This window comes from Cryptomeria japonica, chromosome 1 (genome assembly GCF_030272615.1).
Source record: "Cryptomeria japonica chromosome 1, Sugi_1.0, whole genome shotgun sequence".
NCBI lineage: Eukaryota > Viridiplantae > Streptophyta > Pinopsida > Cupressales > Cupressaceae > Cryptomeria > Cryptomeria japonica.
The window spans coordinates 669,837,001-669,981,179 of record NC_081405.1 but is presented as its reverse complement, the minus strand read 5'-3'; the positions used below and the strand labels follow the sequence as shown (position 1 = coordinate 669,981,179).

The 144,179-nt window shown below is 37.7% G+C and overlaps 1 protein-coding gene across 1 annotated transcript; it reads left to right on the top strand.

Moving 5' to 3' along the window:
- Positions 1-132,463: 132,463 nt before the first annotated feature.
- Positions 132,464-134,649, top strand: LOC131045382 (mitochondrial import inner membrane translocase subunit TIM17-2). The gene is made up of 2 exons (XM_057978962.1): positions 132,464-133,026; positions 133,788-134,649. Exons 1-2 carry the CDS (start codon positions 132,729-132,731, stop codon positions 134,252-134,254), a joined length of 765 nt encoding a protein of 254 aa, XP_057834945.1. The 5' UTR covers positions 132,464-132,728; the 3' UTR covers positions 134,255-134,649.
- Positions 134,650-144,179: the final 9,530 nt, after the last annotated feature.

The following is a 144,179-nucleotide window of genomic DNA, read 5'->3' as shown; positions in this document are numbered from 1 at the left end:
TAAGTCCATGGGTATTAGAGGAGATGGAGAATTCACATTTGAACAACCAAATCTTGGACCAAACACTGACCAATTATAAATCATTGATGGTTTAGATAACTTTGCTTGGGAGTTAAGAGTCAATAGTGCCCAATATGACACAATTGAGGTCGTCATAGATGATGAAATCCTAAAGTTCGTTCTCCTTGATGAGAAACTAAGGAAAAAGATACAAAGAACAACTCAAAAAGAAGCCATTAGACAATTGGTAGAGAAAACCATATCAACATTCCTCAAACCATGTTAGAAAAAGAAAAAGTGTCCATCATTTTAGGTATCATTCATTCATTCTTAGAGTCTGCATTGTCTGCATAGTAATATTCAAAACACATGGGTCTAAAAGGAAATGATCAATTCTCATTTGAACAACCAAATCTTGGGGCAAACAACACTCAATTAGAAATAATTGACGATTTAAATACCCTTGCTGAAGAATTGATAATTGATCAAAACCAATTTGACATAGTCCAGGCTGTCATGGATGAAGAAGTTCGAAAATCAGTACAGATAGACATAGACCTAGAAAACCAAATTAAAGAAGAAGCAGAATTTGAAGCTTTCCGGCAATATGCTGAAAATCTCGTGTCTGAATTTTAAAATCCTAGATAGCAAGTCATCATCGTAGATCACATTGTCTACATTTTTAGGAACATATTTAGTTGCATTTAACAGAGTCTTGCATACACATCTTAGAGAGTCAAGATCACTTCGAAGCAATATTCATGCCATTAACGTGTGCCCAGAAAGCAAAAAACCAAATGGATCCTAACAACAACCCCTTGGTCAACCCAACATGGAATATGGATCTATCCACACAAAAAGAAAACACAGGGTTACACACCCGCAACGATATCAACAAACCCAAACAAGATGCCTTCCCTTGATGAAATATGACACAATTTGACAAAGGAAGAGCTCGAAGCAGTACAACAAGACCTCGTAACATTAATGATCCTCAACACTCTCATTAATAGTGACAAAGATAGGTATCTCGCTCTCTTAGTACAAAATAGGGCCAAACTACCGCCAGGGGTAGATATTTCAACAATACTACCACAAGGTATGACATTAAGCTAGAATATACCTCAAATACACGTTACAATGCAGACACAAGCAACAATTCCTACAACAACGCAAGGTATATCTCAAAATCCAAATATGGCTACAACCTCAATACAATCAACAGTGACACCACCAAGTGTCAATCTTACGACATGAGCAACACCAAATATGACACTACAAGCTCCAATATCTCACACCACTACCTTGGTAAATATAACTCAACCAGCAGTCTCGGTTGGTTCCTCCTACAATAGTCAGAATGTGAATCCAGGGATAACAAGCTTGGCTCAACCAAATGTAACTCTGCAACTTGCATACTTTACATTGCTTTTTGGGACTTATGGAACACAGTTACCTAGTTTATCCACATTTCAACAAGCTCAAAGGTACTCAAATACTATTCCTTTTGTAGGCAACATTCATCAAGTCAACACACCAATAACCCAAACATAACTTTTGACTCAACAAATGGAGAACCTACAAAAGCAAATGGCCAATATACAAGCGGGAAATGATAAAAAGAGCTATACCATGGAAGATCTTTGTCCTTATCATTTTGTCATAAAATTATACATGCCACCTTTTCCCCCACATTTCAAAACGCCAAAATTTGACAAATATAGAGGTAAAGGAGATCCTCGAGATCATATACAAGAATTCTTCATGACATGCATTGAAGTAGCTCACAATGATACCTACTTGATGAGACTATTTTCAAAGAGCCTGGGAGGGACAACACTAGAATGGTTTTCACACCTTCTGCCAAAAATTACTTCATGGGGAGAATTAGCTAAGTTATTTATATCCAACTTTTCCTTCAACATAGATAATCCAATCACATTAATGGATTTATGTGCAACGAAACAAAAAGAAGGTGAGACTTTCGCTACATTCTTACAAAGATGGAGAGGCCTATATCGTAGATGCATCACTCACATCCCTGAAGCGGAACAAGTAGACATCTTTAATGAAAATCTTGTGCCTTCGATTAAATATCCATTACAAATGCAATGCCTGAATAATTTCAAAGACATAACAAAAAAAGGCATCAGATATGAGAAAGGCCTATTAGAACAAGGGATATTAAAACACCAAAAGGATAGTGGACCAACCACCAACACAAGCAATGAAAGACCAAAATTTTGGTCTAGAAACAAAAATGTCACAAATGACGGAGTTGTTGATGCTAGTATTGTGAATAGAGCTCAACGAGTAATATCTTTACAAGGGTCAACTGATAAGAACTAATCTTAGATAAATGACACCAATGTGCTACAGTCAAATAGTCCAAGGCCTCCAAGGATAGGCGCACCTAGAAGGAACTTCACACCCCTTGGAGAACCCATTGAACCAGCACTGAAGAAGTTGATACAAAGAAATGCTATAACTTTACCAAAAGCTAGGCCATATGAACCAGGTCCAATCAAGCCTGCTTGGGCGAATGACAATGACTTCTGCGAATATCACCATAATAAGGGTCACAAGACAACAACATGGTATAAATTGAAGAACCTCATCCAAGATCTCATAGATCAAGGTGAGATTACAGTGGATAATAAAGCAACAAATATAAATCATACCATTTTCAAAGATCCTTTTATCAAACATGACAAGGGAAAGGCTTCCAGTTCTAATACACAAAACAATACTGCCAATTATACCAATATAGCATTTGTATATGTCATTAATGTAAGGAAAACACAATGTGGAAACGACTTCCTAACGTCAATTCAATAGGGGAATAAAGCAAGTATGCCTTTAAAACTTTTGCAATACATTAAGATGACACAAACAAATGATTCACATATCCAAACACACAGAGACAGAACATCAATATTTACGTGGGAAAACCCTTACGAGAAAAAGCCCACCACCCAACTGCAAGACAACTTTATTTACAGCAAACAGATTACAATAAAGATATAGTCTGCAATTACAGATATTCGTTCTCAGATTCTCATAGTTTGGAACTCTGCTATAACATCATGTAAAACACTCAAAAACTACAGCCATGCAAGACTACAATAAAGTATCCTCTCTACATTCCTTCGTAGTCATTTCGTTCTGCTCTGATAAGCCCAGACCTATATTTCACTTTGCTCTTCTCAACCACTATTCAACCTCTCTCACTCCTCACACATCGAGAAAGACAAAACATCTCGGAGTTCCTATCATACTTCAATGACACTCCATGCCTTCTTCTTTGTGCAACTCTGAGCTTCTCACTCATTTCAGCATCAGTTATATTTCTGGCAACATATTTATCAACCAATATTATAATGTATTGGTTAAGCATAACCATTATTGAATCCAACGGTCTTCCATCCATCCAACTGCTACAATGCATTTCGGTTTCCTCTGGCCACTTTGACAGTTAGTCGCTCCAACCACCAGGAAGTCTAACCATCGAGCGACTGTCAGTTGGTTCACGAACTTGTGGAAACCAAATATCCCACATTCATCCAGAAGTCAGGTTGGCTCGTATTCAAAAACATCGACATAAACTTCTAATGTGACCATGAGCTCATCTTTTTGGACTTCAGTTCCATCGCAAATCCGCGATCGTTCTTCACTCCATCGGACATTGGACATACCACAAACATGTTATTCTGATCTCTTGATGAACCGTAGACAACTTACTAATGCGCTCCAAAACAACTCGGCTCCAAAACCAGTCAACTCTATCGGCTCTTCGGGATGACCTTCAACAGGTAGACTCGATCTCCTGATGATACCTGATCACCGAAGGCGACTCCATCGGGTCATCAGCAAGACATTTGAAACGCTTCGCCGATCCTCGATAACTAGTAGACAACCTCATCAGACTTTGGCACAACACCAAACAACCTTTCCCTATATGCGAAGTTACCCCGATGAGCGATGCACTCCAAGACAGGAGAGAGCAGACTTATAGGACTTCAGTGTAGCTTCCATCTTGTCAACCCGATAGCCGAAAGTGACTCCATTTGGTTTCGGCATAACATCCAGAAGGCTCCTCCGATAGCCGAAGTTACCCCAATGACTGAAGTCGACTTCGTTAGGTCATCGGGATGACTTCAAAACCTGTTATACCAATATGTGACGTATTCCAACCGAAAGACAACTAACACATCGGGACTTCGGCGTAACAAATATCAACCCCTCCCGATAGCCGATACCAGGTTCGAGAAGTCGAACTCATCGGCAAGAGTTGTCCTGATGGAGAGAAAGACATTAGCCTAAGTCACACCGATCAAAAAGTGTTCAACAACCAAGAAAGTAACACTCTACTGCTCCATCAGTGTTGACTACTTTGATCAAACCGAACATGGTCAGGAGAATTTGAGGCATATTCCCAATAATTAAAACACTAAGTGAAGGACATGAAATGGTAGCTACAATCACATTGAATCCTAGAAGCAGAGATTGTGTTGTCATTACAAGAAGATCGAAAGTAACATTACAAGGAGTACCACCAAACCAAACTTCAATAACTAGCAACTATAATATGGTGGATCAATTGATGAAAACTCTAGCCCAAATTTCATTATTTGAGTTGTTATGTATATCACCAGCCCATAAAGTAGTCTTAGATAAAGCCTTACAAGATTTGGTTGTTGCTGGGGACATTGATGAGAACACATTTCAATCAATGGTGGGAAACTTGTCAGCCTCAAAGGTCACATTCACTGAACAAGATGTTCTTGCAAACCGACTCATGCATAATGATCCGTTGCACTTAGAAGCTTTCATTGACCGAAGAAAGGTTCGAAGAGTACTAATCGATGGTGGCGCGGGCCTCAAGATATGCACTCTATATTTGATCAAAGCCCTGGGATATTTTGAACATTGTATTGACTCCACTAAGAGAATCAATATTAAAGCCTATGATGATGAGGAACGCCCTTCCAAAGGTATGGTAACTTTACCAGTACAAGTGGGGCCGGCTACAACAAGTATTGCCTTCCAAGTGCTAGAACTGGGGTACAATATGTTGTTAGGTCGCCCATGGATACATACAATGCAAGCAATACCATCAACTTTTCACCAATGTGTAAAGTTCTGATATAATAGTATAGAGATCACTATCCATGGTGACCCAAACCCTTTCCAACAGTGTAATAATTTAAGGGAAAGCTCAAATAATTAGGTACCAAACAATCAGGAAGCTCCTATTCACCTACAAATGGAATCATTATCAATTAAAGAAACAAAGAAAAATACATCAAATACATCTTCTTTGCATATCAAAGAAGTTGGTTATGGAGAATATTCCATTTCAAGCACATCAGACGACAAACAATGATCGTTTTCTCCCAGGTCCTTTGGGAAGCCTCAGAACACAACAATGAAGCAAGATAAAGGCAAAGAATCTTGTTCCTTCATTAGATGGGGAGATCTAAAAGAATAATCTTTAAATGAAGATATTAATCATTAGATATATAAAGAGGAGGATGACATGGTAGTACCCAGGATACCTCTACATCAATATGGAAACGACTCCAAGATGTTACAAAAATATGGATATGATGGCACCACAGGATTAGGGCTACAAAAGCAAGGAATATTAGAACCTGTTTTGCCAAATGAAAACCAAAAGAATCAAGGCCCGGGATATAAATATGTGCCACCAATAACATAAGCTAGACAATGAACATTGGATATATTGAACAAGCCAAAGGTACCCTCATATTTCATACCTATAAGCCAGATGGATTTCTTTCCACCTCAAAAAAGAAAGAGACTACCAACATCTCCTATCACATAATCAGATGGTGAAGACATGAGATAACTTTTGCAAGAACCTAACATAGAGACAACCAACAGTATAGTACTTGAATCATCTGCGCAAGCAAACATGGTAATAGATACAAGCTTAACACCAACAGATGAACCAAATCCTTGTGTCGTCATGGATATATATATATATATATATATATATATATATATATATGACACCATTTTCTTTGATCATCATGTGATGTGTTATGGATGATGCTTTTTATATGATGATGCAATGCTTATGCGATTTTATATGTGATGAATATGATGTGATAACGCAGGATGTATGAGATGTATCTTGAAAATGAGACGTAGGATATGATATGATGTGAGATGTATCTTGAAAATGAGATGCATGATATGATATGATGTGAGATGTATCTTGAAAATGAGATGCATGATATGCAACTAATTGTAAAATGATATGCAACTAATTGTTTTGAGCATCCTTATTCTGCATTGGTCATCCCTGTATAGCCACATGTTGTTTTGCTTTCTTTGTAGTGTCATCATTGAGCATTGATTTGCTTGGGATATGTTGAAAATTTATACAAGCATAATGGTATAATTGAACCATAATGACCTGAGAAAAATTTACATGATTTTTGATATTGCAAGATAGCATAAGCGTCAAGGTATAAGTGAACTAGGACGACTTGAATGTTGCTTGCAGATAAACAGACAAGATTAAACCATTTGTATGTGCAAAGTGGAATCATGTCTTCAGTGATGTGCTTTGAATCACGTCTTGAGACAAGTCTTTGTACAATACAAGTGATCGCCTCACTGACTAAAGACTAAAAAGATATTGGAGTCTTCGTTACTTTCTCTAGCTAGATGCATCGTTGAGAAAATGTAAAGGATCCAATAGTTCAAAAAGAGTTCAAATACAAAAATAGTCAAAACTTCATGCAAGATGCAAACATTTGTTACTTCAGAAAATCATCCATCATGTGTTGTGAATCCGTTAAATGTATCTGTGTTTGATTCTCCTCATGTTTTGTTGAATTTTGGTTTTGACATGATTTGCCTAGTCTGTTGCAATGCGTGATATGTTGATAGGACAGGATGTAGATCGATGTTGCCCCTAGCTAAATGTATTGCCCAAGGTGTATATGTATAGTGATTACCAAGCCATGGTGGGATATGATGAAATGATTTGTGATAAACAAGGACAGTGACTACGCTAAGTATATCCTGGATAATGCTTAGGTTGATAAAGGTGTTGGTCAATGGCCAATAGTACTTAGATGCATGGATACAAAAGTTTGATAAGAATAGATGGAGGAGCTGTCCTCTCACAATAGCGCATGTTTGCTAGGTTTTCACCATTTGTTTTTATTGCATCCTTTTCTTTGCTTTTTCTAATTTTTTGATTTTTTTGTATTTTTACTTTTTCCGTGCATTTAGACTGCTCAAGTGTAGTATTTCTTCAAATGGATGTTGTTGGTGGGTTAGTCGAGCACATCTCCTTCTGAGGTAGTTAGTTGATAGGTTCCTGATCCATAGGCTGAGATGATGACATATGGACCCAACCAGTCAAGTTCAAACCTCCCTTTCTTTTCCCGATCCTATTGATTTCTAGGATTTTCTTTGAGTACTAGATCACCTATTTTGAAGTTTCTAGGGATGACCTTGTGGTTGTAGCTTCTGCACATGCATTGTTGATATGCTTTGAGATGAGTGTAGGCACGTTGGTGTCTTTCATCTAGAAGTTCAAGTTCTTGCAATCGGTTAACTTGATATTCTTCATCTGGGATTAATCCTTTCAAAGAGACTCTGAGAGATGGAATTTCTACCTTCAGGGGTAAAATTGCATCTGATCCATACACCAATGAATATGGCGTAGCTCCTGTCGATGTGCGGATGCTAGTTCTGTATGCCCAAAGTGCTGGATTGAGTTATACATGCCAATCTTTGCCTACATCATTGATTGTCTTCTTTAAAATTTTCAATATCATTTTGTTGGATGCTTCTGCCTGACCATTTCCCTGTGGGTAGTATGGTGTAGAGAAACGATGTTGGATTTTGAATCGTTCACATAGTTCTCTCACATCCTGATTTTTGAAAGGTCACCCATTGTCTGTGATGATGGAACTTGGAATGCCATATCTGCAAATCAGATAATTAAGGATAAAAGAGGCAATTTGTTTCCCAGTCATTGTGGTCATGGGGACTGCTTCAATCCACTTGGTAAAGTACTCTGTTGCAGTGATAATGAACGTGTGCCCATTTGACGACGAATGATGAATTTTGCCGACTAAGTCTAGTCCCCACTGACAAAAGGGCTAGGATGTTGTGAATGGTTGTAGTTCCTGTGCTGGTGCATGTATAAGATTGCCATGGATTTGGCATTTAGGACACTTCTTTGCAAAGTGATAAGAATCTTTTTCCATTGTCGGCCAATAATATCCCATTCGTAGAAGCTTTTTAGCAAGAGTAGTACCACTGGAATGTGTGCCACAAATACCTTCATACAGCTCGTGTAAAGCATAATCAGATTCATTACAATCAAGGCAACGAAGAAGAGTACCATCTAGACCTCGACGGTACAAAGTATCAGCAATAACGGTATAACGGGCAACTTGGCGGATAAAGTTACGTTTTGGGTTTCGGGACAAGTCAATGGGTAGGATAATGGTCTTAAGATACTCATATATTGTTCCATGTAAGGGGGAGTCTGAACCAGTTAAGGCATAAATGACCTGGGATGAAGAATTGTCATAGGTTGGGGAAAACAATTGCTCTACTAGGAATTCATAACGACACTGTTGCTCTAGAATTTGCAATAGTGAAGCGATAGTAGCCATTGAATCAGCTGCTCTGTTGTCCAACCTTGGTATTTGTGCGAAGCTGATGTGTACAAAGTACTGTTTGAAGTCATCCTCCATTCTTTTGTAGGGTAGCAACTTGTCATCTTTCGTCTGATAGTCATCATTGATTTGATTGATAACCAGTTGTGAATCTTTGTAGACCTTTAGTTTTGTGATTTTCCATTCTACAACTATCTTGATTCTTGTGACCAGTGTTTCATACTCAACAACGTTATTTGTGCACGGAAACATAAGTCTTTAGGATCTTGGTATGGTGTGTCCTTCTGGAGTGATGAATAAAATGTCGGCACCTGAGCCATGTTGGGTAAATGATCCATCAAAGTATAGGGTCCATTGTTTTGTAGAGATAGCAAGAACGTCCCTGTCTGGAAATTCGATCTCCATTGGTTGTTTACCATGTAGTGGTGCTTCTACTAGTTGATCTGCTATTACTTGTCCCTTGATAGCTCTTCGCTTCGTGTAGTGGATATCAAATTCACTGAGAATCATGACCCATTTAGCCAATCGGCCTGTAAGAGCTGCTTTGCTAAGTAAATATTTGAGAGGATCAATTTTTATGACTAGCTTAATGGTGTGAGCTAGCATGTAGTGGCAGAATTTTTGAGAGACGAAGGCCACAACTAAACAGGCTTTCTCAATAAATGTGTAATTGAGCTCATAGTCGTTCAATGTCCTGCTGATGTAGTATACTGCTCGTTCCTTGCCTTGTTGATCTTCTTGTGCTAATAGTGCCCCCAGAGATTTATGTGTTGTCAAAATGTAGAGAATAAGTGGCTTTCCTGCTATCAATGGTACCAGAACTGGTGGGTTCATCAGATATTGTTTGATTTGATAGAAGGATTCTGCACACTTGGCTTCCCATCTAAATAGTACATTTTTATGTAGCAGATGATTGAATGGTAGACTTTTATCTGCGAGTTGAGCGATGAATTGCCTGATTGATTGGAGCCGTCCTTGTAGAGATCTGAGTTGGTTGATATTCTTTGGTGGTGGCATTTCTATAATGGCTTGTACCTTTGCTGGATCCACTTTAATTCCCTTTTTTGAGACTATGTAGCCTAACAATTTGCCTGATGTAACCCCGAAGACACACTTCTTAGGGTTGAACCTGACTTGGAATTTTTCCAATTGTTCAAAAATCTTTTCTAAGATGCTTAGATGTTCTGCTCTGGTGAAGGATTTAGCTAGTAAATCATCAACATAGTCTTCCATGAAGGTATGCATCATATCATGAAAGATTGTTGTCATTGCTCGTTGATAAGTTGCCCCAGCATTCTTTAAGCCAAAAGGCATGACATTCCAACAGTATGTTCCCCAAGGATAGGTGAATGTTGTTTTATCTTGATCCTCTAGAGTTATCTTGATTTGGTTATATCCTGAAAAACCATCCATTAGTGATAACATTGCATGGCCTGCTGTGAGGTCTACAATTATGTCAATACTTGGTAAAGGAAAGTCATCCTTTGGACAGGCGTTGTTGACATCTCTAAAATCTGTGCATATTCTGATACTGCCATTTGGTTTTGAAATTGGCACAATGTTTGAAATCCATTCTGCATAGTCAATAGGTCGAATAAATCCGACGTCCAATAGTTTCTTTAGTTCAGCTTTGACTATGAGTGCCACATGTGGATTCATCTTTCGCAGTTTTTGCTTAACTGGCTTAGCTCCTGGAGCCATAAACAAGTGATACATGATTAATTGTGGATCAATCCCAGGTACATCTGCGTATGCCCAAGCAAAGTTGATCTGCTTTCTTTGAAGAATTTGATAAACTCTAGTTTTTCTTAATTTGATAAACTCTAGTTTTTCTTCTTCTGTTAGAGAATTTGCCAGGTGTATGTTTTTGGCTGCTTTTGTAGTACCAATGTTGATTTATTGAGTGGGCTCAATCAATATGGGTGATCGCTCATGATAATGTTCAAGAGGAGTGTCAAGTCTCCCATCTTTAGGTGCCTTAAAAAGGTTTTCACCCTCAGATGCGTCCTTTATCTTTACTTTTTTGTGATCTAGAGCTGCCATTGACTGGTTTTCAACATCAAATTCTTTATTTGGTTTATTTTTGCGACTGAGAGACTTGACACCCTCCTCATTGTAGACATCGCTATTTTGTTTACTAGTAGAGTCTGTTTCCGGGTTGATGGTACATAAGTAATGGATAATGGATTCATCATTCGGGAAAATTGGTATATCATGAATTTCGGGTTTGTCCCAGTCTATGAGGTCTGGAAAGATAAGTGGTAAGGAATCGTTTGGTGGATCAAGTTCTACTATTGTAAGTGTTAGGATAGAGGTTTCATTGCAATTGGTTTGGGTGTTAAAGAAGTCCAGGATTTCGTCGAGGTCTTCGATGGTATCAGCTTCCGTATAGACTTGTTCATAATGTTGCTGCTCGTTTTCCTTAGCGTCATAGATATTCAGTGGTCCAAATTTGAGTAGTCTAATTTCTGTGTTATGTTCTTCTTGAGAAAGGGATATAGAACTAGTATTTTCAGTGGTATCTTTTGTAGCATTTGAGTAGCTACCCCATTCATATTCATTGGAATCAGTCTCAGAGGTATCATCCCAGATTCTATTAGTGTTGTGAACTGGTATGTTATACGGTGAAAATAGGTCTTTGATGATTGAGATAAGTTTGATAGTTTTCTCTGATTCTGTGTCAGATCCTGCTTCGACCTTTTGTATATGTTCATATACTGTCCCTCCTTGGGGAGGAATGATGTTATCAGGAGATGATACTGCTTTGTTGGATATTTGCTCTTGAATATGATTGATTTCTGTAGATGTTGTCTTCTTGTGAATGATGGACTCCTCTTGATGTTGCTTCCTTTCTTGATGTTCACGTTCCTTACGGATTGTCTCTGCTGACTCAAATAGTGCTTCTTGCCAAGATTCTTCTTTGTACTTCTTCTTTGCTTTCCACTGAGGTTTTTGATATTTGTGTGGTACCTTCTTTGGTAGTAGAGTGAGTTCAAAGCCCAATCCCTTTTTGTCTTTACTAAATTGTGAAGGAGGATCCAATGGTTCAGTGACACCTTCCCGACGCTTACCAATAGGTCCTTTGCCATTGTATCCCATTTGCTACATGATTAAGTAGTCTTTTCCATATAGGTGTGTGGGTATAGCTACTTCTATAGTAGCTACTCTGTCTTCTTCCTCATCTTTGTATAGCCAACTGAGGATATCCTTTTCCTCGGATTCATGTGCTAAAGTGTCGAGTTGAATGAATGTGCCATCGAACTTGGTGATGGGCTGAGTTGCTTGATGTGTTGATGTTGTAGGTAATCCATGAGATCTAGGTGATGTGGGTAAGTTAGTCAAACACATGGGTTCCAAAGTGTATTCCCCCATGCCTTGTTCTTTGATTTTCATTTTCTGCTTGAAATCTCTAGGTAATGATTTAGACTTCTCTTGTTGAAGATCCGGTGCTGAGGAATTCTGTTTCTCTCTATTATGTGGAACCAAACTATCCTGGGCTGCCCCCATTGCATTACAATGTTGAACTGGATTGTGATCAGCAGATATAGAACCCTCCTGCCCATTATAGGGGAATTTGACACACTGGTGATACATAGAAGGAACTGCTTGCATTTCATGTATCTAGGGTCGACCTAATAAGATATTGTATGTGAGGTCTATGTCTAAGACTTGGCACATAGTATCTCTTTGTATCGGTCTGACTTGAATCAGCTGTTGGCATTATAACAAACAAAGGGAGATTGTTGGCATTTCAATAAGGATATTGAGAAGGTTGTTGATGATTATGGATATAACTGATTAAGGATGTTTACTGTTTTAATATTATTATTTTGTCATTGATGTCAAGAAATTGATTTTCTAATTCAGTATGATGTTGCCATATCTTAAGAAGCATGATTTGGTGAGTATAAAGATGTCGGTAAAAGACACAGAAATAATGTGATGAATAAGGGGAGGAATAAGTTATTTAATGGGCAACTATTACCGAGTTAGACAATGATGAGATCATGATGTTTAGATTGTTTTGATATCCTACATATGTTATTGATTGTGTAGATGTATAAAAATGACCATATTCCTAAATGAATATTTTATGTTCATTTCTCTATTTAATTAAATTATCCACATTCCTCTATTTTATTAAGTAAATTACTCAATTTATTTAAATAAAATTCACTATACCATTTAATGAATAAATCATTTTATTCAATTAAATCCCCCCTATCCACTTTTAATTAAATTCAAATTTAATTAAATAGTTATCCCAAATTGAATAAATCAAATTTATTTAATTACAACCAAATTGAATGAATTAAATTATTTCAATTAAATCCTATTATCCCTCCATCCACTTGCAAAATCCCAAACCCCTTTCTAATCCCTTCTAGTATCTTCTAATCACTTCTAATTAACCTAACCCTCCTCTAAATTTTGTCACATCCCTAAGCAAAGGGAAGTCACTTCTCAAATGGCTCAAAGTCTTTGATAACCATTAAAGGTTTACAACCTTCAACCACCAAAACCCTTAAAGTCTTTGAAAACCATTGAAGGCTTCCAACCTTCAACCACTTAATCCCCAAAGTCTCCAATAACCATTAATGGTTAATTCAAACCCTCCCACATGGTTAAAACATTTGTTTTGACTCAACCTCTATCCAACCCAAGGGTCTCATCAGGGCATTAATGCTTTGACCATGATTATCTCTTAATCATTTGCATAAAAGGTTTATCCTTAGATTAACTCTTAATCCAGTGGGTAAGCCTAACTTGGACTTGACCCTTAGCCTTTCGATAACCATGAGGTCTTCTCAGGCCTTTAATGCCTCCAACCTCTTCTCTTAACCCAATCCTATATTGACACTTGTCACCATTTCATTGGTGCCAATTGTGCACATGGATCCCCAACTTTCAAACTTGGCCCTTGATTAAACCTTTCAATCTTGACCATCCATTGCCCTGTTTATGCTATAAATAGAGCCCTCATTCCTCCATTCTAAACAATCATCTTTCAAATTTGAAGCATTATACTTATGCTCAAATTCTTTCAAGCTCTCATTTCATTTTTATGCTCATCATTTAGCCTCTTTTAGATCAGGAATTAGACTAATATGCATGTTTAGAATAATTTCTTTATCATTTTAGCTCAATCATAGACTAAATATAGTATGCTAGGATAGTATTCATACTAATCTTGTCATCTTATCATTTAGTTTCTTGCATTTTAGAATCATACATAGTTTAACATCCATTTCGTACTAAAAACTATCAGTGCATCCCTCGTTCTTGCATTTGCCATCCCTAAACCATTTTGCTCAGTGATCTGAGAGCAAAAACATTGGTTTGAGGGACATTGTGAGATAGAGAACCATGGGACCCACCTTGGGAAGTTGATTAATACGTTATTACTCCATAGATTGCACCAAGAAGTCCTGTGTGTGTGTGTGGACTAGTATTTAACTAAATTTTCACATATTAAGTTTTATTCGCCCACTTTTCCCGCATACATTTCTGGCGCCCACCGTGGGGCCCGACCCTAAATAACAAATCGATTTTTGAAATTAATCATTTTTGCAGGTCCGCGGGAAACAGGAATCGGCGCGTGGGAAACATTCCCTAGCGCATCCCGCTCACAGTCTAGCGCGTGAGGGCTATACTTTAGCGCATAAAGGCAATCATTTAGCGCACAACCCCCACAGATATATTTCTTGTAGGTCTCAACGCGGGCGAAACACAGAGTAGCACATTCAATAACCAAAATAGCGCATGCGATCCTCAGTTTAGCGCTTATAGTTCATAATCCAGAGCGTAAAACTCAAAAGTTAGCGCATCATATTTCAAATTTCCTGCAAGGCTCAGTGTGGGAAAGAAAAAAAAGACAGAACAACGCTTCCAACACATAGAGTAGCGCATTCAGAGGACATAGTAGCGTGTTGATCATTAATTTTAGCACATCTGACTTTTATTGTAGCGTGTACAGTCCATTCTGTAGCGCATCGCAGACAGAGGATTAAAAAATTTATTGTAACCGAATTGAAATTTTAGACTTGTAGAAGTCCCCCAAATCACCTGACATTTTATCTCTTTTGTTTGCTTGCAGGATTATAATGGTTTCTTGCAGGTAGAGCGATGACTTTTATTTTTAAAAAAATGATTTCTTTTGTTGACCTCCAAATCGGAAAATTTGCTTTGTTGACCATTTCCTTTTTATAGATCAGAAAATCTTTCTTTTCAAAGATTAAAAAGAACATCATGCTTGTTGGAGCAACATCTCCAAATAGAAGTTAGAGAATCATTGTCTTAAAGGCTAAAAAGAACCTTGATCGCTTTTGTCTCAAAAGTGGTAGGAATATGCTCTCCCCTTAACTGGGTGATCAAAAATCCAGACCATTCTTATAGCTTTATTTCATTCAAGCAATAAATCCTTTAGCAGGCCTGCCTTCCCGAGGAGTTGCAATCAACTCTTAAAGCCATTTATGATCGGTGTGAAGGGAACGACCTAAGTGGAGAACGACTTTGATGCCAAGAATTCCAACCCACTATAATCAAATGTGGAAAGTGACGAAAGTCCTTTTTAACGGTTGCGCGTAGTGATTAGCCTTCCCCCAGTATCCTTGAGATACGTAAAAGCCTTTGTTCTAAAGGTTGGGAAGCCTCCCGAGGGAGTTTATCACTGACGGCCGAACGGGAAGCCTGATTACAAACCATAGAAATAGAAACCTAAACTGAGTCAGTAACCGAACATTTATAACATCATAGTGCAAGGGTGGGGAAGAATCCGCCCCCAAGATTACTCACCATATATCTCCCAAGATAACTACTCAACTGTGAAGCAATTCACTTTGGGTTAATTTCTGGCAAAAGGCAAAAAAACGGGCGCCCTCTAGGGGGTGACACGGCTGTTTGAGTTGACGGAGTATCGAGACTAGTGGGCTATGATGTTATTTATGACCCTTGAATAAAGAGTCTTTCTGAAGTGTATTACTTGTATCCAAACCTGTTAAAACATTGGGGATTTGAATACATCCTCACAGAACATACACTTTTTGTTAGATTAGGCAAAATGGTTGTACTTGTTGTGCCGTGCTTGCATTCATTATTTCAGAAAATCATCCATCGCACTTGAAAATTTCTCAACAAAATTCAAAAACCTCAAGAAATCACCCAAACAGAATAATCAGGGCAGTCTAGCGCATAAGAACAACATCTTAGCGTGTGGAAGACTTTTGTTAGCGCATCCAAACCTCAAATTAGCGCATGAAGTTAAAACAGTAGCGTTTTATCATTAGGCAAAACAGTATACAATCCTTTAGCGCATCTGAAACACAGTCTAGCGCGTAGCAACAACATCTTAGCGCGTAGGTGCCAAGAATTAGAGCATAAAGTCAAACAGTTAGCGCGTATCAGACCCAGTGTAGCGCGTAGCTTTTCCAAACAAATCCAACAACAATTTTCATCAGTCCTGACTTTAGCGCGTAGAAGAAACAGCTTAGCGCGTGGAATAGAGAGGTTAGCGCATACAGTTTGACAGTTAGCGCGTAGAAAACCCAGGATAGCACGTAGAAAACTTTTGAAACTGTTAGACCACCATTTTCACAAAATCCAAACTTTAGCACGTGTCTAGAGGCAGATTAGCGCGTGGGCTCATTATTTTAGCGCATCAAGAAAATTCAGTAGCGCATATAGACTCTGTTTTAGCGCGTGATCCAAAACAGGAAAATAGAGAGCTAACCGAGGAAAAAATTTGAAAATTTCAAAAACATTTTTTTGAAGCCTTTTTCATTAAAAACCATTTTTCATCAAACCAGAGTGACAAACGAACCACTAAAAACTATTTCTTGAGCTCAATTTGTGTTAAAACAAAAGTTATCAGAATCCTAAACGAATCGCACAATAGAGGACGTCTCTCCTATCATAATCCGAAAAATTTTCATCATCAGTATCAACATAATCTTTTGCCATCTTACGGATTTCTATCTCAAAACACTTGTTTAAAATTCTCAAATCGTCAAATCCAGTTTCTAGATCGGGAAGCTTTTATCCATATCATTTGACACGCTTTATCGTGAAGGGACATCTAAACCTTCACTCTGATAAAGTAAGATTTAAAAATTTCCAAAACAAGAATCAACTGAATCCAAACCAATCAAAGGAAATCATTGATCACTCATGCATGACTAATCCCCTTATTCTGAGAAGAAAGAACCTCTATCGTAACATCACGTTGAAGAAACAACAACCTAGTTTTTCCAAATTCATTAAGAGAAATAAGTTTTTATACATCAATCGTCAACTCTTCAAATCTCATCGGGTATTCCTTCATCACGTCAAACATTATATCCAAAACAAATCTAGCGAATTTGACAAAGAACCTTTGAAAACAAGAGCATACTGTCAAAAGTCTGCTTTTAATCAAACCATAAACCACAATGGAAGGATCAATCCGGCATTCTTACCCGACGAATGCATCACATATAACACATCTTGACCAGAACCACCAACACCCAAGCGACACATCGAAGAGGCTTTTGTCCCTTTCATCACTGAAAGTTTCTACTAAAATACCTGTTACTCGCTCTCAAAGTAACAAACAAAGCGAGACACCCACTGAGTCCAGTATGAATCGAAGATTATCAAATCCTTTTGAAGTTCCACCCGTAGAAGAACCTGAAATTACTGAAGCCCTTCTTCGGGAATGTCAAGTAAATCCTTCCTTCCAAAAACTTGTCGAAAAGCTCATGGAAAATGACAAGGAAAAATATCTGTTGATGCTCACAAGCAAGGGGGTTAAACTTCCTGAAGATTTTGACCCAAACATTTTTCAAACCGCGTCTCGACAATATGCATATCAAGAACAACACAGGGAAGAAGAAACTTGCATACTTGAACAACATAACTTTTAGCAACACATTCCAGAACAACACATACCAGAAATGCGTGTACCTGAGCTCGAAACTCCAAAACAAAACATACCGTTTACCACACCTTTTCAGCTGAGAACCAATACAAGGCAAGAACTTTTTCCTCGACAGGACAATATACCTTTGGCAGCCCTTACTCAACAAATGCAAATGTTGCAAAGGCAAATACAGGATATGCAACAAGGGACAACAGTGCGGTACTCTTTAAATGAAATCTGTCCTTATCCATTTGACAGAAGCTTGAACATGGTGCCTTTTCCTCCAAATTCGGACGTTCCCAAATTTGATAAATACGATGGGAAAAGTGATCCCCGGGATCATGTTCGAGAATTTTGCACACTGAGCCTTGAATTTGCTCATGATGACACCTATTTGATGAGGTTATTCCCCAGAAGCTTGGGAGGGAAAACCATGGAATGGTTATCCAAAATCTCACCACTTGTCAGATCATTCGATGAGTTGGTTAACAAATTCATAACCCACTATTCCTACAACATCCAACATGCCATAACCATGCTAGATGTTTGCAATACCAAACAAAAGAACAATGAAACATTCATGGCGTTTCTTCAACGCTGGCGATGCATGGTATCTAGATATCCTCGAGATATTCCTGAAAAGGAGAAAATGGAAATCTTCATCGATAATTTGAATGGCGAGAAGAGTCACAGACTAAAACTTCAATGCATACTGTCATTCGTGAAATTGATTGAAAATGGCATCCAAGTAGAAGAAGCATGTGTCAAAAAGGGCACACTCAAGTTCTACAAGGAAGAAACAAACTCATCAAACTACAATAACCAAAACAACACCAACCTTGACAAATCTCGATTTTGGACTCGAAACAAAAATGAAGGCAACAATGAATCACATGATCCTAAATCAAAGCAACCAGTGCTTGCATTATCTGGAAATCCTCAGAACACAAAAAATCTTTAAAATGCTGCACCAAATGCTAACACATATGCACCAAACAATGATCAAGGACAACTCAATACAAACAACACCAACGATACTCAAAGCAAAAACATGAATCCGGGACCTAACAACAATTCACGCAACAACACGAACAATTTCCAAAAGCGTATCTTCACACCATTGGGACAATCATTAGAATCCGCATTCAGAGAACTTTTGGCAAACAAGATTCTTTCTTTGCCTCCAATTAACAATTATGAACCCCCAATCAAACCACCTTGGTGGAATGATTCCCACTATTGTGATTTCCATCGCAACAAGGGTCATAGAACAAACGAGTGCATGAGATTAAAACACATAGTCCAGGACATGATTGATCGAGGTGACTTAACGGTGGATGGTCTCAAAACAAATGGTGATCATGGAGCCTTCAAAAATCCTCTCCCAAATTACAATAAGGATGGAGCATCAACTTCAGATGATACACGCGGAGCTCATATTAATCACATCTACAATAACACTATCAACCATATATCAGCTGAAGATTATCAAGTAAATGTCATCACCATCCGAGATCAGCGTGATCATGAATCTGTCAATGTAACAACCCGCACTCATAAATATGTCTTGAAGGGACATACTGCACCTACAACTGCCACACCAAAAATCCAATATGACTTGGTTAGCCAACTACGCAAGACTCCATCTCAGATATCTATCCTGGAATTATTGAAACTACACCCAAGCACAAAGACATATTGGAGCAAGCACTATTGGAAACAAATGTACCTCAAAATCTGGATACAGACAGATTTCAAGCCATGGTCGCCCATATGACAGGACCTTGTAACCTCACCTTCTCAGAGCATGACAATACTTCATTGAGTCATCCACATAATACTCCTCTCCATATTGAAGTCATTGTTTGCAAACACCGAGTCAAAAGAGTCCTAATAGATGGAGGAGCCGGACTTAATATATGTACTTTAAAACTTATCCATGCATTAGGCTTCTCAGAAGAATCTATTGACCCTTGCAAGAAAATTACCATAAAGGCATATGATGATGAGGAAAGGTCCTCTAAAGGCACAGTGATATTACCCATTCAAGTAGGACCAGTACAAAAGGATACTATATGCCAAGTCTTAGATATTGATCTCACCTACAATATCTTATTAGGACGACCCTGGATACATGAAATGCAAGCAGTACCTTCTACATATCACCAGTGTGTCAAGTTTCCTTATGATGGACAAGAAATCTCCATATCCGCTGATCACAATCCATTTCAACATTGCAACGCAATGGGGGCAGCCCAGGACAGTTTGGTTCCTCATAATAGAGAAAAGCAGCAATCTTCAACATCAGATCCACACACAGCAAAATCCAACTCCTTATGGGGAGACTTCAAACAGAAAATGCACATCAAAGACCAAGGCATGGGAGAATACTCTTTGGAGCCTTTATGTTTGGCAAAATTGCCAACCTCACTTAGATCGCATGGTTTGCCTACTACATCAACACAACTGGCTATTCGGCCCATCACTAAATTTGATGGTACCTTCATCCAATTGGGTACTCTAGCACATGAATCAGAGGACAAGGACGTTCTTAGCTGGTTATACAAAGATGAAGAAGAAAATCATAGAGCAGCCGCTCTGGACATTGTTCTACCAACACACATGTATGGAAAAGGCTACTTAATCATGAAACAAATGGGATATGACGGTAAGGGACCTATTGGAAAACGCAAAGGAGTCACTGAACCTATCGATCTTCCTTCACAACCTAGTAGAAACAAAGCAGGATTGGGTTCTAAACTCACATTCCTATTGAAACGGCCGCCACACACAACTACAAAACCTCAATGGAAGGAAAAGAAGAAGTACAAAGAAGAATCCTAGCAGGAAGCACTTTTTGAATCAGCAGAAACAATCCGCAAGGCACGGAAACGTCAAGATCAGAAGTTACATCAGGGAAAGCTTCTAAGTCACAAAAGGGCCCTATCTGCAACAGTAGCTCATATTCAAACACCAATATCTCAAGAACAAATCAGGTCATCTCCAGATACCGTTATTCCTCTCCGAGGAAGCACAGTCTATGAACAAATCCAGCAAGTAGAAGACGGATCTGATACATAATCTACAAAAACCATCAAAATGGTATCCATCATCAAAGATTTATTTTCACCCTACAACATACCTGTTTACAGCACAGATAGAATCTGGGATGATGCCTATGAGACAGATTCCAATGAATATGAATAGGGTACCTGCTCCAATGCTACAACTGATATCCTGGATGATACTGATTCTATATCCCTTTCTTAGGAAGAGCATAACGCAGAAGATAGACCTCTTAAATTTGGACCGCAAAATATCTATGACGCCCAGGAAAGTGAACAGAAACATTATGAACAAGTATATGTAGAGGATAATACCATCGAAGACCTCGACAAAATCTTGAACTTCTTTAAAACCAAGAACCATCACGATGAAAACTCTATCCTAACACTCACAGTAGCCAAAATTGATCCACCTAACGATTCCTTACCACTTGTCTTTCCTGACCTCATCGACTGGGACGAACCTGAAACAAATGATATACCACTTTTCCCAGATGATGCATCTATTGTCCATTACCTATGTACCATAAATCCGAAAACAAGCTCTACCAGTGAACAAAATAACGATATCTATCAATCAGGGAGTGCCAAGTCTCTCAGTCGCAAAAATGAACCAAATAAAGAATCTAATGCTAAAAACCAGTCAATGGCAGCTCTAGATCATAAAAAAGTAAAAATAAAGGACGCATCAGAGGGTGAAAACCTTTTTAAGGCACCTAACGATGGGAGACTTGACACTCTTCCTAAGCACTTTCATGAGCGATCACCCATTTTGATTGAGCTCACTCAATCAATCAACATTGGTACCACAGAAGCAGCCCGAAACATACACCTTGCAGAATCTTTGACAGAGGAAGAAAGATCAGTGTTCATCATTTTCTTTAAAGGACAGCAAATCAACTTTGCTTGCTCATATGCTGATATGCCCGGAGTGGATCCACACTTAATCATGCATCACTTGTCCATTTCTACAGGAGTTAAGCCAGTCAAGCAAAAGCTACGAAAGATGAATCCACAGGTGGCACTCATGGTCAAAACTGAATTAAAGAAATTATTAGACGTCAGATTCATTCGACCCATTGACTATGCAGAATGGATTTCCAACATCGTTCCCGTATCAAAACCAGATGGTAGTATCAGAATATGCACTAACTTCAGAGACGTCAACAAAGCTTGTCCAAAAGATGACTTTCCTCTGCCAAGTATCGACATAATTGTAGATCTCACAGCAGGCCATGCAATGCTCTCACTAATGGACGGTTTCTCAGGCTACAATCAAATCAAGATAGCACCTGAAGATCAAGATAAAATAGCATTCACCCATCCTTGGGGAACGTACTATTGGAATGTTATGCCTTTTGGCTTAAAGAATGCAGGAGCCACTTATCAAAGAGCAATGACCACAATATTCCATGACACGATGCACACATTTATGGAAGACTATGTGGATGACTTACTAGCTAAATCCTTCACCAAAGCAGAACATCTTGGCATCCTAACAAAGATTTTTGATCGATTGGAGAAATTCCAAGTCAGGCTTAACCCTAAGAAATGTGTCTTCGGGGTTACATCAGGCAAGTTATTAGCCTACATAGTCTCAGTTAAAGGTATTGAAGTAGATCTAGCAAAGGTACAGGCCATTATGGACATTCCACCACCAAAGAATATCAGTCAACTCCGATCTCTACAAGGACGACTTCAATCAATCAGGCGATTCATCGCTTAGCTAGCAGATAAAAGTCTACCATTTAACCATTTGCTACACAAAAATGTACCACTAAAATGGGAGGCTAAGTGTGCAGAATCTTTTTATCAAATCAAACAGTACCTGATGAATCCACCAGTTCTAGTACCACCAGTCGTCAGAAAGCCACTTATTCTATATATCTCAACAACAGATATTTCACTGGGGGCACTATTGGCACAAGAAGATCAACAAGGAAAGGAACGTGCCATATACTACATCAGTAGGACATTGAATGGCTATGAGCTCAACTATACATTCATTGAAAAGGCTTGCCTAACAGTGGTTTTTGCATCTCAGAAGTTCCGACATTATATGCTAGCACACACTATAAAGCTAGTAGCAAAAATTGATCCTCTCAAATATCTACTCAGCAAGGCAGCTCTTATAGGACGATTGGCTAAATGGGTCATGATTCTCAGTGAATTTGACATCCAATACACAGAAAGACGAGCCATCAAAGGACAAGCAATTGCAGATCAGTTGGCTGAAGCACCACTCCCAGGCAAACACACCATGGAGGTTGAATTTCCAGACAGGGATGTGCTTGCTCTTTCTACCAAACACTAGACCCTATACTTTGACGGATCCTATACACAACATGGTTCCGGTGTTGGCATTCTGTTCATCACTCCTGAAGGACACACTATACCAAGATCATACAGGCTTATGTTTCCATGCACAAATAATGTAGCTGAATATGAGGCACTGGTCATAGGCATCAACATGGCCGTCAAATGGAAAATCACAGAGCTAAAAGTCTATGGGGACTCGCAACTGGTCATCAATCAAATCAACAACAACTATCAGACAAAGGATGACAAGCTACTACCCTACAAACGAATGGTGGATGACTTCAAACAGTATTTTGTGCACATCACCTTCGAGCAAATACCAAGGTTGAACAACAAAGCAGCCGATGCAATGGCTACTATCGCTTCACTACTACAAATTCCAGAGCAACAGAGTCGTTATGAGTTCCTAGTAGAGCAACTGTTTTCCCCCACCTATGACCACTCTGAATCCCATGTTATCTATGCCTTGATTGGTTTAGATTCTCCATTATATGGACCAATATACGACTACCTCAAACACAATATCTTACCAATTGATCAATCCCGTAACCAAAAACGTAACTTTATCCGACAAGCTGCACATTACACCCTTACCGCCGATACTTTGTATCATCGAGGTCTCGATGGTACTCTTCTTCGTTGTCTTGATCGTAATGATTCTGATTCTTCTTTACACGAGCTTCACGAAGGTATTTGTGGCACACATTCAAGCGGCACTACTCTTGCTAAAAAGCTTCTAAGGATGGGATTAAACCTGGCCTACAATGGAGAAAGACTCATATCACTTTGCCAAGAAATGTCCTAAATGTCAAATCCATGGTAATTTGATACATGCACAAGCACAAGAACTGCAGCCATTTACAACATCCTGGCCCTTTTGTCAGTGGGGACTGGACCTCGTTGGCAAAATTCATCCTTCATCATCAAATGGACACAAGTTCATTATAACAGCAACGGAATACTTTACCAAATGGATAGAAGCAGTTCCCATGACCACAGTGACTGGGAAACAAATTGCCTCTTTTATCCTAAGTTATCTGATTTGCAGATATGGTATTCCAAGTTCAATCATCACAGATAATGGACGGCCCTTCAAGAATCAAGATGTCCAAGAGCTATGTGAAAAATTCAAAATCCAACATAGGTTCTCTACACCATACTACCCACAGGGAAATGGTCAAGCGGAAGCATCTAACAAGACAATACTGAAAATCCTCAAGAAAACAGTGAATGATGCAGGCAAAGATTGGCATGTACAACTCAATCCAACACTTTGGGCATACAGGACCAGCATCCGCACACCTACAGGAGCAACACCATACTCATTGGTATATGGATCAGAGGCTATTTTACCCTTGGAGGTAGAGATCCCATCTCTCAGAGTCTCTTTGAAAGGCTTAATCCCAGATGAAGAGTATCGAGTCAATCGACTACAAGAACTTGAGCTATTAGATGAAAGACGCCAACATGCTTATACTCATCTCAAAGCATATTAGCAACGCATGTGCAGGAGCTACAATCACAAGGTCATTCCCCGCAACTTCAAGGTTGGTGACCTAGTACTCAAAGAAAATCCAAGAAACCAACAAGATCGAGAAAAGAAAGGGAAATTTGAGCCTAACTGGTTGGGTCCCTATGTCATTATATCAGTTTATGGATCAGGTGCTTATCAGCTAACAAATTCTGAAGGAGATATGCTCGACGAACCAACTAACAGCATCCATCTGAAAAGGTACTATACTTAAAGTAGCCTAGTGCACGGAAAAAGCTAAAAACAAACAAAAAAAAATAAAAAAATAAAAAAATCCAAAACAAAGTACAATAAAAACAAAGGGTGAAAACCTAGTAAACAGGCGCCCTTGTGAAAGAACAACTCCTCTATCTATTTCCATACCATGTTATCCATACAAACACTATCGGCCATCGCTCGACACTTAGCAAATATCCATACAGGACATACTTAGTGTAGTCACTATCCTGATTTGTCTATATATATCCTCCTACCACTAATATACCATGGCTTGGAATCACTGTATTTATTCACATCACGAGGCACACTCAGCTAGGGGCATATAAATCATATCAATATTGCACACACTCCAGACATTACGACTAGATGCAAAACTCAACAACATGACATCCAACAAACAAACATTACGCTTCATCGCAAAAACCAAAACAAAGACAATTCACACAAATATCAAGGATGGATGATTTTTCTGAAGTACTGAATGTTGCACTATAGCATAAAATCTTGACTAGTTTTGCATTTTGAACTTTTTGCATTATTGGATTCTCTTCTTTGTCTCACTAAATGCTTCACAGCTAGAGGTCAAGGGGAACTTCCAATATTTTTTTAGTCTTCTATCTGGGAGGCGATCACTTGTACTGTGTGAATACTTGCCTCAAGACGTGATACGTCGAATATCACTGAAGGCCTGATTCCACTTCACGCATACAAATGATCAAATCTTGTCTGTTTATGCAATACGCACTCAGGTCGTCCTGGTTCAATTATACCTTGACGCTTGTGCTATCTTGCAAAATCAAACATCATGTAAATTTTTCTCAAGTCATTATGGTTCAAATTATACCATTATGCTTGTATAAATTTTCAACATGTCCTAAACAAATCAATGCTCAAATGATGATATCTACAAAGAAAGCAAACAAATGGCTATATCGGATGGCAAATGCAGAATGAGGATGCTCAAAAACATAAGTTGCATATCATTTTACAAATAGTTGCATATCATTTTACAATTTCGTTGCAGATCATTTTACCAGTAGTTGCATATCATTTAAGCATGTTTGCATATCATTTTAGCATCATTTACATATCAAGATTACATTTAGTTGTATAATAAAACATGCATCTCATTTTCAAAATACATCTCACAGCATATAAAAGCATATATCCTGCATCCTACATTACATCATATATTTAAGCATTACATCATCACATAAAATAAATGCATCCATATCAACACATCATATGATAAAAAATGATGCTGTATATATATATATATCTCAAAACTGATCAAAATATACAAAATGTGTCCAAACACTATGTCCAGTACAAATAACAACTGCTCAAAAATACAACAGAGACCCTGTCTCTCAAGTATGACTATCTCCCGACGGAGATGGTCTCGCTCCAGATACACACACCCCTGGATCTCTAGGAGGGTCCTGTCTCGGTGGACCAGTGACACCTCGGCTCTCCGACCGTGACCCAGTGGCTCGAGATCGACTAGATCTCGACTGCGCAAAACTCTCCACTCACCGATCCCTGGGTACTGCAGCCTCATAATGCCGCCTATAATACTCTACCTCCTGCACTCTCCGCGTCAGCTCTCTAAGGGTGTCTCTCAACGGACCACCCGCTGCTGCTCTCTGCACACTCGCCAACGCCTCCTCTACTCGTCCTCGCCGCTCTATCTCAGTATCTCTCTCAGTGGTCAACTGAGAAATCTACCGCTGATAGGTCAAAATCTATGCCTGCAGCTGCTGAACGGTAATCTGCAAGGTCCGGATTTGCGCATCCTCCACATGACCTGGCACTCGAACCCGTAGCGGTACCTGTACTGGAGGAACCCCTCCCACTCGCCCTGTCTTTAGTGCTAGAGGTGGGAGTACATCTGCCCTCCTCCTCTGTGTTGGTCTCCTCAGCTCCTCCTCACCCCCCACTGCAGCTAGCACCTCCCCCATTCTCCCCTCTCTCCCAGATCTGATAGCCAATCCTCCTCTCCCCCTCTCAATCCTCCCCTGCCGCACTGCTCTCTCCACACCTCTACCTCCTTGCCTCCCTCTGGCTCCTCTATCTCCTCTTCCTCCATCCTCCCCATCATCTCCATCATCTCCCCCATCTCTCTCCTCCTCATCTGAGTCAAACGCTGGCCTCATCTCCTCCGGATCTGAGATCCTAGCCACCGCCCGCGCAGCAAACAAACGGGCGAACTCATCTGTCATCCCTGCATCCTGAATCTCTAGGGCATAGTCCCAGATCTGCCCAGCTAACCCCACAAACTCCTCCACTGCCACCGCACTGTCAATAGTCGACCCCCAATCAGCCACATCCTGCTGCCTCCGTGCATAAAGGCATGCTCCCTGAGGAATCCCCTGCTGGCGCCCGAACTGCCTCAAAACTCGGGTCACCACAAACCGCTCAATGACAAACGGGGTCCTCCCAATCAGATACCTCGTCATAAATACAAAGGGCATCTCCAGCCCATCCTCCACCCATACCTCACAGCCTGTATACGGTCTCCAGGTGACCGTATCTATGTCGTCAAAAACCCTCCTCCAATGCTCTAGTTTGCCCAGCTTACGCTGGACAACTAGACCTCTATATCCGTAGGTATATGCTGCACCTACGGGCCTATCTCTATCTGCCAGTGGCCTCGCTGCTGGAATGTGCTCCCAGCACCATACCTGTAATAGGGTCACGCCAGCTGACAAACTGCCATACTCGAGGTATACTACCTCATGCAAACTCCTGTATAAGTGAGCCAGCATCGCTGACCCCCATGCAAATCTCCGGCCCTGTGTAACCATCTCCTCCAACACTAACCCCCATCCCACCAAGAATCCCTTTGACCTACGATCAGGACAAAGGAATCCCCCAATGAATCCTGTCAGTACAGATGGTAGCGGTGCATAACCCAAATCCAAAAACTCCTACCAGGGGATCTCATAGCCACAAACTGTGTCATCCTGAAATATGCGACGTAGTGCCTCTGTGCCACCCTCCTCTGACTGCTCATAGGGAAGTAGTGCCCCTACTACAGGAATCCGCAAAATCCGGTAGCAATCCTCCGGTGTCACTGTCATCTCTCTAGTGGCAAAATGAAAGGTGTTCGTGTCGCTATGCCACCTCTCTACCAACACTGTCAAAAGCCCCCGATTCACAGTGAACCGAGGCATATCCAGGAGAGAGGTCAATCCACATCTCTCAATAATATCCAAATCTGCCTGTGACAATCGCGGTATCAACGTCCACGGTCTCAGGAATCTCTCCCTCGACTGAACAACACCCAATCGCTCCTGTCAACAAACAAAACATATCCAATATCAGTTTCCACATCAAAACAAAGATATCAAAATCAAACTTACATCAACAACATGAAACAATTTGCTCATCTCTATCAAAGTTCAAAATCCTATCATTTCATATCAACTTGTAAAACAACTCAAGTTCTCAAAAACCATTGTAGACACTCAAAATTGTTATGTCTAATTAAATAAATATTTTATTTATTTAATTATCTAAGCCTAATTCTTCTATTAATTAAATAAATCTTTATTTATTTAATTAATTCATTTATCCTCTTCTAGCCTTATTTCTCATTTAAATAAATACATTTATTTATTTAAATTATCCTTTTCCTAAATTAAATAAATATTTTATTTATTTAATTGTCCTATTTCTTCTATTAATTAAATAAATCTTTATTTATTTAATTAATTCATTATCTTTTTCTACACATGACACATGTCATTCATCTCTTAATTCATACACTACCTACTTCTTTCATTATTTTGGTATTTCTTATACCTACCCTCTCATCCTAGCCGACCTCCTTTTTACACCTCTCAATCTTATCCCTCCATTTCATATTGTGTCTTCTATTTAAGGAGATGCTTTCTTCATTGTCAAACCCTAATGACACATGCTAATGATCTTTCATGCAACTTGGCTACACTACGATCCTACTTGCAACCACATTCCGTTCTTTGTTGAGCTCTTGTGCATATAAAAATCTGAGAGCAAATATATCAAGCAAGATCAATGGAGATAGGAAGAATGGAGATCAAAACCCTATTGGACATGTGATGGTATAATCTTTGTGATTTTGAGTTATTTGTATTGTCTTAGGTAATCTTCATATGTTATGGTGGATCTTTGTTCATTGTTAGGCTAGGGTTTTGTGGTTGGATTCATTTTAGTCTTTCAATATTGTTGATTATTGTTATCCATTTTCACCATAAACATTTTGGCACGCCCGGTGGGACCCTTGTCCCTTTGCATTTAACATTTTTGTTGCAGATTTCGCATTTTTGAAGTTGCAGATCGGACAATTTCGATGATATTTTAGGTTTTTTCCGCGTCTGCGAGTGTTCGGATCGCGTTTTTGTGTTTCAGAAGCGTCTGCGATATCGGGAATCACGTCTGTGTTTCTGCCTATTTTTATTTTTTTTTGCAGGTTTCTGGAATCGCGTCTAAGAATTTTAACCGCGTCTGTGCTGGATCTTATCGCGTCTGCACTCTGAAGTCGCGTCTGTGACCTCTGATCACGTCTGTGAACTACAGAACCGCGTCTGTGTCACACAGACGCGTCTGTGTCTGGTATAACTGCGTCTGTGTTTTCTGTTTTGCAAGTTTGTCAATTTTCTTTGATTCGGGTTTTCAGATTTTATACTTAGGGTTTCAGATCTAGTTTGTTTTCTGCTAACTCTTGCAGATCTAGTTAACCTGGTTTGTGCAGCTTGCTTTGGAGGCAAATACGTTTTTGTTGAAGGCCCCTTTTCACAAAGTCTTTTGGGTTTTCTAAAATTTACCTAACTTGTGTGCTTGCAGGAAGGGGTAATCATTTGAAACAACCCAAACTACTAACAATTTTGTTGCAGGGCCTTAGCTAGGGTTTCATAATTTTGTTGTGTGCCTTGTTTTCATAGATTAGCAAACACTTCCATTGGTGCACTAAAATTGAATCATTGTCTTTTGTGTCTTGAGCAATAGGCTCTTTTTGTTTATTCTTTAGAGGGCCTGTCTTCCCGTGTGGTCATTAGGACTACTAGTGAGAAGAGAACGACCCAAGTGGTAGCGAGGAAAACCCACCTCATCCAAACCACTATAATCAAATGTATTCATGGTGAAAACTATGAATAACGTGTGCTGATTAGTTCATACCGACACTATGTCTCCCCATAAACCCGTTTGATCAAATTTATTTGATCATTTGTAGGGCGTAACCCCTACCGGCTGGGAGCCTTCTGTATTTACAGAGCTGAAAGTGCCGCATGTATGGCCACACGAGCGGATGCCCTTACTAGCACCTCTTTGTTTTAGATGCCCAAATCCTTCTAGTTGTTGAGGCAGGAGGTCGGACCTCTGGTAGCGGCCCACACACATACGGTTCTTAGTAGAGATACAAAGTTCACCATGGGGAGTTTTCATGGGGACTGATGCTTGGCTGACCCGAGAAGTGAGTGCCGAGGGTGGAGCCAGTGAGGTCAAGCATCTAAGTATCCGCTCTGAATAGCGTAGCCTCGGGGGTAAAACCCTATGTGGGATCAACAACTATTGTCTTGGCCAGCCATAAGATTTGTGCTTGTCTTATGCTAAACACTCAAACATTCAAGACAAAACAACAAAACATTGTGTCTTTTGTGTCTTCAAGTGTATGCAGAAAAACTTTTTACATCAAACAACACACTTTTGGAGTCTAAACAGTTTGCAAACATTGAGTCATCAACATTGTGTCCTCTTGTCACGAAAAACAATCAAACAATCAGATTTGGTCACAAGAAAACAATTTCACAGATCGAAAAAATTGCACTAAGGTTACAGAAACGCGTCTGTGTCTGTTTTAACCGCATCTGCGTCAGATAAGCACGTCTGTGAAGTACAGAATAGCGTCTGTGTTTTTATTAGCGTCTGTGTCAAACAGAGAGGCGTCTGTGTCTGGGAATCGCGTTTGTGAAGTATATAGAGGCGTCTGTGTCAGGATTTGAAAATTTTAACAGTCAAGCAAGCAAAGAAAATCAGTTTCGGCATACTTGAGCTTCTTAGGTTGTCTCTTCAGGTTTCATCTAGCATTCAGCCTGTTCTAGGGTTTCACACAGTCCATCATTGCTTCATACCTCATTTTACATTCATACTTGTCTAAACTTGAGTCAAAAGGTCACTTGCTTGTCCTCATCATACTTTGTCAACACACTACATACAACTACACTTTGCTAAGTGGTCCCTCATCAAGGTTTCTTACCTTTGGGTCTCATTTGGTCTTACTTAGAGTCAAGGTCAGCTTACCTCATCAAGAGAAACTATCCTCTCTTTGGAAGTCACACCTACTCTACTACTTACATACTTGGTCTTACACTTGGGATATTGCAAGTACACCTCAAGATTCATTTACACTTCATACAACTCTTGGTCTTCCATACTCTTGTCATTTTTCATCTAGTTTCTCACATCTTGGTCTAACACCTAGTTCATGGTTGAAACCCGCCTTAAAAAATCTAGGAGAATAGCTAAAGAAGCTCAAGAATCCGTAAACATGAGTTCTTATGAGTATGACAATGATCTATTCTACAATCCTGAGCACACTACATTACCAGACATGAATGTTTATAGACATAATCCAAATGTGGAAAGCACAAACACTATAAACAACAATGCTACGCACAATGACAATGTTGACAATTCTTCAATACTATCAGCAGACATACAAGAATCCATAATGGATCCTCAATTCAATAGATTGGTTGAAGAGATAATGAGGAGAGATCGTCAATACTTTTTAAACATGATGGCACAAAGTGGAGCTAAAATACCGCATGATTTTGACTTATCTCAACTTATGGAAAGTCAACCCTCACAACAGACTCAACCTAACATGGATCAAAGGAGACCAAATAGTGGAGGAAATAGAGGACCGAATAATATGATACCGGAGTCACCATCAGCTTTGCTTCAAAAGCCAGCAATCCCACATACACAAGCTCAAACATATGATACTTACACTCAAGGACCATCATGGAGGCCTTATGCTCAATCACATGCTCAAGGTATGAATCAATCAAAACAAGTGGATACTCAAGGACATCCTCAAAATTTTGACACAAAGAGACCTCATGTCAAAATTGGGGGCAACACAATGGAAAATGAAAGGCCTATTGAATATGGTTTATATACACAAAACAGATATGGGGTCCCTCAACAAGAAGATATGCCAAGTGCTCCATATATGTCGCAACAATATAGACCTCCATATGGACATGTCTACGATCAGTATCATCCATACATGCAACAAGCCCCTCCTCAAATGGGCATTTCAAACATGGGGTATGCTATAAGAAATCAATCTCCTCCCAAGAATAATTTGGAGCAACAAATTAGAGATCTACAAAAGAAAATGGAGGACATGAGTACACCAAAACCTACATACACTATGAGAGATATATGTCCTTATCCCTTTGATAAGAGCATTCCAATGCCTCCATTTCCTCCACACTTTGTAACGCCAAAATTTGACAAATATAGAGGGAGAGGAGACCCCAAGGCACACATAAGACAATTCTTCACAGCTTGCATTGAGGTAGCGGCAGAAGAAACATACTTAATGAGGTTGTTCCCACAGAGCTTAGGAGATCAAGCTATGGAATGGTTCTCTCAATTACCTCCTGGTATTAAGTCATGGGGCGACTTGGCAGAGGCATTCATTCAGCATTTCTCTTACAACATTGAAACAGATGTCTCAGTTACTATTTTGTGCAATACTAAACAAAAGGAAGGAGAATCTTTCGCAGCATTTTTACAAAGATGGAGAAACTTAGCTAGCAGATGCTCTTGTGAAATCCCGCAGAAACAAATGGTGGAGATGTTCACACAAAACGTTAATAAGGCTATTGGCTATGATCTCAGAAAAGCTTGTTTGTCTACATTCAAGGATGTCATTGAAAAGGGCCTGGCAACAGAAAAGGTCTTAATTGAACAAGGAGTTATCAAACTATTCAAAGAAAACAAAGAGGACTTCAAAGGAAAGGACAAACCAAAATTTTGGAATAAGAACAAGAACACAGTTAATGATGGTGTGGTTGATGCCAACACAGCGAGACCCAAGTTTGTCTTTTCTGGATCAAGTTCTACCAACAATCAGGTGAACACTCAAACAACTTCTAGACCACGAAGGAAGTACACTCCATTGGGAGAACCACTTGAGTCAGTTTTCAAGAAGCTTGTGGCAAACAAAGTGATCACAGTTCCAGATTTTCCTCCTTATGAACCAAAGGTAAAACCAAATTGGTGGAATGATGATGAGTATTGTGAGTTTCATAAGAGCAAGGGTCACAAGACAGGTAATTGCCATCGATTGAAAAACATTGTGCAAGATCTCATTGACAGAGGAGATATAGAGATTGAGGGACATTCATCTAATCAAGAGCATGAGATGTTTAAGGAACCATTCCCAAAACATGACAAAGGAAAAGGCAAAGTCACAGATGATCAAGCCAATTATACTAGAGCACCTTACAATTATGATTCTACTATCAATCACATCTCAATGGACAATCATATCTCTACCATTACTATCAAAAACAAAAATCCTGAGAATCCTTCTTAGAGACCCAAAATTGTCCTAAAAGGTGTGGGATCTTCGTCCGAATCTACCTCTGAATGTCATGTTACAACCCGTCGAGGTAAGATCACGTTGCCAGGTGCCTCCACTAAGAATACCAATCTTTCATCAATCAAGCTTGAGTACGACCTTGTAGAACAACTAGGGAAGACACCTGCACTCATCTCTATTCTTGAGCTCTTACGTATATCTCCTGCACATAAAGCTATCCTTGACAAAATCTTGAGAGATACTGCCGTCCCTACTGATCTGAACGTGGACCAGTTTCAAGCCATGGTGGGATACCTATCCGTTCCACACTCCCTCACATTTACAGAAGCCGATGACGCCTCCATAAGTCAGCCACATAATGCACCTCTACATGTTGAAGCCTTCATACATAAACATAGAATAAAGCGAGTCCTGATAGATGGAGGAGCAGGTCTTAATATTTGTACCTTGAGTACCATAAGACAATTGAGATATTCTGACAAGGCTGTGAATGCTACAAACCAAATCACCATCAAGGCTTATGATGATGAAGAGCGCTCGTCCAAGGGCACAGTCACCTTACTGCTAAGAATAGGGCCAGTTACAAAGGATGTGGTTTGTCAAGTCCTAGATCTAGATCTCACATACAACATATTGCTAGGACGTCCTTGGATTCATGAAATGAGGGCAGTCCCATCAACATACCATCATTGCATAAAGTTTCCTCACAATGGAGTTGAAGTGACCGTCAATGGTGATCCAAATCCATTCATATATTGTAATAACTTGAGATCACATACCGAGACTATCATTCCCAGCAATCGTGAGGCTACTCCTTCTTCAGCATATATTGATCCTGAGTCATTAAAGCCCTCGACATCCAAACAAGGTGAACTTAGAGGCAAGTTTCAAGACAAAGGCATGGGAGAATACACTTTGAATCAAACAATGCTTTTACGACAAGTCATGACCTCTCCCAAGGAATATGGGAGGCCACATCCTAACAAGCAAATCTCCATCAGGATGCTCAAATGGGATCCTACCATCTTTCAAAAATGGGGTGAACTAGAAGAAGAAAATTTATATAAAATGCTCTATAAGGATGTTGAAGAGGACACCCATGATTAGATTATTATACCCTGTGAAAACTATGGCAAAGGCTTCAAAATTTTGCAAAGATTCGGGTATGATGGAAAAAGCCCTCTCGGACTACGCAAAGAAGGTGTCATGGAGCCCTTACAACCTGAGCTAACTACAAGAAGGGAACGCTCCAAGGGGCTTGGTTTTCTGAATCCCAGACCACATAATAAAAGAACAAAAGAGGTATGGCGAGTCAAAGTTGCCGAAGTTCAACAAGAGGATTATCCTTCCACAGATTCTAATGAGTGGGAGTGGGGTTCAGACAAATCCTGCAGTGACTATGAGCTCACTGAAACATTCAGAGAGCCAGATGAACCCACAAAGGAGGAGGAATTTTACAAAAAGTTCAGAGTTGGTCAAGAACCAACCCATAAGGATCCCGCACAAGCTTCGTTTCAAGGTCCTAGGTCAAAATCACATAAGATGAGGACACCTGTCCCAGAAGGCTCTACTAGTGATGACAATTTGGATTCGCTCAAGATCGAAATTGATGAGGAGAGTGCCATCGATGACCTCGACGAATACCTTGACATACCTGAATATAACCACATCTTCACTCTTCGTCCAGCAAACCCTGAAAACACTAAAGACCTTCCCCTTGTTCATCCCCAACTCATTGACTGGGATCATGAAGGACCAGCACAATTTGATACATTTCAAAATGACGAAGCTATTATCGACTACCTTGGCATTCGAGATGATCTTCCCCCTGGAGACCACAAAGCAGTATACGCCATAGAGCTTAACAACATAGCATACTTTGGTGAGGGTGTCGGGCCTTCTAGTCGCAAAAATGTGAAAATAAAAACAAAACAAGGGTCTTATGGCGAAAACCACACTGTGGCGCTATCTGACTCCAAAAAAGTAAAAATAAAGGACGTATCTGAAGGTGAAAACCTCTCTGAGGCGCCTGAAGATGGAAGGCTCGACATTCTCCCAGCATCATACGAGGAAAAATCATCCATGTTGGTAGAGGAGACTATAAAGACAAACATCGGTACAGCAGAGGTTCCACACAACATATTTTTGGCTCAATCATTGACAGAGGCCGAGAGGACAAAATTCATAAGCTTTTTCAAGGAACGACAAGTCAACTTTGCATGGTCATACGCTGATATGCCTGGGCTAGACCCGGATTTGGTGATGCATCATTTAACAGTCAAACCGGGGGCAAAACCAGTAAAACAGAAATTAAGGAAAATGCATCCACAAGTGGCATTGCTAGTCAAGGCAGAGCTAGAGAAATTATTGGATGTCGGATTCATACGCCCAATTGATTATCCTGAATGGATTTCCAATTTATTACCTGTCAACAAACTGGATCGCAGCATCCGAATATGTACAGATTTCAGAGATATCAACAAGGCTTGTCCAAAGGACGATTTCCCATTACCAAACATTGACTTGATCGTTGATCTCACAGCAGGCCATGAAATGTTATCTTTAATGGACGGATTTTCTGGATATAATCAGATCAGGATTGCACCGGAAGATCAACATAAAACATCATTCACTTGTCCATGGGGAACCTTCTGTTGGAATGTCATGCCCTTTGGGCTGAAAAATGCAGGCGCCACTTATCAAAGAGCGATGACCACTATTTTTCATGATCTCATGCACATAACAGTGGAAGATTATGTTGACGATCTTTTGGGAAAATCAATAGACAGAGATACACACTTGAACATCCTTTCAGTTGTCTTTGATCGGCTGGAAAAATATAAGGTAAGACTAAATCCAAAGAAATGCGTCTTTGGAGTAACCTCCGGGAAGCTCCTAGGATTCATTGTGTCTAAAAGAGGAATAGAAGCTGATCCAGCGAAAGTAAAGGCTATCTTGGACATGCCGCCACCCAGGAATATTAGTCAACTTTGATCTTTACAAGGGAGACTCCAGTCCATACGAAGATTCATAGCACAACTTGCAGATAAGTGTAACCCTTTCCAGCACCTGCTACACAAAAACATCAAGTTCAAATGGGATGAGAACTGTCAACAAGCTTTTCAGACGCTCAAAGACTATCTTTTGAACCCACCAGTCTTGATGCCACCAATTCCAGATCAACCATTGCTACTTTACATATCAGCTACTCCGACAGCACTGGGGGCACTCCTAGCACAACAAATACCTGACGGCAAGGAAAAAGCAGTCTACTATATCAGTCGCACATTGGTGGGATATGAGCTAAACTACACACCCATCGAGCATGCATGTCTCGCTGTGGTCTTTGCTTCACAAAAATTACGACATTATATGCTCACTCACAAGACTAAGTTGATTGCCAGAATTGATCCACTAAAATATCTTCTCAACAAAGCTACACTTACTGGGCGGCTGGCCAAGTGGGTAATGATTTTGAGTGAATTCGACATTGAATACGTGGACAGAAAAGCTATAAAAGGACAAGCAATTGCAGATCAATTGGCAGATGCTCCCATGATAGATGATGCTCCTCTACAGTCAAAATTTCCAGATGAGTCCATTCTAACAATATCACCTGCAAAGCCATGGCAATTATATTTTGACGGCTCATACACACAGCACGGGGCAGGAGCGGGTATACTCTTTATAACTCCTCAAGGCGATTCTATACCAAAATCATACCGCTTGTCATTTCCTTGCACCAACAATATAGCGGAATACGAGGCATTAACAACTGGGTTAAGAATTGCAGTTCAATGGAAGATCCAAGAACTTCGTGTTTTTGGGGATTCTCAACTAGTCATACGGCAAGCAACTGATGATTATCAAACAAAAGATGAAAAGCTAATGCCTTACAAACAACTGGTAGATGATCTAAAAGAACACTTCGCAAAGATAGAGTTTGAGCAGATACCAAGAGAACAGAATCGCGCTGCTGATGCCATAGCTACAATTGCTTCGCTCATTGATCTACCGCAAAATGAGACCTGCTATGAATTCCTGGTAGACAACCTGCTGATTCCGTCATATGAAATCACTCCTATGGAAATGATATGTGTTGTTGGTCTTGAATCCCAGTTATATGGTCCCATATTCACATACCTTCGCGACAATATCTTACCTCCCGATCTATCGAACAATCAACGCCGCACTTTCATTCGCCAATCCTCTCGATATGTCATTTTAGCAGATATCCTATACCGACGAGGTCTAGATGGCACCCTTCTTAGATGTTTAGAGAGTGACGAAGCTCAGATTGCGTTACGAGAAGTGCATGAAGGGATATGTGGTCCGCATACTAGTGGTCCTACCTTGGCCAAGAAACTCATCAGGACTGGATACTACTGGCCTACTATGGAAAAAGATGCATATCAGTTTGTCAAGAAGTGTAAGCAGTGTCAAATTCATGGAGACCTCATACATGCACCAGCACAGGAACTACAACCACTTGCGTCTCCTTGGCCCTTTTGTCAGTGGGGACTCGATCTCATAGGCAAGATTCACCCTCCTTCTTCCAATGGACATAAATTCATTATCACAGCCACAAAGTATTTTACAAAGTGGATTGAAGCCGTGCCTCTCACACAAGTTACTGGGAAACAAATCGCTACCTTCATCCTGAACTACATCATTTGCCGATACGGGATTCCTACTTCCATTATTACTGATAACGGGCGTCCTTTCAAAAATCAGGATGTTCGTGAACTCTGTGAGCGCTTCCATATCTCTCACCGTTTCTCCACACCATATTACCCCCAAGGTAATGGCCAAGCCGAGGCGTCTAATAAAACAATTCTCAAAATCCTTAAAAAGACAGTCGACGACGCTGGCCGTAACTGGCATATCCAACTCAATCCTGCACTCTGGGCCTACCGCACAAGTGTCCGCACACCTACAGGAGCTACACCCTACTTGCTTGTCTATGGCGCTGAAGCCATCTTGCCTATTGAGGTCGAGCTACCTTCTCTACGGGTCTCCTTGAGAAACATAATCAATGATGAAGACTACAGGGTCTCTCGCTTACAAGAACTAGAACTGCTGGAAGAACGAAGGCACACTGCTTTTAATCATCTCAAGGCTTACCAACAACGAATGAGTCGCAGTTACAATCACAAAGTTAAGCCTCGCACATTTGAGGTAGGTGACTTAGTACTCAGAGAGAACCCCAAGAATCAGCAAGACAGAGATAAGAAGGGCAAGTTCGAACCAAACTGGCTTGGTCCTTACATCATTACAGCGGTATATGGATCTGGGGCATATCAGCTCTCAACTACAGAAGGTGAACCCTTGGAGGATCCTATTAATAGCATGCACCTTCGTAGGTTCTACACATAGCTCTTCAGAGTATCCTAATTCAAAAATACAAAAAAAATAAAAAAAAATTCAAAAATACAAAAAAATTATAAAACAAAAAAATCGTTACTTGGTGAAAACCTGGCAAACAGGCGCCTTGTGACACAAAAAAAAAAGAGAAATAATTTCATCCAATGGTGAAAACCACTTCGGTGGCGCCCTGGGCAAGTACCATGGTGAAAACTGGGTCACCAGCGCTATGCGTAGAGACTTTGCTTCTCCATCCTTCAGGATTCTCTTTCATCCTTTCACTTTGCACACACTCACAACCTATTCATTCACAATAAACTTAACCATTCCCATCATGGCTTGTTATTGATCTACCTAAGATTGGTTAGCCATCCATAACCCTCCCTTTTCACTCCCTTTCCATCCATAATAAATCAGATCCTATCTGTGACTACGGCCAATCCTACGTCTAGTAATGGGTGAGGAACTGAGAACATCACATGTTTCGAGGAGTACAGTTTCTTCCAGATTCCTTCAGTCTATCCGTGCACAATCCGCAATAAAGCAACATTTGCATCGCAGATCCGTAATAAAGTTTCATCTTCTCCGCAATAAAGTATCAGTTTCATGGATTCAGTCAGTTTCAGATGAGACACAGCAGCAATAATGAGCTTCAACAAAATCAAATCTTTCAACAGACTCAGACAACATATGGTTCAGTGCTATCTATCCTTTTTGTGAAAGTGAACATTGTGACCATAATCAAATTCGACTTATACAAGTGACAAGAGACACTAAACTTGAGGACTACAGTGGATGTTGGTGTCGGGTCTTGGTTTTCTTTTGATTTTATCTTTTGGTGACATGTTTTTTAGCTTTTCCAGGATGTCTTTGACTAGAGATTCTATCTCCAGGATGTCTTTGACTAGAAAGGCGAGGATGGGGTATCGTCACCCATTTTCTTTTGCTGTCTGTGGATTGTCTTTTAGTAATGCTAAGACTTGTCCAAGGATATGAGGACATTGTGAGTCTAGTATGAACTGGGGCATTCCTTGTTTGTGACTGTCTTATCTCCATGCAAACAGGTACAATGACTTTCTGGGTCAAACATATGCCTCGATTGTCATAACCTATTCTGCCATAATAAGCTCAATGATGATAATGCACAAGAAGCTCTTTCACTTTCATATCTTCTGTCTTCCATCCCCCTTTCTTGATTGACTCCCATCGTCCTTCTCGAGTCCGTGTAGCCCACTATCATATGACTGAGTATAATGACACACCAAAAACATTTGCATTTCATATAGTTTGCACCTACATCACCACATATAAGCATTTCATACATACATATAGATATCACAATTGCATCACATCCTGCACACAACACCTGTTAGCACAATTTACATCTGCATTATCATATTCATTTGCATTACATACATTCACATTTGCATCATGCATTACATATACAACATAAAAGAACAAAAATATATTGCATTGCATCATATAAGCATCCATATCATAAAACATGCATCACATAAGAACATCTCATCACATAAGGTACACATGCATATAGCTACCGCAGAAATGGATCATCTCTCATATATAATCAAAATGTGTCATGATACAATGATGTCAAAAGAATCATATGGCTACAAAATCACCCGCAGGTGTCTACAATACAAAAAATGGTACATATACTGATACAAAGGGGAGCCCTCTATGGCTATGATGAACTTCCTCCCTCGGAGCCGCCTGGCCTCGACGGAGTCTGAGCTCTAGATGGTCCCGCTCCAGGATCCCCCTGCCTGTCTGGTGGTGGTGGTGGAGGACCCATGACCCCACCGCTGGATGGCTGCCTCCTACGACTCCCTCCCGTAGCCGTCGCTGTGCGCGACGATCTATGGAAGCTCCTCGCCCGCTGATCCGCTGGCACGACACCATAGTACAGATCCCTCCAGTAGGCGATCTCCTCTCCGGCTCGCAGCACATATGCATAGTCTGCCCCTGCATCCTCTGCTGCCCGCCTCCCTGCCCTCAGAGCTGTCTCGGCCTCAGTATATCTCTGGATGGCCTGGTCTCTCTCCCGCTCTGTGTCCCTGAGCCTGATCCTAAGGCGATCCCTCTCCCGCTCCAAATCCGCAATCTCGTCTGCCTGGCCCTGGCAGATCTCTCTCAACCCTAGCAGCTCATCCTCCTCAGGATCATCACCCTCAGCTTCTGCCTGTGGCTCCTCCTCTGCAGGTGCCTGTACCTATGCCTCCGCCTGTACCTATCTAGGTGCCTGAATAGGTACCTGTCTCTGCACCTGTCCCTGTCCCTGCACCTGTCTCGATCCTTGTGCTCTAGGACCCTGTGCTGTTGGTACATGTAGGGGCAATCCACCCCGACCCCTCACCACCACTTGGGCTGCTCTCTCCTATCCTCCCTCCCTCTGAGGTGCTACTCGCCTCTCTCCCACCACTCCCCTCCGCCTTCGTCGACCCCTGCCTCCATCTCCTCCTCCACCATCATCATCATCCCCTCCCACCTCTCCCTCCAGCAGCTCTCCCGGATCTGTCAATCTCGGAAAAGGATGCTCTGCCCAATACACAGAGTACTCTGCATCCATCCCTGCATCCTCTACCTCCGGCCACATGTCCCATGGTAATGGCATCATCTCTGTCAGCTGTGTCACGACCTGATCATATGATAACAGCGGCCCGAACTGTACCTGATCTCTGACTGTACGGGCATACATGCCCGAGCCTCGTGGCATCCGCTGAATCCTGCCGAACTGTTTGCATACCCTGTCAACAAGCTGCCTCTCCAGAATATAGGGCATCCGCCCAATCAGATACCTGCTCCTGAATGCATAGGGTAGCTCCAATGCGTCGTCATCCCACTCCTCGCACCCCAGGTATGGCCTCCAGATAACCATATCAATGTCATCTATGACGCGTCTCCAATGCTCCAATGCTCCAATCGACCAATCCGAGGCTGTGATGTAATCATATCATACAAATGCACAAAACTCTGTCCCTGCCCTCTGCCTCTGAAGTGGATAGGCCATGTGATAGGAAGGTGCTCATATGCCCACACCTGTAGGAGAGTCACTCCGCAACCCAAGCCCACTGATCTGTGGTACACAAACTGATGCAGCTCATAGTATAAATGTGCTAAGACACATGGCCCCCATGCATATCTGGTGTGCTCTATCATCAGCGTCTCCAATGCCCCTCCCCAGCCAACTGCCAATCCCCGTGTGGCTCTGTCCGGACACAAATAACCACTGATGACTCCTCCGATAACAGTTGGTAAAGCTAAACCTGTAGCGGTCATGGTATCCCATGCCACGTGACCTGCTCGCATCTCCAACCCGGGATCCTGGAATACCCGTCTCAGTGCCTCCCTGTCACCATCTCGATCATATGGAATCAACTCTCCATCAATCGGAATATGCAGAATCCTATAAACATCCTCCAGTGTCACTGTCATCTCACCCATCGGCAGATGAAACGTGCACGTCTCAGAGTGCCATCTCTTAGCCAACGCAGTCAGCAAACCCATGTTTGCCCGAAACTCGGGCACATATAGCACATGTGTGAGACCCATCTCCTCAATAGCAATCATGTCCTGAATCGACAACTCTGGTCGCAACCTCTGAGTCGATGGGAATCTCTCCCGTGACTCCAACATAGGCAGATACTCCTGCAGTCAACCAATCAATCATGTCAGTTATCATGGCATTCACTGTTTATCACAAAATGCTACTTGCTACCTAAATGCATACGCTTACCTAACCTAGTGACACTCACTGTTCATCACAAAGTGTTGCTATCTATCCTAGTAGTACTCCCTGTTCATCACAAAGTACTACGTGTGTGACATTCCCTGTTCATCACAAAGTGTTACTCACATTCGCACTCCATGTTCATCACAAAGTGCTGCCTATCTTGGTGCTCCTTGTTCATCACAAAGTGCCTTGATCTATCATAGTCTTCCTAGAGGACCTGCTTGAGTGTATCCTCTCAGCAGCTTATCCAATCGACAGCGTATGTTCATCACAGAACTGCCGATTTGACCTAAAAGACTCAACTTATGCATTTTGACACACACGCGCTTCTAGACTGCACAAACGCGCTTCGGCAACACAGACGCGTTTTCTGAACACAAACGTGCCTATACCATGCACAAACGCGACCAGGGAACACAGACGTCCCTGCATGACATAAACGCCCCTACAGGGCACAGACGCTTCTACATTTCACAAACGCGGTTCCAGGCACAGACGCGCCTGGACCCGACACAGACGTGCCTGGCACTGACACAGACGCGGTTGCACGTTTTTGCACTTTTTAACTACCCTATTCCTAGCGCATTTATTGCTACTTAGCATGCATTAATGACAAAACTTGAAATGCGTGAAAGTACGAGGAGGTTTTCGGGTACTTACCGGCTCTCCTGCATCTGCTGGTCGCTGGAATCGGCAAATGCGATCAAATCTATGAATGAAAGCCATCGCTGCTGACTGCTGCTGCTCTTTTCTCGCTCTACATTGTGATCTCGTAAGGGTGTGGATGACAATGAGGATGTCTTTTGCCCGTGGTCTATCTTATAGCCTAGCCTAGCCCTCGTCTTCCTTTCCCGAGTCAGTCTTTCTCATCCCGTGACTTTGTCACTTTATCCGATCAGTCCATTCTATCCCGTCTTTCTTATCGAGAGATTGTCTGCAATCTTTTCAGACATTTTCATCCAATCTCTCGAGGGGGCAACTCTGTATCAGTTTATCTTATCTTCTTTGAAACAACGCGACAAGCCGCATTGTCTCAAAGAGGGGCAAAATGTAGACACTCAAAATTGTCATGTCTAATTAAATAAATATTTTATTTATTTAATTATCTAAGCCTAATTCTTCTATTAATTAAATAAATCTTTATTTATTTAATTAATTCATTTATCCTCTTCTAGCCTTATTTCTCATTTAAATAAGTACATTTATTTATTTAAATTATCCTTTTCCTAAATTAAATAAATATTTTATTTATTTAATTGTCCTATTTCTTCTATTAATTAAATAAATCTTTATTTATTTAATTAATTCATTATCTTTTTCTACACATGACACATGTCATTCATCTCTTAATTCATACACTACCTACTTCTTTCATTATTTTGGTATTTCTTATACCTACCCTCTCATCCTAGCCGACCTCCTTTTTACACCTCTCAATCTTATCCCTCCATTTCATATTGTGTCTTCTATTTAAGGAGATGCTTTCTTCATTGTCAAACCCTAATGACACATGCTAATGATCTTTCATGCAACTTGGCTACACTACGATCCTACTTGCAACCACATTCCGTTCTTTGTTGAGCTCTTGTGCATATAAAAATCTGAGAGCAAATATATCAAGAAAGATCAATGGAGATAGGAAGAATGGAGATCAAAACCCTATTGGACATGTGATGGTATAATCTTTGTGATTTCATGTGATTTGCATTGTCTTAGGTAATCTTCATATGTTATGGTGGATCTTTGTTCATTGTTAGGCTAGGGTTTTGTGGTTGGATTCATTTTAGTCTTTCAATATTATTGATTATTGTTATCCATTTTCACCATAAACAACCATATCAAAACTTGTAATACAACTCAAGTCTCCACAATCACATAAACTTGTAAAACAACTCAAGTTTCCTACCCATATCAGCTTGTAAAACAACTCAAGTTTCCAACCCATATCAGCTTGTAAAACAACTCAAGTTTCCAACCCATATCGGCTTGTAACACAACTCAGACTTTCACACACATTGAACTTGAAACAGAACACGCAAATACATCATATTTTGATCAAAACAACAGATTGATATCTATATATAACTTGAAAACTCGGAAATCAAAACAAGTTATACAAACACTCATATTGAAAAAATTCATCAAAACACGACAGGCAAACAAAACAAATTTTCAAATCGACCAAAATTGCAAAATTTTTTCGATGCGCTAAAACAGTTATTCAATTCGCTAAAAACCTCCCACGCACTAGACTGCTTTTCCTACGCGCTAATCTATTTGTCCTATGCGCTAGACTCTGTCTACGCGCTAAACTTTTCACCCAATGCGCTACCTAACCCACCCCATGCGCTAGACTCTGTCTACGCGCTAATCTATCCCTCTTAGGCACTACCCGTTTAGCCCTATGCGCTAGGTTAGTTCTACGCGCTAAACCCCCTTCCCTATGTGAACCTTTGCGAATCCTATGCGCTAGGTCACACCTACGCGCTAACCTGTTGACTGGATGCGCTACCTGACGTTTTCTATGCGCTATTATTTATGCACGCGCTAACCTAATAGTGTTATGTGCTAGCCTACATTTTTCGGATGCGGCCCCTTAAATTGACCTCGATGCGCTACTCTACACTTCGTATGCGCTACTGTGGACCCTAGACGCACTAAAACGAAACACCCGAACTTTGAAATTCAAAAAGTGACTAAAAACGACAAAACAAAAAATCAAAAAGGGGTCAAAAACGTTGATTTATTGGTGGTCCACGCGCTATAGGTCTCCGGTACCTCCGAACGCGCTCAAAACAGTGTCTGTGATAGGGAATAGACATTTTCTCTCCAGAGCAAATTCTCTTTCTCCAAAGTCAACAAAGCACAAATGAACCTAATTCAAGCCCTTTTCCCCTTTTATAGGAGGAAAATGGAATTAGGGTTAGCCGTACGGACCTGTAATATGGTCGCGGTCTCCCCTATACCAAAACAGTTGTAACTTATTGGGAGATGAATCAATCTGCATACTTTTTACATGCACGAAATCATACACATCATACGAACTTCATCAAATTAAATCAACAATTTTCCAAAAAAAATAAAATTGATTCATCTCCTGAGGGGGCATCACCATCAAATATCAAATCTGGGGCATCACGCATCAAATCAAATTTGGGGCACGACCGGCAAATCAAAAAAAGAAAAAGAAAAAAAAAAGAGCGACATAAAAATTGCATTAGATCATAAATCATGATAAAGCATCATTTTCTTTGAAATAACATGTGCACACACGTCACTTCAAAGAGGGGCAAAATGTAGACGTATAAAAATGACCATATTCCTAAATGAATATTTTATGTTCATTTATCTATTTAATTAAAGCCAATTTAATTAAATTATCTACATTCCTCTATTTTATTAAGTAAATTACTCAATTTATTTAAATAAAATTCACTATACCATTTAATGAATAAATCATTTTATTCAATTAAATCCCCCCTATCCACTTTTAATTAAATAGTTATCCCAAATTGAATAAATCAAATTTATTTAATTACAACCAAATTGAATGAATTAAATTATTTCAATTAAATCCTATTATCCCTCCATCCACTTGCAAAATCCCAAACCCCTTTCTAATCCTTTCTAGAATCTTCTAATCACTTTTAATTAACCTAACCCTCCTCTAAATTTTGTCACATCCCTAAGCAAAGGGAAGTCACTTCTCAAATGGCTCAAAGTCTTTGATAACCATTAAAGGTTTTCAACCTTCAACCACCAAAACCCTTAAAGTCTTTGAAAACCATTGAAGGCTTCCAACCTTCAACCACTTAATCCCCAAAGTCTCCAATAACCATTAATGGTTAATTTAAACCCTCCCACATGGTTAAAACATTTGTTTTGACTCAACCTCTATCCAACCCAAGGGTCTCATCAGGCCATTAATGCTTTGACCATGATTATCTCTTAATTATTTGCACAAAGGTTTATCCTTGGATTAACTCTTAATCCAATGGGTAAGCCTAACTTGGACTTGACCCTTAGCCTTTAGATAACCATGAGGTCTTCTCAGGCCTTTAATGCCTCCAACCTCTTCTCTTAACCCAATCCTATATTGACACTTGTCACCATTTTATTGGTGCCAATTGTGCACATGGATCCCCAACTTTCAAACTTGGCCCTTGATTAAACCTTTCAATCTTGACCATCCATTGCCCTGTTTATGCTATAAATAGAGCCCTCATTCCTCCATTCTAAACAATCATCTTTCAAATTTGAAGCATTATACTTATGCTCAAATTCTTTCAAGCTCTCATTTCATTTTTATGCTCATCATTTAGCCTCTTTTAGATCAGGAATTAGACTAATATGCATGTTTAGAATAATTTCTTTATCATTTTAGCTCAATCATAGACTAAATATAGTATGCTAGGATAGTATTCATACTAATCTTGTCATCTTATCATTTAGTTTCTTGCATTTTAGAATCATACATAGTTTAACATCCATTTCGTACTAAAAACTATCAGTGCATCCCTCGTTCTTGCATTTGCCATCCCTAAACCATTTTGCTCAGTGATCTGAGAGCAAAAACATTGGTTTGAGGGACATTGTGAGATAGAGAACCATGGGACCCACCTTGGGAAGTTGAGTAATACGTTATTACTCCATAGCTTGCACCAAGAAGTCCTGTGTGTGTGTGTGGACTAGTATTTAACTAAATTTTCACATATTAAGTTTTATTCGCCCACTTTTCCCGCATACAGATTGTAAGGTTAATACTATACTATGTTATCGAGCAAAGAACCTAGTCGGTAAACCCTAAGGAACCTAGTTGGTAAACCCTAAGGTTATTGCTATCGGTTAATGAAGGCAGAATGTCTACCGAGTGAAGTTTAGTATTTACCGAGTTGCAACTGAGTAATAATAGAATGCATTGAATGAATAAAAGCATTATTTAATGAAGGAAGCTGATGAGCTAGCTATGATTAAATGATTGGTATGCCATGCATGAAGTTTGTTAAAGAATCTATGGCAAAGGAAAATTGGTAGGAAGATCTACATCACAGATTGAACCGCAATACCCTAGCATGAGTTCCATGAAATGTATGCAAGTTCCAAGGTGGGGTAAAACATTTCAGATCGAAGGATACATTGAACCTGGTCAAAGTTTGAAGATCTGATGGCTATGATTGATCATGGGAAATGTGATCAAGGAGATTAAGCGGTTGGCGAATTGTTTATAAATAAGGAACTGTTGATAAACAATGTATGCAGCAAGTGTATGCACAGGGATGCTACATAGTGATTACCGAGCACAGAAGCTTGAAGACCTGTTTGAATAATAGAGTATAGAGCCCAGCAGATGGACAAGATTAGTTCTATGTCTAGATTGTATTGAGCAAATAAGAATCTGTTTTAGCATTTTTTGATGTGAAGTTGCAGATAGATTTTTATTACTATTATTTTGTGAAGTGATAGAAAATCTCTTAACCGAGTGGACTTAACAGTCTTATTTGTAAAACCCTCTAGCAAGGTGACATTTTGATTGAGTGTTTGAAATCCTTTAACAAGGTCACTTCTAACAAGGTGAAGATCCTAACAGATCTGAGGGAAATCCCTTAACCGGGTCACATCTAGCAATGTGTTTGTAATCTTTAATAGGATTTGCTTTTAACCGAGCATACTCTAGAAGAGTATATTTCTTAGTGGATCCGAAATCCCACAGTGGTTTTTCCCTATTTGGGTTTCCACGTTAAATATGGTGTTATGAGTGTTATGATGTTTATATGCTTTTGAGTTTGCATGTTTAGCAATTTTGGTTATATCGTTGAAGTATATGTTACCGAGGTTGAATCTGTTGTTTTTATGGAAGATTAAGTTTGTATGATTCACCTCCCCCTCTCATCTTATTAGCTTGGCATCTGTACTTAACATTAAGTATCAGAACTATCATCGGCAACACCACTATTCCTTTAGAGGATCTTTCTTCATCATCATATGCTTTTATAGTAATCTTTTTTCATGGATCAATAGACTCCTCTAAGAAGCCTAATGCATGGATAAGTTTTAAGGTGCATATATTAAGTCCAGCTCCTCCATCTATTAATACTCATTTTACTCGGTGTTTATAGACTATGACTTCAATATGGAGAGGAGTATTATGTGGATGACTCAACGAGATATTATTGTGCTCAGAAAAAGTGAGATTATGAGGCCCTGTCATATGAGCGACCATGGCTTGGAATTTGTCAACATCCAGATCTTGAGGTACATTCGTTTCTAATAGCGCTTGTTCCAATATGTCTTTGTGTTTTGGCAAAAGTTTCAGCAACTCTAGTATAGATATTTGAATAGGAGTTTTGTGTAGTTGGCTGACTAGATCATACTGAATTTTGGGTACGGTGTTTGTTGTCGACGTATGTCCTTTTAAGACATATTTTTGAGCTCTGGTTGTTATGTTGACAGATTCATGATCACGTTGATCTCGAATTGTGATGACATTGACTTGATTGTCCTCAGCTAATATATGATTGATGGTGTTATTGTAGATGTGATTGATACGAGCTCCACGTGTATCGTTCGAGGTTGAAGCTCCATCCTTGTTGTAGTTTGGAAGAGGATTTTTAAAGGCTCCATGGTCACCATTTGTCTTGAGACCATCCACCGTTAAATCACCTCTATCAATCATGTTCTGAACAATGTTTTTCAGTCTTATGCAATCATTTGTTTGATGACCTTTGTTGCGATGAAAATCACAAAAGTGCGAGTCATTCCACCAAGGTGGTTTGATTTGTGGTTCATAGTTGCTGATTGCTGGTAAAGAGATAATTTTGTTTGCCAAGAGTTCTCTAAATGCCGACTCCAGTGATTGTCCCAGTGGTGTGTAAATGTGTTTTTGAAAGTTGTTTGTATTGCCCCTTGAGTTTGGATTAGGTCCCCGATTAGTGTTATTGTTTTGAGCATGGTTGGGGTTGTTGGTGTTGGGTTGACCTTGATTGTATTGCCCCTTGAGTTTGGATTAGGTCCCTGATTAGTGTTATTGTTTTGAGCATGGTTGGGGTTGTTGGTGTTGGGTTGACCTTGATTGGTATTTGGCGTGTAAGTATTAGTGTCTTGGTTAGCACCCTTTGGATTCTTTATAGCTTGAGGATTACCTAATAACGCGAGCACGGGCTACTTAGATTTTGGATCATTTGATTCATTGCCTCCTTCATTTCCATTGTTTTTGTTTCTGGTCCAGAATCTGGATTTGTCCAAGTTGTTGTTGTTTTGGTTATTGTAATGGGATGAACTTGTTCCTTCTTTGAAGAATTTTAACATTCCTTTCTTGACACATGCTTCTTCCACTTGAATTCCATTCTCAATCAATTTGGCGAAAGATGGTATGCATTGGAGCTTGAGTTTGTAACTCATCTCATTGTTCAAGTTGTCAATGAAAATTTCCATTTTCTCCTTTTCGGGGATATCCCGAGGATATCTTGAAACCATACGCCGCCATCGTTGAAGGAAAACCATGAATGTTTCATTGTTTTTTTGTTTGGTGTTATAGACATCTAACATTGTGATAGCATATTGAATGTTATAGGAATATTGAGTTATGAATTTGTTGACCAGTTCATCAAATGATCTAACAGGAGGTGTGATTTTGGATAACCATTCCATTGTTTGTCCTCCCAAGCTTCTTGGGAATAACCTCATCAAATAGGTATCATCATGAGCAAATTCAAGACTCATTGTGCAAAATTCTTGAACATGATCACAAGGATCACTTTTCCCATCGTATTTGGTCAAATTTGGGAACATCTGAGTTTGGAGGAAAAGGTATCATGTTCAATCTTTTGTCAAATGGATAAGGACAAATTTCATTTAATGAATACCTTACTGCTATCCCTTGTTGTATGTCTTGCATTTGTCTTTGTAACATTTGCATTTGTTGAGTAAGGGCAATCAAAGGCGCATTATTTTGCTGAGGGAAGAGTTCTTCCCTTGCATTAGTTCTAGGTTGAAATGGTGTAAGGAATGACATGTTTCTCTCGGGGATGTTTTGTCCTAGTGTATTTTGTTAAGGTATGTTTTGTTCAGGGATATCTTGCTCAGGGTCACGTGTTTCTCCTTCTTGTTGTCATTCTTGATATTCGTAATGTTGAGATTTTGTTCTAAACATGTCTATGTCAAATTCTTCAGGAAGTTTAACCCCTTTGCTTGTGAGCATGAGTAGGTATTTTTCTTTGTCATTTTCCATGAGTCTTTCCACAAGTTTTTGAAATGAAGCACTTTCTTGACATTCTTGAAGAAGTTCTTCAGAAATTTCGGTATCCTCTAGATTCGGGTGCTCAAAAGGATTTGATAATCTCCGATTCATGCTGGATTTTGATTGCATTTTGCTTTGTTTGTTTTGTTGAGATCGAGTAACAACAGGCATCTAGTAGAAGCTTTCTGTGACAAAAGGAATGAACTCTTCTTCAATGTTTTGTTCAGGGGTTTGTGGTTCAAATCTGGGGATGTTGTAAGTGATGCACTTGTCAGGAAAGAATGCTGGATTGATCTTTCCTCCACGATTTATTTGTTGACTCAATGCGGATTTTTGACATACTGCTCTAGTTTTCAAAGGTTCCTTGTCAAATTCGTTTGATTTGTTCTGAATATATAATCGCACATGACAAAGGAAAGTTCAATGAGACTTGAATAGTTGACGATTGATGTATAAAAATTTATTTCTTTTGGCAAGTTTTGATGGACTAGGTTGCCGTTTCTTCAACTTAATGTTACGATAAATATTCTTTCTTCTCAGAATATGAGGATTAGTCATGCACAAGCGACCAATGGTTTCCTTTGAGTTGTTTTGGATTTAGTTTGTCTTGTTTTGAAAACTTAAGCTTTACTTTATCAAGTGAAGGTTTAGATGCCCCCTCACGAAAAAGTGTGTCAAACGATATGGAATACGAGTTTTCTCGATATGGAAACTCAGTTTGACAAATTGGAGTTTTAGAACAAGTGTGTTTTGGGATGAAAATCTACTTGATTGAAGGACCTATTTGATATATGTGATGAGGTTTCTTGATTTTGAGAGGATAGATATGCTTATCGTGCGACCAATATTAGACTTTGGACAACTTTTGTTTGATGAGAAACTTACTTTGGAAATAACTTTTGATACTCTATTTTTTGGTATTCTGATTTGACGAAGCTTAGGCTGATGAAAGGAGGTTTCCGAAAATGTTTTCAAATTTTTCTAATTTGACCTTTGTTTTGCCCCCTGTTTTTTTGGTTTCTATCACGCACTAAAATAGAGATGCGATGCACTATAGAAAGTTCACAATGCACTGATGAAAAGCCCGTACGTGCTATGCTGCCCCCTTCTAAACGCCAACTGATTTACTGTTTAACTCTATTTCAGTTTCTGCTCAGAAGGTCATGCGCTAACATGGGCCTTCTACGCACTAATATTTAAACTTTATGCGCTAAAGGTTGACTTCAACACGCTAAGCTGATGCTTCCATGCGCTATACTATTTTCAGAACGTGCTAACTGCTACTGTTGATTTCAGATTTTCGATGAAGCGTCATTGTTAAGACTTTACGTGCTAAAGATAGGATTTGATGCGCTAAAGTATGGTTCCAATGCGCTAAGATGTTGTTCTTATGCGCTAAACTGCCCTGACTTGATTGTTTTATGCAATTTTAGAGTTTTTGCCTTGAGTTTTTCAATGATAGATGATTTTTTGAAGTAACCAATGAAAGCACAACACCAAAGAGACAATAGTTTTGCCTAATCTAAACAATAAGTGTCCACATGTTGATGCTTGGAGATACCATAATCAAGTCAGGTGTTTAAGGCCACACTAAAGAATATGGCAATCCATAATGTTGTAGAAACAAATATAGAACATAATCCAAAGACAAGAATGGTCAAAGGTACACAATGTACCGAGAAGGGGGAGGTGTGAATCAACATATCCTAATTTCAACTTAATTAAACATTGATTACCATTAATAATTTCTTCAAGAATAAAACATTATACATCAGTGCAACACATATAGATCTTCTTAATTATGTAGCAATTAAACAACACGTAAAACACACATCCACACAAAGAACACTAGATATACATGGAAACCCAATATGAAAAAATCCATAGTGAGAATAGCTACTTGGATCTACTGCCCAAATCTAGCCTCACAAAAATATGATGAAACACTGACAACATGACGTAGGCACCAACCTATCAGAGACCAATCCTGAATTGTGCTTGCATGCACCAACCTACTAGAGACACTAATCCCCAACATAAAGATTTGATCACCAAATTGATAGGTAAGACACAATGCCTATCAAAATAAGAAGATATGAATAGTGAACCTTGAAGACTGATAACTCAACCTGTGCTTTCAATTTGATCAGTCGTCAACCACTCTCACACTGCATATGATCTTCTAATGAATTTGTACGGTTATTGGAATGCAACTCACATCACATCAAATTGATTGTACATCAATCATTATAATAATTGCATTGAATCCTTAATTTCTTAGAATTCCAAATACTACTACCTAGGACAAATCCAAGATTGCTATATATGCATTACAATTACAATTACATTCACATATTTGCCCAAAACATAAAATAATATTTGTAAGTTAGCCACAACAAATTCCTCAACCAAACATGTAATAGGAAAGGTCCAAAACCCCACACACTACTCCATAAGAAAGAACATGATGTGTGGTTCCCAATGTAGCCCTATCCAGTCCTAGTGGTCATCCACACACTCCCTCTAGTGAGCACACACTCCAAACATTTGTTGCATCAAACTAGTAATACAACCCACCTAATTAACTAACACACTGGCCCTTTTGTCACTTCAAACTTTATGTTTGATAAACATCAATTCCAAAAACTCTAGAATAAGATGAAGCATGTGTAGACATACTCTCCTTTCAAACCATATAACATAACTCAACCCGTACTTCCTCTTGTCGAATATACTTAAACGTCTCCTTAGGAAAGGGTTTTGCAAAGATATATGTAACTTGTTCCTTAGCCTTAGCATACTCCAACTTCACCTCTTTTTCTGCAACCTATTCTCTCAAAAAATGATACTTAATTGCAATATAGTTTATCCTCAAATGCATCACTAGATTCTTTGAAATATTTATTGCACTTTTGTTATCACAAAGAATTAAAATAGGTTCATCAAATTATACTTTCATCTCCTTCAAATTATGCTTCATCCATAATACCTGAGTGCAACAAGAAACCGTTGCAATGTACTCTACTTCTACTATAGACAGGGACATTGAATCTTGCTTTTTCCTTGACCATGACACAAGATTGACATCAAGAAAGGATGCTATACCACTTGTACTCTTTGGTCATCTATAAATTTATTCTAATCTACATCAGTGTATGTAGACGAATTGAACTTCCCACTCCTAGGATACCACAAACCAAAATCGAGTGTTGCTTCTAAGTACCAAAAAATTTGTTTTACTACCTTGACATTAGTTTCCTTAGGTGTTGCTTGAATTTTGGCAACCATTTCAACTATCTACATGATATCTAATCTATATGTAGTCACATACAATAAACTACCAATCATTGAATTGTATATGGTTTTATTTGTTGGAGTAAAACCATCATTCTTTCTCAATTTACACTCACTAATAAGAGGTGCACTTACCAATTTTCACTCTTCCATCTTAAACTTGCTCGCCATTTACTTTATGTACTTGGTTTGAGAAATGAATATACATTTTTCTAATTGAGAGATTTGTAAACCAAGAAAGAATGATAGTCCACCAAGAATTGACATCTCAAACTCTTGCACTGCATCCCAAAACTCCTTATGCATGACATCATTGTTTCCTCCTAAGATAATGCATCAACATGAACCACAATAATCAACAATTGATCAACTTTTGATTTTTTTGTACAAATTACTATCTACACTACCTCTCTTGAAACCTTTTTGTTATAGATATATATCCAATCTAGAATACCATGCTCTAGAGCCCTATTTGAGTCCATAAAGTGCAAGGAGAGTCAACCCACACAAATTTAATAGAATTATCAAATAGGAAAATATGAAAAACCAATAGGAGGTTGAAAATATCTATGGTAGTATACAAGATAACCAAGTTAGAGAAGAGGTAAAGAAAAAGATTATAGGAGCTCTCATAGTTCTTAACTTTAATGTAGTATACCACTAAAGAAACTAAGATATTATTAAAGGTGGGGAATAAGGGAGAATAGGGGGTTGAGGATACCAAACATCATCCTAGAACTAGATCTTCTATTGGGAGCCTTTTCTCAAAAGAGGCATACATTTGACTACATTTTTCTAGATGGATGACCTAGGAGGAACAAAATCCAAGGTGAGAAATGCAATAAGTACCTTTCAAAAGAGACTTTGCATTATGAATAGTAAACTAAATGTTTTCTTCTTTTAACAATATCCAACAAAACTCAACTATAAGGGATTTATAGAGGGATGTCAATTTCATCAAATAGAGGCCATTTGAGAGCTTAAGAAAATAATCCTTATCCCTTAGAAATAAGAGATATCCTTTATTTATCCTCAACACTATACCAAAGGAACCTCCATTGAATCTAATCAAATTTGTCAACCACGATGTAATAAATCTTGGATAGAAAGATAAACTAATCAGGTATGTTTTATCAAGAGCTTTTAAATGAGCTCTTACTTCCCTACTTGTCCAAGCAAGTGACCTTTTCAACCCACTAATTTTTTTTAGAAGCTATCCTATAGGGAGTTCCACAAATTAGTAGTCACTCTCCCTATAAAAAAGGGCATTCCAAGGTAAATAAAGGGAATTTTTATGATAAGGTAATCGAGAATATTCTCATGCTTTCTCATCTCTCCCAGGGAGTATTAGGAAAAAATAGAATGCTCTTGTTAAAATTGATACATTATATTAGAAATTTAGCATATGTATTCAACTAAATTCTCTAATAATTAACCTTGTTAATCAAAACTACAACCAAAACTATGGTGTCATCTACAAATTGTTGATGAAAGTCTATATTAGAAAAAGAAGAGGGTTTAATTATTTTGAGAAAATGATCCTTAAGTGCCTTGGAGATTCTCTTTCATAGTGCCTCAATCATGATGATAAAGATATATAGGACAAGGGATCCCCTTCTCTCATTAGAAAAGAAACACGATGTATGACCATTGATTAACACACCAAACATAGGAGTGGAAATGTAAGAGCAAGCTAGATATCTTATTTTTAGATGGAACCTATATTTCTCAAAAAAAATATTTCAACAAGCTCAAGCAACTCAATCACATTCTTTATTCATGTTCTATTTGATTACCATTCCCATATTTTCACTTTAGTCCATCAAATGTGGAACTCCATGAACCAAAACAACAGAGTCAATAATTTTTCTTCCAATTTTTTTTCTTTGTTAGATAGAAATAAGAGAAGGAATTAGAGATTGGATTCTTCTAAGATTTTAGTGGATGTGGTTTTTAGATAGAATTACAAAGGCTAAGGGGGTAGAAGTCCTTTAACTCTTTGGAACAACTTTTTTAAGGACCAAAATAAATAAATTGTTGGTGATTTTCCCAAGAAACATACCAAATGATAAAATTCTAGCACAACCTCTGTGACCTCCTTATAGATGATATTTAATAAAGATTGAAAGAAGCCTAGCAAAAAACCATCTAAGCTAGGCACTTTGTGTCAGGATTTAGATGCCATCAACCTTGTAGATATTTTAATTATTTGTTGTAAGGAAGTGAAGTAGTGGAACACCTTTCCACACTAACCTTGAGAGGAGGGTAATGCAAAACTTTTATAGATCTTTTCAACAATTATAAAAATAAACATAAATAACATGCATACCACAACACAATGATTTACATGGGGAAAACCCTTTCAGAAGAAAAACTCCACACTCCAAAAGCCACCTAATAGTATTTAGAATTAAGCAATAGATTATAATATACTTGCAAAGTAAGCTTCTTACATGAGTATCACCGATAGAGATCCAAAGGCAACTCAACAACTATTATAATTTGATAATAAATTACACTACATAGTCGTAATATAATGCCCTTATAATATACTATTTATTTCTAGGGCAAACAAAGTGCTCAAAATATCCACCATTAGATCTATGACCTAATGATAAAAGATCAAGATTTACAATGATAAATTATACGTGAAATCTTATTTCATGGGCACTACCCCCAAAAAACTCCATGGGGGCGTGCTACCCCCTATCCCCAACTGGTCACAGGACCAGGCCTAGCAAGGGAGGAATCCCTTGCAACCCCCAAGTTAGGGGTGCTGCCCCTCAACCCCGATAGTTGGGGGCAAGACCTCGAACCCCCATCTCTTACGTATCAATAGTAACCTTTTTGTTAACAAAACCTTTTTATCATTGCAAGATTGAGACACTAGTTTACTAACATTTGTTACCCTAATGTATTTGTTATTACCTATAAGAGGTGAAATTGTTTGACCAACAGTGGTGAAAGAGATAAAGTAAATATTAAGTTACTGTTACAGTTTGGACTTTTGGGAAAGGACAAAATAGCTAGGCATCCCATTTAAATCCTCTATTTTTAGGTTATTGGACACATGTAAGGTGTTGCAAGTGAATGTATGGTAGTTATGACATATTTCATGAGTTATCATGAGTCTATATGAGTGCATTTATGACAAAAACTGCCATATTGGTCCAAATTTGTTAGATGTCTTATGATAATTGTAAGAGCATTTGTAAGTGGTTATTTTGGGCTACATACATGATTCCAAGAAGGTAGGCATGCGGTTTTTCTAGGTGGTTTTGTTGCCTATTGTATTGTGATGACATAGTGGTATTCTCTCCCAAGAATTTCTATAAATTGGGGCCATGAGCTAGTAGTTTATATTAAGTTTGTTTAGTTGTGCAAGTAATAGGGTGCTACTAGATTTGATAGGTTTTTTCAAAGAAGTGAATTTATATTATAATTTCTCATTGGATTATAAATACATGTGTCTCTCATTATGTGGTGGAGTTTTTCCCTTAGAGGTTTCTCCACGTATATCTGGTGTTAACTGTGTTATGGTTTTCTTTTTCTTTTTTTAATTCTACAATACATTATTTAAAGGTTAATCATTGGATTCAGATTGGCAAAAAAAATGTTTTAAGTTCATATTGAAAGCTTTCTTCACATTTTTATTCCACATTTGGTATTGGAGCTAATAGTTCTATTAAGGGATGGAAGCCTTTCTCTCATAATTGCAAATGGTTTTTTGTCATATTTCAGAAGAAAAGAAACCAATTATCTCTACTTTGTCAAATGAAGATTGCAAGAAATTAAACAAGAAGGCATAAGGAACCATTTGGTTGTGACTTACATATTTTGTCCTCCTGAATGTCTCTACAATAGACACTGCATATGAGTTGTGAAGGAAAATAGGTGAAATCTATCAAACTAAGAGTTTGTCTAACAAGCTATATCTCAAAAGATGCTTGTATTCATTGAAAATGAAGGATGGCGATTCTATTGCTGAAAATTTGAATGCTTTTAATTTTATTATATGTTAGCTTGCATCAATATATTTTAATATTGAAGATGATGATAAATGTATTATGTTTCTTTTCTCTTTGTTGGATTCTTGGCCTAATAATTGTCATTAGTGGTGGTGGTACAAAACCAAAGATGGACAATGAAATTCTGATACTTGTTTTGGAATAAATGAGGAGAAAGACCTTGAATGTTGGCTTCTAAGATGCCTTGCATGTTCAAGGAAGGTCCAAGGAGAAAGGGATTAAATGGGATAAAAAAAAGGATAAGTCAAAATGATGTTCTAAGACCCTCAAAAAGAGCAGAGTGAAGTGTTCAAACTATGGTAAAATAACACATGTGAAGGAGTGTAGAAGTAGGAAAAAGAGCACTAAAAATTCCATGGATAAGTCCTTCGATGATGGTGATTTTAATGCTTTTTTATTTAAGATAACTCTATTAGTAATGATTTTTGTCTTGTTGATTCAGGTGCCTCCTACAATATGACTCATCACAAGGAGTGTTTTCTACATACAAAGAATATGATGGGGGAGATTTTTTCCTTAGCGATAACAAAATGAAAAAGATTGTCGATAAAAGAAAGGCAAAATTTCTTTTTAGTGTTGGGAGGGTTGTCGCCCCCAAACCCTCGCTTGGGGCTTGGCTCGGCCTGTCACCCCGACAAGGATACATTACAAGTGTACAATACTTGAATGATTAGTTGCCACATACCAACAATCTGCCACTCAAAGACTATTCAAGCTCCACAACAAAAATCTCCCACTCGGAAACTGATCCTGAACGACACTGCTACACTTGCGGCTCCCACTAGATAAAACACTTGGACTTGATTTTTCCTTAATTCTATTATTTTTAGTCAAGCAGGCCAATAGAAATTGACGAGGAAATTAGTTTCTCTCGTGCGACTACCTTCGTGAACATATCTGCAAGATTGTCACTTGTGTGAATCTTTTCAAGCCACAACTATTCATCCTCCAAAACAGACCATATGAAGTGGTACCTGAGCCGAATGTGTTTTGTCCACAAATGAAGAGCATAATTCTTTCCAAGATGAATGTCACTCTGTCTATTAGTGTACAATGAGCTATCCTCCTGCATCTTTCCCAACTCCTCCATAAAAAAATGTAAGAAAATAATCTCCTTGCTAGCTTCAGTAGCAGTCACATACTCAGCTTCAGTGGTTGAAAGTGCAACAACCTTTTGTAGTCTAGAAATCCAACTAACTACCCTATAGTACTCCTCCTTGTATCAATATCCTTCGCCAAATCAGAGTCAACATATCCTCATAGAGAAAAGTTTGATCCTCTTAAACATAATGCATTGGTAGTGGTACCTCTCAAATACTTGAGAATCCATTTGACAACATTCCAATGTTCTATTCTTGGATTGCTCATATACCTACTTACAACTCCCACTGCATGTGCAATATATGGTCATGTGCATACCATTGCATACATTGTACTGCCAACTGCTGATGAATACAAAATTTTAGACATTTTATTTACCTCATCCTTTGCCTTTGGACGCATCTCCTTAGTCGATTTTAAATGACTAGCCAAAGGTGTACCAACTGCTTTTGCATTTTGCATGTTAAATATTTTCAACACCTTCTTTATACACTCACTTTGGGACAAAGTTAATGTTCCATTTTTCCTATCTTATGAAATCCTCATAACAAGGATTTTCTTAGTTGCACCCAAATCCTTAATAGCAAATGACTTTTCTAATTTCTATTTAAGTTCATTTATATGTTGCATGTTAGGCCCAACAACAAGCATGTCATCAACTTAAGTAATAAGATAATATAGATGACATTATCCAATCTCTTAAAATAAACACAATAATCAAAATGATATATGTGGTAACCTTGTTCAACAATGAAACTATCAAATTTCAAATATCATTGATGGGGTGCTTTCTTTAGTTCATACAAACTTTTCTTCAACCTGCACACTAACTCCTCCTTACTTTTGACCTCATATCCCTGTGGTTGTTGCATGTAGATTTCCTCCTCCAAATCCCCAAGGGGAAAAGTTGTTTTAACATCTAGCTATTCAAGATACAAGTCTTCTACAACCACAAGACTTAGAAGAGTTCTAATTGAAGTCATTTTTATAATTGGGGAAACTATTTCATCAAAATCTATACCATTTTTCTCTGCAAAACATTTTATGATGAGTCCGGCCTTATATCTTTTCTATCCTCCATCCTCCTCCTTCAACCTATAAACCCATTTATTTGACAAGGCTCTTTTACCTGCAAGTAATGGGACTAAGTCCCAAGTCTAATTCTACATCAAGGAATCCATTTCCTCTTTCATGCCTAGCTCCCACTGCTATTTGGCATCCACTTGCATTGCTTCTTCATATCCTTTTGGTTCACCATAATCAATTAATAAAATAAAATACAAAGAAGGAGAAAATATTTCAGAGATCTACTTAACCTCGTAGAACGTCTAACACTTGCAGAAGTTTGTGGGATATTTTGTTGTTGCCGAGCATAAGGTACCAATGGCATTTTATTTTAAGGAATCTCATCCAACACCACATATTCCTTTTTGACCTATTCATGCTTCTTTTCCTACATCTATTCTTTATACATGACCTTCTCATTGAATATAACATCTCTACTTCTAATTATTTTTTGATTTTCAAAATCCCATAATCGATAACTAAAGTCATCTATTCCATATCTAATGAAGGGACATTTTTTAGATTTAGCATCAAGCTTGGTTTTGTTTTCTTTATCAACATGGACAAAAGCTTCACAACTAAAGATTTTTAAAAATGAATAATCTACCTTTTTACCAGTCCATGCCTCCTCTAGAATGCCACCATCCAAAGGGTTTGAAGGTCCTATGTTTATCAAATAAACAACAATATGTACAATTTCTGCCCAGAAATGTAGGGGCAGTTCAACATGCAATCTCATGCTCCTTGCATGCTCCATGATTTCCCTATTCATTCTCTTAGACACACCATTTTCTCGTGGGGTTCCTAAACTGTCTTTTGCCTTCAAATTCTATTGAAAGAACAATATTCTTCAAATTATTTTATGCAATACTCACCTCCATTATCAAATCTAAGACACTTCAACTTTTTTACCGTCTCATTCTCAACCCGAGCTTTCCATTTTTTTAAAAGTTTCAAAAACATCAAATTTCTATTTTACAAAATACACGTATGTTTTCCTAGTTGCATCATCTATAAATAACATAATAACAAGAGCCACCAAGAGATGATACCTAAGCCAGTCCCCATACATCTGAATGCACAAGCTCTAATTTCTCACTTTTCTTCTCTTTCCCAACCTTGAGAAATTTGACTCTTTTTTGTTTACCATAAACACAATTTGCACAAAACTCTAAATCAATTTGTTTTAGTCCTGGAAACAAATTTTTAGAGTGAAGGATTCTCATCCCTTTCTCACTCATGTGCCCAATTCTATGGTGACACAGTTTTGTATTTGTCCTTGCAACATCTATTGTAGATACCCCTGTAACAACTTTTTCTGTTGCAACTAAGGTAGAATAAATATTACCAGTACACAAATACAATGTGCCTACCTTTGCACCTTTAGCTACTACTAATTCACCTTTAGTGACCTTTCAGACATTGTCTGTAAAGATAACTATGTAGCCTTCACTGCTCAATTGTCCTACAAAAGTTAAATTTCTTTTTAAATTAGGGACATGCCTTACCTCCTACAACAACCAGTCATTTCCATTATGCAACTTGATTTTTATCTTGCATTTTCCAAAAATCTAACATGGCTCATCATCACTCAAGTATACCTATCTGAAATCACCTTGAACATAATATAGAAAATATTTTCTATGGGGTGTGGCATGAAATGAAGCCCCTAAATCTATACCCAAAAATCATTTACATTATCTAAACACAAAATTAAGGCATATTGTACAGTATTACTTGCAATGTTGGCTTCCTTATTGTCATCTTCATTTCCATCTCCTTGTTTGTTTTTCAAGACCGATAATCTTTCTTTAAATGTCCTAGATTTCAATAGTACCAACACTCCTTTCTTCCTCTAGATTGAGTGTCCTTTCTTTGACTTCCCTCGTGACTTCTCATGATTTCCTGGGCTTTTTCCTCATTCCTTTGGTCTTCCCCTACTCTCTACATTCAAAGAAGTAATCGATGATGTTGAAGTCTCACCTATGATTTTCCATCGCATTTCCTCGCTTAGGTTAACACCAACAACATCGTCAAATTTCAAAGTTCTTGTACTAGAGACAGAGTTACTTACAACCATAACCAAGCTATTCCAACTTTCTAGCAAAGAACATAAAATTAAGAGAGACCTAACCTCTTCATCAAAGTTGACTTTTATAGAAGTCAATTGATTGATAACTGCATTAAATTCATTTAAATGATCTTCTACAGATCATCTTTCACTCATTTTCATATTACACAAACACTTCATAAGAAATACCTTATTCGAAGTTGAGAATTTCTCATACAATTTCGCCAGTGTTGCCATCAAGGCTTTAGTCGTTGTTGATTTTGATATATTGAATGCTACAAACAGTGCAAGGCACAACTGAATGGTTCCTAGTGCTGTTTTTTCCATAATATCCCAATCTTCATCTGACATCATGGTCGATTTCTTTGTCTTTCCTTCCAATGGTTGCCATAGATCCTTTTGATACAGGTAATCCTCCATCTGCATTTTCCATAACTGATAACTTTGGTCGTTGAACTTATCGACCTTGAATTTGGTTTTTTCCATTACTCCAACTCAAATCTAAAAGTCCCCGCCAATTTACAAAAATACATGGCTCTGATACCAATTGTTAGCGTTTTGGCAGATCCAGAGCTAATGCAAATTAACAATTATATGCAGATTCAAATACACAAAAGATGAAGAATCATACACAACACAAATAACACAATGATGAGCTGCATCCACAAAACACAACCGTCCAATATTTTCTTCTTATCTAGTAAAACAATACAACACAATTACAATGCCCTTTTTCATTCCAACCGCTTATAACATGCAATTTTTAGGGTAACCTACAAAGTCGACTTTTAGGGCTTTTTCAAATGTTGGTTTTTCAACAAACAAAAAAATGCCATGTACAAGGATACATTACGACTGTACAGTACTTGCATGATTAGTCACCACATACCAACAAATAATGTTTTACTTGTTCCAGGATTTGCTAGAAATTTACTTACACTATCCAAGTTGAATGATTAAGGAATGCATGTGACATTTGGCAAGCTTGGTTGCATGTTGTAAAGGAGAGTTTGGTTATTGCTAAGGGATATTAGACAAGGACTTTGTTTAGGCTACATGCCACTACTCTTTGTTATTTTTCTTTTTAACTAGGATTGTAAATGCATGTATGTTGTGGCACCATGGATTGTGTCACATTGGTGAAAATGCCTTAAGACAATAAGAGATAAAAAGTTGGTTGATAGTATTTATGATTATTTTGTTGCTCAAAATGATTATTGTGAGCATTGTGTGTTTGGTAAATAAAACATGTCATCATTTCTTAAATGAGTTAATCTGGCTAAGAGACCTTTAGAGATTATTCATTCAAATGTATGTGGTCCATTGGATGTTGACTCTTTGAATAGAACTTAATACTATATTTCCTTTGTTAATGATGTCTCAAGATATACTTAGGATTTATTTTATGCATTTAAAATTTAAAATTTTCATCAATTTTAAGGAATTTGAGGCCTTGATTGAAAAAAAACCAAATTATAAGATTATTAAAGTATTAAGATCTGACAACAAGGGTGAATATTGCTCTAAGGAATTTGATTTTACAAGCATGTGGGAATTGTTAGGAAAAAGACTACACCTTATATATGTTGGCAAGAGACACTGCATAGGTAGTCAAATGTTGTTATTGATGGCAACTAATGCTAATGCACCCATCCACAGTTCATGATTTGTTCATACCGGAAGAGTGATTGAGTTTTGGTTAGGCCCGGTGAGATAGAACATGACATCCAACAATATACAGTAATTTGGTTTACGTTTCATTTCTATTAAATATATTGTATTGTGGGTCTTTGGGAAGCATCATGGATGTGTTATCTAACTTATTTAGGATTGTGGCCCCTGGTGATGATTCTTGAGTGAGTTGAAAAGTCCGGTGTACAGGTTTTTGAGTAGAACAATGTTCATTAGTAGTCTCGTGTGGATAATCATTGTGCAGATTATGTGGATCGATTTTGGTGGTTGTTTTTGTGTTCAAGGATGGTCAGTCGACATGTGGGAAGAATGTGGACAATTATTTTTAGTCCACATAATTATTTAAGTTTGGATTGAGCTGACTTGGTATACGCGTTTTATCTTTTGTACCGTATTCTTGAAGACGACATGTAGAAGACTAATTTGATGTTGTGGATATAAAAGACCTATGGATGTGATCATTGTTGGTATCGGTGAATGTGTGGAAAGCGTTTGTGATCAATTGTGTGTAGTTTCACGTGCACAAGTAAAGGATTTGTGCTCTGGAATCTAGTAAAAGAGAGCAATGTAGCAGAGAAGAGTAAGATTAAGTATTTTGTGCTTAACCGGAACTGTACTTTGGCATTTGTAGATTTTTTTTATCAATTCAGACATTCCAATTATCTTTTGTATCATTTTGTAAGGCAGTGAGCCTTCCCAAGATTGTAGCCCTTATTGTAATTTGAGCAGTGAGCTCTAGGCAGTGTGCCTGAATGCATGTGCATTCCCCTATGTAATATTTCTATACTTCTAACAAAGTATATTAATATTGTGGGTCTCAATCCCACCATGGTTTTTCCCTTGATCGGGTTTTCAACCTACAAAATCTTGGTGTTATGGTGTTGTGGATATTTGCTTTAAGTGTTTGCATCTTTCTTTTGTTCATTTGTATCAAGTGGTTAAAAGAACATGTTAATAAGCTTGAAGATTGCAGAACATTGATTCACACCCCTCCCCCCCCCCCCCCCCTCCCTCTCAATGTTCCTTGATTCCAACAATATCCCCCCAAAAAATGGGGTAGTAAAAATAATGAGCTGTACATTAATGAAAATAGCTAGGAGCATATTGAGTAGTTGTAAGCTAAACACGTGTTTTGGGGTAGAAGTTGTTGGTACTACTTGTTATTTAATTAATAGATCTCTTTGTTCAAATCTTATTGATAAAAAAACTTATGAAGTGTGCATGGGTAAAAAGCCCTTGGTTTACATTTGAGGGTCTTTGGTTGTGAGGCTTATGTTCATGTGCCTCAAGAGAAGCAATCTAAATTGGATCCAAAATCTCAAAAATGCATCTTTGTAAGTTACAATGAGAACATAAAAGATTAAAAGCTTTGGGATTCATTAACTTGTAAAATGATTTTTTTCTAGAGATGTAACTTTAAGGGAATTTAGAGCTTACTCAAGCGAAGAACAACCAAAGGAAAAGACAAAGGCAACATACTTTGAAACTAATGTTAAGAATCAAGAATATGAACATGTGGAAGAAAATTTTGATGGATCAAAATATGGAGAAGAAGAAGAGGATTCAAAAAGTTCAGATAATGTGCAAGATGAGCACACAAAAGAAGAACAAGAAAAGTCTATTACTCCTATCTTGAGGAGGTCCACAAGGAAAAATAATCCAGTTGACAGGTATAGCCCACTAGATTTCTATTGTAATTTTTCTTTGTTAAGAATTGATGATGAAACCTATATCTTATAGGGAGGATTTATCTTTTAAAGAAAGTGAGTCTTGGATGTAGGTCTTGTAGGAGGAAATGATGACCTTAGATAGTTGTGACATCTAGGATTTTGTTAGTTTTACCAAAGGAAGGAAGACCATTGGATGCAAGTGGATATTTAAGAAGAAGTTTGGTGCAAAAGGTAGGTTAAAGAGGTAGAAGGCTAGAATAGTGGCCAAGGGCTACTCCCATAGAGATCAAATTGATTTTGGTAAAATATTCCCCTTTGTTACTAAGCTAACCTCTATTAGATTCCTATTATCTATTATTATTTCTCATGATTTTTAGATTGAGAAAATTGATGTTAAAACTACTTTCTTGCATGGAGATCTAGAAGAAGATATTTATAAGTGACAACTTGACTATTTTGTTGTGAAAGGAAAAGATCACTTGGCTTTCAGGTTAAAACAATCACTGTATGGTTTTAAACAATCACCTAGGACGTGGTGCCAAAGTTTGATGTTTTTGCATTAAAGTTGGGTTCTTTTATAAGTGAAGAGGATCATTATTTTTTATATTAAGGTTATTGATGATCAGATATTATTGTCTTGTGTGTTGATGACATGTTGTTTATTAGTAACAACAAGGAAATGATTAGGGAGCTCAAATTTCAACTTTTTGGCATGTTTGATATAAAAGACTTGGGGGTTGCTAGATCAGGTTCACAAAAATATTTTGTTAGGTCAGAGTAAGTATGTTGATACCATTTGTAGAGGTTTAAAATGCAAGACTACAAACAAGTAAATATTCCATTTTTTATTAGTACTAAGTTGATTTTAGACACGTGTCCTAATTTTGATGATGATATTGACAAGATGTCTAATGTTCCTTATGCTAGTGTCATTAGTAGTTTATTGCATGCAATGGTTTGGATTAGACCAGATATAGCCCATGCAATGGGAGTTCTAAGTAGGTTTATGTCTAACCTTGGTAGAAAGCATTTGACTTTTGTTAAAAGAGTGTTTAGGTATTTGTGAGGTACTTTTGATTATTGTTTGGTTTAACATGGTACTAATGGTGTGGATAAGTCAATTGACATATAGGGTTCTGTTGATGCAGATTGGGCAAGTGATTTGGATAGTCAAAAGGTCCACTAGTGGCTATGTGTTTTCTTTGTATGGAGGAGCATTGAGTTGGATGATTAAAATAAAACCTACAATTGTGTTGTCCATAACTAAAGTAGAATATATGGTTTTTACATATGCCTCTAAGGAGGTAGTTTGGTTACACAAACTTGGTAATGGCATTGGTTTTGATTGTGGGATAGTTAGGATTGGATGTGACAGTTAGAGTGCCATATGTTTTGCCAAAAATCCTATGTATCATGCTTGTATTAAGAATGTTGGCGTTTAGTATCACTTTGTGCAAGAAATAGTTGAGAATGAACAATTGAAAAAAATAACACTTTGGATAATGTTACAGATTCTCTTATGAAGCCAATGACCACAAATAAGTTCTCTTGGTGTAGGAAGGTCATGGGCGTCAATTACTATACTTAATTTTATGTTTATTTATCTCTATGGGTGTAATTTACAATGCATGATGTCAAGTGGGAAAATGTTAGGATTGAGGTGTCATCAACCTTGTAAATCCTTTAGTTATTTGTTCTCCTAATGTTATTTGTAATTTACCCTTCAGAGGTTAAACTATTTAACCAATTGTGGTGAAAGAGCTCATGTAAAGATGAAGTGATTGTTACCATTTGGACTTAAGAAGTGATTGTTACCATTTGGAGTTTAGGAAAAGGACAAAATAGTTAGGTGTCCCATTTAGAATCTTCTATTTTCAATTTTTTGAACACATGTAAGATGTTGTAAGTGAATGTATAATAGTTATAATAATTTTCAAAGGTTATTACGAGTCCCATGCTAGAAGATTGCTATATTTGTCCAATTTGGTGAGATTCCTTATGACAACTGTAAGAGAAACTGTAAGTGGCTATTTTGGGCTATACATATTCCAAGGAGCAGGAATGGGATTTTTCCAGGTGGTTTTGTTGCATGTTGTATTGCGATCACACAATGGTATTCACTCCCAAGAGTTTCTATAAATTAGGGCCTTGAGCTAGTAGTTTGTATTAAGTTTTTTCAATTGAGCAGGTAATAGGATGTCGTCGGATCCTACATAGTTTTCCATAGAAGTGTATTGTTGTTGTAATCTCTCATTGGAGCAGTAATATACTTGTCTCTCTTTCTATGGTGGAATTTTTTCCTTAGGGATTTCTCCATGTATATCTAGTGTTAATTATGTTATGGTTCTCTCTTTCTTTCTTTGATTTTTCAATCATATTCTTTTAAGAGTTAATCTTTGGATTCAAATTTATAATATTTTATTTTAAATTCATATTGAAAGCTTTCTTCCTATTGTTATCAACACTTTACCAAAATTAATGAAGAAGACTACCCCATTTTTTATATGCGACATGAGAAGTTATATTTGAAATATAAGATGTTATATGTTTGTCAAATTGATAAGGTGCTTGATTATGTTAGGAAATATAACTTGTTTGATCATAAACATGTGACAATAATGAATAATTCATTAAGGAAAGAGCTTCAAGATTTGATTTTGTAATATTTTTAACATCAATGTTTCGGATCACACTCTGTGATCCATCATCTTACATCTCCTTGAATTCTCATTTATCTTGATGGTGGATCACAGAGTGTGATCCGAAACATTGATGTTAAAAATATTACACAATCAAATCCATAAGTTCTTTCCTTATTGTAATGGATTGTGGAAAATTGGTAGAACTGAATAATTCATTGGTTAATTATTAGAAATAGGATTTAGATAAACTACATAATATGAAATATAAGAGATTGTATTTAGGTTTATTTGCTTCAATTTGGGTACTATACTAAACCAAATCCCTAAGTGCTATATGTTATTTATTTGATGTTATAGTTTTTTTTACATCCATTTACAAGTTTAACTCTCATGATATTTGCATCATAAAGTTAGGGACAAGTAAATTTAGCTATGAATTAAGAATAGGTAAATAAGTTAACATGAAAAGAAAAGCAAGTGTATCAAGATTTTTATGAAATGAAAAATTAAAAGCTTAAATAGACTCATTTAGATCTCTTTTCAAACTTACAAACTGTAAAAAAGCCTCTTTTAGGTCTCCATTTTCTTTCAATTGGTTCATAAAATACATTCTAGTTTCACACATGAATTCATATTAAAATGAGTGTTACCAAGTGGTACTAGGCATTGGCGTCTTCCAAAATGAATATTTATAAGATACATCTTCATAGATAATATCAACAATTCTAAAGTGTCTTTATATGAAATAATTTATTCTTAATTGTGGGATTGTAAATTGGGAGGAGCTAATAACAATCCCTAAGCATATTATGGATATTCATAAGAAAGATACAAAGTTCATTCCCTACCCAAGATATTGACATTGTAGCAAAAAAAACATTTAATCAACTTGGACATATGCTAAAATACAACTGAAACTTTAATTTTTAATTTATACTAAATATAAAACTATTTAAGTTATCAAAAGAACACCTTTCCTACTCATTTCTCTAGTTCATCCTTCTTATAATGATAATTATGTTGATGATTAATTTTATCACACCAACATTGAGTAGAATAAATTGCTTCCACTTGAAAAGGAATTACTTTTTTCGAGGTTTTGTATACTCTTTTAAGGTTTCATATGCAATAAAGATAAGTGGTTATATGGAACCATTCCATTGAATGGGGATTTATTGGTATTTCCTATAGAAATATGAGTTCAAGATTATCTTTAATATGTTTTAATTATTTGTTTGTTTTTGAAAAAGTTTGTTATTCAACATTGCTCAATGCATAAACTATCAAAATGATTTAGCATTTATGTTCATAGAAAAAGATCAATGAATTCATCATTGAATCTTATACAATAAAATGAAATATATTTTACTCTATTTTGCTATTCTAATTTTAATTTTATTTTTATTTTTTTTGGTCGGTAACTGCTTTTGACTGGATCTTGAATCAGTGAGATGACATTGTTGAGGGGCATCATCCTTCATTTTTACAAAAAAAAATTTACACCCTTATCTCTTCTTGGTGCCTTCCTTAAACATTATATCTATGAAACCAACAGTGCAAAACCGCGAGCAGGGTAGCCTAGCAGGGACCACTAACTAGTAGAGGTGAAAGACCCACAAGGGCCTGATATAGAACCGCCAGGCATGAAATACTTGTGTGGGTTCGACAAAAGTCCACGAGCAGCACACACCAACGAGAAACTAGATCTGTGAGCAACACACGCCTACGAAGAACAGGGTTTGCTAGCACACCTAGCCCAACAAGGGTCGAGCACAGTTAGTCAGTCCACACATCTACCAAGATCACCTGTACGTCCTCCAAGATCAACCGCCATCAATATCTCCTACCAATTTGGGATCAAACTAGTATATTAACATACCACTTTTGTCTAGGTGGGGACTTGAACCTGGGTTGCACCAACAATACAACCATTTCACCGTTACACTAACAAGTGATCCCCACTTTTCTATTCTAAATTGCTTCTATCACCACTCTTGAATTTCAAAAGAACTATCACAAGGATTAAAGATAAAAAAACATGTTCCATTCTGGATTACACTATACTTTCCTAACTTCAAATGAGATTAACTTGAGATGAAAAACTAGACAAACTATCCATTATTAGATTTCCCATGTAATATGTTATTGATACTATCCTTCACAAGACTTAAAAAAATACTCATTCATACACTTAAATGGATGTCATGAATGCACACAGAGTAGAGTATGATTTATAAAACATACTACTTGTTACACAAATTCAAAATAATACAACATACTTAATAATTTCATTGAACTAAGGCAAAGATTTGACATCTATCACAAACAAGTCATCAAGTACTCAAAGCACAATAAATTTAACTAGAGATATATCCAATACAAAATCTAGGAAAAGAAAACAAAGATACGACTTAATCTTATCAATCATTTTCGATAAATTCCTTGATTATTTTAAATTTATTATTACACGACTTTTGGACTTTCCAAAGTAACTATAGTAAATTAATTCTATGATAATTCTTCTTTTAAATTATTGATTCTTTTTGTTTTAAATACTTCACTTGACATATATTGCCAATGCAATGAAATTAACATTATATGGTGTTAAATGTATTCTCCATTTTCCATTTCTATGAAAATATGTTGATATAACGCTTTATGCCAAGACATGACAAGCTTGGTTAGAATTCTTCTAGAAAATAATTTGTTATATCTCCATCCTTAAGTTCCCCTTCTATAATTCTAGTGAGAGTCCTTTAGTGTTCATGTGATTCCTACTATCTCTCATGGCATCAATATGCAATCACCCAATTTCTTATTTCTTCTCTTCGTGACACCTCTATCTCCTAGGATCAATGGTCACTCATCATTTATAATTTAAGTTGATTTAAATAATATTTGATACAAAATATTTTATTAGTCAATTCAAATTTGGTTTCTTAATTTTTCCTCTCTCTCATCTTATTCCCCCCTTATAAGGCTTTATCTGCACTCCAATTCCATATTTTCCTCTTTCGGATGATGGTTCATTGAGTATGATCTGAAATATTGATCAAAGATTTAATCCAAAATCTTGTTATAAGTAGCTTTTGTATTGGTGAAAAATTAGGGTTTCCACCATAGAAGGATGAAAGACCGCTAATTTTTACTTGGGGACCAATACATTAAAGAGGGAGGTAAACCAAATGGATCTAGCCACGAAATAGCAAGGATAAGGGTTGAGAATTCTATTGGATTTATTGGATTTGATTGGACTACCCTCTTTTAAGTTGAATTGTGAAAATGTTGAAATTAGGGTAAATGTGCTCGAATTGATGTAAAAACCCATAAACAGTAAGCTACAGTCATTGGATCGAGCCACGAACCTAGATCTGAGGATTATAAGAGTATTAAAACTTGTTCCTAGAAGTAGCTGCTGATTTGTTGGGACTGTAGTGATGGTTGCTCTAGTCTTCCCCAATTTTCGCACTTCAATGGGAGATCAATTTGTCACTGTAAATAAAGCCAATTTTGAAGATCATAGCTCTGTACCTGCTCCTGCCGACAGTAGAGAAGAGAAATAGGCTGGGAATAAGGGTTTTCCTTAGGTCAAACCCCAATTTTGGAATTAACCATGAAATAGAAATGAAGTATGATGAAATTACAGTAATGAAAATGTAATCCTTTTGAGGGAGATGTTGAATAATGAGTGAAATACAAGTGCTATATAGGTCCTTGTGATTTTTTGTTTGTCTCCACATGGAATTAGGGTTTCATGAAGTCTTCAATAACATATAACATGAATGTGTACTCTAATGCTTGAATCTTGACCTTATATCTACTCCAATGCTTGAAAGAAGACTAATTGCTTGCTAACTTGAACTCAAATCCTTGATTGCTTGAATTGATTGATCAATATTATTACTAGATTCCCATTGTATATTAAAATGAGAGGGGTATACCTCCTTTTATACTTTCTCATCGAAAAACAACTTAATTTTTCAACATGAGTCGACACAAAGTCAAGATTCTCGCTCAATTCTTGTGATCGTCAAGGGGCCCAAAATGGGTCCTAATTGGGAGGACCAAGGTGTTGGGTGCTTTGGTCCTGAGGGAACCAGAGCACTAGCGCCCTGGTTTTGACCAATCAAGGACCATAAAATTAAGGGGAATGAAGTGGAGGGTAAAAAATATGGCAAATATGCATGGTATGAACATAATCAAGTCTCCAATCATGCCTTAGGGCATGAACGACAAGGTGAGGGCCCAAATGAGGACAAAATTGTAAGGGAGTACAGTTTAGGACACTACATTTATCCCCCACCTTAACGAGAGTATGAGACTAAGAACACTCTTGGTAAAGTACAAAGGTTCACATAAAGAAGCTTTTATCAAGGTGCTAAGGAGACAAGACACACCAAGCCCTCAATGGACTTTAGGTATCTTATGACTTCAAAGTCAAGAAAAAAGGGACATCATAAGAGAAAGAGAAAAAGAACCATGACTACAAGCCTAGTAAGATTCACTTACTATGAATCATGAAAATAAACATATCAAAATTACAAAGCAAAAGACTAAGTTTGCAAAGTAACTTGAGTATCGAGATATGCAAAGAGAGAAACATTGAACAAAGTGTATGCCCCCATGTCAAAGCGATTGTATACACCATAATGAGAGAAATTGCTTTAAGGTAGTATGCATTTATCCAAAAGACAATCAAATTATCACAATGATATGCCCCCAAGAAGGATACATCAAGGATAAGGATTACAAAATACAAAACATATAAGGGTTCTACTTAACTCTCGGTCTGGTATGCTCTTATGATAAATAGTATATATCATGTATATATTTGCATTGAATTGTCCTCACCCCCCAAAGAAAGTAAAACCACGCAATGGAAGAAGGGAACATGTGTCTTTTGAGTTAACGTGGGAGAGACCAAAAGAGATCTCAACGCTTTGTATCATCCTCAAGTAGACATCACTACGGACAATAGATAGAAGAATTGAGAAACAAATAGAAGAAAGTTACAAACAATAAAGAGAGGAGAGAGAGAGAGAATCTATGACATGACTGAAGCTAATCAAGCAAGTCATATGCCTCCCAATCTTGCTCAACATTATTTTGGGAAGGTGGACAATATGAAAGAGGAGCAACTTTGAGCACGATAGATGGAGCTACCACAAGTTCCAAACAAGGACCATGCTCTAGTGATGGATCACTTTGTCTGTTACTAGGAGCTAGGATTAATGCGTGCGGAAATTGTTTAGATAAATCATTGTCAACATCAACATATTCATATTCATCATTGGAATCATTAGCATCAACATTGTTAGCATGAACATCATTTTCATCCATCTCTTCATCAAGATTAATAAAAATATGATCTTTAATACAAATAGAACATGAGCTGTCATTTTTCTTAAGCATTTTATGTCTTGGAGATTTAGGTTGAACTTCCTCCCTAGGGTTAGGCGAAGGTTGGACAAATGGGATCATATCAACATTTGTTGTCTTTGGGGAGGAAATGGGTTGAGAAGTAATTTCATGAGCCTTGGAATAACGTCTCCATCGATGTTCTCTCGCACAACAGTTCCTTTTAGTTTTAGCTGAGGGTTGTGAAGGTTTAGGATCAATAAGCATAGGATTCTTCTCTTCTTTTAAAGAAGCATGCACGAGAGAAGTTTTTTTAGATTGAAAGATAGGATAAGTCGGGCCCTTCACTTTGTAAGATGTAGGAGGTGAAACTACAACATATAAAGGAGGAATAAAAGGTGTAGGAAGAAGCCCAGGTCCATCATGAGGAGGAATAGGTCTATTATGAAGAAGAGAAATGCGTTTCAGATCTCTATGCTTACTCAAGGATACAATCATCTTGTTCTTCCACTTTTGATGAGATTAAAAAATAGCATCACTTCAAGGCTTAAGAGATTCAAATTGTTTAGACCAAAAGTAATCAAGATTAACATCTCCATGCCTCACCATGGGTTGCTACATGTTGTGATTAATTATTATGATTTTGTCATTAAGAGGGAATTTCAAACACTTATGAATAGTAGAAGGGATCACTTTCATGGAAGATAGCCAAGGATGTCCCAACTTCACATGAAACATCTAGGCACTTAGTACCAACCTTAACGGAAAGAGTAATAAAACCAATAGAAAGACAAGAGAAACCATCAAAGATCTTAATTACCACATCAGATTTGTCTTATGTTACTTGATGCAATTGTAAGGTATACACATATTCTTCAGTTAGCACATTCACCATACATGCTCGATCAATGAGCACCCCTCATGAGAGTATGTCTTTGATCTTCATAATGATATATAGTGGGCCATCGGGTGCTTCAATAGTATCGATAGGATCAAAGGTAATACACAAATCCTTAGGAGGTGTATGTTTATCAATAAGATTGACCACATTATTAGACTCAAGGCCAAGATCATTAGGAGAAAAGGCAAGATGCTAAGATTCAATAACATTAGTAGAATGAGAAGGCAAAGGATTAGTAAAGATTTGGGGGTTTTGATATGGAGGAGCTATGGATTTATTTCCTTTGTCATTCATACCAGCTACATATATGGTATTGTTATCAACAAGGTCTTAAATTCTACTCCTTAGGGAATAACACTTTTTAGTGTCATGATCGGGTTGATGAAGATATCAACAAAAAGCTTTGGAATCATGATAAGGTGGCAAAGGTTTGGATGTGTCAATTTGTTTGATGGGAGGAAGTTTCAACACATTTTGTTCAATAATTGTGTCAAAATCCTATGTAAAGATTCAGAAAGAGGAGTGAATTCTTTTCTAAAATACTTGGATAAAGGAGGCACACCTATTGTTGCAGCTGCTACCTAGGTATTGTTGTTGTCATTGAACTTGATGAATCCCTTGTTTTGTTTAAACTTCACAAAAGGTTGCTGAGCAATTTAATTCTTATCAATCGGATCCATTGAAGAAGATTTTTCAAATTGACTCACTTGAAGCTGATAGTTATGAAGTACTACGCACAATTGCGTAAAATAAGTAAACTCGGAAAAGAGAAGCTTATCCCTAATGTATTTTTTCAAATTAGAAATAAAATTTCTTTGAACATAATGATCAGGCATAAGATAAGAAATTTGAGAATACAAATGCTTATATCTTCCAATAAAATCAATCACTTTTTCTTTAACACCTTGCTTACAATGCATCAAATCAATCAAAGTAATCTTAGGACCAATATTATTGTAAAATTATTGAATGAAAGCATTAGACAATTGTTGAAATGATTTAATTGAAAAAGGAGGCAAATAACAATGCCATTGCAAAGCTTTATCTCTAAATGTTCTAGTAAATAAACTAGCCAAAAGTCTTTGATCATGAGCAAAATCACTACACAAAGTTTGAAATATTTTCACATGAGTTAAGGGATCACCTTTTCCATTACAAAGCTCAAACTGAGGGACTTCCACATGTTTAGCGAGGGGGGTGGGGGGTGAGGTGGGACAACACGAACAATGTCATTAGATAATGGGTTCGCTACATCAAATGTGGGCACATTAAACTTGGATTGACTCATAGAAGCTATTTATCATCGCAAAGATGACACAGTTTGAACGAGGCTATTAATGGTTGCTTTGATAGATGGGTTGATATTATACATGTTGGATTGGTATGAAGGAGTAACATTGTAAAATGAAGGAGGAGCTTGATAATAAGGAGGTGCACTATGATAGGTAGGTATGGGAGATGATTGGGTGACGAATGGAAGACTCATAGAAGGAGGGATAAAAGAGTTTTGATTAGCAACTTTGCCCCATTAACTAACATGTGTAGGAATAAGATTTTGTGTGGAAGTGGTCATGATGTTGGATGTGAAAGCAAACACACTAGTCATAGAAGTGCCATAGGAATAGAATGATTAACTTGACTAAGAGGTTGAGTGTAACCAAGGACTTCAACACAACTTTTTCAAGGCATAATATTAGTGTCAACAGTATGAGCAAGGCCATGCAACAAATTGACATCAACTTTATCGCTTCAAACCATTATTTTTAATCCTTAAATCAATGGGATAGCCTTTCTTTCTGGGTATTGTTGACTCATCCATTGTTGAAGATTTTCAAATTTATTGTCAATCTTCTCCAATTGGTCAACGAAAACCCTAGTTAGTGATTCACCCTCATCATAAAAATTATGTAAAGAATGGGGATAAATAGAATCAATTGTTGGAATAGAAGAAACACCCACATTCTCATGAAACAAGTTATCCAAATTAGGCTCTATATTATTAGTAATTAAACTTTGGGAAGACTTAATTCTACAACTTCTTCTCATGGGAATATTATAGGTAGGACTAGTGGTAGTAAAACTCATGCACAAAGGAGGAAAATTTGCAATTGAATTTGAAAATAATGATTAAGAAATACAAAAGTTTGTAAAAATGATTGATTAACCAATTAATTAAGCAATTTGATTTGTGAAAAGATAAATGCATCTAGATCATAACATAATATTCAAAAAGATCGGATCTGGAAATTAATTTGAAAAATTATGCAATCCACATGATAAATTTTAGAATTATAAATTAGGGTTTTTGTAAATTCAACCACAAAATTTATGTAATTCAATTTGAAAATGAGATATAGGGAGAGAAATTTAAATTTAAATTTAAATGAATAATCATGTTTGAAATAATAAATCCGAATTAGACAACCCACAAGCTCAATTTTAGAATTAAAAATTAGGGTTTTTGTGAATTTAACCACTAAATTTTTAAAATTCAATGAAAAGTTAAACTTGCAAATGTAAATTTGAATAGAAATGCACAAAAACTTAGATTTGAGAACACAAATCAAAATTGCAGGTATTAGGAGTTAGGTTCACCAAAATGTATAGGTGGAAAATTAGGGTTTCCACCATAGAAGGATGAAAGACCACTAATTTGTACTTGAGGACCAATACATTAAAAAGGGAGGTAAAACTAATGAATTTAGCCACAAAACAACAAGGACAAGGGCTGATAATTCTATTGGATTTACTTTATTTGATTGTATTGCCCTCTTTTAAGTTGAATTGTGAAAATGTTGAAATTAGGGTAAATGTGTTGGAATTGATGTAAAAATGCATAAACAGTAAGCTACAGTCATTGAATCAAGCCACGAACCTAGATCTAAGGATTATATGAGTATTCAGACTTGTTCCAAGAAGGAGCTCTTGATTTGTTAAGACCGTAGCGATGATCGCTCTGGTCCTTTGTGTTGGTATCTTGGTATGGTTTTGTCATTGATGTCAACACCTACTAACACTTATCAACTTTGGCATTTTGGAGAATCAACAACATTCATCGACAAGCAAATGACTCATGCACAGTCACCGGTATCTGGTACACCGACATGATATAATGATCACCGACACTTGGAATGGCATGGAAAACACTTGGTTATGTCGAAGACATCGTTTTGACACTTTGTCTTGAAGATTTGTTTATTGGCATATTTGCTGTTATTGGCAAATAGGTCTAGGTTATACACTGACAGGCTTATCTTTTCCAGATCAACATGGCACGCTATGGAGATGATTTATTATTGTTGTAAATGCATTAAGCTGACATGTTGAATTGGTTATTGCATTGGGCATTAATCTATTTGTAAATTGATTTTATTGTAATATCCTTTAGAGCTGACCTACTAAAATTGGTCCTAGGTTATGATATAAATATAAGATCGGATGTGGAATGCGAAAAAAGATTGTGTGAAGGTATATGCGAGAATAAGCAGAGCTATACACACAGACATCATTTGAAGGTTAAAGGAGGGTTTTTGTGAAGATAATTAGAACTACACCGGTACTGAATCCAACATAGAAATATGCTAACTTGAGCAGTACATCCTTATTGGATTTAACCATCCAATTGTAGTCAGTGTGACTCCTATTTTGTGTTTGAGCAGTGAGCTCTAGGCGCTTGGTCTTTCTGCATGTGCAGACCCCATTTGTATACACTTACTATCTGCAGTAGTATCATCTGATTGTGGGTAAGGTTTCCCACCGTGATTTTTTCCCTTACAGGGTTTCCACGTACAAATATTTGTGTTATGTGTTGTGGTTGACTTTGTCTTTTTGTTTCATACATTAATCCTTACCGGTATTGCAATTAACTGATAAAACTGTCTACCGGTATAAAAGACTGGTTTACCGATATTAAGCTGTAGACATATAAAAATGACCATATTCCTAAATGAATATTTTATGTTCATTTCTCTATTTAATTAAATCCAATTTAATTAAAATACCCGCATTCCTCTATTTAATTAAGTAAATTACTCAATTTATTTAAATTAAATTCACTATACCATTTAATGAATAAATCATTTTATTCAATTAAAATTCCCCCTATCCACTTTTAATTAAATACAAATTTAATTAAATAGTTATCCTAAATTGAATAAATCTAATTTATTTAATTTCCCCAAATTGCAACCAAATTGAATAAATCATTTAATTCAATTAAATCCTATTATCCCTCCATCCACTTGCATTTTCCTACATCTCCCACTTGCCTTCGTAAACCCCTTTCTAATCCCTTCTAGACTCTTCTAATCGCTTCTAATTAGCCTAACCCATCTTCTAAACTTTGTCACATCCCTAAGCAAGGGGAGGTCACTTCTCAAACCCTCAAAGTCTTTGATAACCATTAAAGGCTTCAAACCTTCAACCACTTAATTCCTCAAAGTCTTTGATAACCATTAAAGGCTTCAAGCCTTCAACCACTTAATTCCCCAAAGTCTTCATAACCATTAATGGTTAACTCAAACCCTCTTACATGGTTAAAGAATTTCTTTTAACTCAACCTTCATCCAACCCAAGGGTCTCATCAAGCCTTTAATGCTTTGACCATGATTATCTCTTAATCATTTGCACAAGGGTTTATCCTTGGATTAACTCTTAATCCAATGGGTAATCTTAACTTAGACTTGACCCTTACCCTCTAGATAACCATAAGGGTCTTCTCAGACATTTAATGCCTCCAACCCCTTCTCTCAACCCAACCCTATGTTGACAGTTGTCACCATTTCATTGGTGCAAATTGCAAACATGGATCCCCAACTTTCAAACTCAACCCTTGATCAACTCTTTCAATCCCGACCATCCATTGCCCTGTTTTTGCTATAAATAGAGCTCTCATTCCTCCATTTTGAATTATCCCTCAAATTTGTAGTATCACACTTATGCTCAAATACATTCAAGCTTTCATATATCATTTTTATGCTCATCATTTAGCCTCTCTTTAGAATAGAAATTAGTCTAAATATGCATGTTTAGAATACTTTCTTTATCATTTAGCTCAATCATAGACTAAATATATCATGTTAGGATAGTACTCATACTAAACTTTGTCATCTTATCATCTAATTTATTGCATTTTAAAATCATGCATAGCTTAGAATGCATCTCATACTAAAATCTATCAAAGCATCCCTCGTTCTAGCATTTGCCATCCCTAAACCATTTTGCTCAGTGATCTGAGAGCAAAAACATTGGTTTGAGGGACATTTTAAGATAGAGAACCATGGGACCAACCTTGGGAAGCTGAGTAATACTTCATTACTCCATAGCTTACATAAAAAAGTCCTGTGTGTGTGTGTGTGGACAAGTATTTTGGAACATTTTTCACATATTGAGTTCTATCGACCCGCTTTTCCCGCATACATTTCTGGCGCCCACCGTGGGGCCCTACCCCATATATCAAATCGGTTTTTAAAATTAACTCATTTTGCAAGTCCGCGGGAAATAGGAATCAGCGCGTGGGAAACAGTCCCTAGCGCATCCAGCTAACAGTCTAGTGCGTACCGCTTACTGTTTAGTGCGTGGGGTCTATACTATAGCGCATGAAGTCTATTCGTTAGGGCATGACTCCCACTCATTTTTTCCTGTAGGTCTCAACGCGGAAGAAAAGCAGAGTAGCGCATCTGAAAAATAGTTTGGCGCTTTAGGTCTGTTAAATAACGCATCAACTTCACTATCTAGCGCGTGGAGTCCATCATCCAGCGTTTAAAGTTCATCTTTTAGCGCATCAAATCAGTACTTTTCCTGCAGAACTCAACGCGGGAGAAAAACGGAGCAGCGCTTCCAACGCACAGAATAGCGCATCCAGTAAATAGTTTAGCGCTTTTTGACATAATTTTAGCGCATCTAGGTTTTATTGTAGCGCGTACAGTCCTTTCTGTAGCGCATCACAGACAGTGAGCAAGAAAATTACAATTGTAACCAAAATAAAATCTAGACTCGTAGAAGTCCACCAAAATCTAGAGTTTCTAACTATTTGATTGAAATTTTGCAGGACACTGACAATTTCTTGCAGGTGGAGCGGGAAATTTTCTTTCATCGATTTCTTTTGTTGACCACCAAGATCAAAAATTTGGCTTTGTTGACCAATTATTTTTCATAGATTAGATAATCATTGCCTTAAAAGGATAAAATAAACACCATGTTTTCATGGAGCAACATCTCCATATAGATTTTAGCAAATCACTGAATTGAAAGGCTAAAAAGAACCAACTTGATTGCTTTGTCTCGAAAGTGGAAAGAATATGCTCTCCCCTTAACTGGGTGATAAAAAATCTAGACCACTCTTACAGCTTTCTGTACTTCAAGCATTTACATCCTTTAGCAGGTCTGCCTTCCCGAGGAGTTGGAATCAACTCTTAAAGCCGTTTATGGCCGGTGTGAAGGGAATGACCTAAGTGGGGAACGACTTTAACGTCAAGAATTCCAACCCACTATAATCAAACGTGGAAAGTGACGAAAGTCCTTTTCAACAGTTACGCGCAGCGATTAGCCTTCCCCCAATATCCTTGAGATACGTAAAGCCTTTGTTCTAAAGGTTGGGAAGCCTCCTGAGGGAGTTTATCACTGACGACCGAACGAGAAGCTTGATTACGAACCATAGAAATAGAAGCTTTTAACCAAGTCAGTAACCAGACATTTATAACATCATAGTGCAAGGGTGGGGAAGAATCCGCCCCCAAGATTACTCACCATATATCTCCCAAGATAACTACTCAACTGTGAAGTGATTCACTTTGAGTTAATTTCTAGCAAAATGCAAAAAAACAGGCGCCCTCTAGGGGGTGACACGGCTGTTTGAGCTGACGGAGTATCGAAACTAGTGGGCTATGATGTTATTTATGACCCTTGACTAAAGAGTCTTTTTGAAGTGTATTACTTGTATCAAAACCTGTTAAAACATTGAGGATTTGAACACATCCTCGCAGAACATACACTTTTTGTTAGATTAGGCAAAATGGTTGTACTTTTTGTGCCGTGCTTGCATTTATTACTTTAGAAAATCATCCATCAAACTTGAGAAATTCACAACAAAAATTCAAAATTCACAAAAAATTCAAAAAAAGGAAAAATCAGGGTAGATTAGCGCATAAGAGCAACTTCTTAGCGCTTAAGGTACTTATATTAGCGCATCCAAACATCCAGTTAGCGCGTTGGTTCCAAATAGCAGCGTTTTATCCCAGGTCAAATCAGTGTTGAAACATTTAGCGCATCAGAAAAATAGTCTAGCGCGTGGAATCCAAACATTAGCGCATAAAGTTCAACAATTAGCGCGTGACAGGCCCAGAATAGCGCATATCTTTTTCAAACAGCTAGAAAACAATTTCAAACAGTCGAAACTTTAGCATGTGTCTGGGGGCAGCCTAGCGTGTGTGGTTATTATTTTAGCGCATAGAGGCATTTTAGTAGCGCATGTAGTCTCTGTTCTAGCGCATGATCAAAAACAGAAAAAAAGAGGGCAACACCGGGAGGAATTTTAAAATTTTTAAAAACATTTTTAGAAACCTTCTCCATCAGACATCATTTTTCATCAAACGAGAGTAACAAAAATAAATCGTTAAGACTGTTTCTTAAGCTAATTTGTGTCAAAAACAAAAGTTGTAAACTCCTAAACGAATCGCGCGATAAAAGATGTTTCTCTTATCATAATCCGGAAACCTCATCATCAGTATCAACAGAATCCTTTACCATCTTACGGATTTTATCTCACAAACACCACTTGTTTAAAATTTTCAAGTTGTCAAATCAAGTTTCCATATCGGGAGATTTCTATCCATATCATTTGACACACTTTGTCGTGAAGGGGCATCTAAACCTTCACTCTGATAGAGTAAGATTTGAAAATTTTCAAATAAGATCAATTGAATCCAAACCAATCAAAGGAAACCATTGATCACTCATGCATGACTAATCCTCATATTCAGAGAAGAAAGAACCTTTATCGTAACATCACGTTGAAGAAATAACAACCTAGTTTTTCCAAATTCATCAAAAGAAACAAGTTCTTATACATCAATCGTCAACTATTCAAATCTCATCGGGTATTCCTTCATCACGTTAAACGTTATATCCAAAACAAATCTAGTGAATTTGACAAAGAACCCTTGAAGACAAGAGCATACTGTCAAAAGTCTGCTTTTAATCAAACCATAAACTGCAACGGAAGCATCAATCCAACATTCTTGCCCGACGAGTGTATCACTTATAACACATCTCGACCAGAACCACCCACCCCCGAACAACATATCAACGAGGCTTTTGTCCCTTTCATCACTGAGAGTTTCTACTAAAATACCTGTTACTCGCTCTCAAAGAAACAAACAAAGCGAGACACACGCTGAGTCTAGTATGAATCGAAGATTATCAAATCCTTTTGAAGTTCCACCCTTAGAAGAACCTGAAATTACTGAAGCACTTCTTCGGGAATGTCAAGAAAACCCTTCATTCCAAAAGCTTGTAGAAAAGCTCATGGAAAATGACAAAGAAAAATATCTGCTCATGCTTACAAGTAAAGGCGTTAAACTTCCCGAAGATTTAGACCCAAACATCTTTAAAAATGGATCTCGACAATATGCATATCAAGAACAACAAAGAGAAGAAGAAACCCGTAACTTTGAACAACATATACCTGAGCAACACATTCCAGAACAACGCATACTAGAAATGCGTATACCTGAGCTAGAAACACCAGAGCAAAATATACCATTTACCACACCTTTTCAGCTGAGAACAAATACAAGGGAAGAACTTTTCCCTCGACAAGACAATATACCTTTGGCAGCCCTTACTCAACAAATGCAAATGTTGCAATGACAAATACAGGATATGCAACAAGAGACAACAATACGGTACTCTTTAAACGAAATCTGTCCTTATCCATTTGATAGAAGATTGAACATGGTGCCTTTTCCTCCAAACTCAGACGTTCCCAAATTTGATAAATATGATGGGAAAAGTGATCCCCGAGATCATGTTCGAGAATTTTGCACACTGAGCCTTGAATTTTCTCATGATGACACCTATTTGATGAGGTTATTCCCTAGAAGCTTGGGAGGGCAAACCATGGAATGGTTATCCAAAATTACACCGCCTGTTAGATCATTTGATGAATTGGTTAACAAATTCATAACCCACTATTCCTACAACATCCAACATGCCATAACCATGCTAGATGTTTGCAACACCAAACAAAAGAACAATGAAAGGTTCATGATATTCCTTCAATGCTGGCGACGTATGGTATCCAGATATCCTTGAGATATTCCCGAGAAGGAGAAAATGGAAATCTTCATCGATAACTTGAATAGTGAAATGAGTTATAGACTAAAACTTCAATGCATACCATCTTTCGCTAAATTAATTGAGAATGGCATTCAAGTAGAGGAAGCATGTGTCAAAAAGGGAACACTCAAATTTTACAAGGAAGGAACAAACTCATCAAACTACAATAACCAGAACAACACCAACCTTGACAAATCTCGATTTTGGACTCGAAACAAAAACAAAGGCAACAATGAATCATATGATCCCAAGTCTAAGCAACCAGTGCTCGCATTGTTTGGAAATCCTCAAAACATGAAAAATCCTAAAAATGCTAATCCAAATGCTAACACATATGCACCTAACACCGATCAAGGACAACTCAACACAAACAACACCAATGATACTCAAAGAAAAAACATGAATCCAGGACCTAACAACAATTCACGCAACAACACAAACAATTTCCAAAAGCGTATCTTCACACCACTGGGGCAATCACTAGAATCAGCATTCAGAGAAATTTTGGCACACAAAATTCTTTCTTTGCCTCCAATCAGCAACTATGAACCCCAGATCAAACCACCTTGGTGGAATGATTCACACTATTGTGATTATCATCGTAACAAGGGTCATCAGATGAATGATTGCATGAGGTTAAAACACGTGGTGCAAGATATGATTGATCGAGGTGACTTAACAATAGATGGTCTCAAAACAAATAGTGATCATGGAGCCTTTAAAAATCCTCTTCCAAATTACAAAGATGGAGCTTCAACCTCGGATAATACACGCGGAGCAGTATCAACCATATCTACAACAACACCATAAATCACATATCAGCTGAAGATCATCAAATAAATGTCATCACCATCAGAGATCATTGTGATCATGAATCTATCAATGTAACAACCCGAACTCAGAAATATGTCTTGAAAGGACATACTGCACCTACAAATACCACACCAAAAATCCAATATGACTTGGTCAGCCAACTATGTAAAACTCCAGCATAGATATCTGTACTAGAATTATTGAAACTATCATCAAAGCACAGAGACATATTAGAACAAGCGCTATTGGAAACCAATGTACCTCAAAATTTGGATACAGACAAATTTCAAGCCATGGTCGCCCATATGACTAGACCTCATAACCTCACCTTCTCAGAACATGACGATGCTTCCTTAATCCATCCACATAATACTCCTCTCCATATCGAAGTCATTGTTTGCAAACACTGAGTAAAAAGAGTCCTAATAGATGGAGGAGCCGGATTTAATATATGTACTTTAAAGCTTATCCGTGCATTAGGCTTCTCAGAAGAATCTATTGATCCCTGCAAGAAGATCACCATAAAGGCATATGATGATGAGGAAAGATCCTCTAAAGGAACTGTGATATTACCTATTCAAGTGGGACCAATACAAAAGGATACTGTATGCCAGGTCTTGGACATAGACCTTACCTACAATATTTTATTAGGGCGACCCTGGATACATGAAATGCAAGCAGTACCTTCCACATATCACCAGTGTGTAAAATTTCCTTATGACGGACAAGAAGTATCCATATCTGCTGATCACAATCCATTTCAACATTGCAATGCAATGGGGGCAGCCCAAGACAGTTCGGTTCCTCATAATAGAGAAAAGCAGCGATCTTCAACATCAGATCAACAAAAAGACAAATCCAACTCCTTATGGAGAGACTTCAAACATAAAATGCAAATCAAAGACCAAGGTATGGGGGAATACTCTTTGGAGCCTTTATGTTTGGCCAAATTACCAACATCACCTAGATCTCATGGATTGCCTACTACATCAACACATCTGGTCACTCAGCCCATCACCAAATTTGATGGTACCTTCATCCAATTGGGCACTCTGGCACATGAATCAGAAGACAAAGATATTCTTAGCTGGTTATACAAAGATGAGAAAGAAGATAATAGAGCAGCCGCTCTAGACATTGTTCTACCTACACATCTATATGGAAAAAGATACTTAATCATGCAACAAATGGGATATGACGGTAAAGGACCTATTGGGAAATGTCAGGAAGGAGTCACTGAACCTATAAATCTTCCTTCCCAACCCAATAGAAACAAAGCAGGATTGGGTCGTGAGCTCACCTTCCTATTAAAAAGGCCACCCCACCTAACTACAAAACCTCAATGGAAAGTAAAGATGAAATACAAAGAAGAGTCCTGGCAGGAGGCACTCTTTGAATCAGCAGAAACAATCCGCAAGGCACGGGAATGTCAGGATCAGAAGTTACATCAGGAAAAGCTTCTAAAACACAAAAGGGCCATATCTGCAGCAGTAGCTCATATTCAGACACCAATATCTCAAGAACAAATAAAATCATCTCCGGATACCTTTGTTTCTCCCTGAAGAAGCACAATCTATGAACAAATACAGAAAATAGAAGACGGATCTGACACAGAATCAACAAAAACTATCAAAATGGTATCTATCGTCAAAGATTTGTTTTCACCATACAACATACCAGTTTACAGCACTGATAGAATCTGGGATGATGCCTCAGAGACTGATTCCAATGAATATGAATGGGGTACCTGCTCCAATGCTACTACAGATATCCCTAATGATACTGATTCTATATCTCTTTCTCAAGAAGAACATAGCACAAGAGATAGACCTCTTGAATTTGGACCATAGAATATCCATGACGCCACGGAAAGCGAACAGGAACATTATGAACAAGTCTATGTAGAAGATAATACCATCAAAGACCTCGACGAAATCCTGAACTTCTTTAAAACCAAGAACAATCATGATGAAAACTCTGTCCTCACACTCACAGTAGCCGAACTTGATCCACCTAATGATTCCTTACTGCTTGTCTTTCCTGACCTCATCGACTGGGATGAACCTGGAATCCATGATATACCAATTTTCCCAGATGATGAATCTATTATCCATTACCTATGTACCGTAAATCCGGAAACAGGCTCTACCAGTGAACAAAATAACGATGTCTACAAACCAGGGAGTGCCAAGTCTCTCAGTCGCAAAAATGAACCAAATAAAGGATCTGATGCTGAAAACCAGTCAATGGTAGCTCTAGATCACAAAAAAGTAAAAATAAAGGACGCATCTAAGGGTGAAAACCTTTTTAAGGTACCTAACGATGGGAGACTTGACACTCTTCCTGAGCACTTTCATGAGCGATCACCCATATTGATTGAGCCCACTCAATCAATCAACATTGGTACCATGGAAGCAGTCAGAAACCTACACCTTGTAGAATCTCTGACAGAGGAAGAAAGATCAGCATTCATCATTTTCTTTAAAGAAAAGCAAATTAACTTTGCTTGGTCATATGCTGATATGCCTGGAGTGGATCCACACTTAATCATGCATCACTTGCCCATCTCTTCAGGAGTTAAACCAGTCAAGCAAAAGCTACCAAAGATGAATCCACAAGTGGCACTCATGGTCAAAACTGAACTAAAAAAATTATTAGATGTCGGATTCATCCGACCCATTGACTATGCAGAATGGATTTCCAACATCGTTCCAGTATCAAAACCAAATGGTAGTATCAGAATCTTCATTGACTTCAGAGACGTCAACAAAGCTTGTCCAAAGGACGACTTTCCTCTGCCCAGTATTGACATAATTGTAGATCTCACAGCAGGCCATGCAATGCTCTTACTAATGGACGGTTTCTCAGGCTATAATCAAATCAAAATAGCCCCAGAAGATCAAGATAAAACCACGTTCACCTGTCCTTGGGGAACGTACTGTTGGAATGTTATGCCTTTTGGCTTAAAGAATGCAGGGGCCACCTATCAAAGAGCAATGACCACAATATTCCATGACATGATGCATACATTTATGGAAGACTATGTGGATGATTTACTCGCTAAATCCTTCACCAGAGCAGAAAATCTTAGCATCCTAAAAAAGATCTTTGATCGATTGGAGAAATTCCAAGTCAGGCTCAACCCTAAGAAATGTGTCTTTGGGGTTACATCAGGCAAGTTACTAGGCTACATTGTCTCAGCTAAAGGTATTGAAGTAGATCCAGCAAAGGTACAAGCCATTATGGACATGCCACCACCAAAGAAAATCAGTCAACTCAGATCTCTACAAGGACGACTTCAATCAATCAGGTGATTCATCGCTCAGCTAGCAGATAAAAGTCTACCATTTAACCATTTACTCCACAAAAATGTACCATTCAAATGGGAGACCAAGTGTGCAGAATCTTTTTACCAAATCAAACAGTACCTGATGAATCCACCAGTTCTAGTACCACCAGTCGCAGGAAAGCCTCTTATCTTATATATCTCAACAACAGATATATCGCTGGGGGCACTATTGGCACAAGAAGATCAACATGGGAAGGAACACGCCATATATTACATCAGTAGGACATTGAATGGCTATGAACTCAACTATACATTCATTGAAAAGGCTTGCCTAACAGTGGTCTTTGCATCTCAGAAGTTCCGACATTATATGCTAGCACACACCATCAAGCTAATCGCAAAAATTGATCCTCTCAAATATCTACTCAGCAAGACAGCTCTTACAAGCCGATTGGCTAAATGGGTCATGATTCTCAGTGAATTTGACATCCAATACATAGAAAGATGAGCCATCAAGGGACAAGCAATTGCAGATCAGTTGGCTGAAGCACCACTACCAAGCAAACACATCATGGAGATTGAATTTCCAGACAGGGACATTCTTGCTCTTTCTACCAAACAATGGACCTTATACTTTGACGGATCCTATACACAACATGGTTCAGGTGCTGGCATTTTGTTCATCACTCCTGAAGGACACACTATACCAAGATCATATAGGCTTATGTTTTCCTGCACAAATAATGTGGCTGAATATGAGGCACTAGTTATAGGCATCAAAATGGCCGTAGAATGGAAAATCACAGAGTTAAAAGTCTATGGAGACTCACAACTAGTCGTCCATCAAATCAACAACAACTATCAGACAAAAGATGACAAGCTACTACCCTACAAGCGAATGGTGGATGACTTCAAACAGTATTTTGTGCACATCATCTTCAAACAAATACCAAGGTTAAACAACAAAGCAGTTGATGAAATGGCTACTATCGCTTCACTACTACAAATTCTAGAGCAACAGAGTTGTTACAAGTTCCTAGTAGAGCAACTGTTCTCCCCCACCTATAACCACTCTGAATCCCAGGTTATCTATGCCTTGACTGGTTCAGATTCTCCATTATATGGACCAATATACGACTACCTCAAGCACAATATCTTACCAATTGACCAATCCCGTAACAAAAAACGTAACTTTATCTGACAAGCTGCCCGTTACACCCTCACCGCCGATACTTTGTATCGTTGAGGTCTAGATGGTACTCTTCTTCATTGCCTTGATCGTAATGATTCCGATTATGCTTTACACGAGCTTCACGAAAGTATTTGTGGCACACATTCAAGTGGTACTACTCTTGCTAAAAATATTCTAAGGATGGGATACTACTGGCCTACAATGGAGAAAGACTCATATCACTTCGCTAAGAAATGTCTTAAATACCAGATCCATGGTAATCTGATACATGCACCAGCACAGGAACTGCAGCCATTTACAACATCCTGGCCCTTTTGTCAGTGGGGACTGGACTTAGTGGGCAAAATTCATCCTTCATCTTCAAATGGACACAAGTTTATTATAACAGCAACATAATACTTTACCAAATGGATAGAAGCAGTTCCCATGACCACAATAATAGGGAAACAAATTGCCTCTTTTATCGTCAATTATCTGATCTGCAGATATGGTATTCCAAGTTCAATCATCACCGATAATGGACGGCCCTTCAAGAATCAAGATGTCCAAGAACTATGTGAAAAATTCAAAATCCAACATAGGTTCTCTACACCATACTACCCGCAGGGAAATGGTCAAGCGGAAGCATCTAACAAGACAATACTGAAAATGCTCAAGAAAACAGTGAATGATGCAGGCAAAGATTGGCACGTACAACTCAATCTAGCACTTTGGACATACAGAACCAACATCCGCACACCTACAGGAGCAACACCATACTCATTGGTATATGGATTAGAAGCCATTTTACCCCTGGAGGTAGAAATCTCATCTCTCAAAGTCTCTTTGAAAGGCTTAATCCTAGATGAAGAGTATCGAGTTAACCGACTGCAAGAACTTGAACTATTAGATGAAAGACGTCAACATTCTTATACTCATCTCAAAGCATATCAACAACGCATGTGCAGGAGCTACAATCACAAAGTCATCCCCCGCAACTTCAAAGTTGGTGACCTAGTCCTCAAAGAAAATCCAAGAAATCAACAAGATCGAGAAAAGAAAGGGAAATTTGAACCTAACTGGTTGGGTCCCTATGTTATCATATCCGTCTATGGATCAGGTGCCTATCAGCTAACAAATTCAGAAGGCGATGTACTCGATGAACCAACTAACAACATCCATCTGAAGAAATACTACACCTAAGTAGCCTAGTGCACGGAAAAAGCCAAAACAAGCAAAAAAAATAAAAAATAAAGTACAATAGAAACTGTATATGGTGAAAATGGATAACAATAATAACAATATTGAAAGGCTAAATGAATTCAACCACAAAAACCTAGCCTAACAACAACAAAGATCCACCATAACATATGAAGATTACCTAAGACAATGCAAATCACATGAAATCACAAAGATTATACCATCACATGTCCAATAGGGTTTTGATCTCCATTCTTCCTATCTCCATTGATCTTGCTTGATATATTTGCTCTCAGATTTTATGTGCACAAGAGCTCAACAAAGAACGGAATGTGGTTGCAAGTAGGATCGTAGTGTAGTCAATTGATCAAGTAGTTAGGATGCATAGAACGATTAGCCAGGGTTAATAATGAAGGAAGAATCTCCTTATATAGAAGACACTAAATGAAATGGAGGGATAAGATTGAGAGGTGTAAAAGGAGGTCGGCTATGATTAGAGGGTAGGTAAAAGAAATAATAAAATAATGAAAGTGGTAGGTAGTGTATGAATTAAGAGATGAATGACATGTGTCATGTGTAGAAAAAGCTAATGAATTAATTAAATAAATAAAGATTTATTTAATTAATAGAAGAAGTAGGATAATTAAATAAATAAGATATTTATTTAATTTAGGAAAATGATAATTTAAATAAATAAATGTATTTATTTAAATGAGAAATAAGGCTAGAAGAAGATAAATGAATTAATTAAATAAATATAGATTTATTTAATTAATAGAAGAATTAAGCTTAGATAATTAAATAAATAAAATATTTATTTAATTAGACTGGACAATTTTAGGTGTCTACATTTTGCCCCTCTTTGAGACAATGCGGCTTGTCGCGTTGTTTCAAAGAAGATAAGATGAACTGATACAGAGTTGCCCCAGAATGGGAATGATATGCCCCCTCGAGAGATTGGATGAAAATGTCTGAAAAGATTGTAGACAATCTCTCGATAAGAAAGAGAGGCTAGAATGGACTGACCAGATAAAGTGACAAAGGCATAGGATAAAGAAGACTGACTCGGGAAATGAATGCGAGGGCTAGGGTAGGCTATAAGATTGACCATGGGGGAAAATACATCCTCATTGTCATCTACACCTTCATGAGATCAAAGTGCAGAGCGAGAAAAGAGCAGGAGCAGTCAGCAGCGATGGCCTTCGTGCATAGATTCGACCGTGTTCGCCGATTTCAGAGGCCAGTAGAGGCAAGCGAGCCGGTAAGTACCACCAAACCTCTTCGTACTTTGATGCATTTAATTTTTTGTCATTAATGCATGTCGAATAGGGCAATAAATGCGCTTATAAGTAGAGTTGAAAAATGTCAAAAACTGTCTAACCGCGTCTGTGTCGGTGCCAGGCACGTCTATGTCTGGAACCACGTCTGCGTCGAATGCGGGCGCGTCTGCGATGTTCAGGGGCGTCTGCGTAGTCTAGTCGCATTTATGCCCGACATAGGCACGTTTGTGTTATACAGGCGCGTCTGTGTTGTGCAGGTGCGTCTGTGCAGTTTGTAGGCGCGTTTATGTAATGTAAGCGCGTTTGCGTTGAAAAATGCAAGTTTTGGTCTTCTAGGTCAAATCGACAGTTCTGTGATGAACATATGCTGTCGATTGGATAAACTGCTGAGATGATACACTCAAGCAGGTCCTCTAGGAAGACTGAGATAGATCAAGGCACTTTGTGATGAACAGTGAGTACCAAGATAGAGTACTTTGTGATGAACAGGGAGTACCCAAAGTATGAGCAGCACTTTGTGATAAACAGGGAGTGCAAATATGAATAACACTTTGTGATGAACAGTGAGTGTCACACACGTAGTATTTTGTGATGAACAGGGAGTACCACTAGGATAAATAGCAACACTTTGTGATGAACAGTGAGTGTCACTAGGGTAAATAGCCATATGCATTTAGATAAAAAGTAGCATTTTGTGATAAACAGTGAATGCCACTATAACTGACATGATTGATTTGCTTGACTGCAGGAGTATTTGCCGATGCTGGAGTCACAGGAGAGATTCCCATCGACACAGAGGTTGCGACCAGAGTTGTCGCTCGAGGACAGAGTTGCCATCGAGGAGATGGGCTTGAGACATGTATTATATGTGCTTGAGTTTCGGGCAAACATGGGTTTGCTGACTGCGCTTGCTGAGAGATGGCACTCTGAGATGTGCATGTTCCATTTGCCTATGGGTGAGATGACAGTCACCCTGGAGGATGTATACAGGATACTGAGGATACCGATCGATGGGGAGCTGATTCCGTACGATCGAGATGGCAACAGAGAGGCCCTGAGACGAGTATTCCAGGACCCTGGATTAGAGATGAGGGCAAGACACGTGGCATGGGATACCATGACAGCCACCGGGTTAGCATTGCCGACAGTGATCAGAGGAGCTATCAGTGGGTTCCTGTGTCCAGACAAGGCGACACGAGGGTTGGCTGTGGGCTGGGGGGGAGCACTGGAGATGCTGATGACACAGCATACCAGATATGCCTGGGGACCGTGTGTGCTGGCACACTTGTATTACGAGCTGCATCAGTTTGTTTATCACGGGTCAGTGGGATTGGGCTGCGGAGTTACATTGCTGCAGGTATGGGCTTACGAGCATCTGCCAGTTACCCGATCGATACACTTCTGGGGTAGAGGTCATGGGCACAGCTTCGTGCATTTATATGATATGATCACTTCGCAGCCACGGATGGGCAGGCTAGAGTACTAGCGGCGAGTGATTGATGACATTGATGAGGTCATATGGCGACCTTATCTAGGTTGCGAGCAGTGGGAGGATGATGCAGTCGAGCTACTGTACACCTTTCAGAGCAGGTACCTGATTGGGCGGACGCCCTATGTGCTAGAGAGGCAGCTGGTAGATAGGATTGGCCGACAGTTTGGTCAGATTCAGAGGATGCCGCGGGGCTCAAGCATGTATGCCCGTACCGTGAGAGATCAGGCACAGTTTGGGCCGTTGCTGTCGTATGATCAGGCAGTGACACAGCTGGTGGAGATGATACCTCTACCCTGGGACATGTGGCCAGAGATCAAGGATGTCGGCATGGATGCCGAGTATACAGCTTATTGGGCAGAGCATCCATTCCCATGGTTGATAGATCCAGGAGAGGCAATGGAGGGAGATGGTGGGGGAGATGATGATGACGGTGGAGGTGATGGGGGTCGAGGCTGACGGAGGAGGAGGGGAGTAGTTGGAGAGAGGAGGGTTGCACCTCGGAGGGAGGGTGATGAGGAGAGACCGGCTCGGGTGGTGAGGGGTCGCGGTGGATTGGCGCTACAGGTACCAGCAGCATAGGGTCCCAGACAGGTACAGGCATAGGGACAGGGACAGAGACAGGGACCAGTACAGGTACAGGTACAGGGACAGGGGGAGCCACAGGCAGAGGCAGAGGTAGAGGGGGTTGACCCAGTGGAGGTTGAGCTACTGGATCTGAGGGAGATCTGCCAGGGATAGGCAGATGAGATTCAAGAGCTGGAGAGGGAGAGGGATTGGCTCAGGACCAGGCTCAGGGATACTGAGCGAGAGCGGGATCAGGCTATCCAGCGCTACACAGAGGCTGAGACAGCACTGAGGGCTAGGAGGCAGGCGACAAAGGACATAGGGGCAGGATATGCATATGTCCTGCGGGCAGGAGAGGAGATAGGCTACTGGAGGGACCTCTACTATGGTGCAGTGCCAGCAGATCAGCGAGCGAGGAGCTTCCACAGACCGTCGCGTACAACGACAACTACGGGGGGGAGCCAGAGGAGACAGACATCGAGTGGTGGGGTCATGGGTCCTCCACCACCACCAGATAGAGAGGACAGACAGGATGATCCTGGGGCGGGTCCTTCAGGGGCTCAGATTCCACCGAGGCCAGGTGGCTCCGAGGGAGGGAGTTCATCATAGCCTTAGAGGGCTCCCTTTGTATCAGTTTTGTACCATTTTTGTATTGTAGACACCTGCGGGTGATTGTAGCCATATGATTTTGACATCATTGTATTATGACACTTTATGATTATATATGAGATGATTCATCTTTGCGGCAGCTATATGCATGTGTACCTATGTGATGAGATGTTCTTATGTGATGCTTTATGCTATGGATGCAAATATTTATGTACTGCAATATTTTTATTTTTTTATGTTTTAAAATGTTATGCAAGTGCAAATGTAAATATATGAAGTGCAGATGAATATGATAATGCAAATGTAAATTGTGCTAACAGGTGTTGTATGCAAGATGTGATACAGTTGTGATATCTATATGTATGTATGAAATGCTTATATGTGGTAATGCAGGTGAAACTACATGAAATGCAAATGTTTTTGGTGTGTCATTATACTCAATCATGTCATAGCGGGCTACGCGGACTCGAGAAGGATGATGGAAGTCAATCAAGAAAGGGGGATGGAAGACAAAAGATATGAAAGTGAAAGAGCTTCTTGTGCGTTATAATCATTGAGCTTTATTATGGCAAAATAGGTTATGACAATCGAGGCATATGTTCGACCCAGAAAGTCATTGTACCTGTTTGCATGGAGATAAGACAGTCACAAACAAGGAATGCCCTAGTTCATATTAGACTCACAGTGTCCTCATATCCTTGGACAAGTCATAGCATTACTAAGAGACAACCCATAGACAGAAAATACAAATAGGTGACGATACCCCATCCTCGCCTTTCTAGTCAAAGACATCCCGGAAAAGCTAAAAGACATGTCACCAAAAAAGATGAAATCAAAAGAAAACCAAGACTCGACACCAACATCCACTGTAGTCCTCAAGTTTAGTGTCTCTTGTCACTTGTATAAGTCTTATTTGATTGTGGTCACAATGTTTACTTCCACAGAAAGGATAGATAGCACTGAACCATAATGTTGTCTGAGTCTGTTGAAAGATTTGATTTGTTGAAGCCCATTGTTGCTGCTGTGTCTCATCTGAAACTGACTGAATCCATGAAACTGATACTTTATTGCGGAGAAGATGAAACTTTATTGCGGATCTGTGATGCAAATGTTGCTTTATTGCGAATTGTGTGCGGATAGACTAAAGAAAGCTGGAAGAAACTGTACTCCTCGAAACATGTGACGTTCTCAGTTCCACCCCCATCACTAGATGTAGGATTTGCCTTAGCCACAGATAGGATCTAATTTATTATGGATGGAAAGGGAGGTTTATTATGAATGGCTAACCAATCTTGGGTAGATCAATAACAAGCCATGATGGGAATGGGTAAGTTTATTATGAACGAATAGGTTGTAAGTGTGTGCAAAGTGAAATGATGAAAGTGGATCCTGAAGGAGGGAGGAGCAATGTCTCTACGCATGGCACTGGTGACCCAGTTTTCACCATGGTACTTGCCCAGGGCGCCACCGAAGTGGTTTTCACCGTTGGACGAAATTATTTCTCTTTACTTTTTTCGATTTTTTCAATGTTTTTTGTGTCACAAGGCGCTTGTTTGCCAGGTTTTCACCAAGTAACGATTTTTTTTGTTTTATTAATTTTTTTTTGTATTTTTGAAATTTTTGATTTTTTTGTGTTTTCGAATTAGGATACTCTGAAGAGCTATGTGTAGAACTTGCGAAGGTGCATGCTATTGATAGGATCCTCCAAAGGTTCACCTTCTGTAGTTGAGAGCTGATATGCACCAGATCCATATGCTGCTGTATAATGTAGGGACCAAGCCAGTTTGGTTCGAACTTGCCCTTCTTCTCTCTGTCTTGTTGATTTTTAGGATTTTCTCTGAGGACTAAGTCACCTACCTCAAATGTGCAAGGCTTGACCTTGTGATTATAGCTGCGACTCATTCGTTGTTGGTAAGCCTTGAGATGACTATAAGCAGTTTGTCTTCGTTTATCCAATAGTTCCAGCTCTTGTAAGCGAGAGACCCTGTAGTCTTCATCACTGATGATGTTTTGCAAAGAGACCCATAAAGAGGGTAACTCGACCTTGATAAGCAAGATGGCTTCAGAACCATAGACTAGTGAATAGGGTGTAGCTCCTATAGGTGTACGGACGCTTGTGCGGTAGGCCCAAAGTGCAGGATTAAGTTGAAAATGCCAATTACGTCCGGCATCGTCGACTGTCTTCTTTAGAATTTTAAGGATTGTTTTGTTAGACGCCTCAACTTGGCCATTACCTTGGGGGTAATATGGTGTGGAGAAATGATGAGAGATATGGAAGCGGTCATAGAGTTCACGAACATCCTGATTTTTGAAGGGACGCCCGTTATCAGTGATAATGGAAACAGGAATACCATATCGGCAAATGATATAGTTAAGGATGAAGGTAGCAATCTGTTTTCCAGTGACTTGTGTGAGAGGCACGGCTTCAATCCATTTTGTAAAATACTCTGTGGCAGTGATAATGAATTTATGACCATTGGAAGAAGGAGGGTGAATCTTGCCTATGAGATCGAGTCCCCACTGACAAAAGGGCCAAGGAGATGCAAGTGGTTGAAGTTCTTGTGCTGGCGCATGTATGAGATCTCCATGAATTTGACATTGCTTACATTTCTTAACAAACTGATATGAGTCTTTCTCCATATTGGGCCAATAATATCCAGTCCTGATGAGTTTCTTGGCCAAGATAGGACCACTAGCATGTAGACCACATATCCCTTCATGCACTTCACGTAACGCAAACTGAGCTTTGTCGCCTTCTAGACATCTAAGAAGAGTGCCATCTAGACCTCACCGGTATAGGATATCGGCTAAAATGACATATCGAGAGGATTGGCGAATGAAGGTGCAACGTTGGTTATTTGATAGATCAGGAGGTAGGATATTGTCGCGAAGGTATGTGAAGATGGAACCATATAACTGGGATTCAGGACCAACAACACATATCATTTCAGTAGGAGTGATCTCATATGAAGGAACCAAAAGGTTATCCACCAAGAACTCATAGCGGGTCTCATTTGGAGGTAAATCGATCAATGAAGCAATTGTAGCCATGGCATCTGCGGCGCGATTCTGCTCTCTTGGTATCTGCTCAAAATCTATCCTTGTGAAGTATTGTTTCAGATCATCCACCATTTGTTTGTAAGGCATTAATTTTTCATCTTTTGTTTGGTAATCATCAGTTGCTTGATGGATGACAAGTTGAGAATCCCCAAAAACACGAAGTTCCTGGATCTTCCACTGAACTGCAATCCGTAATCCAGTTGTTAATGCCTCATATTCCGCTATATTGTTAGTGCAAGGAAATGATAAACGGTGTGATTTTGGTATAGAATCCCCTTGAGGAGTTATAAAGAGAATACCAGCTCCTGCCCCATGCTGTGTGTATGAGCCGTCAAAGTACAGGTGCCATGGCTTTGCATGTGATACTGTTAAAATGGATTCATCTGGAAATTTTGAATTTAAAGGAACATCATCAATCATGGGGGCATCTGCTAACTGATCTGCGATGGCTTGTCCTTTTATTGCTTTTCTGTCCACATACTCGATGTCGAATTCACTCAGGATCTTACCCATTTGGTCAGTCGCCCAGTAAGTGTTGCTTTATTGAGAAGGTATTTTAATGGATCAATTCTTGCAACCAACTTAGTCTTATGAGTGAGCATGTAATGTCGTAATTTATGTGAAGCAAAGACCACAGCAAGACATGCGCGCTCAATTGGTGTGTAGTTTAGCTCGTATCCCACCAATGTGTGACTGATATAGTATACTGCTTTTTCCTTGCCTTCAGCGATTTGTTGCGCTAAGAGTGCCCCCAGTGCTGTTGGAGTAGCTGATATGTATAGTAACAGTGGTTGATCTGGAACTGGTGGCATCAGAACTGACAGATTTAGAAGATAATCTTTGAGCATCTGGAAAGCCTGTTGACAGTTGTCATTCCATTTGAATTTGATGTTTTTATGTAGCAGGTGCTGAAAAGGATTACACTTATCTGCCAGTTGTGCTATGATTCTTCGAATGGACTGGAGTCTGCCTTGTAAGGATCGAAGTTGACTGATATTTCTTGGTGGTTGCATTTCCAAGATAGCTTTGACTTTTGCTGGATCCGCTTCAATTCCTCTTTTGGATACAATGAATCCTAGGAGCTTCCCGGAGGTTACTCCAAAGACACATTTCTTAGGGTTTAATCTTACTTTGTACTTTTCCAACCGATCAAAGGCAACTAAAAGTATGTCCAAATGTGTATTTCTGTCTATTGATTTGACCAAGAGATCATCAACATAATCTTCTACAGTTACATGCATGAGATCATGAAAGATAGTAGTCATGGCTCTTTGATATGTAGCAACTACATTTTTTAGCCCAAAAGGCATGACATTCCAGCAGAAAGTTCCCCACGGACAAGTAAATGTTGTTTTATGTTGATCCTCGGGTGCAATTCTTATCTGATTATAGCCAGAGAATCCATCCATTAATGATAGCATTTCATGACCTGCTGTGAGATCAACAATCAAGTCAATGTTTGGTAATGGGAAGTCATCCTTTGGACAAGCTTTGTTGATGTCTCTGAAATTTGTGCAAATTCTGATACTGCGATCTGGTTTACTGACAGGTACCAAGTTAGAGATCCATTCCGGATAATCAATTGGGCGTATGAATCCGACATCGAGTAATTTCTCAAGTTCTGCTTTGACTAGTAATGCCACTTGTAGATGCATTTTTCTTAATTTCTGTTTTACTGGTTTTGCCCCCGGTTTGACTGTCAGATGATGCATTACCAAATCCGGATCCAATCCAGGTATATCAGCGTATGACCAGGTGAAGTTGATTTGTCGCTCTTTGAAGAAATTTATGAATTTTGACCTTTCAGACTCAGTTAATGATTGAGCTAGGAATATGTTGTGTGGAACCTCTTCTGTACCGATGTTTGTTTTGATAGTCTCCTCTACCAACATGGATGATTTTTCCTCATATGATGATGGGAGAATGTCGAGCCTTCCATCTTCGGGTGCCTCAGAGAGGTTTTCACCCTCAGATATGTCATTTCTTTTTACTTTTTTGGGGTCAGATAGCGCCACAATGTGGTTTTCGCCATAAGAACCCTGATTTGTTCTTATTTTCACATTTTTGCGACTGGAAGGTCCGACACCCTCACCAAAATATGCCACGCTATTGAGTTCTATGGTGTATCCTGCTTTATGGTCTCCAGGGGGAAGATCGTCTCGTATGCCTAGATAATCAATAAAAGCTTTATCATTTTGGAATGTATCCAACTGTGCAGGTCCTTCATGATCCCAGTCAATGAGTTGGTGGTGAATAAGGGGAAGGTCGTTAATGTCTTCGAAGTTAGCGGGAAGATGTGGTTATATTCGGGTATGTCAAGGTAATTATCGAGGTCATCGATGACACTCTCCTCATCAGTCTCGATCACGAGCGAATCCAAATTATCATCACTAGTAGCGCATTCCGAAACAGGTGTTCTCATCCTATGTGATTTCAACCTAGAACCTTGAGACAAGGACTGTATAGACTCCTCATGGGTTGTTTCTTGACCAACTCTGAATTTGTTATAAAACTCCTCCTCTTCTGTGGGTTCACCTGGCTCTCTGAATGTCTCAGTGAGCTCGTAGTCACTGGAAGACTTGTCGGAACCCCATTCCCATTCGTTGGAATCTGTGGAATAGCAATTCTCTTGTTGAATTTTGGCAGCTTTGATTTGTAAGGCTTCTTCTGTCCTTTGGGTGTGGACCTTGGAAGTTAAGAAACCAAGTCCTTTCGAGCATTCCTTCTTGAAAGTCAATTCAGGTTGTAAAGGTTCAATGATGCCTTCCTTTCGTAACCCCAGAGGGCTTTTTCCATCATACCCAAATTTTTGTAGAATTTTGAAGCCTTTGCCATATTTCTCACATGGTAGATTGACATGATCTTGTGTTTCCTCTTCATTATCTCTGAAAAGCATTTGGTATAAACCTTCCTCTTCTAGTTCACCCCATCTTTGAAAGGTAGTAGGGTCCCATTTGAGCGTCATGATGGAGATTTGCTTGTTAGGTGTGGTCTTCCATATTCTTTTGGGGAACTCATGACTTGTCTTAAGTACATGGTCTGATTGAAAGTATATTCCCCCATGCATTTGTCCTGAAACTTGCCTCTAAGCTCACCTTGTTTGGATGTCGAAGGTTTTAATGACTCAGGATCAATGTATGCCGACAAAGGAACAGCCTCCCGATTACTAGGAATGATGGTCTCAGTCTTTGATTTCAGGTTATTGCAATATATGAATGGATTAGGATCGCCATTAACTGTTACTTCCACTCCATTATGAGGAAACTTAATGCATTGGTGATATGTGGATGGGACTGCCCTCATTTCATGAATCCAAGGACATCCTAGCAATATGTTATAAGTGAGATTTAAATCCAGGACTTGACAGACCACATCCTTTGTAACTGGTCCCATTCTGAGAGGTAAGATGACTGTACCCTTGGATGAATGCTCTTCATCATCATATGCCTTAATGGTGATCTTGTTTGTAGAATTCACAGCTTTATCAGAATATCCCAATTGTGTGATAGTGCTTAATGTGCAAATGTTTAGACCTGCTCCTCCATCTATCAGGACTCGTTTTATTCGATGTTTGTGTATGAAGGCTTCAATGTGTAATGGTGCATTATGTGGCTGACTTACGGAGGCATCATCGGCTTCTATGAATGTAAGGGAGTGTGGAATGGAAAGGTATCCCACCATGGCTTGAAATTGGTCCACGTTTAGATCAGTAGGAACAACAGTATCTCTCAAGATTTTATCAAGAATGGCTTTATGTGCGAGAGATATGCGTAATAGTTCAAGGATTGAAATGAGCGCGGGTGTCTTCCCTAACTGTTCTACAAGGTCATACTCAGGTTTGGTTGATGAAGAGGCGGTGTTTTTAGCTAGAGCACCTTGCAAAGTAATTTTACCTCGACGGGTTGTAACGTGACATTCAGAGGTAGGTTCGGAAGAAGATCCAACACCTTTTAGGACAATCTTGGGTCTCTGAGTAGAATTCTCAGATGCTTTGTCCTTGATGATAATAGTAGAGACGTAATTGTCCATCGAGATATTATTGATAGTTGAATCATAGTTGTAAGGTGCTCTAGTATAGTTGGCTTGGTCATCTGTGGCTTTAGCTTTTCCCTTGTCATGTTTTGGGAATGGTTCCTTAAACATCTCATGTTCTTGATTAGACGAATGTCCCTCAATCTCAATGTCACCTCTATCAATGAGATCTTGTATGATGTTCTTCAGTCTATGACAATTTCCTGTCTTATGACCCTTGCTCTTATGAAATTCACAATATTCATCATCATTCCACCAATTTGGTTTGACCTTTGGTTCATATGGCGGGAAATTTGGAATTGTGATCACCTTGTTTGCCACTAACTTCTTGAAAACTGACTCAAGTGGTTCTCCCAATGGGGTGTACTTCCTTCGTGATCTGGAAGTTGTTTGAGTATTCACCTGATTGTTTGTAGAATTTGATCCAGAAAAAATGAATTTGGGTCGCACTGTGTTGGCATCAACAACACCATCATTGACTGTGTTCTTGTTTTTATTCCAAAATCTTGGCTTGTCTTTTCCTTTATAGTCATCTTTGTTTTCCTTAAATATCTTAATAACTCCTTGTTCAATTAGGACCTTTTTTGTTGCTAAGCCTTTTTCGATAACGTCCTTGAAGGTAGACAAACAAGCTTTCCTTAGATCATAGCCAATGTCTTTGTTAACATTCTGGGTGAACATCTCTACCATTTGTTTTTGTGGAATTTCACAAGAGCATTTGCTAGCTAAATTTTTCCATCTTTGTAAGAACGATGCAAAAGATTCTCCCTCGTTTTGCTTGGTGTTGCACAAAGTAGTGACTGATATGTCTGTCTCTATGTTGTAGGAGAAATGTTGAATAAATGCCTTTGCTAAGTCACCCCATGACTTAATTCCTGGTGGAAGTTGGGAGAACCATTCCATAGCTTGATCACCTAAGCTTTGTGGGAATAATCTCATCAAATATGTCTCTTCTGCTGCTACCTCAATGCAAGCTATGAAAAATTGTCTTATGTGTGCCTTAGGATCCCCTTTTCCTCTATACTTGTCAAATTTAGGCATCACAAAGTGTGTAGGAAAAGGAGGCATTGGAATGCTCTTGTCAAATGGATAAGGACATATGTCTCTCATTGTGTATGTTGGCTTCGGTGTATTTATGTCCTCCATTTTCTTTTGTAAGTCCCTGATTTGTTGCTCCAAATTGCTCTTAGGTGGAGATCGACTTCTTGGACCATATCCTATGTTTGAGGTACCCATTGGAGGAGGTGCATGTTGCATATATGGATGATATTGATCACACACATGTTCATATGGAGGAGGTCTGTAATGATGCTGTGTATATGGACCACTTGGTATAGATTCATGTTGAGGAACACCATATCTATTTTGTGCATGTATACCATATTCTACAGGCATGTCATGTTCCATTGTGTTGCCCCCAAATTTGACATGAGGTTTCCTTGTGTTCAAATTTTGAGCATGCCTTGGAATATCCCATTGCTTTGGTGGTTGATCCTTAGCATTGATATGTGATTGAGCATATTTTTCTCCATAAGACTTCCATAATGGTCTGTGAAGGTGAGTATTATATGTTTGACCATGTGTATGTGGGACCTCTGGTTTTTGAAGCAAAGCTGATGGTGATTCAGGTACCATGTGTGGTCCTCTATTTCCTCCACTATTAGGTCTCCTTTGATCCATGTTGGAGTGAGGTTGTTGCAAATGTCTATGTTCCATTATTTGAGACATGTCAAAATCATGAGGTATCTTGGCTCCAACTTGTGCCATCATTTGTAAGAAGTATTGTCTATCCCTCCTCGTTATTTCCTCAACCAATCGATTGAAATGGGGATTCATGATGGATTCTTCCACATCTGCTGAATGTACTGAAAAGTTGTCCACATTGTCATTGTGTATAGCATTGTTGTTTATAGTGTCCATGTTCTCAACATTTGGATTGTTTCTATAGACATCCATGTCAGGTAATGTAGTATGATCAGAATTGAAAAAGATCTCATTGTCATACTCATAAGAACTCATGTTTGCAGACTCTTGAGCCTCTTTAGTTTCTCTCCTAGATTTTTGAAGACGGGTTTCAACCATGAACTAGGTATTGACCAAGATGTGTGAGACTAGATGAAAAATGGAAAGAGTATGGAAGACCAACAGTTGGATGAAATGTAAATGAGTCTGAAGTGTACTTGCAATGTCCAAAGTGTAAGACCAAGTATGTATGTAGTAGAGTAGGTGTGACTTCTAAAGAGAGGATAGTTTCTCTTGATGAGGTAAGTTGACCTTGACTCTAAGTAAGACCAAATGAGACCCAAAGGTAAGAAACCTTGATGAGAGACCACTTAGCAAAGTGTTGTATGTAGTGTGTTGACAAAGTATGATGAGGACAAGCAAGTGACCTTTTGACTCAAGTTTAGACAAATGTGAATGTAATGTAAGGTGTAAAGCAATGATGGACTTTGTGAGACCCAAGGACAAGTTGAATGCTAAATGAAACCTTAGAGAGATGACCTAGGAAGCTCAAGATTTCTGAAACTGACTGTGTTTGCTTGCTGGACTATAACAGTTTTTCAATTCTGGACATAGACGCGACTGTATACTTCACAGACGCGGTTTCCTGACACAGACGCTACTCTGTTTAACATAGACGCGCTTATGAGATTTTCTTGTTTATGTTTGCTGGACTGTAACAGTTTTTTTCAATTTTGGACACAGACGTGGTTACCCGACACAGATGTGTTTATATTCAACACAGACGCTATTCTGCCCTTCACAGACGCGCCTAGACAACACAAACGCGTTTCTGTAAAATTTGTGCAATTTTTTCCAATCTGTGAAGTCGTTTTGTTGTGACTCAATCTGACTGTTTGACTGATTTTCGTGACAAGAGGACACAGTGTTGATGAAGACCCAATGTTTGCAAGTGTCTAGACTCAAAATGACTCCAAGAAAAGTGTGTTATTTGATGAAAAAATATTTTGCATACACTTGAAGACACAAAAGACACAATGTTTTGCTGTTTGGTCTTGAATGTTTGAATGTTTAAAATAAGTCAAGCATAATTCTTATGGCTGGCCAAGACAATAGTTGTTGATCCCACATAGGGTTTTACCCCCGAGGCTACACTATTCAGAGCGGATATTTAGATGCTTGACCTCACTGGCTCCACCCTCGGCACTCACTTCTCGGGTCAGCCAAGCATCAGTCCCCATGAAAACTCCCCATGGCGAACTTTGTATCTCTACTAAGAATTGTATGTGTGTGGGCAGCTACCAGAGGTCCGACCTCCTGCCCCAACAACTAGAAGGATTTGGGCTTCTAAAACAAAAAGGTGCTAGTAAGGGCATCTGCTCGTGTGGCCATACATGCGGCACTTTCAGCTCTGTAAATACAGAAGGCTCCCAGCTGGTAGGGGTTACGCCCTACAACTGATCAAATAAATTTGATCAAACGGATTTATGGGGAGACATAGTGTCAGTATGAACTAATCAGCACACGTTATTCATAGTTTTCACCATGAATACATTTATTTATAGTGGTTCGGAAGAAGATGGCTTTTCTTTTGCTACCACTTGGATTGTTCTCTTCTCACTAGTAGTCCTAATGACCACATGGGAAGATAGGCCCTCTAAAGAATTAAACAAAAAGAGCCTATTGCTCAAGACACAAAAGACAATGATTCAATTTTAGTGCACCAATGGAAGTGTTTGCTAGTCTATGAAAACAAGGCACACAATAAAAATAAAAATAAAAAAAAAAAAACCTTGCCAAGGACCTGCAACAAAGAGTTGTTAGTAGTTTGGGTTGTTTGAAATAATCACCCCTTCCTGCAAACACACAAGTTAGGTAAATTTTAAAACCCAAAAGACTTTGTGAAAATAGGGGCCTTCAACCAAACGATTTTGCTTCCAAGACAAGCTGCACCAATTTTGTTAGCTAGATCTAAAAAATGTTAGCTCAAAATAAACCAGATCTGAAACCCTAAATGCAAAATCCGCAAACTGAATCACTAAAATTTCAAAATTTTGGAACAGGCAATACACAGACGCGATTACCCCCTACGCAGACGCGACTCTGAGACACAAACGTGGTTCTGTGAGACACAGACGCGAGTAAAAATCACAGATGCTCTTTCCAAACACAAACGCGGGTAAAAATGACACAGACGCGCTTCTGTAACACAAACGCGCCTCCCTGGAACCTGCAAAATGAAATATTGACAAAACACAGACGCGCCTGAAAATCAAAAATGCGATCCGAAAGTGCGCAGACGCGAAAATACCGAAAATGCTGCCGAAAATGTCCGATCTGCAACTTAAAAAATACAAGATCTGCAACAAGGAGGTTAAATGCAAAGGGACAAGTGTCCCACCGGACGTGCCAAAATGTATATGGTGAAAATGGATAACAATAATAACAATATTGAAAGGCTAAATGAATTCAACCACAAAACCCTAGCCTAACAACAACAAAGATCCACCATAACATATGAAGATTACCTAAGACAATGCAAATCACATGAAATCACAAAGATTATACCATCACATGTCCAATAGGGTTTTGATCTCCATTCTTCCTATCTCCATTGATCTTGCTTGATATATTTGCTCTCAGATTTTATGTGCATAAGAGCTCAACAAAGAACGGAATGTGGTTGCAAGTAGGATCGTAGTGTAGTCAATTGATCAAGTAGTTAAGATGCATAGAATGATTAGCCAGGGTTAATAATGAAGGAAGAATCTCCTTATATAGAAGACACTAAATGAAATGGAAGGATAAGATTGAGAGGTGTAAAAGGAGGTCGGCTATGATTAGAGGGTAGGTAAAAGAAATAATAAAATAATGAAAGTGGTAGGTAGTGTATGAATTAAGAGATGAATGACATGTGTCATGTGTAGAAAAAACTAATGAATTAATTAAATAAATAAAGATTTATTTAATTAATAGAAGAAGTAGGATAATTAAATAAATAAGATATTTATTTAATTTAGGAAAATGATAATTTAAATAAATAAATGTATTTATTTAAATGAGAAATAAGGCTAGAAGAAGATAAATAAATAAATTAAATAAATATAGATTTATTTAATTAATAGAAGAATTAAGCTTAGATAATTAAATAAATAAATATTTATTTAATTAGACCGGACAATTTTAGGTGTCTACAGAAACAAATGGTGAAAACCTGGTAAACAGGTGCTCTTGTGAAAGAATGGCTCCTCCATCTATATCCATACCATTTTATCCGTACAAACACTATCGGCCATCGCCCGACACTTAGCAAATATCCATTCAGGACATACTTAGCGTAGTCACTATCCTGGTTTGTCTATATATATCCTCTTACCACTAATCCACCATGGCTTGGAAATCAATGTACATATTCACATCAAGAGGCACACTCAGCTAGGGGCATTCCAATCGTCTAAATATGGTAAACATTCAAGACATCAGGGCTATTTGCAAAACTCAAAAGCATGACATCCAACAAACCAAAAACTACGCTTCATCGCAAACGACAACAAAACAATTCACAAAAATACCAAGGATGGATGACTTTCTGAAGTACTGGATGTTGCATTACAACATAAATCTTGACTAGTTTTGCATTTTGAACTTTTTTGAATTATTGGATTCTTTTCTTTGTCTCACTAAATGCTTCAAAGCTAGAGATCATGGGGAACTTCCAATATTTTCTTAGTCTTCTTTCTGTGAGGCAATAATTTGTACTGTGTGAATACTTGCCTCGAGACATGATACGCTGAATATCACTGAAGGCCTGATTCCACTTCACGCATACAAATGATCTAATCTTGTCTGTTTACGCAATACACACTCAGGTCGTCCTGGTTCAATTATACCTTGACGCTTGTGCTATCTTGCAAAATCAAATATCATGTAAATTTTTCTCAGGTCATTATGGTTCAATTATACCATTATGCTTGTATAAATTTTCAACATATCCTAAACAAATCAATGCTCAATGATGATATCTACAAAGAAAACAAACCAATGGCTATATTGGATGGCAAATACAGAATGAGGATGCTACCAAAAACATAGTTGCATATCATTTTACAATTAGTTGCATATCATTTTAACATCATTGCATATCATTTTACATTTAGTTGCACATCAAATCATACATGTCATTTTTAAGATACATCACACCGCATATCAAATCATACATCTCATTTTTAAGATACATCTCACAGCATATAAAAGCATACATCCCGCAACATACATTATATCATCTATTTAAGCATTACATCATCATGAAGAAATAACCCACATCACATGCATCCATACAAACACACCACATGATCAAAGAAAATGGTGCCGTATATATATATATATATATATATATATATATATATATATATATATATATATATATATATATATATATATATATATATATATATATATCTCAATAATGATCAAAATGTACAAAATGTATCAACACTGTGTCCAGTATAAAGAATAACAATGATAAAAAATACAACAAAGACCACGTCTCTCAAGTATGACTATCCCCTGACAGAGATGATCTAGCTCCAGATGCGCCCGCCCCTGGATCCCCAGGAGGGTCCTGTCTCGGTGGCCCTGTAACACCTCAGCTCTCAGACCGTAACCCAGTATCTCGAGATCGACTGGATCTCGACTGTGTAAAGCTCTGTACTCGCCGGTCCCTAGGTACCACAGCCTCATAGTGTCGCCGATAGTACTCCGCCTCCTGAGCTCTCAATGCTAGCTCTCTCAGGGTGTCTCTCACAGGACCACCCGCTTCTGCTCTCTGCATACTAGACACCACCTCCTCCGCTCGCCCCCTCCGCTCTATCTCAGTGTCCCGCTCAGTGGTCAACTGAGCAATCTGCCATTGATATGTCAAAATCTGTGCCTGCAGCTGCTGTACAGTCACCTGTAGGGTCCGGATCTGTGCATCCTCAACATGTGTAGGGATCTGAACCCATAGTGGTACCTGTGCCGGGGCAACTCCTCCAACCCTACCTGTTCTCGGTGCTAAAGGTGGGAGCACATCTGTCCTCCTCCTCTGAGCTGGTCACCTCGCCTCATCATCACCCCCCACCGCAGCTAGTACCTCCCCCGCTCTCCCCTCTCCACCGGCTCCAATAGCCAATCCACCTCTCCCCTATCTATCATCCCCTGTCTCACCGCTCTCTCCACACCCCTATCTCCTCTCCTAGCTCTACCTCCCCGCCTCCCTCTAGCTCCTTTCCCTCATCCATCTCCTCCATCCTCTCCATCATCATCATCATCTCCCTCTCCCTTCTCCCCATCAGAATCAAAAGTTGGCCTCATCTCATCAGGATCAGATATCCTAGCCACCGCCCGCGCAACAAACAATCGGGCAAACTCATCCGTCATGCCTACATCCTGAATCTCAGGGGCATAATCCCATATCTGCCCGACCAACCCAACAACCTCCTCCACCGCCATTGCACTATCAATGGTCGGCCCCCAATCCGCTACATCCTGCCGCCGCCGTGCATATAGGCACGCTCCCTGTGGAATACCCTGCTGGCGCCCAAACTACCTCAAAACTCGGGTCACCACAAATCTCTTTATCACAAACGGGGTCCTCCCGATCAGGTATCTATTCATAAAAACAAAGGGCATCTCCAGCCCATCCTTTGCCCACACCTCGCATCCTGTGTACGGTCGCCAGGTGACTGTATCTATATCATCCAGCACTCTCCTCCAATGCTCTAGTTTGCTTAGCTTACGCTGGACAACTAGACCCCTATATCCGTACGCATATGCGCATCCCACGGGCCTGTCCCTATCTGCTAGTGGCCTCGCTGCTGGAATGTGCTCCCAACACCATACCTCTAATAGTGTCACGCCAGCTGACAAACTGCCGTAACCGAGGTATACCACCTCATGTAGACCCCTGTAAAGATGGGCCAGCATAGCTGATCCCCATGAAAATCGCCGGCCCTGTGTGACCATCTCCTCCAAAACTAGCCCCCATCCCACCGAGAATCCCTTTGACCTGCGATCAGGACAAAGGAATCTACCAATGAACCCTGCTAGTACAGATGGTAGTGGTGCATAATCTAGGTCCAAAAACTCCTGCCATGGGATCTCATAGCGACAGACTGTCTCGTCGTGGAAGAGACGACGCAGTGCCGCTGTCCCATCCTCCTCCGACTGCTACTCATATGGTAGTAGTGCACCTACTATGGGAATCCGCAGAATCCTGTAACAGTCCTCTGGGGTGACTGTCATCTCTCTAGTAGCAAAATGGAAGGTGTTTGTGTCGCTGTGCCACCTCTCCGCCAATGCTGTCAATAGCCCTTGGTTCACAGTGAACCGCGACATATCCAAAAGAGAGGTCAACCCACATCTCTCAATAATGTCTAGATCGGCCTGAGACAACCGCGGTATCAATGTCTACGGCCTCAGAAATCTCTCTCGCGATTGCACCACACCCAATCGCTCCTGTCAACAAGCAAAACAAATCCAATATCAGTTTCCACATCAAAACAAAGCTATCAAAATCAAACTCACATCAACAACATGAAACAATTTTCTCATCTACATCAAGTTCAAAATCCTATCATTTCATATCAACTTGTAAAACAACTCAAGTTATCAAAAACCATATCAAAACTTGTAACACAACTCAAGTCTCCACAATCACATAAACTTGTAAAACAAGTCAAGTTTCCCACCCATATCAGCTTGTAACACAACTCAAGTTTCCAACCCATATCAGCTTATAACACAAATCAAGCTTCACACATTGAACTTGAAACACGGTAAGCAAACAAATCATATTTTGATCAAAACACCACATTGATATCTATACATAACTTGCAAAAAAACGCAAATCAAAAACAAGTTATATCGACACTCATATTGGACAAATCCATAAAATCATGACAGACAAACAAAATGAATTTACAAATCGGCTCATCTTGCATAAATTTTCCAGATGCGCTAAAACAGACTCCCGCTGCGTTAAACTTCCCCCATGCGCTAGGCTGTTTTTCCTATGCGCTAATCTATTCACCCTATGCGCTGGACTGACTCTACGTGCTAACTCTTTCCTCCCATGCGCCACCTAACCTACCCTATGCGCTAGACTGACTCTACGCGCTAATCTATCCCTCCTAGGCGCTACCTGTTTGACCCTATGCGCTAGGTTATCCCTACGCACTAAACCCCCTTACCCATGCGAACCCCTGTGACCCCTATGCGCTAGGTCTACCCTACGTGCTAACCTGCTGACCCTACACGCTACCCAACTATCGCCATGCGCTATTCTGCATCTATGCGCTAACCTCTATTTCCTATGCGCTACCCTATTTTATTCTGGACGCACCCCCTAAAATAAACTTGATGCGCTACTTAAAAGTTCGTATGCACTAATCTATGCCTTAGATGCGCTAAAACGCTAGACCTGAGTTTTAAAAATAAAAAAATGACTAAAAACAACCAAATCCGAAATCAAAAGAGGGTAAAAAATGTTGACTTACTGGTGGTCCATACGCGGCAGGCCTCCGATACCTCCGAACGCGCTCGAAACGGTGCCTAGAATACGGAATCGACATTTTCTCTACAGACCAAATTCTCTTTCTCCAAAGTCAACAAGACACAAATGAATCAAATCAAAGCTCTTTTCCCCTTTTTATAGGAGGAAAATGAAATTAGGGTTAGCCAAATGGACCTGTAATATGGTCGCAGTCTCCCCTATACCTTACACGCTGTACATTATCGGGAGATGAATCAATTTACACACAAATCACATCAACGAAATCCTACACATCCAAGCAACTCATCATATCAAATAAAAAATTTTCAAAAAACAAAATTGATTCATCTCCCGAGGGGGCATCACAATCAAAATATCGAATCTGGGGCATCACACATCAAATCAAATCTGGGGCACGACTTGCAAATCAAAAAAGCGACACAAAAATTGCATTTGATCATAAATCATGATAAGACATCATTTTCTTTGAAATAACATGTGCACACATGTCACTTCAAAGAGGGGCAAAATGTAGACGTATAAAAATGACCATATTCCTAAATGAATATTTTATGTTCATTTCTCTATTTAATTAAATCCAATTTAATTAAAATACCCGCATTCCTCTATTTAATTAAGTAAATTACTCAATTTATTTAAATTAAATTCACTATACCATTTAATGAATAAATCATTTTATTCAATTAAAATTCCCCCTATCCACTTTTAATTAAATACAAATTTAATTAAATAGTTATCCTAAATTGAATAAATCTAATTTATTTAATTTCCCCAAATTGCAACCAAATTGAATAAATCATTTAATTCAATTAAATCCTATTATCCCTCCATCCACTTGCATTTTCCTACATCTCCCACTTGCCTTCCTAATCCCCTTTCTAATCCCTTCTAGACTCTTCTAATCGCTTCTAATTAGCCTAACCCATCTTCTAAACTTTGTCACATCCCTAAGCAAGGGGAGGTCACTTCTCAAACCCTCAAAGTCTTTGATAACGATTAAAGGCTTCAAACCTTCAACCACTTAATTCCTCAAAGTCTTTGATAACCATTAAAGACTTCAAGCCTTCAACCACTTAATTCCCCAAAGTCTTCATAACCATTAATGGTTAACTCAAACCCTCTTACATGGTTAAAGAATTTCTTTTAACTCAACCTTCATCCAACCTAAGGGTCTCATCAAGCCTTTAATGCTTTGACCATGATTATCTCTTAATCATTTGCACAAGGGTTTATCCTTGGATTAACTCTTAATCCAATGGGTAATCTTAACTTAGACTTGACCCTTACCCTCTAGATAACCATAAGGGTCTTCTCAGGCATATAATGCCTCCAACCCCTTCTCTCAACCCAACCCTATGTTGACAGTTGTCACCATTTCATTGGTGCAAATTGCAAACATGGATCCCCAACTTTCAAACTCAACCCTTGATCAACTCTTTCAATCCCGACCATCCATTGCCCTGTTTTTGCTATAAATAGAGCTCTCATTCCTCCATTTTGAATCATCCCTCAAATTTGTAGTATCACATTTACGCTCAAATACATTCAAGCTTTCATATATCATTTTTATGCTCATCATTTAGCCTCTCTTTAGAATAGAAACTAGTCTAAATATGCATGTTAGAATACTTTCTTTATCATTTAGCTCAATCATAGACTAAATATATCATGTTAGGATAGTACTCATAGTAAACTTTGTCATCTTATCATCTAGTTTATTGCATTTTAAAATCATGCATAGCTTAGAATGCATCTCATACTAAAATCTATCAAAGCATCCCTCGTTCTTGCATTTGCCATCCCTAAACCATTTTGCTCAGTGATCTGAGAGCAAAAACATTGGTTTGAGGGACATTGTAAGATAAAGAACCATGGGACCAACCTTGGGAAGCTGAGTAATACTTCATTACTCCATAGCTTGCATCAAGAAGTCCTCTGTGTGTGTGTGGACAAGTATTTTGGAACATTTTTCACATATTGAGTTCTATCGACCCGCTTTTCCCGCATACATAAGCATTAAGTTGGTTAAGTTGTTTTTGGTTTGAATTTATTTGACAACTGATTCACCCCCCCCCCCCCCTCTCAGTTGTCTCTGGGACCTAACAATTGGTATCAGAGCCTAGTCCTCTTTTTACAGAAGTTTAATAGCTTGATGAGATCCAATGTCTACTAATTATTTCAGGAAGGACAGTCCTAAACTTGATGGAACCAACTATGGCATATGGAAGATCAGAATGAAGACACATTTAAATTGCATTGGAAAGGACATCTGGGAAGTTACAAAGAATGGCTATACTGCTCCTACTCCCAGTCAGCCTAATCCACTTACCTTGGGAAAAGATGAAGAAAATGATTGCAAAGCAAGAGAAGCACTTTTGAGCACATTAACAGATCAGCAAATCATGGGATTATTAGATAGATCAACTGCTAAAGCTATTTGAGATCATTTGGAAACACTGAATGAAGGAGATTCCACAGTCAAAATTGCAAAACTTGAAAGATTTCGGAGATCATTGGGAGCATTTTAAGAGGATTTCCACTGGCATATAAAATGAAGGTTACTGCTATAAATGAGTTAAGAACAATGCCTAATACATCAGTAACTAGGGATACATTGATTGGAAAACTTTCAGCTTTTGAAATTGATGAATTTGGTCATGTTGCTACTATAAAGACAGATTTAGCTTTTGAGGCATCAACATCATCTGCACCATCATTTGACAAGTCTGATTGGAAATCCTTTTATGCAAGAGAACTTGAGGAAAGCAAGAGAGAAAAGGAAGAACTTGAAGAACTTGAAGTACTATTTGCAAGAAAAATGCCTAAAGGTCCAGTAGGAAGTAAGTATGAAGGTAAAGCACCCTTTAAATGCTTTAACTATAATAAGATTGGTCATATGGCTTCTAGATGCCCTGATAGACATGCTAGACTAAGAGAAGAAGCTAGAAGAACATACAAGCCTAACCTTGAATATCAGAGATACAAATTTAAGAAGAATAAAGACAAATCTTGTTATCTTGCTGATGAAGGAGTGACTAATGATTTTGATGAGGATCCGACAGACAATGGATGGGTTTTTGTTGCTATAAGATCAACCGACATCTACTATTCAACCGGTAGAGAAGGCCTAGCAGCTAAAGTTGAAGTAAAGGATGAATGGATCATTGATTCAGGATACTCACATCATATGACTGGAGATAAAAGTAAATTCTTGAACTTTCAGGAATATAATGGAGGCTTAGTGAGATTTGGAGATGATAAAGCTTGTTTGATCAAAGGTAAAGGTACAATATCTCTTGATGGTAAGCATAATACTGACAATGTTTACTATGTTGAAGGTTTAAAGCATAATCTTTTAAGTGTTGGTCAATTAGTTGAAAAAGGATTTCAGTTACAATTCAAAAATGGAAAATGCAAAATCATGAATAGAACTGGTTTGGAAATTGCAACCGGTAATCAAACTAGAGGTAATATATTTCATTTGAATAACAATGAAAAGACATGCTTGATTGCACATATTGATGAAAGTTGGCTATGGCATAAGAGACTCTATCATGTAAATTTTGATTGCATGGTAAAAATCAGTACTATTAAGACAGTTAGGGATTTACCTAAAATTGTCAAACCTCACAATACAGTATGTAAGGAATGTCAATTTGGAAAACAAGTTAGAGCTACTTTTAAAAGTATTCCAGAAAAATCAAATAATGCTCTTGACTTAATTCATACTGATTTATGTGGTCCAACTAGAACTAAAAGTTTGCAAGGTGATAGATATTTCATGCTAATCATTGATGACTACTCTAGAATGTGTTGGGTTACTTTTCTCAGAGAAAAATCAGAAGCACTTGTAAAGCTCAAATTGTTCAAAGCAATGGTAGAGAATGAAACCGGTAAGAAAATCAAATGTCTGAGATCCGATCAAGGAGAAGAATTTACATCTAAAGAATTTAATACATTCTGTGAAGTGAATGGAATCAGAAGACAACTATCAACACCCCGGACACCACAGCAGAATGGAGTTGTTGAAAGGAAAAACAAAACTATCTTGGATGCAGCAAGAAGTATGTTATCAGAAGCAAATCTACCACATGTGTATTGGAGAGAGACAGTAAGTACAACGGTCTATACATTCAACAAAGTTCACATCAAAGGTGAAACCGGTAAGACCCCTCATGAACTATGGTTTGGTATTACTCCTACTCTTAAATATTTCAAAATATTTGGAAATAAATGCTATATTAGAAGGGATGAGTATATTGGCAAATTTGATCCTAGAAGTGATGAATGAATATTTTTTGGTTATTCATCTAAGAGCAAGGCATATAGATGTTTTAACAAAAGATTGCAGAAAATTATTGAGAGTACAAATGTGAAGATTGATGAACAATTCAGAGAAGCTTCAAGGTACATAGACTCTGAACCAACATCAGAGATTCTAACAAATGAACCTACATTGAACCCACCGGTATAGAATGAAGATCCAGTTACACCGGTATCATCTGAAAATTCCACAGTAACTAAGGAACAACAACAAACGAAGACACCCCAGTATGTAAGACTGAATCATTCTGAAGATCAGATAATTGGAAACAAAAACAAAGGAGTTATGACAAGAGGAAGACTGGCAAATGAAGAGGTATGTCTTATTTCTCAAATTGAACCATCATTTGTTAATGAGGCATGTGAAGATAAACACTGGATTAAAGCTATGAAAGAAGAATTAGAGCAAATTGAGAAGAATAACACTTGGACATTAGTTCCCTGGCCTGAAGACAAAAATGTGATTGAAACAAAGTGGGTATTAAAAAACAAACTTAATGAAGATGGTAAGGTTATCAGAAATAAAGCAAGACTAGTGTGTAAGGGGTATTCTCAAAAAGAAGGAATTGATTATAATGAGACTTTTGCACCGGTAGCTAGAATTGAGGCAGTTAGATTATTCTTAGCTTTTGCAGCACACAAGAACTACAAAGTATATCAAATGGATATTAAATGTGCATTTCTGAATGGAGATCTTGAAGAAGAAGTTTACATTGAACAACCTGATGGATTTTCTTTGATAGATAACAAAGATATGGTTTGTAGGTTAAGGAAAGCTTTGTATGGATTGAAACAAGCTCCAAGAGCTTGGTATGCAAGATTGGATAAGAATCTTTTGAAGATTGGTTTTTCTAAAGTTAATGCTGACAACAACTTATATTATAAAGTGACAAATGATGACATCTTGGTTACAGAAGTTTTTGTTGATGATATAATCTTTGGAGGAGAAGATGGATTATGTAAAAAAAATTCTGTTGAAATGCAACAAGAATTTGAAATGTCTATGATTGGAGAAATAAAATTCTTTTTAGGATTGTAGATTTCATAGACTGATAAAGGTATATTCTTGAGTCAATCCAAGTACTTGAAGGAGTTATTAAAGAAATTTGGGATGGAGAACTCTAAACCGGTAAGCACACCTATGACTACAAATGACAAATTATCACAAAGGAATGAATCTACACTTGTTAATCTGACTAGATACAAATCAATGATAGGAGGTTTACTGTATTTGACACAAACAAGACCTGATACCATGAATGCAGTATGTATTGTTTCAAGATTTCAGAGTAATCGTAGAGAAAATTATGAATCAACAGTAAAAATGATTTTTCGGTACTTGCAAGGCACTACAAATCTTGGGTTATGGTATCCTAGAGATGAAAATTTTGAATTATGTGCATACACAGATGCAAATTGGGCAGGAGATGTGGATGATAGAAAAAGCACCACTGATGGAGCATTTTTTCTTGGAAGTAGATTAATTTCTTGGTTGAGTAAGAAACAAAGTTGTACATCTTTATCAACAGCTGAATCAAAATATGTTGCCGCAACAACTAACTGTACACAAGTATTATGGCTTAAGCAAATGTTGAAGGATATAAAGGTAAAATGCAAGGAACCTATTACTATCTATTGTGATAACATTGCAATAATTGATATATCTAAGAATCCGGTACTACATTCTAAAACCAAACATGTTTCTATCAAACTGAATTTTCTAAGGGAAAATGTTGAAGCAAAAGAAATTAAAATGGTTTATGTGAATACTAAAGAGTAGATTGCAGATATTTTCACTAAACCTTTGCCTAAGGAGACTTTTGAATATCTCAGAGATTAGCTTGGGGTCATACCCCCACCGGTAGAGACTTAGGAAGTTGATGTTTGTCATCATCTGACATAATTAACAGATAAATCTTTTACTCCGGCTTTGATGAGGAAGCTACTTCTCAGGGGGAGTAGTTGGTATACTGAATTGGTTGGTATTTTGTATCTGAATTTTTTTTTAAATTTTTACTTTGGAATTTGATGTCAAAGGGGGAGAGATTGATATGGAAAAACACATTATCTTTTGGGGAGAGATTATTCATTGGGGGAGAGATTGTTGGCTTTTGTTGGCTTTTGGTATTTGACATTTCTGTTTTGCCATTTTGATGGTTTTTCCATCTTGTGTTGCCATCAATGCCAAAGGGGGGGATTGTTGGTATTTTGGTATGGTTTTGTCATTGATGTCAACACCTACTAACACCTATCAACTCTAGCACTTTGGAGAATCAACAACATTCACCGACAAGCAAATGACTCATGCACAGTCACCGGTATCTGGTACACTGGCAGGATATAATGATCACCAACACTTGGAATGGCATGGAAAACACTTGGTTATGTCGAGACATCGTTTTGACACTTTGTCTTGAAGATTTGTTTATTGGCATATTCATATTAGCATATTTGCTGTTATCGGCAAATAGGTCCAAGTTATACACCGACAGGCTTATCTTTTCCAGATCAACATGGCAGGCTATGGAGATGATTTATTATTGTTGTAAATGTATTAAGATGACATGTTGAATCCGTTATTGCATCGAGCATTAATCTATTTGTAAATTGATTTTATTGTAATATACTTTAGAGCCGACCTACTAAAATTGGTCCTAGGTTATGATATAAATATAAGATCTTATTTGTAAGATCGGATGTGGAATGCGAAAAAGGATTGTGTGAAGGTATATGCGAGAATAAGCAGAGCTATACACACAGACATCATTTGAAGGTTAAAGGAGGGTTTTTGTGAAGACAATTAGAACTACACCGGTACTGAATCCAACATAGAAAGATGCTAACTTGAGCAGTACATCCTTATTGGATTTAACCATCCAATTGTAGTCAGTGTGACTCCTATTTTGTGTTTGAGCAGTGAGCTCTAGGCGCTTGGCCTTTCTGCATGTGCAGACCCCATTTGTATACACTTACTATCTGCAGTAGTATCTTCTGATTGTGGGTAAGGTTTCCCACTGTGGTTTTTCCCCTTACAGGGTTTCCACGTACAATTATTGGTGTTATGTGTTGTGGATGACTTTGTCTTTTTGTTTCATGCATTAATCCTTACCGGTATTGCAATTAACTGATAAAACTGTCTACAGGTATAAAAGACTGGTTTATCGGTATTAAGCATTAAGTTGGTTAAGTTGTTTTTGGTTTGAATTTATTTGACAACTGATTCACCACCCCCCCCCCCCCCCCCCTCTCAGTTGTCTCTGGGACCTAACACTTTGTACTTTTCACACTCTAATGGGGGATCAATTTGTCACTGTAAATAAAGCCAACTCTAAATATCACAACTCCATACCAACTCCTGTGCACAATAGAGAAGGGAAATAGGTTGGGAATAAAGGTTTGCCTTAGGTCAAATAGGTCAAACCCTAGTTTTGGAATTAACCATGAAATATAAATGAAATATGATGAAATTGTAGTAATAGAAATGTTCTCCTTTTGAGGGAGATGTTGAATAATGACTGAAATACAAATGCTATGCCTCCTTGTGAAGTTTTATTTGTCTCCACATGAAATTAGAGTTTCACAAAGTCTTCAATAACATGGAACATGAATGTCAACTCCAATGCTTGAAAGAAGACTGATTGCTTGAATTGATTGATCAATATTACTGCCAAATTCCCATTATATATCAAAACGAGAGGGGTAGACCTCCTTTTATACTTGCTAGTAAAAAAACAACTTAATTTTTTGACATGAGATGACATGGGGTCAGGATTCTTGCTCAATTCTTGTGACCGTTAAGGGGCCCAAAAATGGGTCCTATTTGGGAGGACCAAGGCGCTAGCACCCTGGTCTTGACCAATCAAGCACCATAAAATAAAAGGGGAATTAAGCGCAGGGTCAAAAATATGACAAATATGCATGGTATGAGTAGAATCAAGTCTCCAATCAGGCCTCAGGTCACGAACGCTAAGGTGAGGGCCCAAATGAGGAAAAAATTGTAAGGGAGTTCAATTTAGGATGCTACAAATTCAAAGTTTATTTAATTTATTCTCGAAATACCATTACAAATGAAGCATGTTTTTAAATGTCACCAACAAATGTTGAAATATAGAAATAAATCCGTTTCATATGAATAACATTCTTTGTTGTGATCTAATTGTATGCATCAACACCAAAATATAACTCCATAATCAAAGACAATGTTAAATTTTAATATTTTAAAATTCAACCTAATACACATAAAATATCCAATTTGATGATATTGAGAAATCTGAAACTTAAAGAATAAAACAACAAATACAAAATCCCAGATTATTTTGAAAGAAATTAAGTGAAACATTTAACCTTTTACCTTTATGACAATATACTAATAAATTTGAATCGTAAGATAATTTGCAAATCATAGAGGATACATTGGATGTAAGTGTCATAACTTTACATGCTTAAGGATGCAACGTATTGTTTATAGGTTAAAAGCTAACTCAAATAATGGGCATACTAGAAAAATAAAAAAACTTTAAGAAATTAGAGAGTCTTGAATTTGGAAGGAAGTATAATTAAACATGAGCTCAAAATATTTTGAAATAACTCTAGAAGAGAATGGGATTACACTAAGTTTAAGTCTATTTTAAAGTATTGGTTTCATCTTTTTTATGCTAATAATATAGGTTCCATCAGACTCATGTTTGCATAAAAAGGACAAGTCTTATTCTAAGTGTCAAAATTTTAAATTGTTTTAGAATTATATCATACTACTTCATGAAATACTCCTATTTGAAACTCTACGAGTTTAATTTCTTAGAATTATATTAGATCACTTCATGAAATAGTTAAATTTGAAACACTACGAGTCTAATTTAATACTTCATTAGTTTCAAGTTAAAAAAAAAAAAAGTCCTAAACATTAAGTTGTCCATCTCTAAGATGGAGTTTTCAATTTATAATACATGATGCATAAGAGTTTTAGATTAGAAACCAAAACAATGAATAAATTAAAACTTGAGACATTTGTTGGGAATTAAGGTGTCTCAACCTTGACAATTCTTAAGTTTATGTATTTATTACTTAGCATTTTCTTGTAATTATTTGACATAATTTATAATTTATATTATTAGAAAATTATGCCCCACCCAAAAGAGAGCTGATATTTTGAGTTGGTGTTTTTATTGCATGTCCAAACCAACTATAAGATGCAAAAGAGAATTTGTTGAAAAATGAGTTATTAGTTGTCGAAAAATACCAATTTTTAAGGATGATAAAAATAAGGGAGGTTATTTTTGAGGTGATAACCAACTATAAGATGCAAAAGAGAATTTGTAAGAGTCTTATTTTAGAATATAAATATTTTAGCAAACATGTGGACCAAAATTGAATGGTCAACTATGACAAATTATGACAAGTTGTAATAGACTTTGATTAGTATGTAGGGATTATATGAAATTTTACCATGGTATTTTGAAACCCAATTTGGGCTCATGGTAATGCTTTTTGATGGTATTGTCTCTATTAGTCTATATATTGAGGGCATGCAATGACTATAATATTATATTGAATTCATAGGTATTCAAGCTCCATTGAAATGTTGTCATATTTATTCATCATTGTATATGGATGTATACTCCTACTAAGACTTAATTTGCAAGTTTATTATAACATTGAAGATTATTAATCAATGTATTGAACTACTTTGGAGTGTGGGATTTTTCTTTCGGAATTCTACATAAATCACTGACCTGTGGTACATTGCTTATTTCAATTATATATGTGTTTCTACATTATTCCTATAGCAAATTAAGAACAATTATGAAAGATTCGCATATACTCTTCCCAAAATTTAGTGAAGTTGTTTCTATGACATTAGCTTCCTTACAATATTATTCAAATTTAATTAGGATTCAAAACAAATAATGGATTGAATTTTAGATTTGGATAAGCTTGAAGGAAGTACAATAAAGTTTTAAGCGATTCTACGATTCAAGCATCTTGACTCTCCAGTTTATAAACTTTAATATACAAATTCTCAAGTTTGACATAAAATGGAACACTTATTTGAAAATATCAAAATTGACCTAAACCATTTTAGGTTTGAGCAAATTTAGAGGATAAAAAAGTGATAATAATAAAGTCAAAAACTTGTAGGATAGGACATGGGAAAGTATGGAAAATGGTTTAAATAGATAGAATTTTGTGGCTTAGTTTTAAACTAGAAAACAACAAATGAAATTACAAGTTAAACTAAACTTAAGGTAAGGAATATTAAAAAATAAATATAAATAGGAAAAAACAACTAGGATTTTAAAATAGGTTGTATATGAGATCATATCTTTCATTTCTAGAATTTAATATTATAGATTTCTAGACTCAAAAATATTTAAACTTTATTTGACAATAGAAGGCAAACTAATTTCATAAGTAAATAATGGATGCAAAACTAGTATAAAATAGTTTAAAGTTACAGTTAGGTTCACCTTGGTAAATAAATATACACACGACAATTTAAAAAGTATTGTATTTAGCCAAAGGATTCAAGATAGTATAAAATGTAAACAAAAGTAATATTAAGTTAATATTTTTTGTTTTGTTTATTTTATATAGTTTGTAAAAAAATTGTTTAAACTTAATACTTCTAATCAATTTGAAATTGTGAAATGACAAAACAAAGAAGTGAATAATTCGCAACAAGCATGAATATACAAATAAATCAAACATTTAGAATTACTAACCAAAAGAAAGTATGGAATATAAATTATTTTCAAATAAAATGTAAAAGATAAATAAGATCTTTGAGTTTTTTTTTTTCAAAAATTAGGTAGTGAAAGTCTCATATTTCAAATTAATTTAGTTATTTTTTCTTAGGGTATGATGCTTTCCACCTAATTTTTGGTATAATTGACCAAATATATTTTTTCATTGATTAATAAAAGATTCTTTTGAATTTGACAATAGGATATTCATTCCTTAGTTTGAGCTTGTATTTAATTAATATTTTGAAATTCACAATAATTTATAAAGATATGTTTTTGACATTGATCATTATTTTTTTAAGGTTGGGTTAGAAGTCAATAATTTTTTATTAGGTGTTAAAGGATTTAAGATTATCCACTCCACTCTTTTCTTTTAAGTTGTGTTAGATTTACTCTAGAGGTGTCCTCTTGACTTAATTATTCATCAAATTCATCCAAAACTTTCATTGTGCCTTCATCTCTTATAATGATGAGTTGATGTACTAAAAAATATTGATTTCACCCTATTTCTTATAATTTTACTAATAACATTTAGGAAAAGAGCACCATTTATTGTCCATGTTCCAGACATTGTTCACTCATTGCACACCCAACTTCCTAATTACTAGTTCTAAAGAAACAAAAAAATGCTAACTAGAAAGCCCATTAAATAAATTTCACATGTACCAATAGCCACCCACTTTAGCTTCGATAGTTTAGGACTTTAATTGGAGGAGTTGTGCAACTTTATTGGTACCCATAACACACGACTATTGGGGCATTTGTGCATAAGTATTGACCATTTTTGAGGTGGTTCTAGTGCACGATTATTGGGACATCTTTAAGTAGGTTTTGAGAAATGAACACTTTTGACTCTTGCATCCATAAGAGATCCAATGGTGTATGTCGTTACTACGCAAAAGCAACAATTGTAGACACCTCTTCTCTTCTCTTTTCTCTTTCTTATACTTTAAGCTATATTCAATATATATTATCAAGATGTTTGAGAGGGGTTTCAGACCTCCAAGAGTTATAATGCAAAATCTAGTTTTTGGAGGATCTTCCCAATTTCAGACTTAGTCAAATTTCAAGGCATTTCAGGATCAGGAGTGAAAAAAATTGTAACTGAGATTTGAAATTAGGCTTGTGCAAGCCCACCAAAAGATTTGATATTTCACTAACTTTTTCTTCTTGCAGGTTTTAACACTTTGATGCAGGTTTGAGGGAGTTAAATTAGGATTTGATTTTAGTTTTTCTAACTTTTTTTCTAAAGTTGGTTAAAATTGAGCTCATTTTATTTTCAAGGTAAAAAGAACCTCACAATCTTCAATGGTTCTCTAAAAAAAACATCTTTTCATTTGTTAAATTAAAAAGAACCACACTTGCAAGGGTAAAATTTACAACAAACTTCAAACATTTTCTTTTGCAAGTTAAAGTTCACATTTCAATTTGGGTTCTAAAAAAAAATACAGGACTCATCTTTCTTTCCTGTATGAGTAAAAGGAACAAAAAACTCAAATCTTTCTTTTATGCAAGTTAGGAATCACATTCCTTTGGGCTCTAAAGAGAACAAAACAAAATTTCTAATTTTTTTTGCAAAGAGTTAAAATTGAACATCACTTTCCTTTGGTGCTCATTAAAACGAACCTCACTGTTATTTTGGAAGCTTAAAAAGAACCTTCACCTTACCATTTCAAAGCTTTCAAAATTGAGATCGTTGTTGTTTAAATTGGCGATTCATTTTGTTGACAAGGGTTTACTTTCAAAAGTTCAAATTTTTACTACCTTCACACATTGCTATCTTGGGTTAAAAAGAACCACATGTCTTTTGGAGCAACATCTCCAAGATAGCTTTTTAGAAAACAACTGCGATATTGGATAAAAATAAAGTGTGTATTCTGTGTTTTGAAGGTGTTAGGTATATGCTCTCCCCTTAATTGGGTGATCAAAAAGCCAAACACACCATTTTTAAAAGCTTTCATTCAATTTAGCAAATACAACCTTTAGAGGGTCTATCTTCCCGAATGCCTTGAGGGGGCTAGTGAGAAGAGAACAACCCAAGTGAGTACAGCTAAAGCCAATTATTTTAACTCACTATAATCAAATTACCTTTTGAGATGAAAATCTTGGGGGATGAAGCATATTTGAGTTCTCTTTTGAGTTATCTCATATTGAGCACTTTGTAGGGCCTTGAGGTCTCAATCACACTTGCATGACTATATCTTATTTGGTACTTTGTTGGGCTATAGGCCTCAATTGTGCTTGCGTGACTTCAAAGGGTATCTTCGAACATAAGCCTTTACTAAAAGCCATAGCGATAGAGACTTTGACCCGAGTCAGTTGTCAAACATTGGCAATATCATAGTGCAAGGGTGGGGAAGAATCCACCCGCAAGATTACTCACCATATATCTCCCAAGATAACTACTCAATTGTGAAATAATTCACTTTGGGTTAATTTCTGGAAAAAGGCAAAAAAATGAGCGCCCTCTAGGGGGTGACAAGGTTGTTTGAGCTGACAGAGTATCAAAACTAGTGGGATATGATATTGTTAATGACCTTTGAATAAAGAGTCTATCTTATGTGTATTTATTGTGATCCAAACTAGCGAAAACATTGGGGATTTGAACACATCCTCAAAAGAACATACACTCAATGTTTAGCATTAAGATGACCATTGTCTTAATGTGTGCCATGTATTCTTGTCACAAATGTTAAAATATCTTGCAAAAACATCCAAAATCAAACTCAAAAATCAGTTCAAAAACAAGGAGAAGTCATAGGTGAGAGAAATTTTTGAATCCAACCAAGCACCTTTGGAGGTGGTTATCAGCATTTCAACTATATTTAGGTGATATTTTCATCAAATCAACATAGAGGAGTATCAAAACCAAGTGATCAATAGTTTATCATCCAACTATCTCAACGACAACAATACCTAGCTAGGTATTCAAGTTAGTCAAATCAAGTTTCCATATCGGGAGACTTTATCCATATCATTTGATGCACTTTGTCATAGGGGCCTATCGAACAAACCCTTTATTCGACTTAGTAAGCTTGAGTATCTGAAACGAAGTATCCATCAAGTCAACAACATCAACCTATCAAAACATCAACTTTTATCACTCGTATGACCATACCTTGTCGCTTCAGAAGAATCTTATTCAAAGGAAATGAGTCCTCGCGTAAATCAAGATCACAATATCATGACTTTCCAATCTGATCCCATCTTTGATCAAGATCCCATCTGTCAAGAATCTTATGATGATCCCCTAATCTTTTGGTATTCCATCCACGATGATCCCCTTTCATTTCAAGAGTAGAGTCCCATTCAACATCCATCTCCTAAGCAAGAGCATGATATCCCTTCCATATCCTCCACTGATCTCATTGAAAATCAAGAGAAAAGTGCAAGCACAAATGATCCTATTCCAAGTCAAGATCAAGGTATCCCTTCATCCTCCAAATCCATTTTAGGTCCTTTCATTCCAAAGTCAAAACCTTCCTTCCTTTTGTCCATCTTAGGACCTTACATCAACCCATCCAAAATACCTCCATATCATTCCTACCCATCCATTAATCCCATTCCTTATGGAAGAAATTTGGATGTCAAGAATAAAATCCATAAGTCTAAATATCCACATGCATCCAAAGATCTACATGTTCAATCTAAAAGAAATGTCAAATCAAAGAAAAATCTGATCCAAAAGAAAAAAGCAATATCCAAAAGGCTACAAAGACCTTTTAAGCAAAAGAAAAATCAATGTGGATGCCCATAAAAGCATTACAATCCAAAGAACAATCAAAATTGGCATCTAGACTTGTTATTCCAAAAGCTTCCTTCAACCATCTATCTAAACATCTCCCACTTTCCAAATGTATTCTTCCATCATTTCCTCTATCTATTTTGGGTCTTTATGTCCCAAAATTCAATTTTTCATCCATCTCTTCATCACTTCTCGAGTTGTGTACCAACACTCATCTTGAATACATTTCCATCTATCCTCGCACAAATCTTCAAACATTCTATCTATTATCCAACACCTCTTTTCTATCCTTCCATCCCTTTCATTCAATCCTTTTCATAAATCTTTCATCTTTGAGATAGGCATTTGTGTCATTTGTCACATGCTTTCCCATGCTTGAATCTCATGTTCAGTCCTTTTCCTAGATATCTATTCATGAAACACTTCAGAATCCGAGGTTGTTCCTCTTTAATATTTTCTTTTGGTTGGGATACACACTCAATCTAGAAAAGAACCACTTATTGTATCTTGGTACTGACATCTTTTGATTACTATATCTCATACACTTAATCAATTGCTCTAAATCATTGCGATCTCTTAGTCGAAGACATAGCTAGTGAAAAATCTAAAATCTTGCTTCAACCCCACTGTAATTATCAAACCCATGTAAGTTTCATCACTTACAAGCCAATGCAAGAAAAATAAAAAGAAAAAAGATAATATCAAAAGATCAAAAGCATGAGCAAGAAAATAAATATCAAGAAAAACAAAATGCAATATCAAAATGCTTGGCTATGGGAACATGCAAATAACTCCATCAGGGCTATGGACGCCTAGCTGGTAATGAAGCAATATTTGTGAGATTACATCGATAACCTTGTCGGAGCTATGGATACTTGCTGACAACAAGGCTCTATCCAGGATGCTTTTGAAGTCAAGGTAACTCATGTAGCTAGCCACGTTGGATTCTAAAGATTACAATGAACATATGAGTCAGAATGAACCTAATTGCACACACAGGGGTAATCAAAGACTAAGTACCTTGATCCAGTTTGGGATTCTTCTTCCCTTTTGAGTCTACTTCCTAGTCGCTAGATATGTTCGGTGAAATTTTTTAGAGGTTCTAAGTGTGGGTTGGGTCTCTATCTTTGAAAAAGTTCAGGAACACTTATTCAGGTGGTGCTAAATATTGTGACAATCTTATATATTTCCTTTTTGCAAATGGAGATCTCTATGCTTGGGGGCAAAATTCATCCACTCTATTCTTCATTCCATATCTCCCATTATCCTTCCTCCGATATCCATTACCCTATCTAAATTCATCATTATCTATGATCTTGCTTCACTTTATCCATGCCATCTATCCTACCTATTCATTTCTTCCATCATCTAGTGCTATCTATGATGTTGCTTCACTTTATCCATACCATCTATCATATCTATTCATTGCTTCCATCATCCAGTGTTATATACGATCTTGCTTCACCTTATCCATACCCTCTAGTCCATATCCCTTATCCTATCTATTCATTGCTTCCATCATCCCTCACAATCAATGATCATGTTTCTCCTATCCATATCCTATCTCTATCCATATCCCCTTTTCCATCCTTGATCTTGATCAAAACTAAGGACAAAACACCATTTTGAAAAGCTCTTGACATGTCCCTTCATGTTCCATAATAAGCTACCTCCATCTTTCACCCATTCATCTTTACCTCAACGGTTCAATCATCCGTTCATAATATTCCTTGTCTTGCTATACATTGGGGCAACCGAATACATCTTTCTTCTAATCCAAAAATTCTAAAAAATCACAAAATGTCCTAACAAACTAAAAAATCAAAAAAATCGACAAAATCAAATAAAATTAAAAATCAAAGCATGAACGCATGGCCCATCCATCAAATCAAATCAACAACAGGAAAACTCTCTTGTCTTGTCAATCAATTCATCACTCAAAATCTATCAACATCAACATGTCTTATATAGGGATAGGTACACTCGAAACCAGACATATTGGTCTTATACGAGGTACTCGCTCTTTGAAACCAGACATTCCTATCAATCATCGAGTCTTGTTAATCAATCCATCTATCAACATCAACATCAACACATCTTATATAGGGATAGGTACACTTGAAACCAGACAGATCGGTCTTATACGGGGTACTCACTCTTTGAAACCAGATATTCTTATCAATCATTGAGCAAATCAAAACAATGACATAGATTAGTATGACTACTGGATTTTGTTCTAGTTAGCCTTATCTTTATCAATTGATGGCAGTACATGTTTCATCTTTCAAAAATCATAAAAATCAAAAGTGCAATAAAGACAAGTGGTGAAAACTTGGCAATAGGTGTAATTTGTGAGCGAGCAACTCCTTTATCTATCGGTACTCGCATCATATCTTTGGCTCCATCTGATCTAAACCAATAGCTATCGCAGAACACTTATACATGCAACATTATCCCAGACATACTTAGCGTAGTCACTGTCCTTGATTATCTAAATTAGTTATCCGACTCATATCCCACCATGGCTTGGTGATCAGTGTAAATATCCACATTGATGTTGTATCAACAACAAGGGGCAAAATCTTGACCTCACTGGGGGCATTTCGCCTTGAGGGTTTTAGACATCAGACGAAACACGTAGCAAGACAACAAAGATCAGAACAACCGACAATAACCACAACAATGCAAGAAGGCTTGACATCATGGATTTGAATTGACTTGAAGTGAACAAAAGATCTATTTGTAAGATGTTTTACTTGACAAGAATACATTTCAGATAGCATGCATGCTTACTTATGGTTGTTGATTTTTGCCTATCATATCTCCTAAGCGACTCAAGAATGTCTCAATGACTAGAGAAGCAAGGAAGGAATGTGATGTTTTCTTTGTCTGCTGTTTGGGAGTGAAGTCTTCTACTATGCAAATTTGTCTTACGACGTGATCGGGTAACATATCATGGGAGACATTTTAGATTTGTATAGGACAAAGGTTAACTCTTGTCTGTTTTATGCAAGAAACACTCAGGTCGTCTTAGTTCAATTATACCTCGACGCTTGTGTCATCTTGCAATATCAAAATCCATGTAAGTTATACTCAGGTCATTATGGTTTAATTATACCATGATGCTTGTATCAACTTTCAACAAATCAAGGCCCGATGATGAAAACAAGGGAAGCACTAGCACTTTGATCAAAACAGATGGAAACATTTGGGAACGAGAATGCATTAGCATCATTAGTATTATTTCATTATCATTATCATTTTAAACTTGCATTAGGTTGCATATCATTTTTAATTTGGCATTAGTATCGTTTCATTATCATTATCATATTAATTTGGCATTAGGTTGCACATCATTATCATGTTAATATTGCATATAGGTACATTCACATTATCATTTTAAAATTGCATTCGATTGCATTATCATTTTCACATCACATCATACACATCATTTTCAAGATACAACTCACATCATACATCTCATTTTCAAGATACATCTCATCATCATCTAGTCACATTCATCATTGCATCCCTCACATGCATATCTATCGCATCATCATGGAATCTTTCTTCACTTTCATATCTTCATCATTCATCCAACTCTCATCTATGATGTCTTATATAGGATGTATCTTTCCTGAAACCATACGTTTTGATCAAGTCTTATACAAGATATATCATTCCTGAAACTAGACGTTTTGATCATCTTTATCTTATATAGGAGGTGTCATTCCTGAAACCAGAATTGATCCCAATCTTATCAATTCTATCAATCTGTTTCATATGATCCATTCTATCATGTCTTATACAGGATGTATCTTTCCTGAAACCAGACGTTTTGATCAAGTCTTATACAGGATATATCGTTCTTGAAACTAGACATTTTGATCATCTTTGTCTTATACAGGAGGTGTCATTCCTAAAACCAGACTTGATCTCAATCTTATCAATTCTATCAATCCATTTCATCTGATCTATTCTATCATGTCTTATACAAGATGTATCTTTCCTGAAACTAGACGTTTTGATCAAGTCTTATACAGGATGTATCTTTCCTGAAACCAGACATTTTGATCAAGTCTTATACAGGATATATCGTTCTTGAAACCAAACATTTTGATCATCTTTGTCTTATACAGGAGGTGTCATTCCTGAAACCATACTCAATCTCAATCTGATCAATCTTATCAATCCAATCAATCTAATCAATCTTATCAAACCCATGCATGTCATCAACTATCCACTCTTCTATCTTTCAAATAGCTTTCTTCTTCTTTTGAGAGATCATTCATGCCTTTACTGCACGAACGATCTCCCGAGGGGGCATTATCATATCGAATCTCCATATCAATTTCATATCAGTTTCATATCGACACCAGCTTCATATCAACTTTTCATATCAAATGAATTCTTCATATTTGAGGCATCATATCGAATCTCGACATCAATTTCATATTAGTCTCATATCGACACCAGCTTCATATCAACTTTTCATATCAAATCAATTCTTCATATCTGGGGCATCATATCGAATCTCGACATCAATTTCATATCAGTCTCATATCGACATCAGTCTCATATCAAATTTTCATATCGAATCAATTCTTCATATCCGGGGCATCATATCGACAATTTTGACGACAACATTAGATCAAATCGAATCTCCATATCAGTCTCATATCAACTTCATATCGACAAAATCACATCAGTGCTTCCTATCAAAATCAACTTTTCATATCCAGAGAAACATATCGACAACTTTGGCGACAAAATCATATCGAAAAATTTTGGCGACAAATTGAGCGTTTTCTTTGAATCAACATGTGGTCACATGTTAACTCAAAGAGGGACAAAATGTAGACACCTAAAAGTTGTACAATGAATTAAGTGAATTTTATTCATTTAATTATCCCTAATTCTTCCAATTAATTAAATTAAAATTTAATTAATATCCATATTCTTCTAATTAGCCTATTAATCAAATTAAAGATTTGATTAAATCCATTTCCTCTAGCCTAACCTATTAATTAAACTAAGGTTTGATTAAGTACCCTTATCCATTTAATTGAATAAATCTTATTTATTTAATTAAAATCCCCTTTTCCCCTTTTTGATTAAATTCACATTTAATTAAAATCCATTTTGCATTTAAATAAATCAAAATTTATTAAAAAATCCCCCCACTTGCAAAATCCTACAAATGCAAGTCATCCCCTTTTTGGCTAAGTTAAATTATTTTAATTTACCAAAATTACCTATTTTCCCTCACCCACTTGCAAAATCCTACATCCCCTAATCATTCTTCTAGAAGCCTTCCACTCCTAACCTAATCATGTCCTATTCTCCTAATCATGTCCCATCCCTAAAATTGGGGGAGTCACTTCTTCAAATTTGGGGAAAGTCTTCAAAATGTGTTGAAGACTCTACCTTATTCAACAAGCTAACTTGTTGAGTTCCCCAAATTTGTAAGAACCTTACAAGTTAGCCTCCAAAGTCTTCAAAAGGCATTTAATGCCTCTTACAAACCCACACCCCTTAGCCATGATGGTTGTCCCTTAACCATTTACCCATGTTGCACAAAAGTTTACCTCTTGGGTAATAGCATGCCTCCTTGGGTAATAGCATGCCTCCTTGGTTAATGGCATTATCCAATGATGTCACTCCTTGAGGTTATCCCTAATTGCTTGCTTAGCATCTAATGCTTGTTTAGCATCCTCTCAACCCCTCTCAAGCTGGCATTTGTCAACTTGGGATTGGATTGAATCTTTCCCATGGATTGATAACTTTCAATCCTAGCCCTTGTTGAGATTACTCAATCTCAACCATCCATTTCTCTATTTTCCCTATAAATAGAGCCCATTCCTTCTTCAATTCATCCAATCATTCTGTGCATCTAAATTATAGTCATTTTGCAGGTTAAGGAGCTCATCCAAGTCATCTTCAAGCATTAGCATTAGCATTATAACATTTAGCATTTGCATCATGTTTTAGGACATCATCTAGTCTAATTGCATATCTTTTCATAACTTAATTAACTCATCTAGTATCATTTAATCTTCAATTTGGAATCAACCTAGTTTCATATCTTCATCATCTTGAGCATTTAGTCTTGCATCTTGCATCCTAGCTCCCATCCATCATCTTAGCATTCACTAGGATCTTAGTTGCATCCATTTTGATCCTAGAATCATTTAAATCTTGTTCTCTAGGTTGACATCCAAGAGATCAAGTGCTCTTCCAAGTGAGGGCCACCTTGAATCTTGAGGATCTTTAGAGATAAAGGAGCATGGAACGATTTTAAAGAGTTTAGAATCACTAACTTGTTTTATTGATTTCTAACCTCTAATGCAATGTTCCATGTGTGTGTTTGAAGTGTTTTCCCTCTTACAGGTGGAGGACCACATTTCCAGCATACAACAATAACTATAACTAGTTAAGTCGCATACAAAGACAACAAAAAAAAAATCATCAAAATCTGATGTACCATTTAGAACATATGATTACGTGAAGTTAGCTATAAAAACTCTTGATACACTTACCCTATATCACCCTCGTCCCTTAAAAAAAAAACCAAAACATCTAAGAAAACTTGATTCCTAATAAACTTTTTATAAATCAAACAACTTTACCAATAAACTCAAAACCACTTTAACTTATTCTAAATTTTATAACTTCAAAATAATGATAATATGACGTGTATAATGGAAAAGCTATCTTTCCTTTGCAAAGCATTACTAACGTGAATAAACAAATTTTAACCCAAATTTTAAGGAAATAAGTACTTGAATAGTGTTTCGAACTCTCCAGCAGCATTTTTTTAATTTTAGAACATTTTACCAAATACATGCTTAGTAGAACTTGATGCTAACGTTTTAACTAAATACCTGTTGGGAAGCACTTGATGCCAATATAGCCTAAGGTATTTCTGCATTTCCCAGGTATTGAAGATAAGCTCAAAAATTCACAATCTCTTCAATCCAATCCGATCCACCCATGCTCTCACAGCCTCTCGGCAAAACCAAATCGGGCATTCATCATCGTAGAAGCCTATAAACCGACAATAGAGCGACAAAAATGGCAATGCCCGATCATGTGAGGGAGCCCTGCCCCGATAGAATTCTTGATGACCTTGGGGGTGCCTTCAGCATGGGGGCAGTTGGGGGTTCAGTATTCCACTTCATAGTGGGTATCAAGAATTCTCCCAGAGGAGAACGTTTTCATGGAGGTATACAGGCAGTGGCTCTCAATGCCCCCAGGGTTGGGGGCAGTTTTGCCGTGTGGGGAGGCCTGTTTTCAGCCTTTGATTGTGGAATGGTCTTCCTCAGGCAAAAAGAGGATCCATGGAATTCTATTGCTGCAGGGGCTGCTACAGGTATTTTTCCTTTTTCATTTTTCTCTGTAAGTACAGGATATTTCTCCAAATTTTTCAAAAATCTAAATATTTAGGGGCATTTTCACTCATTAGCAAAACTTTCACATTAGTTTTAACAATTAGATACAGGCTTGAGCCAAAATTTTCAGAAAATATTGCATCCAATTTAACATAGCCGCACGTAATTTTCAGTAAATCTTATGTTTTTCCTAGCCACGAGGAATAGAAGTTTCAGACTAGAACCCGTTTCTATAGCTGTACCCCATATCTCCATTAGCTTAACCATATCCACATACCCTTACAGGCCATTGTGTTTTTTTTTTTTGAACTAGTTAAATTTCTTAATTTAAAAAAAAAAATTAGATTAATCAATTAACAAAAGTTCTGCATATAAAATGCACACAAAAGCATATTAATAGTAATTCTTATGGTTTTACTTTTCTTATTCAAACTCAAGGTCAGATGACCCTGTTCCATACCAGTGGGAGATACCCATATCTCTGTAGATATTCCATATACCCTTATTTGTATACTTCCTTTAGCGTACAATGCGTCCATAGTGATATACTCCTCTGATAACATCATATACTCCCATACCATGTTTCAGAATGAAATCCCTTGCTTGTCCGTATCCTCATCCTTGTCCCCCTACACCTGAACTTTAGGTTTCCTGGTGGCTATGGAAATTCCTCAGAATTAATTTAAAATACATTTATTTCTTTAGTTTTTCTTTTAAAAAGATAAAGTTTCTTTGGTCACAGGTGGATTCCTCCAAATGAGGCAGGGCCTGAAATCTGCTACCAAAAGTGCCATGTTTGGAGGCATTCTATTAGCACTGATTGAAGGTGCAGGTATTCTCATGAACAAAATGTTGGCCCCACCACCACCCCCAAAGTTAGAGGAGCAGTTCCCTCCAATGGGGATGGGCTATCCCGGAAGGGGACTTCCTCCGGCAGGGTTGCCTTCTGCTTATATGGGTGGCATACCAGCACCCAATCAGATGGATCCACATCAGCAGAAAGTAGGTAGGTCGATGGGTGGTGAATTCTCAAAGGAAAACACAGGTTTGACCTCTGACCTTGGGCATAAGGGCCATGAGGAAAATAGTAATAAGGGAGGGTTCTTCACTGGATGGTTTTCTAAGAAAAGAGAGGAACCGAAGAAGGATAATTTGGATATTTTTGATTCCAGCTCCGCTCCTCCTGTTCCCAATTTTGATGTGAAATGAAAGCTAGATTTGATTTTCTTGTTTTGCAATCCCTATTCAATACAGCACAGGTCCTTTGTCCTTGTAGATCTTATCCTATTTATACAAACAATAACTATACAGGTTCTTATCTGCAAGGGAAGATTATGTCAGTTTAGATGTGAGACCAGAAGAAATCCTGCAACTCTCTTTAGAAAGATAAGGATACTTATAGTACAGTTGTATCCTCCTTGAAGAGCTTGATGAACTATTGCAAGTGCAGGTCTCACTTCTGCTTAGCAACACTGTCAAAAATTCTGTTTTATGTATAATTGAATCGAATTTGCTTGCTCCGCGAGCTTCTTCAATGTGCTTGGGATGGCGAGTTAAAGTGTCACAGGCTGTTATTTCAATTAAATTATTGTGATTTACTTCTACGTATGTTTTCAAATGCATGCTTAGTATTTTAATGGAGTTCCTTCAGTTTTATTCAAGTTCTACCTTTATGATATATATTTACCTATATTGTCAATTTCTATCTTTGATTGAAAAAAAAGGGCTTTGTTTTGTAACTATTCTGGGATTGCTTCCTCAAACATGCTCTTGTAAAACATTTTTGAAGCATATTGCTCTGCATTGCTCTTGGTTCGGACTCCAAACCACTCTTCTTTTTGGTTTATCTGTAGGAATGAAGATCTGTTGTCTCTTTTTCTTGAATGTTATTTCGTAATGATTTTTTTCCAGGTAATGTCTCGTACAATTTATTCAAAATTTTTGAGTACATAGATTTAAGTCCGGCACATAGTTAATCTTTTCGAAAGTGGATGATAAGAAATCAAAGACTTGTTTTAACCCCAGTTCAATTGAAAATATTCTTGTACTTGCTTTGTGGGCTATTAGTGGAGGCCAGTAAAGAACGAAGAAGGCAAGAGGCTGAAGGAATTACCATTGCTATTTTGTCTGTCGCTTACTTCTCATCTTCCATTTGGTCTGCCTTGTTTGATGTTTGTGTGATCATTATTACTTGACTAGTCTAGTCATTTGTTCATACTTTTCAGATTGGGTCTTTGATTTGTAATTTTATATACAATCAGTTCATTTTTACGATGGATGCAAAGTCAATTTTTCTTTGCCAATTTTAGAGAGAAATGTTACACAATGGTAGCCTAAGACTCTTCTGTTGTATACAGAGCATGTGACTGTATCCTTTTGTGTTGTCATAATCATGGGCGCATCAGCTTTTCTGACACAGGAAGTTCAGCTAAGGTTTTCTCTTGGAACTTACAATCAGCTAGAAGGATATCATGTTCTTGTAGAAAACTATAATCTGGAAATGTGATCCTGTCATCGTCATGTGCCTTCTCTGGATGTCGGAGTACAACTACTTCCTTGTATCCGTGGCATATTTTCCATAGGTGTGGGTGGGTCCCTTGATACAGATATGATACCCTGCTGGATACGACCCAAGTGTTATATCTGGATGTATCCATGTACAAGGCAATATTTGAGTCATATCTGAAGGTAATATTTGGGTCATATCTGAAATGTCTGGATAAGTACCTCACTGTCAGTATTATATCCGATTCAGAGTTGTGAAAAAAATTCAAGTATTGCTAAATAAATTTTAAAAAATATAATTGTACTCACATATTAAAGTCTATTGAGGTCTCTATGCCCTATTGGCTGAAAATGTTGTGTTATGGTTTGGAAAAAGAATTTTTAACGGTTCATGGTGGTAACACGATGGTCAGTGCCCCTCTTACCTGTAGTTTCTTTGGTTATTGAGCTTATTTGTTGTTGGTTGTAACTACTCTTAATTGTTAAGAAGAAGAATTGTACCTTTTGAATCAAATTGTCAAGCTATGAGGCATTTTCGAAAAATGGCAGACAAGCTCATACAGAAATGTAAATCCACTTCGAATAATAATAGGAAAACAAGTTTAGTCTCTAACGATCCAGTTGAACTCTGATTTGGAATGAATGATTATCATTTTTCAAAATTTGGCATTTGATTCTGGCTATTTTCTTTTGTGTGGGTGACCTGTGGTAAGCTCCAGTATATGACTAAATACAACAATTATACAAACACACATTTATTTGATTCTTTGTACATCTAAAGGCATATAACATATAACAATAAATAGTTTAGTTTTTATATTGTTTTGTTTATTTATATATATAACAAATATATTCAACTAAATAGTTTTAATGATATGATATATGCTTGTAGATGCATAATGATTTGAATAGATGTGTACTTTGTATATTTGTTGTATATACCACATCTGTATTTGGGATCTTGAAACATCTGTATCTGATACAGCATCCATATTTGATACTGTATCCGTTTTCATGCAACTCTGACAATAAAAACATTTCATGTTGAGGGATTCTTGCCACAACAAATTATGCTTGAATTCTTCGACAGCATGCTTAAAAGAATTACAATTTATACTTGTCATATAACTTACCTCTCAAAAATGGCTGGTTGTTGATTTTGCATGAAATGTTGCCCAATTTCACTACCAATTTCCATGAGAAATTTGGTAGTGCAAGTAATGGTTGACATTTATTACTTTATTTATTTCTTAGGAAGAAACCTCTCTTATCTGCCGGTTTGAATTATTCCTTTTTTGAATGATCAGTAAGGATTGCCATGAAGTCTCTTAAATCCTTTGACAGTATTTAAATACTTAAAAAATTACGTAATCCATTATATTTCTTCATCTGAGTAATAATTCTTTGGATTGGGCAAGTCAAGGATGACTTGAGTCATGGTCAGGTCAGCTGTAATTCCCTCCTTGCAAAATGTCTCTTTTGCAATATCATATTTGATTCTTTTTTGAATGGAGAGTATAATCATAAGAGTGCAAAACGAATTTTCAAATGGTTAAAATTTCTACCCCAGTTAAGCTATAAACAAGAATGTTGTCAAAGAAACCAGAACAAACTTACTTAAGTAGGACTTTTGGAAATTCAGTATTTTACACTTCAAAAAGTGGCAGTAACATTGGTAAGCCCGAAAGGCACCGACTGGAGTAGATGGCAGCCATGATAAGTCGGAAAAGCTGCCTTGAACTGGTTACCCTCTTCACCCTTGTTTGATGAGATCTAGATTGTAATTCATAGTGAACAATTGTTACATCATACAAATCAAGGAGCGCTTGATATAGAATTTTCTAGCTTGTTATGTTTTGAAGCAGGACAGAGAGGGAGAGAATGCTTGGGTGAAATTACGAAGATTGATTGAGTCCCACATGAGAATAAGGAGTTTGATTTCTTTGTGTTGGGCATTAAGGCGGTCAGACTTGAGAGTGGAATTTACAAATAAGTTCCATGAAGTATTGAGGTGGATCTGCTAGTATGTGCAACTAGTTTTGATCAACCATTGCTAGGTAAGCATTAAAACCTTTTCAGCCCATGAAAAATCCCTAGAAATTTGATTACAAAATACATGTTCATTTAAATGTTGCCATATTCGATACAAAATTCTAAAGATTTGGTCGACAAATGAAAGTAATCCTCTGAAACATCATTTCCCAAGTAACGTTTATAATGGTCTAAAAATATACTGACTATTCCCAAGTTGATTTAGCACTGGGGCACAACGAAAGGCGATTGCCATCATCAAACGACACATCTCAGATCATAGTCCTGTATTCCATTTTGGACCGGACTAGAAATCCTTGACATGACAGGGACTAGGAAGTGAACAAGCCTTCTTGTGTCTGTATACATTTTAATTACATTTTTGAATCTTAAAGAGTTTATATGCAACCTATTAAAAAATTCAAGCTATAAATGAAATTTAAAAGATTTTTTTATATACTATCAACTTGAGCATCAATCTTAAACTCGTCACAAAGAGCATCAATGTAAAAGTCATTGAAGTGATCAAAATCTATGAACTTGATTTAACTAATCTTGCATGTCAAGATTAATAAAGAGTCAAGTGTTCCCTTATACTTTTGCTGACTTCAACATTTTTAAACGGGGTAATCCTTGTCAACACAGTTTGGATCTCAGCACTATAATATTCAAGATTCAATGCAAAGGCTAGAAGATTTACTGGGGTGGTCATTTTGTTCTATTTCTTTTTCTAATTTATGATGGTCTTCATCTTTTCAATTTTTGAGTCATGCATCTCTCCTAAATAAGGCTTATCTATGTTGGGATAACGGATCATACTCAATATGAGCTTGGTAAAGTAGATGAGATATTCAACATCCTACTACCAAATGTCATCTAGAATTATTTGCGTAATATTTATTGCTATGTTAGTGTTAGATTGTCTTCATATGGACCAATTTTGGTAGATGTCATCTAGAATTATTTGCGTAATATTTATTGCTATGTTAGTGTTAGATTGTCTTCATATGGACCAATTTTGGCAGATGACAATGTTAGAAAGTGTCTCCAAATCTTCAGAATTCGTTTTAAGACAATTATGCTGCAAGAAAAATGGGTCTAATATGTGCTTAATCCTCAAGTGTGTATAGGGTGATACATAGTTGGCTTGTGTCTACCTTAACTCCAATTAAGTCACACTATCATTATTATATTCTTTTTTAGTTAATTAGGTCGGCCTAGAGATTATATATTATTATCTAAGTTAGCTTGAGTGATATCCTAGGAACACTTAGATCATAAATTAGTGAGTCTTATTTGATAGTCAAATTGTGAATTGTGTTTTTATTGGAGATATTTGAAAGTTTGCCCCCTTGAAGTGGTTTGTTAGTCCCAGTTTATTATGAATTATTTGTAGAATATTTCATATTACATTTCTCTCTTATGCAAGTTATTTCATTACAAGTGGTATTATAGCATGATCTTCGCATTGTGAAGACAATACATTTTTTCAAATTTGGAGGTCATTTTTGAAAGTGCATATCTTTTAGTTTTTGGTGAATTTTTATTTTATTATTGGAGGGTTTTTCAAGGACATGTTGAGGTGTCTATAGTCTAAATTTTAGAGAAATTGGAGCTTAATTAAGCAATTTATTAAAAATTTAGGGTTTTCACCAAATTAAATTTGGGACGATCTCTTAGATTTTGGTGATTTTTAAATTTTTTGATGGGGTTTTCAAAGACATTGAGATATATGTTAGGAATCCCACAGATATTGAGAGGGTAAATCAGTATCTAACCAGTGATTGGTATTTCTTAACTTAAAACATGCAGAACATAATATAACAGTGTACTGATATGCAAGAAATAATGCAATAAACAAAATCAAGAACATCCACATGAAAAGCACACCATAACACAAGGTTTTAATGAGGAAACCCGGTGTGGGAAAAACCTCGGTGGGATTTGTGACCCACAATATTCACTCACTGACCAATAAGAGAATATTACTTACAAATAGGGGCCTGCACATGTAGGAAGGCCAACTGCCTAAAGCTCACTGCTCAATGAGAAGTCTCACTGACTTACAATGAGGATTATACAAATCCAATAACTTGTACTGTTTTACAATAGCATCTTCAATGCCAGATTCAGTACCGGTTCCTGCTCTGTTCTTTACATATACCCCTTAACCTATATTTCGCATAATAGGTCTGCCTAATATTTTCCTTAATGCTTACATCTCCTATATCAAATGTCTATAATGATCTCTTTTATATATAAGAGTCATTTTACAATTTGCCAAGTCGGCTTACAAAGTTTTACAATAATAAACAAAATATAATATAACAAAATCTTGTCGGCCTCTGTGCTGTTATACTTCCTTTCTTCTGTGTCGGTGCCGGTGTCCTGAGTGCCGGTGTAGAGTGTGATCTGTTGATGCTGGTAAAATGCCTTTGCCGGTGCCATAGGATTGCAAGGTTGCCATCAATGACAAAACCTTCAATCACATACAATGTCTCATTGGAGTGTGCATATGCCAACAATATATACATGTCAAAATTTAGAGGAATTGGAGTAGAATTAAGTAGTTTATTGCAATATTAGAGTTTTCAACAAATTCGTTGTCAAGGTTTCAAATTAGCTAATTTAAAGAAAAAAGTTCTTGGAAAGTGACTTAGGTCTTGGAAAGTTATAGTAAAAGTTTCAAATCGTTCGGATTTTATTTGTGTGATTTTTTACAAAATTATTTATTCCCATCATAATAGTGCCTACAATAAGAGACAAGAAGAATGTTGTTGCACTTGAAAAATCTCTAGATAAGGATGAGGTATTAAATGAGGTTATTTCACTTGAAAAATCTTTAGATAAGGATGAGCTATTAATTGAGGATATTACTTCTAATGATGAAATCAATAGGGGTAAGAAATAAATTTCATTGGTGAATGAGATGGAGGATATGCATTGCTTGATAGTAGATATACATTACATAACAAGAGATATATCGAGTATGTAGAGAATGTTAAGTGCTTATTTATAAAATAAATTAGGATTATAAATGGATATCTAAGCAACCAAGGTTGATCATTTAGGCCAGCTAATCTAGATCCAAATGCTAATATTCTATAAAGTCTAGAAACTTGTTGGCAACAGTGGATATGCAAAAGTTTGATGGCAAGGATCCACTAACTTGGATAAATCAAATGGATTTTTTTTTTGACGTGCATCAAATCCTTGGTGGACAAAAGGTGACAATGGCATCTCTACATCTAAAACTAGAGCGATTTGTTTGGTATCAATAGTTATGTACTCAATGGAAGAAAAAGGACCTTCCTATCTAATGGTCACTTTTTACAAAGGAGCTACAATCATAGCAATAATGTGGCCGACAACTTCTTTAGATAGTTAGCTAGACTTTAGAAAACAAGATCAATAAGGGATTACATTCAACAATTCCAAAATCTATCTTTGAGGGTGGATACAATTATAAAGAATGACTTATTTTTGGGTGGTCTCAAGGATCACATCAAACACAAGGTACAAATGTTTAGTCCTAACTCTATGTCTAAGTATTTTATCTTAGCACACAAGGTAGATGTGAAGTATTTAATTCCTAGAAGGTGTGGAGTTAACAAGATAAGAGAGAAAGGCTTTTTAACACCATCGCTCCCTCAACATACTAGATGAACACCAAAATTTATTGAGGACAAGAGAAGAAAAGGGTTATGTTTCATTTGTGATAACAAATATAGTCAAAGACAAATGTAGTAAAACAATATTCTATATTGAAGGTTCGAGTGAGCAAGAAGATGAGAAACCAATATTAGAGGGTGACATGGAGTTAGATGAGGAATCACAATATCCTTAACCAATCATTTCTTGTCATGCATTCTCAAGTTTTAACACCCCAGAAACTCTCAAGGTAGTAGGTTTCTTAAAGGAGAGGTAATAGTATGGATAGACTCAAGAAGCAGTCATAATTTCATCAACAAAAAGTTGGCTACTTGCCTAAATCGCTGTATATATTCAACTCTAGAATTTTAGGTCTTAATTGTAGATGGGGTATTGTTGTTATAAGATATGCCACAGCATTCAATTATCCACGAAAGATTATCATTTTGATTGCCTAATGTTTGCTGTCTCCATTAGTGCAACAAAAATTGTTTTGAGAGTGTAGCGGCTTACTATGTGGCAAACAACTGAGATGAACTTCTAAGAATTTCATTAGATTTTGTTCAGAATGAATGATAGTAAACCCAAGAGCTTTGCATGCAAAGTTCCCACATAGATGGTAAGTGTTGACTCTTAATTTTGCATTAAACGCTAACAACCTTATGAGAAATTCAGTGATGGGGGACCTTTTGCGCGAAACTCATTGAATGACCTTTGGGTTTGAGAAGCTGACTCTTCATACAATTGGGGGATAAAAGGGGAAGAAGAAAACTTAAAAACAATCTACACTACTTAGGCGATACACCAGAATATTTTGGAAAAATATTAACAACATATAAAACCCAGATGCATGCGACTTTAAAGCTCATTCAACAATCTACATGCCCAGAACTATTTGAGAGGATAATTCAACAAAAATCATTCAACACAATATGACATTCACTATTCATCCAACATATAACAAGTCTTAAAACATAGTTTAATCCATGGAGTCTCACAACATATATCATAGAAGTTATCGGATTTGAAAACAACACAGAAGTCAGTCTATTAAGCTTCAAATAAAACAATCACAAAGGCCATAGGCACAATCTGACATGTCTATCATTCACCAAATTTAATTAACATAAAGGCTTCTTCAATGAGCCAAAGTCTAAAAATCTCTCTAAAGTCTGAACCCCTTAAAAAGAAGGAAAATAAAGCATATATAGAGTCCCCGACTCCTAACAAATAGTACGCAACATCAACAAAATCCTAGCAATTGCTTATGACAGGAAACTCCCAGTGTGGCACTCCGCGAGATGCTACCCAGCGAAACGACCTTTGAATCCCAACCGCATCATGGTGACCCCTGCCCGTGTCAAACAAGAAAATCGCAATGCAAACCGCATTTTGGTTCACGAACCACCATGAAAGACACGCGGCGAATCGGGGGAGACCCGAAGTCGAGCGTGAAAAGAGAACTGGATCGTGCATCGCGGGGGCACCAAGTGTCACTGCCATTACACGGGGGATGGTGGGGCCGAGAAGCATACACCGAGAAAAAGACTTGAGCCACGCGACATTTCCATGTTCTCTCAACTTTGAGCGAGAAAAGCGAGCCGCTCAGGGCAACGCTAAGACACCACTTGGCATGCGTGCTAACGAATAGGAAAGCGGGCCGAAAATCAAAAGAAGTCGCTGCCACTATACCAAAATGCTGCCCACGAACAATCACAAAATAATATTAACATTTCTTGGTGACTCAATGGGGAATTTTGCTTGCAGAAGGCTAGAACCCAAAATTGTTGGTTCGAAGAACAAACTTCATGCCTGAACGGGGAAAAGCAGATCGAAGACCTGCTGCAATGGAAACCACTCATCCTTGGAGGGTAGCACCTGAGCCTCCAAATTTTGGTAGTGTTGGTGTAAACAAATTACTTCATCAAATGGCAAGCTCGCCGGTTCATCATGGACCAACTTCAAGAGCGCGTAGAGTTGGGCCAGGGGGTGCAAGAGATGCTCGACTTCCTCCGCCGAAATAGGACTGCTCAGGCACTGTAGGAAGGTCCGATCTTGCTGTAATTTCTCTATATGGCTCATCACTTGTTCAATCCCTAGCACAGAGCCATGTGCGGGAAAATGAGAAGGCAAACCCAAGAAAACAAACCTCTCTACACGCTTCTTGATGTTTGGAACCGAAACCTTCAAAGGCTCAAGCGCTGCTGATACATGCATGATTACCCTGTGCTGGTTAATGAAAACATTAGTCTTCCTGATTAATTGCTTGCGGCCTGTTATTCCTTTTGTTCTCAATTCTTCATCTGGAGTAGCATACATCAACTGAATTAAGCTCTGGGCTACGGGGAGCTTAGGACCAATGAAAAGCATAGAGCTGTTAATGAGAGCGCCTGCTTCAGCATAGAGAGATTGTGCTTCTCCTAGGAATCTTAGTACGGGTTGCAGCGAAGGGAAATACTGCTAATTCTACTAAAATTGGAGAGAAATCTTGAAGAACCTCCAGAGGGGGAGGAAGGTTCAATAACCACGAGACTTCCTCGTCCTTTGCTCTTATTTCATTTTGTAGCTCCCTGCAATTGTCTTGTTCATGGACCACCTGACTTTCCAGAGTGAGGATTTTGGTGCTTCCATCCTGTAAAGCTTGTTGAAGTCGCGACATGCGATCCCGTTCTTGCTGCAGCAAACATTCCACATCGAGGAATTTCTTTTCAGCTTGCTCCATGCTACTCTGTTTCTCACATGCATCTGTTTCAAACCTTTCTCTTTCCTCTAAAAGCGTGACCTATGTCTTACTCAGCTGCCGAGCATATTCTTCTTTTAAGTGGATCTCCTCACGCAGTTGGGTATGAATTTGGGTAGCATCTCTGGAAGCTGCTTTCAGCTGCTGTATTTCTTGCTCCCTCCTGCAATTATTTCAATGCCACATTCCTGATTGCCTCTTGTCCTT

Coding starts and splice junctions, on each gene's coding strand:
- LOC131045382 (XM_057978962.1), top strand. CDS start 132,729: ATGGCAATGCCCGATCATGTGAGGGAGCCCTGCCCCGATAGAATTCTT. Junction 133,027..133,787: donor TGCTGCAGGGGCTGCTACAG/GTATTTTTCCTT, acceptor CTTTGGTCACAG/GTGGATTCCTCCAAATGAGG.